Source organism: Phyllobates terribilis, unplaced genomic scaffold (assembly GCF_046119375.1).
Source record: "Phyllobates terribilis strain yellow unplaced genomic scaffold, ASM4611937v1 Scaffold_498__1_contigs__length_1317049, whole genome shotgun sequence".
Classification (NCBI taxonomy): Eukaryota; Metazoa; Chordata; class Amphibia; order Anura; family Dendrobatidae; genus Phyllobates; species Phyllobates terribilis.
The window spans coordinates 1-138679 of NW_027363258.1; the positions used below are offsets into that span (position 1 = coordinate 1).

The 138679-nt window shown below is 44.4% G+C and overlaps 42 non-coding genes and 13 pseudogenes across 42 annotated transcripts; all 55 read left to right on the top strand.

Annotated features, from left to right (window-relative positions):
* Nucleotides 1-788: 788 nt before the first annotated feature.
* Nucleotides 789-979, top strand: LOC141230093 (U2 spliceosomal RNA). The gene has a single exon (XR_012296657.1). It is a non-coding gene; the product is annotated as a U2 spliceosomal RNA (small nuclear RNA).
* Nucleotides 980-2094: 1115 nt separating this feature from the next.
* On the top strand, nt 2095-2285 carry LOC141230104 (U2 spliceosomal RNA). The gene has a single exon (XR_012296668.1). It is a non-coding gene; the product is annotated as a U2 spliceosomal RNA (small nuclear RNA).
* A 1115-nt stretch (nt 2286-3400) lies between these two features.
* On the top strand, nt 3401-3591 carry LOC141230115 (U2 spliceosomal RNA). Its single transcript, XR_012296679.1, has one exon. It is a non-coding gene; the product is annotated as a U2 spliceosomal RNA (small nuclear RNA).
* A 1115-nt stretch (nt 3592-4706) lies between these two features.
* On the top strand, nt 4707-4897 carry LOC141230126 (U2 spliceosomal RNA). The gene has a single exon (XR_012296687.1). It is a non-coding gene; the product is annotated as a U2 spliceosomal RNA (small nuclear RNA).
* A 1115-nt stretch (nt 4898-6012) lies between these two features.
* Nucleotides 6013-6203, top strand: LOC141230080 (U2 spliceosomal RNA). The gene has a single exon (XR_012296646.1). It is a non-coding gene; the product is annotated as a U2 spliceosomal RNA (small nuclear RNA).
* Nucleotides 6204-7318: 1115 nt separating this feature from the next.
* On the top strand, nt 7319-7509 carry LOC141230112 (U2 spliceosomal RNA). Its single transcript, XR_012296676.1, has one exon. It is a non-coding gene; the product is annotated as a U2 spliceosomal RNA (small nuclear RNA).
* Nucleotides 7510-8627: 1118 nt separating this feature from the next.
* On the top strand, nt 8628-8818 carry LOC141230083 (U2 spliceosomal RNA). Its single transcript, XR_012296648.1, has one exon. It is a non-coding gene; the product is annotated as a U2 spliceosomal RNA (small nuclear RNA).
* A 1115-nt stretch (nt 8819-9933) lies between these two features.
* On the top strand, nt 9934-10124 carry LOC141230084 (U2 spliceosomal RNA). The gene has a single exon (XR_012296649.1). It is a non-coding gene; the product is annotated as a U2 spliceosomal RNA (small nuclear RNA).
* A 6106-nt stretch (nt 10125-16230) lies between these two features.
* Nucleotides 16231-16440, top strand: LOC141230127 (U2 spliceosomal RNA; annotated as a pseudogene).
* A 1108-nt stretch (nt 16441-17548) lies between these two features.
* On the top strand, nt 17549-17664 carry LOC141230077 (U2 spliceosomal RNA; annotated as a pseudogene).
* A 524-nt stretch (nt 17665-18188) lies between these two features.
* LOC141230113 (U2 spliceosomal RNA) lies at nt 18189-18371 on the top strand. The gene has a single exon (XR_012296677.1). It is a non-coding gene; the product is annotated as a U2 spliceosomal RNA (small nuclear RNA).
* A 1109-nt stretch (nt 18372-19480) lies between these two features.
* On the top strand, nt 19481-19596 carry LOC141230078 (U2 spliceosomal RNA; annotated as a pseudogene).
* Nucleotides 19597-20120: 524 nt separating this feature from the next.
* Nucleotides 20121-20303, top strand: LOC141230114 (U2 spliceosomal RNA). Its single transcript, XR_012296678.1, has one exon. It is a non-coding gene; the product is annotated as a U2 spliceosomal RNA (small nuclear RNA).
* Nucleotides 20304-24942: 4639 nt separating this feature from the next.
* On the top strand, nt 24943-25129 carry LOC141230120 (U2 spliceosomal RNA). The gene has a single exon (XR_012296684.1). It is a non-coding gene; the product is annotated as a U2 spliceosomal RNA (small nuclear RNA).
* A 1115-nt stretch (nt 25130-26244) lies between these two features.
* LOC141230074 (U2 spliceosomal RNA) lies at nt 26245-26435 on the top strand. Its single transcript, XR_012296645.1, has one exon. It is a non-coding gene; the product is annotated as a U2 spliceosomal RNA (small nuclear RNA).
* A 1115-nt stretch (nt 26436-27550) lies between these two features.
* Nucleotides 27551-27741, top strand: LOC141230085 (U2 spliceosomal RNA). The gene has a single exon (XR_012296650.1). It is a non-coding gene; the product is annotated as a U2 spliceosomal RNA (small nuclear RNA).
* Nucleotides 27742-28856: 1115 nt separating this feature from the next.
* Nucleotides 28857-29047, top strand: LOC141230109 (U2 spliceosomal RNA). Its single transcript, XR_012296673.1, has one exon. It is a non-coding gene; the product is annotated as a U2 spliceosomal RNA (small nuclear RNA).
* Nucleotides 29048-30162: 1115 nt separating this feature from the next.
* On the top strand, nt 30163-30353 carry LOC141230086 (U2 spliceosomal RNA). The gene has a single exon (XR_012296651.1). It is a non-coding gene; the product is annotated as a U2 spliceosomal RNA (small nuclear RNA).
* A 1115-nt stretch (nt 30354-31468) lies between these two features.
* On the top strand, nt 31469-31659 carry LOC141230087 (U2 spliceosomal RNA). The gene has a single exon (XR_012296652.1). It is a non-coding gene; the product is annotated as a U2 spliceosomal RNA (small nuclear RNA).
* Nucleotides 31660-32774: 1115 nt separating this feature from the next.
* LOC141230089 (U2 spliceosomal RNA) lies at nt 32775-32965 on the top strand. The gene has a single exon (XR_012296653.1). It is a non-coding gene; the product is annotated as a U2 spliceosomal RNA (small nuclear RNA).
* A 1115-nt stretch (nt 32966-34080) lies between these two features.
* Nucleotides 34081-34156, top strand: LOC141230129 (U2 spliceosomal RNA; annotated as a pseudogene).
* A 443-nt stretch (nt 34157-34599) lies between these two features.
* On the top strand, nt 34600-34793 carry LOC141230117 (U2 spliceosomal RNA). The gene has a single exon (XR_012296681.1). It is a non-coding gene; the product is annotated as a U2 spliceosomal RNA (small nuclear RNA).
* Nucleotides 34794-35908: 1115 nt separating this feature from the next.
* On the top strand, nt 35909-36099 carry LOC141230090 (U2 spliceosomal RNA). Its single transcript, XR_012296654.1, has one exon. It is a non-coding gene; the product is annotated as a U2 spliceosomal RNA (small nuclear RNA).
* Nucleotides 36100-37211: 1112 nt separating this feature from the next.
* LOC141230130 (U2 spliceosomal RNA) lies at nt 37212-37287 on the top strand (annotated as a pseudogene).
* Nucleotides 37288-37730: 443 nt separating this feature from the next.
* LOC141230118 (U2 spliceosomal RNA) lies at nt 37731-37924 on the top strand. The gene has a single exon (XR_012296682.1). It is a non-coding gene; the product is annotated as a U2 spliceosomal RNA (small nuclear RNA).
* A 1115-nt stretch (nt 37925-39039) lies between these two features.
* Nucleotides 39040-39230, top strand: LOC141230091 (U2 spliceosomal RNA). Its single transcript, XR_012296655.1, has one exon. It is a non-coding gene; the product is annotated as a U2 spliceosomal RNA (small nuclear RNA).
* A 1115-nt stretch (nt 39231-40345) lies between these two features.
* LOC141230092 (U2 spliceosomal RNA) lies at nt 40346-40536 on the top strand. The gene has a single exon (XR_012296656.1). It is a non-coding gene; the product is annotated as a U2 spliceosomal RNA (small nuclear RNA).
* Nucleotides 40537-41651: 1115 nt separating this feature from the next.
* Nucleotides 41652-41842, top strand: LOC141230094 (U2 spliceosomal RNA). Its single transcript, XR_012296658.1, has one exon. It is a non-coding gene; the product is annotated as a U2 spliceosomal RNA (small nuclear RNA).
* A 1111-nt stretch (nt 41843-42953) lies between these two features.
* On the top strand, nt 42954-43029 carry LOC141230131 (U2 spliceosomal RNA; annotated as a pseudogene).
* A 443-nt stretch (nt 43030-43472) lies between these two features.
* LOC141230119 (U2 spliceosomal RNA) lies at nt 43473-43666 on the top strand. Its single transcript, XR_012296683.1, has one exon. It is a non-coding gene; the product is annotated as a U2 spliceosomal RNA (small nuclear RNA).
* A 1115-nt stretch (nt 43667-44781) lies between these two features.
* LOC141230095 (U2 spliceosomal RNA) lies at nt 44782-44972 on the top strand. Its single transcript, XR_012296659.1, has one exon. It is a non-coding gene; the product is annotated as a U2 spliceosomal RNA (small nuclear RNA).
* A 1115-nt stretch (nt 44973-46087) lies between these two features.
* Nucleotides 46088-46278, top strand: LOC141230096 (U2 spliceosomal RNA). Its single transcript, XR_012296660.1, has one exon. It is a non-coding gene; the product is annotated as a U2 spliceosomal RNA (small nuclear RNA).
* Nucleotides 46279-47393: 1115 nt separating this feature from the next.
* On the top strand, nt 47394-47584 carry LOC141230111 (U2 spliceosomal RNA). Its single transcript, XR_012296675.1, has one exon. It is a non-coding gene; the product is annotated as a U2 spliceosomal RNA (small nuclear RNA).
* Nucleotides 47585-48699: 1115 nt separating this feature from the next.
* LOC141230097 (U2 spliceosomal RNA) lies at nt 48700-48890 on the top strand. Its single transcript, XR_012296661.1, has one exon. It is a non-coding gene; the product is annotated as a U2 spliceosomal RNA (small nuclear RNA).
* Nucleotides 48891-50005: 1115 nt separating this feature from the next.
* On the top strand, nt 50006-50196 carry LOC141230098 (U2 spliceosomal RNA). Its single transcript, XR_012296662.1, has one exon. It is a non-coding gene; the product is annotated as a U2 spliceosomal RNA (small nuclear RNA).
* A 1115-nt stretch (nt 50197-51311) lies between these two features.
* Nucleotides 51312-51502, top strand: LOC141230099 (U2 spliceosomal RNA). The gene has a single exon (XR_012296663.1). It is a non-coding gene; the product is annotated as a U2 spliceosomal RNA (small nuclear RNA).
* Nucleotides 51503-52617: 1115 nt separating this feature from the next.
* LOC141230100 (U2 spliceosomal RNA) lies at nt 52618-52808 on the top strand. Its single transcript, XR_012296664.1, has one exon. It is a non-coding gene; the product is annotated as a U2 spliceosomal RNA (small nuclear RNA).
* Nucleotides 52809-53923: 1115 nt separating this feature from the next.
* Nucleotides 53924-54039, top strand: LOC141230079 (U2 spliceosomal RNA; annotated as a pseudogene).
* Nucleotides 54040-54563: 524 nt separating this feature from the next.
* LOC141230116 (U2 spliceosomal RNA) lies at nt 54564-54746 on the top strand. The gene has a single exon (XR_012296680.1). It is a non-coding gene; the product is annotated as a U2 spliceosomal RNA (small nuclear RNA).
* Nucleotides 54747-60849: 6103 nt separating this feature from the next.
* Nucleotides 60850-61036, top strand: LOC141230124 (U2 spliceosomal RNA). Its single transcript, XR_012296686.1, has one exon. It is a non-coding gene; the product is annotated as a U2 spliceosomal RNA (small nuclear RNA).
* A 1115-nt stretch (nt 61037-62151) lies between these two features.
* LOC141230101 (U2 spliceosomal RNA) lies at nt 62152-62342 on the top strand. The gene has a single exon (XR_012296665.1). It is a non-coding gene; the product is annotated as a U2 spliceosomal RNA (small nuclear RNA).
* A 1115-nt stretch (nt 62343-63457) lies between these two features.
* Nucleotides 63458-63648, top strand: LOC141230102 (U2 spliceosomal RNA). Its single transcript, XR_012296666.1, has one exon. It is a non-coding gene; the product is annotated as a U2 spliceosomal RNA (small nuclear RNA).
* A 1115-nt stretch (nt 63649-64763) lies between these two features.
* LOC141230103 (U2 spliceosomal RNA) lies at nt 64764-64954 on the top strand. The gene has a single exon (XR_012296667.1). It is a non-coding gene; the product is annotated as a U2 spliceosomal RNA (small nuclear RNA).
* Nucleotides 64955-66069: 1115 nt separating this feature from the next.
* On the top strand, nt 66070-66260 carry LOC141230105 (U2 spliceosomal RNA). The gene has a single exon (XR_012296669.1). It is a non-coding gene; the product is annotated as a U2 spliceosomal RNA (small nuclear RNA).
* Nucleotides 66261-67375: 1115 nt separating this feature from the next.
* Nucleotides 67376-67566, top strand: LOC141230106 (U2 spliceosomal RNA). The gene has a single exon (XR_012296670.1). It is a non-coding gene; the product is annotated as a U2 spliceosomal RNA (small nuclear RNA).
* Nucleotides 67567-68681: 1115 nt separating this feature from the next.
* Nucleotides 68682-68872, top strand: LOC141230110 (U2 spliceosomal RNA). Its single transcript, XR_012296674.1, has one exon. It is a non-coding gene; the product is annotated as a U2 spliceosomal RNA (small nuclear RNA).
* Nucleotides 68873-69987: 1115 nt separating this feature from the next.
* Nucleotides 69988-70079, top strand: LOC141230082 (U2 spliceosomal RNA; annotated as a pseudogene).
* A 794-nt stretch (nt 70080-70873) lies between these two features.
* LOC141230123 (U2 spliceosomal RNA) lies at nt 70874-71053 on the top strand (annotated as a pseudogene).
* Nucleotides 71054-72168: 1115 nt separating this feature from the next.
* On the top strand, nt 72169-72359 carry LOC141230107 (U2 spliceosomal RNA). The gene has a single exon (XR_012296671.1). It is a non-coding gene; the product is annotated as a U2 spliceosomal RNA (small nuclear RNA).
* A 2600-nt stretch (nt 72360-74959) lies between these two features.
* LOC141230128 (U2 spliceosomal RNA) lies at nt 74960-75161 on the top strand (annotated as a pseudogene).
* A 6801-nt stretch (nt 75162-81962) lies between these two features.
* Nucleotides 81963-82135, top strand: LOC141230121 (U2 spliceosomal RNA; annotated as a pseudogene).
* A 1115-nt stretch (nt 82136-83250) lies between these two features.
* LOC141230108 (U2 spliceosomal RNA) lies at nt 83251-83441 on the top strand. The gene has a single exon (XR_012296672.1). It is a non-coding gene; the product is annotated as a U2 spliceosomal RNA (small nuclear RNA).
* A 1109-nt stretch (nt 83442-84550) lies between these two features.
* Nucleotides 84551-84642, top strand: LOC141230081 (U2 spliceosomal RNA; annotated as a pseudogene).
* Nucleotides 84643-85402: 760 nt separating this feature from the next.
* On the top strand, nt 85403-85621 carry LOC141230125 (U2 spliceosomal RNA; annotated as a pseudogene).
* Nucleotides 85622-86736: 1115 nt separating this feature from the next.
* LOC141230122 (U2 spliceosomal RNA) lies at nt 86737-86928 on the top strand. The gene has a single exon (XR_012296685.1). It is a non-coding gene; the product is annotated as a U2 spliceosomal RNA (small nuclear RNA).
* Nucleotides 86929-138679: the final 51751 nt, after the last annotated feature.

The window sequence follows — 138679 nt, forward strand, 5'->3', positions numbered from 1 at the left end:
GCTCCTCTGAAGTGGGATGTGTGTAGTGCATGCAGTCTATCTGAGCTCAGTTCCACACTCCTTCCTTACCCGGGAGTGGAATATCACACCTCTGGGTTGAGGTGCAATACCCCTGTAGCAGCCGAATCCTCAGGGTGCTACACTACAATGCCTTTTCTGAAACGTTGTCTCCTTCTGCTGGAACACTGACTTCTTTCATTTAATGCCTGCAGACTATAAAAGAGAACCCAACCCAAAAAGTTTGGTTGATTAGTCTGTGGCATTCTGTTAAACTGTTGCTTATGGCGGTCTCTGTGAGCTTCTCAGCGACATTCAGCCAGCCAGGTATCCTGCCTGCAGTAGATGGAATGTGGCAATGGAACGCTGGCTGCGCGTGTCATAATAGGCTCTGAGCCTTTATATACCTGTGCACAGCAGCAGCCACCTTCAGTCTGCTGCTGGACAGCCAGCAGCAGCAGCAGCAGGAGAGGTATGTAATCAGGAGCCCTCCTGCTAAGGGTAGACAGCTGCTCGTTCCACCCCACCCCCCGCCTTAATTGGTTCTCCTCCCTTCCAACGGTGTTGAGGCGGGTGGGAACAGCAGGGGGTGAAGGTGCTGTGTTTAAAGAGGTGGAGTTATGCAGATCTAAAACGCGTGGATTGCAGCAGCAGCAAGCCGAAAAGTGCAGGCATGTAAGGGATCTAGAGGTTGACAACATGTCTTCTTAACGGGAGTCCAGGAGCTCATCTCCACAAATGGACTTTTCAGGATCCTTGGGTGGCTCCGTAGTTTGAAACCAATTCTGGTTATCGCTTCTCGGCCTTTTGGCTAAGATCAAGTGTAGTATCTGTTCTTATCAGTTTAATATCTGATACGTCCCCTATCTGGGGACCATATATTAAATGGATTTTTAGAACAGGGAGATGGAAAAAGAGCTTGCTCTGTCCACTCCACGCATTGACCTGGTATTGCAGTATCTCCAGGACCGGTGCACCCCTTCTTTAATGCAGTTTCTAAAATCAGAAAGAATTGAATTCAATGTTTTTTGTTCATTTTGCTTGTTTGTCGGATTTTGGGATGGACTCTTTGGCTTTGCTTTTCTTCTCCTCATTGGATTTTTCATGTTCAAAGTTGCAGAAGCCAGATTACAAGCTCATTTTGGTTCAACTTCAGCAACTGTGCATTGCATTGCCATGTAATGTGATGCAATGCTATCTTTCTAGCTCTCCCTTTTTACTTCCTTTTGGATAAACAGACATATTAGGCAAGCATTTTGGAGCTTTCACCTAAATAACTACAGGTGGTGAGATAAGCTGCACAATATAATTGACCTTTCAGTATATTGTTGCACACACACCATCTATTTAGCAAATGCCCTTGTTATCAACAGCAGCCTTTTAAACTCACCTAAGCTAACAGGTATGTGCGCTGGTTACTCTGCTGCGCTTAAAATTTCTTTTTTGGTTTGCTACAATGCCTTTTCTGAAACGTTGTCTCCTTCTGCTGGAACACTGACTTCTTTCATTTAATGCCTGCAGACTATAAAAGAGAACCCAACCCAAAAAGTTTGGTTGATTAGTCTGTGGCATTCTGTTAAACTGTTGCTTATGGCGGTCTCTGTGAGCTTCTCAGCGACATTCAGCCAGCCAGGTATCCTGCCTGCAGTAGATGGAATGTGGCAATGGAACGCTGGCTGCGCGTGTCATAATAGGCTCTGAGCCTTTATATACCTGTGCACAGCAGCAGCCACCTTCAGTCTGCTGCTGGACAGCCAGCAGCAGCAGCAGCAGGAGAGGTATGTAATCAGGAGCCCTCCTGCTAAGGGTAGACAGCTGCTCGTTCCACCCCACCCCCCGCCTTAATTGGTTCTCCTCCCTTCCAACGGTGTTGAGGCGGGTGGGAACAGCAGGGGGTGAAGGTGCTGTGTTTAAAGAGGTGGAGTTATGCAGATCTAAAACGCGTGGATTGCAGCAGCAGCAAGCCGAAAAGTGCAGGCATGTAAGGGATCTAGAGGTTGACAACATGTCTTCTTAACGGGAGTCCAGGAGCTCATCTCCACAAATGGACTTTTCAGGATCCTTGGGTGGCTCCGTAGTTTGAAACCAATTCTGGTTATCGCTTCTCGGCCTTTTGGCTAAGATCAAGTGTAGTATCTGTTCTTATCAGTTTAATATCTGATACGTCCCCTATCTGGGGACCATATATTAAATGGATTTTTAGAACAGGGAGATGGAAAAAGAGCTTGCTCTGTCCACTCCACGCATTGACCTGGTATTGCAGTATCTCCAGGACCGGTGCACCCCTTCTTTAATGCAGTTTCTAAAATCAGAAAGAATTGAATTCAATGTTTTTTGTTCATTTTGCTTGTTTGTCGGATTTTGGGATGGACTCTTTGGCTTTGCTTTTCTTCTCCTCATTGGATTTTTCATGTTCAAAGTTGCAGAAGCCAGATTACAAGCTCATTTTGGTTCAACTTCAGCAACTGTGCATTGCATTGCCATGTAATGTGATGCAATGCTATCTTTCTAGCTCTCCCTTTTTACTTCCTTTTGGATAAACAGACATATTAGGCAAGCATTTTGGAGCTTTCACCTAAATAACTACAGGTGGTGAGATAAGCTGCACAATATAATTGACCTTTCAGTATATTGTTGCACACACACCATCTATTTAGCAAATGCCCTTGTTATCAACAGCAGCCTTTTAAACTCACCTGAGCTAACAGGTATGTGCGCTGGTTACTCTGCTGCGCTTAAAATTTCTTTTTTGGTTTGCTACAATGCCTTTTCTGAAACGTTGTCTCCTTCTGCTGGAACACTGACTTCTTTCATTTAATGCCTGCAGACTATAAAAGAGAACCCAACCCAAAAAGTTTGGTTGATTAGTCTGTGGCATTCTGTTAAACTGTTGCTTATGGCGGTCTCTGTGAGCTTCTCAGCGACATTCAGCCAGCCAGGTATCCTGCCTGCAGTAGATGGAATGTGGCAATGGAACGCTGGCTGCGCGTGTCATAATAGGCTCTGAGCCTTTATATACCTGTGCACAGCAGCAGCCACCTTCAGTCTGCTGCTGGACAGCCAGCAGCAGCAGCAGCAGGAGAGGTATGTAATCAGGAGCCCTCCTGCTAAGGGTAGACAGCTGCTCGTTCCACCCCACCCCCCGCCTTAATTGGTTCTCCTCCCTTCCAACGGTGTTGAGGCGGGTGGGAACAGCAGGGGGTGAAGGTGCTGTGTTTAAAGAGGTGGAGTTATGCAGATCTAAAACGCGTGGATTGCAGCAGCAGCAAGCCGAAAAGTGCAGGCATGTAAGGGATCTAGAGGTTGACAACATGTCTTCTTAACGGGAGTCCAGGAGCTCATCTCCACAAATGGACTTTTCAGGATCCTTGGGTGGCTCCGTAGTTTGAAACCAATTCTGGTTATCGCTTCTCGGCCTTTTGGCTAAGATCAAGTGTAGTATCTGTTCTTATCAGTTTAATATCTGATACGTCCCCTATCTGGGGACCATATATTAAATGGATTTTTAGAACAGGGAGATGGAAAAAGAGCTTGCTCTGTCCACTCCACGCATTGACCTGGTATTGCAGTATCTCCAGGACCGGTGCACCCCTTCTTTAATGCAGTTTCTAAAATCAGAAAGAATTGAATTCAATGTTTTTTGTTCATTTTGCTTGTTTGTCGGATTTTGGGATGGACTCTTTGGCTTTGCTTTTCTTCTCCTCATTGGATTTTTCATGTTCAAAGTTGCAGAAGCCAGATTACAAGCTCATTTTGGTTCAACTTCAGCAACTGTGCATTGCATTGCCATGTAATGTGATGCAATGCTATCTTTCTAGCTCTCCCTTTTTACTTCCTTTTGGATAAACAGACATATTAGGCAAGCATTTTGGAGCTTTCACCTAAATAACTACAGGTGGTGAGATAAGCTGCACAATATAATTGACCTTTCAGTATATTGTTGCACACACACCATCTATTTAGCAAATGCCCTTGTTATCAACAGCAGCCTTTTAAACTCACCTGAGCTAACAGGTAAGTGCGCTGGTTACTCTGCTGCGCTTAAAATTTCTTTTTTGGTTTGCTACAATGCCTTTTCTGAAACGTTGTCTCCTTCTGCTGGAACACTGACTTCTTTCATTTAATGCCTGCAGACTATAAAAGAGAACCCAACCCAAAAAGTTTGGTTGATTAGTCTGTGGCATTCTGTTAAACTGTTGCTTATGGCGGTCTCTGTGAGCTTCTCAGCGACATTCAGCCAGCCAGGTATCCTGCCTGCAGTAGATGGAATGTGGCAATGGAACGCTGGCTGCGCGTGTCATAATAGGCTCTGAGCCTTTATATACCTGTGCACAGCAGCAGCCACCTTCAGACTGCTGCTGGACAGCCAGCAGCAGCAGCAGCAGGAGAGGTATGTAATCAGGAGCCCTCCTGCTAAGGGTAGACAGCTGCTCGTTCCACCCCACCCCCCGCCTTAATTGGTTCTCCTCCCTTCCAACGGTGTTGAGGCGGGTGGGAACAGCAGGGGGTGAAGGTGCTGTGTTTAAAGAGGTGGAGTTATGCAGATCTAAAACGCGTGGATTGCAGCAGCAGCAAGCCGAAAAGTGCAGGCATGTAAGGGATCTAGAGGTTGACAACATGTCTTCTTAACGGGAGTCCAGGAGCTCATCTCCACAAATGGACTTTTCAGGATCCTTGGGTGGCTCCGTAGTTTGAAACCAATTCTGGTTATCGCTTCTCGGCCTTTTGGCTAAGATCAAGTGTAGTATCTGTTCTTATCAGTTTAATATCTGATACGTCCCCTATCTGGGGACCATATATTAAATGGATTTTTAGAACAGGGAGATGGAAAAAGAGCTTGCTCTGTCCACTCCACGCATTGACCTGGTATTGCAGTATCTCCAGGACCGGTGCACCCCTTCTTTAATGCAGTTTCTAAAATCAGAAAGAATTGAATTCAATGTTTTTTGTTCATTTTGCTTGTTTGTCGGATTTTGGGATGGACTCTTTGGCTTTGCTTTTCTTCTCCTCATTGGATTTTTCATGTTCAAAGTTGCAGAAGCCAGATTACAAGCTCATTTTGGTTCAACTTCAGCAACTGTGCATTGCATTGCCATGTAATGTGATGCAATGCTATCTTTCTAGCTCTCCCTTTTTACTTCCTTTTGGATAAACAGACATATTAGGCAAGCATTTTGGAGCTTTCACCTAAATAACTACAGGTGGTGAGATAAGCTGCACAATATAATTGACCTTTCAGTATATTGTTGCACACACACCATCTATTTAGCAAATGCCCTTGTTATCAACAGCAGCCTTTTAAACTCACCTGAGCTAACAGGTATGTGCGCTGGTTACTCTGCTGCGCTTAAAATTTCTTTTTTGGTTTGCTACAATGCCTTTTCTGAAACGTTGTCTCCTTCTGCTGGAACACTGACTTCTTTCATTTAATGCCTGCAGACTATAAAAGAGAACCCAACCCAAAAAGTTTGGTTGATTAGTCTGTGGCATTCTGTTAAACTGTTGCTTATGGCGGTCTCTGTGAGCTTCTCAGCGACATTCAGCCAGCCAGGTATCCTGCCTGCAGTAGATGGAATGTGGCAATGGAACGCTGGCTGCGCGTGTCATAATAGGCTCTGAGCCTTTATATACCTGTGCACAGCAGCAGCCACCTTCAGTCTGCTGCTGGACAGCCAGCAGCAGCAGCAGCAGGAGAGGTATGTAATCAGGAGCCCTCCTGCTAAGGGTAGACAGCTGCTCGTTCCACCCCACCCCCCGCCTTAATTGGTTCTCCTCCCTTCCAACGGTGTTGAGGCGGGTGGGAACAGCAGGGGGTGAAGGTGCTGTGTTTAAAGAGGTGGAGTTATGCAGATCTAAAACGCGTAGATTGCAGCAGCAGCAAGCCGAAAAGTGCAGGCATGTAAGGGATCTAGAGGTTGACAACATGTCTTCTTAACGGGAGTCCAGGAGCTCATCTCCACAAATGGACTTTTCAGGATCCTTGGGTGGCTCCGTAGTTTGAAACCAATTCTGGTTATCGCTTCTCGGCCTTTTGGCTAAGATCAAGTGTAGTATCTGTTCTTATCAGTTTAATATCTGATACGTCCCCTATCTGGGGACCATATATTAAATGGATTTTTAGAACAGGGAGATGGAAAAAGAGCTTGCTCTGTCCACTCCACGCATTGACCTGGTATTGCAGTATCTCCAGGACCGGTGCACCCCTTCTTTAATGCAGTTTCTAAAATCAGAAAGAATTGAATTCAATGTTTTTTGTTCATTTTGCTTGTTTGTCGGATTTTGGGATGGACTCTTTGGCTTTGCTTTTCTTCTCCTCATTGGATTTTTCATGTTCAAAGTTGCAGAAGCCAGATTACAAGCTCATTTTGGTTCAACTTCAGCAACTGTGCATTGCATTGCCATGTAATGTGATGCAATGCTATCTTTCTAGCTCTCCCTTTTTACTTCCTTTTGGATAAACAGACATATTAGGCAAGCATTTTGGAGCTTTCACCTAAATAACTACAGGTGGTGAGATAAGCTGCACAATATAATTGACCTTTCAGTATATTGTTGCACACACACCATCTATTTAGCAAATGCCCTTGTTATCAACAGCAGCCTTTTAAACTCACCTGAGCTAACAGGTATGTGCGCTGGTTACTCTGCTGCGCTTAAAATTTCTTTTTTGGTTTGCTACAATGCCTTTTCTGAAACGTTGTCTCCTTCTGCTGGAACACTGACTTCTTTCATTTAATGCCTGCAGACTATAAAAGAGAACCCAACCCAAAAAGTTTGGTTGATTAGTCTGTGGCATTCTGTTAAACTGTTGCTTATGGCGGTCTCTGTGAGCTTCTCAGCGACATTCAGCCAGCCAGGTATCCTGCCTGCAGTAGATGGAATGTGGCAATGGAACGCTGGCTGCGCGTGTCATAATAGGCTCTGAGCCTTTATATACCTGTGCACAGCAGCAGCCACCTTCAGTCTGCTGCTGGACAGCCAGCAGCAGCAGCAGCAGGAGAGGTATGTAATCAGGAGCCCTCCTGCTAAGGGTAGACAGCTGCTCGTTCCACCCCACCCCCCGCCTTAATTGGTTCTCCTCCCTTCCAACGGTGTTGAGGCGGGTGGGAACAGCAGGGGGTGAAGGTGCTGTGTTTAAAGAGGTGGAGTTATGCAGATCTAAAACGCGTGGATTGCAGCAGCAGCAAGCCGAAAAGTGCAGGCATGTAAGGGATCTAGAGGTTGACAACATGTCTTCTTAACGGGAGTCCAGGAGCTCATCTCCACAAATGGACTTTTCAGGATCCTTGGGTGGCTCCGTAGTTTGAAACCAATTCTGGTTATCGCTTCTCGGCCTTTTGGCTAAGATCAAGTGTAGTATCTGTTCTTATCAGTTTAATATCTGATACGTCCCCTATCTGGGGACCATATATTAAATGGATTTTTAGAACAGGGAGATGGAAAAACAGCTTGCTCTGTCCACTCCACGCATTGACCTGGTATTGCAGTATCTCCAGGACCGGTGCACCCCTTCTTTAATGCAGTTTCTAAAATCAGAAAGAATTGAATTCAATGTTTTTTGTTCATTTTGCTTGTTTGTCGGATTTTGGGATGGACTCTTTGGCTTTGCTTTTCTTCTCCTCATTGGATTTTTCATGTTCAAAGTTGCAGAAGCCAGATTACAAGCTCACTTTGGTTGAACTTCAGCAACTGTGCATTGCATTGCCATGTAATGTGATGCAATGCTATCTTTCTAGCTCTCCCTTTTTACTTCCTTTTGGATAAACAGACATATTAGGCAAGCATTTTGGAGCTTTCACCTAAATAACTACAGGTGGTGAGATAAGCTGCACAATATAATTGACCTTTCAGTATATTGTTGCACACACACCATCTATTTAGCAAATGCCCTTGTTATCAACAGCAGCCTTTTAAACTCACCTGAGCTAACAGGTATGTGCGCTGGTTACTCTGCTGCGCTTAAAATTTCTTTTTTGGTTTGCTACAATGCCTTTTCTGAAACGTTGTCTCCTTCTGCTGGAACACTGACTTCTTTCATTTAATGCCTGCAGACTATAAAAGAGAACCCAACCCAAAAAGTTTGGTTGATTAGTCTGTGGCATTCTGTTAAACTGTTGCTTATGGCGGTCTCTGTGAGCTTCTCAGCGACATTCAGCCAGCCAGGTATCCTGCCTGCAGTAGATGGAATGTGGCAATGGAACGCTGGCTGCGCGTGTCATAATAGGCTCTGAGCCTTTATATACCTGTGCACAGCAGCAGCCACCTTCAGTCTGCTGCTGGACAGCCAGCAGCAGCAGCAGCAGCAGGAGAGGTATGTAATCAGGAGCCCTCCTGCTAAGGGTAGACAGCTGCTCGTTCCACCCCACCCCCCGCCTTAATTGGTTCTCCTCCCTTCCAACGGTGTTGAGGCGGGTGGGAACAGCAGGGGGTGAAGGTGCTGTGTTTAAAGAGGTGGAGTTATGCAGATCTAAAACGCGTGGATTGCAGCAGCAGCAAGCCGAAAAGTGCAGGCATGTAAGGGATCTAGAGGTTGACAACATGTCTTCTTAACGGGAGTCCAGGAGCTCATCTCCACAAATGGACTTTTCAGGATCCTTGGGTGGCTCCGTAGTTTGAAACCAATTCTGGTTATCGCTTCTCGGCCTTTTGGCTAAGATCAAGTGTAGTATCTGTTCTTATCAGTTTAATATCTGATACGTCCCCTATCTGGGGACCATATATTAAATGGATTTTTAGAACAGGGAGATGGAAAAAGAGCTTGCTCTGTCCACTCCACGCATTGACCTGGTATTGCAGTATCTCCAGGACCGGTGCACCCCTTCTTTAATGCAGTTTCTAAAATCAGAAAGAATTGAATTCAATGTTTTTTGTTCATTTTGCTTGTTTGTCGGATTTTGGGATGGACTCTTTGGCTTTGCTTTTCTTCTCCTCATTGGATTTTTCATGTTCAAAGTTGCAGAAGCCAGATTACAAGCTCATTTTGGTTCAACTTCAGCAACTGTGCATTGCATTGCCATGTAATGTGATGCAATGCTATCTTTCTAGCTCTCCCTTTTTACTTCCTTTTGGATAAACAGACATATTAGGCAAGCATTTTGGAGCTTTCACCTAAATAACTACAGGTGGTGAGATAAGCTGCACAATATAATTGACCTTTCAGTATATTGTTGCACACACACCATCTATTTAGCAAATGCCCTTGTTATCAACAGCAGCCTTTTAAACTCACCTGAGCTAACAGGTATGTGCGCTGGTTACTCTGCTGCGCTTAAAATTTCTTTTTTGGTTTGCTACAATGCCTTTTCTGAAACGTTGTCTCCTTCTGCTGGAACACTGACTTCTTTCATTTAATGCCTGCAGACTTTTAAAGAGAACCCAACCCAAAAAGTTTGGTTGATTAGTCTGTGGCATTCTGTTAAACTGTTGCTTATGGCGGTCTCTGTGAGCTTCTCAGCGACATTCAGCCAGCCAGGTATCCTGCCTGCAGTAGATGGAATGTGGCAATGGAACGCTGGCTGCGCGTGTCATAATAGGCTCTGAGCCTTTATATACCTGTGCACAGCAGCAGCCACCTTCAGTCTGCTGCTGGATAGCCAGCAGCAGCAGCAGCAGGAGAGGTATGTAATCAGGAGCCCTCCTGCTAAGGGTAGACAGCTGCTCGTTCCACCCCACCCCCCGCCTTAATTGGTTCTCCTCCCTTCCAACGGTGTTGAGGCGGGTGGGAACAGCAGGGGGTGAAGGTGCTGTGTTTAAAGAGGTGGAGTTATGCAGATCTAAAACGCGTGGATTGCAGCAGCAGCAAGCCGAAAAGTGCAGGCATGTAAGGGATCTAGAGGTTGACAACATGTCTTCTTAACGGGAGTCCAGGAGCTCATCTCCACAAATGGACTTTTCAGGATCCTTGGGTGGCTCCGTAGTTTGAAACCAATTCTGGTTATCGCTTCTCGGCCTTTTGGCTAAGATCAAGTGTAGTATCTGTTCTTATCAGTTTAATATCTGATACGTCCCCTATCTGGGGACCATATATTAAATGGATTTTTAGAACAGGGAGATGGAAAAAGAGCTTGCTCTGTCCACTCCACGCATTGACCTGGTATTGCAGTATCTCCAGGACCGGTGCACCCCTTCTTTAATGCAGTTTCTAAAATCAGAAAGAATTGAATTCAATGTTTTTTGTTCATTTTGCTTGTTTGTCGGATTTTGGGACGGACTCTTTGGCTTTGCTTTTCTTCTCCTCATTGGATTTTTCATGTTCAAAGTTGCAGAAGCCAGATTACAAGCTCATTTTGGTTCAACTTCAGCAACTGTGCATTGCATTGCCATGTAATGTGATGCAATGCTATCTTTCTAGCTCTCCCTTTTTACTTCCTTTTGGATAAACAGACATATTAGGCAAGCATTTTGGAGCTTTCACCTAAATAACTACAGGTGGTGAGATAAGCTGCACAATATAATTGACCTTTCAGTATATTGTTGCACACACACCATCTATTTAGCAAATGCCCTTGTTATCAACAGCAGCCTTTTAAACTCACCTGAGCTAACAGGTATGTGCGCTGGTTACTCTGCTGCGCTTAAAATTTCTTTTTTGGTTTGCTACAATGCCTTTTCTGAAACGTTGTCTCCCTCTGCTGGAACACTGACTTCTTTCATTTAATGCCTGCAGACTATAAAAGAGAACCCAACCCAAAAAGTTTGGTTGATTAGTCTGTGGCATTCTGTTAAACTGTTGCTTATGGCGGTCTCTGTGAGCTTCTCAGCGACATTCAGCCAGCCAGGTATCCTGCCTGCAGTAGATGGAATGTGGCAATGGAACGCTGGCTGCGCGTGTCATAATAGGCTCTGAGCCTTTATATACCTGTGCACAGCAGCAGCCACCTTCAGTCTGCTGCTGGACAGCCAGCAGCAGCAGCAGCAGGAGAGGTATGTAATCAGGAGCCCTCCTGCTAAGGGTAGACAGCTGCTCGTTCCACCCCACCCCCCGCCTTAATTGGTTCTCCTCCCTTCCAACGGTGTTGAGGCGGGTGGGAACAGCAGGGGGTGAAGGTGCTGTGTTTAAAGAGGTGGAGTTATGCAGATCTAAAACGCGTGGATTGCAGCAGCAGCAAGCCGAAAAGTGCAGGCATGTAAGGGATCTAGAGGTTGACAACATGTCTTCTTAACGGGAGTCCAGGAGCTCATCTCCACAAATGGACTTTTCAGGATCCTTGGGTGGCTCCGTAGTTTGAAACCAATTCTGGTTATCGCTTCTCGGCCTTTTGGCTCAGACCTAGTGTTTGGACAAGAGGTTCCTTGTGTACTAGCCCTCGGCCTTCCAGCATCGCCACTTCGGTGGCTTAAGCTGGATGCTGCTATAGGGGGAGAGTGAGGAGGAAACGAGAAGGCGATTCCTGAAGCGACCATGGGTGTCAAGCTTCGCTTTGCTGGGACCGGGGATCCCCGGGTCAAGAATGCTTTCCGTATCGAGGTCTCTGAGGAGAAGAAGGACCATTTCTCGTTGTCATACCTGGTCAACGCCATTTTCTATGAAATCCTGAAGATCCAGAAGTCGGAGATCATCTGTTTGCAGGAGTTCAGAAGGGAGCATAGGTACGTCTTGGTGCTTTCTTCTATGGCGGCTTGCCAAAACCTTTTCAAAACTCTTCAAGTCCTTTCAGAGCACCCTCAGCTGGATGGACTTATCTTCACTGTACTCTACTCTAAGGGGGATATCCCGGTGGTAGTATTCATGCACAACCCCTTTATCTCCCGGGATGATATCACTGCATTCCTGAGAAGACACTGCATTTTTGTGCAATTCTCCCATAAAATCTTAAATGGAGAAGGGCTGTGGACTGGGAAGTATAAATACTTTGTGAGGTTTGGGATAGACCCTCATGGTCCTGGAGGTATTCACTATCCTCCCCTGAACTTTACAATTGGAAGAGACTCTGGATATCTGTTTTTTCCCGAGGCGCCATTGTTCTGCAGGAGATGCAACATGTTCGGGCATATCCAGGATTTCTGCAAACAATTGCCAAACTGTAGAAAGTGCAACAAGTACGGTCATCTGGCGAAGGATTGTTCCAACCCGGTGGTATGTGATGCCTGCGGGGAGGAAGGACATGTGATTCGGGATTGTAAGGCTAAAGTCAAGCCTAGGTCCTTCTCCGAAGTGACCAAAGGTAAGCCTACTGTCCCTGCTGTTACCCCACAGGTGACTACTGCAGAGATCAATGAGGAGACGGAGCCCCCTGAGGTTGAAGATCTGGTGGGTGAGGCCCAGACCCTGTTGGACCCTCCAGCCCCTGCTGGGCCAAGTATGGAGATCTCCGAGTTGGATGTGGACCTCCCTCATCAGTCCGAAATATGTGGTGAGGGTGACATGGATGTGTCTCTTGCTCGAACCCCTGCATTGTCCTGGGGTGCTACAGACGAAGAGGTGGCCAGGGATGGTGGCCAAGGAGACTTTACTTCTGGGAGGTCTTTTGATGATGATGATACTCCTGAACTGGCCAATAAAAAACCCAGACGAGAGTACTCACCTGCCAGCGGAGGGTGCGACAGTCCTGCAAGTGACCGCATTTACCCGCAGGATGTCTTCTCCCCTGATGCTCCTTACCTTGGCATCCCTGAGAGCATCAACACCTTTGGGGTGCTTTCCCAGTCTGATGATAATGGATGAGTATGGTGTGATCAACATTGAGTCATGTATTTCTTTTCATTAATTAATGTCTTGCCAATCTGGTTGGGATGTAGTGTCCCTAAATGTAAGGCAGATCAGATCTAAAATCAGAAGAACAACTGTTCTGGACTACCTGAAACATTTAGGTGCTGATGTTTTTTGCCTTCAGGAGTGTGGGATTCAGGATGCTCCTTGTGACAAAGACTGGCCTTACGGACAGCATATCTGGTCAGGGTCTAATCATAATAAAAATGATGGGGTGGGGATATTAGTTGGGAATAAAGAAATCTCTATTGATAGTTATATTGTGGTGGAGGTGGGCCGATGTTTAATTGCATTTTTGAGTTATAGAGGGTGGCGGGTCAGAATTATTAATTTATATTGCCCTACAGGGAAGGAAGAGCGGCTTGCTCTTCTTGAAAAATTAAGTTTTTTTCTTCCAGGGAAATCTCCCACTATTTTTGTTGGGGACGTTAATTGTGTCACAGAAGGAAAGTGTGACATAACAGGAAAGAAATTGTCCCATTTAATTTGTGATTTTTCCTTTTTAGATGCAGCAGTTGTTGTTCTTGGCATGCCACCACCGCCGACATACCATGCTGACCGTGGTGAGATTCATTCCAGAATTGATTTAATGTTATTTTCTAAAAATATGGTATGTTTGGATTTTTCTCAACAAAAGGTACCTTTTTCGGACCATGAATGTTTGAGAGGCGTGTTTTGTGCGAATGGTGACCAAGTGTATGGCGGTGGGGTATGGAAGTTGAATGCAAGGCTGTTAGAGGATGATGAGGTGATGAATGAGTTTAATGTAAAGTATGAAAGATGGAGAATGCGTAAGAAGGATTTTGTCTGTGTTCTTGACTGGTGGGACTGGGTGAAAGTGCAATTTAAAACTTTCTTCAAAAAGTGGGGCTATAGAAAAGCTGCCAGATATAGGAATAGGTTTAATGACCTTAATAGACGGATTGACTGGTTGAGAAAGTGTGTTGCAAGTGGTTTGGAGATGTCTGATCAATTTACTGAGGCTAAGAATGAATTGAAGCGTGTGTTGGATGAGAAAGGAAAGGAAATTATATATCGTACTAAAATTGAGCACCTGGAGAAAAATGAGAAGTGTACGAGGTTCTTTTTTAAAAAAATGAATGGTAGGAAGACTGATATGAATGAAGTTGTGAATGAAAGTGGAACCAACTGTATGGGTGAGGATGTGCTGAAAGAAGTGAATAGGTTTTATAGCAAGTTGTATGATGAGAAATGGATTGACTCTGGGCTTGTGTCATATGTTCTGAATGGTGTGGAGAAAAAACTTGATTCTGAGGAGCGTGATCTGTTGTGTGAGGATGTAGTTCTGGATGAAGTGAAGAATGTGGTGTGGAGTGCTAAAAAGAGTAAGACTCCTGGGAAAGATGGTATACCTGTAGAGTTGTATGTGAAAGCATGGGAAGTTTTGGGAACAGATTTGACTGAGGTATGTAAGTATATGTGGGTGAATGGTAGGTTGTGTGAATCAATGAAAGAAGGAGTGGTTGTGCTTGTGTATAAAAAGGGTGAGAGGAAACGTTTGGAAAACTGGAGACCAATAACACTGCTGAATTCGGATTATAAGGTCTACAGTAAGTTACTGGCAAATCGTATGCGTGAAGTGATTGGTAGTGTTGTGGAGGAGGACCAAGTATGTGCAGTGCCTGGAAGAAGTATGAGTGATAACTTGTTATTGTTGAGAGATATGATTGGGGATTGCAAGGATAGAAAGCAGAAATGTATGACTTTAGCTATTGATTTTGAGAAGGCGTTTGACAGGGTTTCGCATGTGTTTTTGTTTAAAGTACTGGAAAGAATGGGGTTTCCTAGAGAATTTGTGAATTGTGTAAAATCATTGTATGATTGTGTGTCAAGTGAATTCTTGGTTAATGGGTGGCTGTGTGACAAAGTGAAGATTAGGTCAGGAGTAAGGCAGGGGTGTCCTATGTCCCCCGTCTTATTTGTATGTGTAATAGAACCATTGTTATGTTTGATTAGACGGGATAAAATGATGAGAGGTTTGTTGGTGCCTGGTAGTGGTGGTAAGCATGTGAAAGTGTTAGGTTATATGGATGATGTTGTGGTTGTGAGTGAAAGTTTGGCTTCTTTGAGTAGAATTAAATTGCTTTTGGATTTTTTTGTTGGTGCGTCTGGTTTTAGGGTAAATTGGAATAAATGTAGTTTTAAATGTTTTGGAGATAGTAGTATTCGTATGGATGGTGTAAAGTGTGAAGAGGGTGCAATCAAGATTTTGGGCGTATTATTTAATGATGACTTAAAAGGGAATGAAAGTTGGGAAGAGTGTGGTATGCGGGTTGAACGTAAATTGAATTTCTGGCGAATGAGAGAATTGACTCTGCGTGGTAAGGTGTTAATTATCAAAGCAGTGATTCTCCCTATCCTGCTTTATGTGTCGACTGTTTTTCCTTCTCCTTACAGGAAAATTAAGAGAATAGAGAAGTTGGTATTCACATTCCTGTGGTGTAGTAAGATGGAGAAGTTGAAGCGGGAGAGCCTTTTTAAGGCTTGTCAGCATGGTGGGCTGGCCTTTCCCAATATTGAAGTTTTTTTAGGCCTTAATTATATTAAGACTGTGGTTATTTTGCTGGGTAAAGGCAATAAAGGTGCTTTTATGGCTAATTATTCTGCTGGATGGATGTTGTATGGGTTATGCTGGAGGAAGAGAGATGCGAGTGTGCCTGTGGCCTTTAAGTGTCCTGTTTGGTATGAGGTGATTGAGAAATTTGTGAGAAAGCATGATTTGTTGAGTGTGGGAATGAATGATTTTAGAATGACCAAGAATGTGGTGAAAAGAATGAGTGCAAATGAGGTAGAGTGTAATATTGTTGGGCTGAGAGGGAATGAGGTTTCAGATGCATGGAAGAAGTTAGATACGTATGGGATGTCAAACAAACAGAAGGATGTGGTGTGGATGACTTTACATAATATTTTACCTGTGAGAGAAGTGCAGAAGAAAAGAGAGTTGATAAGAACAGATGTGTGTCCGAGAGTGGGATGTGGTGGTTGTGAGACTGTCAGGCATGTTATGTGGGATTGTGAGTACGCGTACAGTGTGTGGAAGTGTGTAGGTGGATTGTGTAAGGGTTTAGCAGGCGTGAATTTTGTGGATTGGCGTGTGGCGATGTTTGGAATTGGTGCGTGTAGTCGGTCTAAAGATAGAATTTTATGGTTGATAATGGCTTGTGTGATGGAGAGTTTGTGGGATGCAAGGAACCTTGGACTTTTCAAAAGGAAATCTTTATCAGTGAATGAATGTGTTAGACTTATTCTTTCAAGACTATACCTGATATATAAGTTGGACAGCAGAGGCGGTGGTGGCACAGATGCCGAAGGGATTTGGAAATTTAAAAAGTGGCATTACCTTATCAAATACCAGTGATTTTTTTCTTTGTGATTCCTTGAAGTTTCTGCATTTGTGTTATGTAAAGGATGTTCCCTTGTGATTATATCTCGTCTTATACTACTGCTAAATAAATAGAACCATGATGATGAGAAGTTTTAAGTAGCAAATTTTGGAGAAATTCATACTGTTTGCTGAAAAACTAAACTGAATGGTTTAAAAAAAAAAAAAAAAAAAAAAATCTGTTCTTATCAGTTTAATATCTGATACGTCCCCTATCTGGGGACCATATATTAAATGGATTTTTAGAACAGGGAGATGGAAAAAGAGCTTGCTCTGTCCACTCCACGCATTGACATGGTATTGCAGTATCTCCAGGACCGGTGCACCCCTTCTTTAATGCAGTTTCTAAAATCAGAAAGAATTGAATTCAATGTTTTTTGTCATTTTGCTTGTTTGTCGGATTTTGGGATGGACTCTTTGGCTTTGCTTTTCTTCTCCTCATTGGATTTTTCATGTTCAAAGTTGCAGAAGCCAGATTACAAGCTCATTTTGGTTCAACTTCAGCAACTGTGCATTGCATTGCCATGTAATGTGATGCAATGCTATCTTTCTAGCTCTCCCTTTTTACTTCCTTTTGGATAAACAGACATATTAGGCAAGCATTTTGGAGCTTTCACCTAAATAACTACAGGTGGTGAGATAAGCTGCACAATATAATTGACCTTTCAGTATATTGTTGCACACACACCATCTATTTAGCAAATGCCCTTGTTATCAACAGCAGCCTTTTAAACTCACCTGAGCTAACAGGTATGTGCGCTGGTTACTCTGCTGCGCTTAAAATTTCTTTTTTGGTTTGCTACAATGCCTTTTCTGAAACGTTGTCTCCCTCTGCTGGAACACTGACTTCTTTCATTTAATGCCTGCAGACTATAAAAGAGAACCCAACCCAAAAAGTTTGGTTGATTAGTCTGTGGCATTCTGTTAAACTGTTGCTTATGGCGGTCTCTGTGAGCTTCTCAGCGACATTCAGCCAGCCAGGTATCCTGCCTGCAGTAGATGGAATGTGGCAATGGAACGCTGGCTGCGCGTGTCATAATAGGCTCTGAGCCTTTATATACCTGTGCACAGCAGCAGCCACCTTCAGTCTGCTGCTGGACAGCCAGCAGCAGCAGGAGAGGTATGTAATCAGGAGCCCTCCTGCTAAGGGTAGACAGCTGCTCGTTCCACCCCACCCCCCGCCTTAATTGGTTCTCCTCCCTTCCAACGGTGTTGAGGAGGGTGGGAACAGCAGGGGGTGAAGGTGCTGTGTTTAAAGAGGTGGAGTTATGCAGATCTAAAACGCGTGGATTGCAGCAGCAGCAAGCCGAAAAGTGCAGGCATGTAAGGGATCTAGAGGTTGACAACATGTCTTCTTAACGGGAGTCCAGGAGCTCATCTCCACAAATGGACTTTTCAGGATCCTTGGGTGGCTCCGTAGTTTGAAACCAATTCTGGTTATCGCTTCTCGGCCTTTTGGCTAAGATCAAGTGTAGTATCTTTTGAAAAGGCAGTTTTGTCCTTGGGCTGCCCTAGTAAATTGATGCATATTACACACTGGTTTGGTGCACTTGTTAGTACGCCAGGTGGCTCATAGAGTTATCTGATGGAAAACATGGCCCTCCAGGATCGAAGTCACTAGGCTGGGTAAGTGTGAGGGCTTTGGAGCAATGTGCCCCAGGAGTAGGCGCCCTGGTGGGAGTCCAAGCTTACTGGGACTGGGAACCCCAGAAAGACTTGGCTTCGTAGCACGCCGCACCTTTGCCAATCATACTTTCTGAGCAACCCCCCCTATTCCTGGCCTACGGGCTAGGAAGGGGAATTTTTATAAACCCGGTCGGAGGTCCGGTCAGCTTTGGGCTGAGAAACCAACACAGGCTCCAGCTCCACTAGGGTGGCAGCCTAGATGGAAGCTGGGAGCACGAAAACGGCTCTTCTCCGGCTTCGGCTAGGGAGAGCATCGGAGATCCCTGACCCTCGCTGTGGCCTTCTGGCTCGGAGGGATGGGGATGGTTTATTGGGGACCCTCTCCTCCGGGAAGGGTCCACATGAATCCTCGCCTCGTGCGCTGTTTTGGTGTGACTTCGGTCACATTTTTCAGTGCCTTGGATGCAGCTTCAATCAAAAAAATCTGTTCTTATCAGTTTAATATCTGATACGTCCCCTATCTGGGGACCATATATTAAATGGATTTTTAGAACAGGGAGATGGAAAAAGAGCTTGCTCTGTCCACTCCACGCATTGACCTGGTATTGCAGTATCTCCAGGACCGGTGCACCCCTTCTTTAATGCAGTTTCTAAAATCAGAAAGAATTGAATTCAATGTTTTTTGTTCATTTTGCTTGTTTGTCGGATTTTGGGATGGACTCTTTGGCTTTGCTTTTCTTCTCCTCATTGGATTTTTCATGTTCAAAGTTGCAGAAGCCAGATTACAAGCTCATTTTGGTTCAACTTCAGCAACTGTGCATTGCATTGCCATGTAATGTGATGCAATGCTATCTTTCTAGCTCTCCCTTTTTACTTCCTTTTGGATAAACAGACATATTAGGCAAGCATTTTGGAGCTTTCACCTAAATAACTACAGGTGGTGAGATAAGCTGCACAATATAATTGACCTTTCAGTATATTGTTGCACACACACCATCTATTTAGCAAATGCCCTTGTTATCAACAGCAGCCTTTTAAACTCACCTGAGCTAACAGGTATGTGCGCTGGTTACTCTGCTGCGCTTAAAATTTCTTTTTTGGTTTGCTACAATGCCTTTTCTGAAACGTTGTCTCCCTCTGCTGGAACACTGACTTCTTTCATTTAATGCCTGCAGACTATAAAAGAGAACCCAACCCAAAAAGTTTGGTTGATTAGTCTGTGGCATTCTGTTAAACTGTTGCTTATGGCGGTCTCTGTGAGCTTCTCAGCGACATTCAGCCAGCCAGGTATCCTGCCTGCAGTAGATGGAATGTGGCAATGGAACGCTGGCTGCGCGTGTCATAATAGGCTCTGAGCCTTTATATACCTGTGCACAGCAGCAGCCACCTTCAGTCTGCTGCTGGACAGCCAGCAGCAGCAGGAGAGGTATGTAATCAGGAGCCCTCCTGCTAAGGGTAGACAGCTGCTCGTTCCACCCCACCCCCCGCCTTAATTGGTTCTCCTCCCTTCCAACGGTGTTGAGGAGGGTGGGAACAGCAGGGGGTGAAGGTGCTGTGTTTAAAGAGGTGGAGTTATGCAGATCTAAAACGCGTGGATTGCAGCAGCAGCAAGCCGAAAAGTGCAGGCATGTAAGGGATCTAGAGGTTGACAACATGTCTTCTTAACGGGAGTCCAGGAGCTCATCTCCACAAATGGACTTTTCAGGATCCTTGGGTGGCTCCGTAGTTTGAAACCAATTCTGGTTATCGCTTCTCGGCCTTTTGGCTAAGATCAAGTGTAGTATCTTTTGAAAAGGCAGTTTTGTCCTTGGGCTGCCCTAGTAAATTGATGCATATTACACACTGGTTTGGTGCACTTGTTAGTACGCCAGGTGGCTCATAGAGTTATCTGATGGAAAACATGGCCCTCCAGGATCGAAGTCACTAGGCTGGGTAAGTGTGAGGGCTTTGGAGCAATGTGCCCCAGGAGTAGGCGCCCTGGTGGGAGTCCAAGCTTACTGGGACTGGGAACCCCAGAAAGACTTGGCTTCGTAGCACGCCGCACCTTTGCCAATCATACTTTCTGAGCAACCCCCCCTATTCCTGGCCTACGGGCTAGGAAGGGGAATTTTTATAAACCCGGTCGGAGGTCCGGTCAGCTTTGGGCTGAGAAACCAACACAGGCTCCAGCTCCACTAGGGTGGCAGCCTAGATGGAAGCTGGGAGCACGAAAACGGCTCTTCTCCGGCTTCGGCTAGGGAGAGCATCGGAGATCCCTGACCCTCGCTGTGGCCTTCTGGCTCGGAGGGATGGGGATGGTTTATTGGGGACCCTCTCCTCCGGGAAGGGTCCACATGAATCCTCGCCTCGTGCGCTGTTTTGGTGTGACTTCGGTCACATTTTTCAGTGCCTTGGATGCAGCTTCAATCAAAAAAATCTGTTCTTATCAGTTTAATATCTGATACGTCCCCTATCTGGGGACCATATATTAAATGGATTTTTAGAACAGGGAGATGGAAAAAGAGCTTGCTCTGTCCACTCCACGCATTGACCTGGTATTGCAGTATCTCCAGGACCGGTGCACCCCTTCTTTAATGCAGTTTCTAAAATCAGAAAGAATTGAATTCAATGTTTTTTGTTCATTTTGCTTGTTTGTCGGATTTTGGGATGGACTCTTTGGCTTTGCTTTTCTTCTCCTCATTGGATTTTTCATGTTCAAAGTTGCAGAAGCCAGATTACAAGCTCATTTTGGTTCAACTTCAGCAACTGTGCATTGCATTGCCATGTAATGTGATGCAATGCTATCTTTCTAGCTCTCCCTTTTTACTTCCTTTTGGATAAACAGACATATTAGGCAAGCATTTTGGAGCTTTCACCTAAATAACTACAGGTGGTGAGATAAGCTGCACAATATAATTGACCTTTCAGTATATTGTTGCACACACACCATCTATTTAGCAAATGCCCTTGTTATCAACAGCAGCCTTTTAAACTCACCTGAGCTAACAGGTATGTGCGCTGGTTACTCTGCTGCGCTTAAAATTTCTTTTTTGGTTTGCTACAATGCCTTTTCTGAAACGTTGTCTCCCTCTGCTGGAACACTGACTTCTTTCATTTAATGCCTGCAGACTATAAAAGAGAACCCAACCCAAAAAGTTTGGTTGATTAGTCTGTGGCATTCTGTTAAACTGTTGCTTATGGCGGTCTCTGTGAGCTTCTCAGCGACATTCAGCCAGCCAGGTATCCTGCCTGCAGTAGATGGAATGTGGCAATGGAACGCTGGCTGCGCGTGTCATAATAGGCTCTGAGCCTTTATATACCTGTGCACAGCAGCAGCCACCTTCAGTCTGCTGCTGGACAGCCAGCAGCAGCAGCAGCAGGAGAGGTATGTAATCAGGAGCCCTCCTGCTAAGGGTAGACAGCTGCTCGTTCCACCCCACCCCCCGCCTTAATTGGTTCTCCTCCCTTCCAACGGTGTTGAGGCGGGTGGGAACAGCAGGGGGTGAAGGTGCTGTGTTTAAAGAGGTGGAGTTATGCAGATCTAAAACGCGTGGATTGCAGCAGCAGCAAGCCGAAAAGTGCAGGCATGTAAGGGATCTAGAGGTTGACAACATGTCTTCTTAACGGGAGTCCAGGAGCTCATCTCCACAAATGGACTTTTCAGGATCCTTGGGTGGCTCCGTAGTTTGAAACCAATTCTGGTTATCGCTTCTCGGCCTTTTGGCTACGATCAAGTGCTTTATTGCAGGAGATTGTGGTTGAAGGGCACTCGGGTACCCCTCTCCTTGGCCTGGCAGGATCGTCCACTTTGGTGGACTTAACCTGCTTGCTGCTATTAGGGAGAGGGCTTAGTCCCAGGGTAACGAGTTGCGATCCCCCAGCTTCCAGGTGTTTTTCGCTGCAAGAACACTGGGAGCGCAGATTGCAAGCGGCTGCAATTTGCAACCTTGTTGCGTTTTTCCATGGAGGTTGATTCTAACCTCGTGCCTCTTTATGCGAGGCTAAAAAACTCTATCCGAGTTCACTTCACGGCGGGTGGCTCGGATATGAGAAAATTAGGGTATGTAGTCCAGGACGTGCTCAGGAACCTTCTTGGCGTACAAAGGAATGTAATTCTCTCCATCCAGGATTATCCCAGAAGAGGTGACTATGACATCACATTCACCGGAGAAGGTATTTTTAGAGATGTACTAGAAAAGTTAAAAAAAGTTGTAAGCAGGAACTACGATAAAACCTCAGGTATGCTACATGATATAGTCAAAGATGCTAAATTGATAGACATATATAAAGAGTGTCATAGTGACAGCCCAGAGGACGCCGGTTTCACTTGGAGCAATGCTAATTGTAGCTCTAGGATTGATTTTATTTTTGGTTCAGATAAAACAATACCTGCCAAATGTGAAGTTTTAACTAATATATTTTCAGACCATAAACTTTTATCCTTTACCATAAAAGTAAATGACAACAAAAAATGTGGTAAGAAAAGCTGGAAAATGAATGTATCCCTTTTAACCGACCCGCAGATTTTATCAGATTTTATTGAGTTTTATAGGAAATGTAGAAAAGGGAAAAAAACAAATGAGACTATGAGTGTATGGTGGGATAGAATGAAAGTAAAAATAAAAGACTTTTTTATTAAAAAGAGTATATGTAGAGCCAAAGAAAAATATGAAGAATATAGAATTTTAAATACCCGCCTACAAACATTATTTAAGCTCAGAGACAATGGGATAGATGTACAAGTTGATATTTCAAACTTAAAAGAAGAGATTTCAAAATGGCTAGAACAAAAAGGAAAAGAGATAATTTTTCGTTCTAGAGTACAACATATAGAAGAAAATGAAAAGTGTTCCAGATATTTTTTTAGGAAAAATAAAAAAGAAAAAGTGATAATTGACCATATAGATGGTGAGAATAATATAAAAAATATGCTGGGTAAAGTTGAGGTTTTTTTTTCTAATCTTTTTAATGGAAAAAATATAGATAATAAATTAATGGATGATTCGCTGCAAGGACTAACAGCTGTTTTAGATCCCGCATCCCAAGAGTTTTTATCCCAAGTTTTAACGGAACAAGAAGTGTTAAAAACTATTAAAAGTTTTAAAACTGGAAAGGTCCCTGGTCCTGATGGCATCCCAATAGAATTTTATGTATGTTTTTATGATATTTTAAAAGATGATTTGTTTTATTTGTTTACTGAGGTTTTTAATAATAAGGTTTTATTAAATTCCTGGAAGAAAGGTGAAGTCTCCCTCCTATATAAAAAAGGTGATAAATCAAAATTAGAAAACTGGAGACCAATAACACTTTTAAATTGTGACTATAAAATAATGGCTAAAATTTGTGCAAATCGTCTAAAAGAAGTCATCAGCAAAGTTATTCATTCTAATCAAGTGTGTGGGGTGCCGGGGCGCAGTATATGGGACAATCTGAATTTAGTGAAAGACTGTATTGAGGATGTGAAAGACAGAAAGGGGAAAATGGCGATTTTATCTATTGATTTTGAAAAAGCATTTGACCGTGTCTCACACTTTTATCTTTTTAAAGTTTTAGAGAAAATGGGCATACCAGAAGGGTTTTTACTATCGCTTAAAGCATTTTACAAGGATTGTACAAGTAAGATTTTAGTGAATGGTTTTAAGACACAAGAGGTATTTTTACGGTCAGGGGTGAAACAGGGATGCCCTCTGTCCCCCCTACTGTTTATCTGTGCACTGGAACCAATGTTATGTGCAATACGCCAAAATAAACAGATATGCGGTGTCCCTCTGCCTGGAAGCGGTGGTTTGGAGGCCAAGGTTGTAGGCTACATGGATGACGTGGCGGTCTTGTGTACAGATGCACCATCACTTACGGCCACTCTCCATCAAGTGCAATCCTTTTGTCTAGCTTCTGGTTTTAAAATCAATTTTAATAAGTGTAACATTTTAAGTGTTGGGGGGATGATTTTACGTGATGTACCAATTAATGTCTCCGAATCCATTTCCATTTTAGGTATATCATTCACTGAAAATAATGATGGTTATAATAGTTGGGAAACAGTTACACAGAAAGTAAATACGAAAATATGTATGTGGAACATGAGGAGACTTACAATGGAGGGTAAAGTATTGGTTTTAAAGATGGTGATTTTACCTCTTTTATTGTATCTTAGCATGGTTTTCCCCCCGCCTGTTAATGTTTTAAAAAAGATAACCAAAACCTGTTTTACCTTCTTTTGGAACTCAAAGATGGAAAAGCTGAAAAGAGAAATCGTGATGAAATCAAAAGTAAAAGGTGGTAAAGATTTTCCAGATTTTAATAGGTTTCTTTTAATCCATCTGTTCGTTTACTGTTTTAATGCCCTTTTTAAGAATCACTATTGGTCCTTTTTTATGCGTTTTAATACAGGATTTTTTATGAGAAAGTTTGGATGGTATGAAGTTAATATATCTGTGCCCCATGCTTTTAATTTGTCGACGCATTATGAGATTTTAAGGAAAATAGTGTCCGATTTTAATTTAGGGACTAAGAAAATAGAGGAATTAAGAAATAGTAAGAAACTAATTAAAGAAATACGTAAAAGTGAGGAAATATGTAATGTTGACAGATATGATGATGACAAATCTATGTCTATCTGGAAAATGATTAACGTTTTTTATCTTTTTAATGAACAGAGAGATCTGGCTTGGAGTTGCATGCACCGCTGTCTTCCTTGCCGGGCATTCCAATACAGAAGAGGATTTGTGAGGTCTGCCATCTGCCAAAGAACCGGATGCCAAGACGAGGAAACGGTGGAACATCTATTATGGACATGTAATTTTGCAAAGGATTTCTGGAGAAGACTGCTCCCCCTACTGGAAAGGGTGGCAGACCTCAAGGACTTTACATATAAAACTGTGCTATACGGACTTATGGAATGCCCCACAATGGACCAGTACACAATGGCTTGGAAGACAGTGAACTGCGCCAAGTCATCTCTCTGGAAAGCGCGCAACATTGCTATTTTTAAACAAGATGTTTTATCAGTGAATGATGTTTTAAGTTTATGTTTATGTGAAATGTATACTTATTATTTAATTGACAAAAAGAAGAATGTACATATTTCCAAAAAATGGCTTGTTGACCAATGGAACCTAATTATTTAAAATCTTTGTATTTTTTTGTTTTGTAAATTTCATTTGTCTTTTAACGTTTGGTATTTGTTTAATTATGCTTGTAATTTGTTAAAGTTTTAATAAACGGTTTTATCCCTCTGCAGGGGATAGCCAAATTAAAAAAAATCTGTTCTTATCAGTTTAATATCTGATACGTCCCCTATCTGGGGACCATATATTAAATGGATTTTTAGAACAGGGAGATGGAAAAAGAGCTTGCTCTGTCCACTCCACGCATTGACCTGGTATTGCAGTATCTCCAGGACCGGTGCACCCCTTCTTTAATGCAGTTTCTAAAATCAGAAAGAATTGAATTCAATGTTTTTTGTTCATTTTGCTTGTTTGTCGGATTTTGGGATGGACTCTTTGGCTTTGCTTTTCTTCTCCTCATTGGATTTTTCATGTTCAAAGTTGCAGAAGCCAGATTACAAGCTCATTTTGGTTCAACTTCAGCAACTGTGCATTGCATTGCCATGTAATGTGATGCAATGCTATCTTTCTAGCTCTCCCTTTTTACTTCCTTTTGGATAAACAGACATATTAGGCAAGCATTTTGGAGCTTTCACCTAAATAACTACAGGTGGTGAGATAAGCTGCACAATATAATTGACCTTTCAGTATATTGTTGCACACACACCATCTATTTAGCAAATGCCCTTGTTATCAACAGCAGCCTTTTAAATTCACCTGAGCTAACAGGTATGTGCGCTGGTTACTCTGCTGCGCTTAAAATTTCTTTTTTGGTTTGCTACAATGCCTTTTCTGAAACGTTGTCTCCCTCTGCTGGAACACTGACTTCTTTCATTTAATGCCTGCAGACTATAAAAGAGAACCCAACCCAAAAAGTTTGGTTGATTAGTCTGTGGCATTCTGTTAAACTGTTGCTTATGGCGGTCTCTGTGAGCTTCTCAGCGACATTCAGCCAGCCAGGTATCCTGCCTGCAGTAGATGGAATGTGGCAATGGAACGCTGGCTGCGCGTGTCATAATAGGCTCTGAGCCTTTATATACCTGTGCACAGCAGCAGCCACCTTCAGTCTGCTGCTGGACAGCCAGCAGCAGCAGCAGCAGGAGAGGTATGTAATCAGGAGCCCTCCTGCTAAGGGTAGACAGCTGCTCGTTCCATCCCACCCCCCGCCTTAATTGGTTCTCCTCCCTTCCAACGGTGTTGAGGCGGGTGGGAACAGCATGGGGTGAAGGTGCTGTGTTTAAAGAGGTGGAGTTATGCAGATCTAAAACGCGTGGATTGCAGCAGCAGCAAGCCGAAAAGTGCAGGCATGTAAGGGATCTAGAGGTTGACAACATGTCTTCTTAACGGGAGTCCAGGAGCTCATCTCCACAAATGGACTTTTCAGGATCCTTGGGTGGCTCCGTAGTTTGAAACCAATTCTGGTTATCGCTTCTCGGCCTTTTGGCTAAGATCAAGTGTAGTATCTGTTCTTATCAGTTTAATATCTGATACGTCCCCTATCTGGGGACCATATATTAAATGAATTTTTAGAACAGGGAGATGGAAAAAGAGCTTGCTCTGTCCACTCCACGCATTGACCTGGTATTGCAGTATCTCCAGGACCGGTGCACCCCTTCTTTAATGCAGTTTCTAAAATCAGAAAGAATTGAATTCAATGTTTTTTGTTCATTTTGCTTGTTTGTCGGATTTTGGGATGGACTCTTTGGCTTTGCTTTTCTTCTCCTCATTGGATTTTTCATGTTCAAAGTTGCAGAAGCCAGATTACAAGCTCATTTTGGTTCAACTTCAGCAACTGTGCATTGCATTGCCATGTAATGTGATGCAATGCTATCTTTCTAGCTCTCCCTTTTTACTTCCTTTTGGATAAACAGACATATTAGGCAAGCATTTTGGAGCTTTCACCTAAATAACTACAGGTGGTGAGATAAGCTGCACAATATAATTGACCTTTCAGTATATTGTTGCACACACACCATCTATTTAGCAAATGCCCTTGTTATCAACAGCAGCCTTTTAAACTCACCTGAGCTAACAGGTATGTGCGCTGGTTACTCTGCTGCGCTTAAAATTTCTTTTTTGGTTTGCTACAATGCCTTTTCTGAAACGTTGTCTCCTTCTGCTGGAACACTGACTTCTTTCATTTAATGCCTGCAGACTATAAAAGAGAACCCAACCCAAAAAGTTTGGTTGATTAGTCTGTGGCATTCTGTTAAACTGTTGCTTATGGCGGTCTCTGTGAGCTTCTCAGCGACATTCAGCCAGCCAGGTATCCTGCCTGCAGTAGATGGAATGTGGCAATGGAACGCTGGCTGCGCGTGTCATAATAGGCTCTGAGCCTTTATATACCTGTGCACAGCAGCAGCCACCTTCAGTCTGCTGCTGGACAGCCAGCAGCAGCAGCAGCAGGAGAGGTATGTAATCAGGAGCCCTCCTGCTAAGGGTAGACAGCTGCTCGTTCCACCCCACCCCCCGCCTTAATTGGTTCTCCTCCCTTCCAACGGTGTTGAGGCGGGTGGGAACAGCAGGGGGTGAAGGTGCTGTGTTTAAAGAGGTGGAGTTATGCAGATCTAAAACGCGTGGATTGCAGCAGCAGCAAGCCGAAAAGTGCAGGCATGTAAGGGATCTAGAGGTTGACAACATGTCTTCTTAACGGGAGTCCAGGAGCTCATCTCCACAAATGGACTTTTCAGGATCCTTGGGTGGCTCCGTAGTTTGAAACCAATTCTGGTTATCGCTTCTCGGCCTTTTGGCTAAGATCAAGTGTAGTATCTGTTCTTATCAGTTTAATATCTGATACGTCCCCTATCTGGGGACCATATATTAAATGGATTTTTAGAACAGGGAGATGGAAAAAGAGCTTGCTCTGTCCACTCCACGCATTGACCTGGTATTGCAGTATCTCCAGGACCGGTGCACCCCTTCTTTAATGCAGTTTCTAAAATCAGAAAGAATTGAATTCAATGTTTTTTGTTCATTTTGCTTGTTTGTCGGATTTTGGGATGGACTCTTTGGCTTTGCTTTTCTTCTCCTCATTGGATTTTTCATGTTCAAAGTTGCAGAAGCCAGATTACAAGCTCATTTTGGTTCAACTTCAGCAACTGTGCATTGCATTGCCATGTAATGTGATGCAATGCTATCCTTCTAGCTCTCCCTTTTTACTTCCTTTTGGATAAACAGACATATTAGGCAAGCATTTTGGAGCTTTCACCTAAATAACTACAGGTGGTGAGATAAGCTGCACAATATAATTGACCTTTCAGTATATTGTTGCACACACACCATCTATTTAGCAAATGCCCTTGTTATCAACAGCAGCCTTTTAAACTCACCTGAGCTAACAGGTATGTGCGCTGGTTACTCTGCTGCGCTTAAAATTTCTTTTTTGGTTTGCTACAATGCCTTTTCTGAAACGTTGTCTCCTTCTGCTGGAACACTGACTTCTTTCATTTAATGCCTGCAGACTATAAAAGAGAACCCAACCCAAAAAGTTTGGTTGATTAGTCTGTGGCATTCTGTTAAACTGTTGCTTATGGCGGTCTCTGTGAGCTTCTCAGCGACATTCAGCCAGCCAGGTATCCTGCCTGCAGTAGATGGAATGTGGCAATGGAACGCTGGCTGCGCGTGTCATAATAGGCTCTGAGCCTTTATATACCTGTGCACAGCAGCAGCCACCTTCAGTCTGCTGCTGGACAGCCAGCAGCAGCAGCAGCAGGAGAGGTATGTAATCAGGAGCCCTCCTGCTAAGGGTAGACAGCTGCTCGTTCCACCCCACCCCCCGCCTTAATTGGTTCTCCTCCCTTCCAACGGTGTTGAGGCGGGTGGGAACAGCAGGGGGTGAAGGTGCTGTGTTTAAAGAGGTGGAGTTATGCAGATCTAAAACGCGTGGATTGCAGCAGCAGCAAGCCGAAAAGTGCAGGCATGTAAGGGATCTAGAGGTTGACAACATGTCTTCTTAACGGGAGTCCAGGAGCTCATCTCCACAAATGGACTTTTCAGGATCCTTGGGTGGCTCCGTAGTTTGAAACCAATTCTGGTTATCGCTTCTCGGCCTTTTGGCTAAGATCAAGTGTAGTATCTGTTCTTATCAGTTTAATATCTGATACGTCCCCTATCTGGGGACCATATATTAAATGGATTTTTAGAACAGGGAGATGGAAAAAGAGCTTGCTCTGTCCACTCCACGCATTGACCTGGTATTGCAGTATCTCCAGGACCGATGCACCCCTTCTTTAATGCAGTTTCTAAAATCAGAAAGAATTGAATTCAATGTTTTTTGTTCATTTTGCTTGTTTGTCGGATTTTGGGATGGACTCTTTGGCTTTGCTTTTCTTCTCCTCATTGGATTTTTCATGTTCAAAGTTGCAGAAGCCAGATTACAAGCTCATTTTGGTTCAACTTCAGCAACTGTGCATTGCATTGCCATGTAATGTGATGCAATGCTATCTTTCTAGCTCTCCCTTTTTACTTCCTTTTGGATAAACAGACATATTAGGCAAGCATTTTGGAGCTTTCACCTAAATAACTACAGGTGGTGAGATAAGCTGCACAATATAATTGACCTTTCAGTATATTGTTGCACACACACCATCTATTTAGCAAATGCCCTTGTTATCAACAGCAGCCTTTTAAACTCACCTGAGCTAACAGGTATGTGTGCTGGTTACTCTGCTGCGCTTAAAATTTCTTTTTTGGTTTGCTACAATGCCTTTTCTGAAACGTTGTCTCCTTCTGCTGGAACACTGACTTCTTTCATTTAATGCCTGCAGACTATAAAAGAGAACCCAACCCAAAAAGTTTGGTTGATTAGTCTGTGGCATTCTGTTAAACTGTTGCTTATGGCGGTCTCTGTGAGCTTCTCAGCGACATTCAGCCAGCCAGGTATCCTGCCTGCAGTAGATGGAATGTGGCAATGGAACGCTGGCTGCGCGTGTCATAATAGGCTCTGAGCCTTTATATACCTGTGCACAGCAGCAGCCACCTTCAGTCTGCTGCTGGACAGCCAGCAGCAGCAGCAGCAGGAGAGGTATGTAATCAGGAGCCCTCCTGCTAAGGGTAGACAGCTGCTCGTTCCACCCCACCCCCCGCCTTAATTGGTTCTCCTCCCTTCCAACGGTGTTGAGGCGGGTGGGAACAGCAGGGTGTGAAGGTGCTGTGTTTAAAGAGGTGGAGTTATGCAGATCTAAAACGCGTGGATTGCAGCAGCAGCAAGCCGAAAAGTGCAGGCATGTAAGGGATCTAGAGGTTGACAACATGTCTTCTTAACGGGAGTCCAGGAGCTCATCTCCACAAATGGACTTTTCAGGATCCTTGGGTGGCTCCGTAGTTTGAAACCAATTCTGGTTATCGCTTCTCGGCCTTTTGGCTAAGATCAAGTGTAGTATCTGTTCTTATCAGTTTAATATCTGATACGTCCCCTATCTGGGGACCATATATTAAATGGATTTTTAGAACAGGGAGATGGAAAAAGAGCTTGCTCTGTCCACTCCACGCATTGACCTGGTATTGCAGTATCTCCAGGACCGGTGCACCCCTTCTTTAATGCAGTTTCTAAAATCAGAAAGAATTGAATTCAATGTTTTTTGTTCATTTTGCTTGTTTGTCGGATTTTGGGATGGACTCTTTGGCTTTGCTTTTCTTCTCCTCATTGGATTTTTCATGTTCAAAGTTGCAGAAGCCAGATTACAAGCTCATTTTGGTTCAACTTCAGCAACTGTGCATTGCATTGCCATGTAATGTGATGCAATGCTATCTTTCTAGCTCTCCCTTTTTACTTCCTTTTGGATAAACAGACATATTAGGCAAGCATTTTGGAGCTTTCACCTAAATAACTACAGGTGGTGAGATAAGCTGCACAATATAATTGACCTTTCAGTATATTGTTGCACACACACCATCTATTTAGCAAATGCCCTTGTTATCAACAGCAGCCTTTTAAACTCACCTGAGCTAACAGGTATGTGCGCTGGTTACTCTGCTGCGCTTAAAATTTCTTTTTTGGTTTGCTACAATGCCTTTTCTGAAACGTTGTCTCCTTCTGCTGGAACACTGACTTCTTTCATTTAATGCCTGCAGACTATAAAAGAGAACCCAACCCAAAAAGTTTGGTTGATTAGTCTGTGGCATTCTGTTAAACTGTTGCTTATGGCGGTCTCTGTGAGCTTCTCAGCGACATTCAGCCAGCCAGGTATCCTGCCTGCAGTAGATGGAATGTGGCAATGGAACGCTGGCTGCGTGTGTCATAATAGGCTCTGAGCCTTTATATACCTGTGCACAGCAGCAGCCACCTTCAGTCTGCTGCTGGACAGCCAGCAGCAGCAGCAGCAGGAGAGGTATGTAATCAGGAGCCCTCCTGCTAAGAGTAGACAGCTGCTCGTTCCACCCCACCCCCCGCCTTAATTGGTTCTCCTCCCTTCCAACGGTGTTGAGGCGGGTGGGAACAGCAGGGGGTGAAGGTGCTGTGTTTAAAGAGGTGGAGTTATGCAGATCTAAAACGCGTGGATTGCAGCAGCAGCAAGCCGAAAAGTGCAGGCATGTAAGGGATCTAGAGGTTGACAACATGTCTTCTTAACGGGAGTCCAGGAGCTCATCTCCACAAATGGACTTTTCAGGATCCTTGGGTGGCTCCGTAGTTTGAAACCAATTCTGGTTATCGCTTCTCGGCCTTTTGGCTAAGATCAAGTGTAGTATCTGTTCTTATCAGTTTAATATCTGATACGTCCCCTATCTGGGGACCATATATTAAATGGATTTTTAGAACAGGGAGATGGAAAAAGAGCTTGCTCTGTCCACTCCACGCATTGACCTGGTATTGCAGTATCTCCAGGACCGGTGCACCCCTTCTTTAATGCAGTTTCTAAAATCAGAAAGAATTGAATTCAATGTTTTTTGTTCATTTTGCTTGTTTGTCGGATTTTGGGATGGACTCTTTGGCTTTGCTTTTCTTCTCCTCATTGGATTTTTCATGTTCAAAGTTGCAGAAGCCAGATTACAAGCTCATTTTGGTTCAACTTCAGCAACTGTGCATTGCATTGCCATGTAATGTGATGCAATGCTATCTTTCTAGCTCTCCCTTTTTACTTCCTTTTGGATAAACAGACATATTAGGCAAGCATTTTGGAGCTTTCACCTAAATAACTACAGGTGGTGAGATAAGCTGCACAATATAATTGACCTTTCAGTATATTGTTGCACACACACCATCTATTTAGCAAATGCCCTTGTTATCAACAGCAGCCTTTTAAACTCACCTGAGCTAACAGGTATGTGCGCTGGTTACTCTGCTGCGCTTAAAATTTCTTTTTTGGTTTGCTACAATGCCTTTTCTGAAACGTTGTCTCCTTCTGCTGGAACACTGACTTCTTTCATTTAATGCCTGCAGACTATAAAAGAGAACCCAACCCAAAAAGTTTGGTTGATTAGTCTGTGGCATTCTGTTAAACTGTTGCTTATGGCGGTCTCTGTGAGCTTCTCAGCGACATTCAGCCAGCCAGGTATCCTGCCTGCAGTAGATGGAATGTGGCAATGGAACGCTGGCTGCGTGTGTCATAATAGGCTCTGAGCCTTTATATACCTGTGCACAGCAGCAGCCACCTTCAGTCTGCTGCTGGACAGCCAGCAGCAGCAGCAGCAGGAGAGGTATGTAATCAGGAGCCCTCCTGCTAAGAGTAGACAGCTGCTCGTTCCACCCCACCCCCCGCCTTAATTGGTTCTCCTCCCTTCCAACGGTGTTGAGGCGGGTGGGAACAGCAGGGGGTGAAGGTGCTGTGTTTAAAGAGGTGGAGTTATGCAGATCTAAAACGCGTGGATTGCAGCAGCAGCAAGCCGAAAAGTGCAGGCATGTAAGGGATCTAGAGGTTGACAACATGTCTTCTTAACGGGAGTCCAGGAGCTCATCTCCACAAATGGACTTTTCAGGATCCTTGGGTGGCTCCGTAGTTTGAAACCAATTCTGGTTATCGCTTCTCGGCCTTTTGGCTAAGATCAAGTGTAGTATCTGTTCTTATCAGTTTAATATCTGATACGTCCCCTATCTGGGGACCATATATTAAATGGATTTTTAGAACAGGGAGATGGAAAAAGAGCTTGCTCTGTCCACTCCACGCATTGACCTGGTATTGCAGTATCTCCAGGACCGGTGCACCCCTTCTTTAATGCAGTTTCTAAAATCAGAAAGAATTGAATTCAATGTTTTTTGTTCATTTTGCTTGTTTGTCGGATTTTGGGATGGACTCTTTGGCTTTGCTTTTCTTCTCCTCATTGGATTTTTCATGTTCAAAGTTGCAGAAGCCAGATTACAAGCTCATTTTGGTTCAACTTCAGCAACTGTGCATTGCATTGCCATGTAATGTGAAGCAATGCTATCTTTCTAGCTCTCCCTTTTTACTTCCTTTTGGATAAACAGACATATTAGGCAAGCATTTTGGAGCTTTCACCTAAATAACTACAGGTGGTGAGATAAGCTGCACAATATAATTGACCTTTCAGTATATTGTTGCACACACACCATCTATTTAGCAAATGCCCTTGTTATCAACAGCAGCCTTTTAAACTCACCTGAGCTAACAGGTATGTGCGCTGGTTACTCTGCTGCGCTTAAAATTTCTTTTTTGGTTTGCTACAATGCCTTTTCTGAAACGTTGTCTCCTTCTGCTGGAACACTGACTTCTTTCATTTAATGCCTGCAGACTATAAAAGAGAACCCAACCCAAAAAGTTTGGTTGATTAGTCTGTGGCATTCTGTTAAACTGTTGCTTATGGCGGTCTCTGTGAGCTTCTCAGCGACATTCAGCCAGCCAGGTATCCTGCCTGCAGTAGATGGAATGTGGCAATGGAACGCTGGCTGCGCGTGTCATAATAGGCTCTGAGCCTTTATATACCTGTGCACAGCAGCAGCCACCTTCAGTCTGCTGCTGGACAGCCAGCAGCAGCAGCAGCAGGAGAGGTATGTAATCAGGAGCCCTCCTGCTAAGGGTAGACAGCTGCTCGTTCCACCCCACCCCCCGCCTTAATTGGTTCTCCTCCCTTCCAACGGTGTTGAGGCGGGTGGGAACAGCAGGGGGTGAAGGTGCTGTGTTTAAAGAGGTGGAGTTATGCAGATCTAAAACGCGTGGATTGCAGCAGCAGCAAGCCGAAAAGTGCAGGCATGTAAGGGATCTAGAGGTTGACAACATGTCTTCTTAACGGGAGTCCAGGAGCTCATCTCCACAAATGGACTTTTCAGGATCCTTGGGTGGCTCCGTAGTTTGAAACCAATTCTGGTTATCGCTTCTCGGCCTTTTGGCTAAGATCAAGTGTAGTATCTGTTCTAACCCTGGGGTTCATACCGTCGGAGCCATCCAGGAGGCTTGGCGCCTTATGAACTGCTTCAAGGATGCCGTTTGGGTCGCCAGGAACCGGCTCATCTTGAGGAGGGAGAGGATGTCCATCCAGGACTGCCGCAGGCTGATCCACAGCCTGCTCAGAGACTATTCCATCATGGACGGTCCGGAGGACGAGGACGAGGACTAAACCCCTCCTCCCCCTCTCCCCTTATGTGTCTTGTCTTTCAATAAAGCTTCGGGCCTGTGATTTTCCCCTCCCCATCCCCTTTTTCCCAATCCCCATCCCTTATCACGGTTCGTCGTACTGTATTGATTGACATGCTTTTTCTTTCAGATTAAGTGTTTTGTGTAGCATAGGGGTGTGATGTGTCTAGTTAGTGCGTCGTATCCTCATGCTATGTAAATATGATGTAGAATTCTGTGTGTACTGGGCTGCGGCACTGTACACTGTCTGTTAACTTATTTTTTGTGCTAATAAAAGATATATTCAATCAAAAAAATCTGTTCTTATCAGTTTAATATCTGATACGTCCCCTATCTGGGGACCATATATTAAATGGATTTTTAGAACAGGGAGATGGAAAAAGAGCTTGCTCTGTCCACTCCACGCATTGACCTGGTATTGCAGTATCTCCAGGACCGGTGCACCCCTTCTTTAATGCAGTTTCTAAAATCAGAAAGAATTGAATTCAATGTTTTTTGTTCATTTTGCTTGTTTGTCGGATTTTGGGATGGACTCTTTGGCTTTGCTTTTCTTCTCCTCATTGGATTTTTCATGTTCAAAGTTGCAGAAGCCAGATTACAAGCTCATTTTGGTTCAACTTCAGCAACTGTGCATTGCATTGCCATGTAATGTGATGCAATGCTATCTTTCTAGCTCTCCCTTTTTACTTCCTTTTGGATAAACAGACATATTAGGCAAGCATTTTGGAGCTTTCACCTAAATAACTACAGGTGGTGAGATAAGCTGCACAATATAATTGACCTTTCAGTATATTGTTGCACACACACCATCTATTTAGCAAATGCCCTTGTTATCAACAGCAGCCTTTTAAACTCACCTGAGCTAACAGGTATGTGCGCTGGTTACTCTGCTGCGCTTAAAATTTCTTTTTTGGTTTGCTACAATGCCTTTTCTGAAACGTTGTCTCCTTCTGCTGGAACACTGACTTCTTTCATTTAATGCCTGCAGACTATAAAAGAGAACCCAACCCAAAAAGTTTGGTTGATTAGTCTGTGGCATTCTGTTAAACTGTTGCTTATGGCGGTCTCTGTGAGCTTCTCAGCGACATTCAGCCAGCCAGGTATCCTGCCTGCAGTAGATGGAATGTGGCAATGGAACGCTGGCTGCGCGTGTCATAATAGGCTCTGAGCCTTTATATACCTGTGCACAGCAGCAGCCACCTTCTGTCTGCTGCTGGACAGCCAGCAGCAGCAGCAGCAGGAGAGGTATGTAATCAGGAGCCCTCCTGCTAAGGTTAGACAGCTGCTCGTTCCACCCCACCCCCCGCCTTAATTGGTTCTCCTCCCTTCCAACGGTGTTGAGGCGGGTGGGAACAGCAGGGGGTGAAGGTGCTGTGTTTAAAGAGGTGGAGTTATGCAGATCTAAAACGCGTGGATTGCAGCAGCAGCAAGCCGAAAAGTGCAGGCATGTAAGGGATCTAGAGGTTGACAACATGTCTTCTTAACGGGAGTCCAGGAGCTCATCTCCACAAATGGACTTTTCAGGATCCTTGGGTGGCTCCGTAGTTTGAAACCAATTCTGGTTATCGCTTCTCGGCCTTTTGGCTAAGATCAAGTGTAGTATCTGTTCTTATCAGTTTAATATCTGATACGTCCCCTATCTGGGGACCATATATTAAATGGATTTTTAGAACAGGGAGATGGAAAAAGAGCTTGCTCTGTCCACTCCACGCATTGACCTGGTATTGCAGTATCTCCAGGACCGGTGCACCCCTTCTTTAATGCAGTTTCTAAAATCAGAAAGAATTGAATTCAATGTTTTTTGTTCATTTTGCTTGTTTGTCGGATTTTGGGATGGACTCTTTGGCTTTGCTTTTCTTCTCCTCATTGGATTTTTCATGTTCAAAGTTGCAGAAGCCAGATTACAAGCTCATTTTGGTTCAACTTCAGCAACTGTGCATTGCATTGCCATGTAATGTGAAGCAATGCTATCTTTCTAGCTCTCCCTTTTTACTTCCTTTTGGATAAACAGACATATTAGGCAAGCATTTTGGAGCTTTCACCTAAATAACTACAGGTGGTGAGATAAGCTGCACAATATAATTGACCTTTCAGTATATTGTTGCACACACACCATCTATTTAGCAAATGCCCTTGTTATCAACAGCAGCCTTTTAAACTCACCTGAGCTAACAGGTATGTGCGCTGGTTACTCTGCTGCGCTTAAAATTTCTTTTTTGGTTTGCTACAATGCCTTTTCTGAAACGTTGTCTCCTTCTGCTGGAACACTGACTTCTTTCATTTAATGCCTGCAGACTATAAAAGAGAACCCAACCCAAAAAGTTTGGTTGATTAGTCTGTGGCATTCTGTTAAACTGTTGCTTATGGCGGTCTCTGTGAGCTTCTCAGCGACATTCAGCCAGCCAGGTATCCTGCCTGCAGTAGATGGAATGTGGCAATGGAACGCTGGCTGCGCGTGTCATAATAGGCTCTGAGCCTTTATATACCTGTGCACAGCAGCAGCCACCTTCAGTCTGCTGCTGGACAGCCAGCAGCAGCAGCAGGAGAGGTATGTAATCAGGAGCCCTCCTGCTAAGGGTAGACAGCTGCTCGTTCCACCCCACCCCCCGCCTTAATTGGTTCTCCTCCCTTCCAACGGTGTTGAGGCGGGTGGGAACAGCAGGGGGTGAAGGTGCTGTGTTTAAAGAGGTGGAGTTATGCAGATCTAAAACGCGTGGATTGCAGCAGCAGCAAGCCGAAAAGTGCAGGCATGTAAGGGATCTAGAGGTTGACAACATGTCTTCTTAACGGGAGTCCAGGAGCTCATCTCCACAAATGGACTTTTCAGGATCCTTGGGTGGCTCCGTAGTTTGAAACCAATTCTGGTTATCGCTTCTCGGCCTTTTGGCTAAGATCAAGTGTAGTATCTGTTCTAACCCTGGGGTTCATACCGTCGGAGCCATCCAGGAGGCTTGGCGCCTTATGAACTGCTTCAAGGATGCCGTTTGGGTCGCCAGGAACCGGCTCATCTTGAGGAGGGAGAGGATGTCCATCCAGGACTGCCGCAGGCTGATCCACAGCCTGCTCAGAGACTATTCCATCATGGACGGTCCGGAGGACGAGGACGAGGACTAAACCCCTCCTCCCCCTCTCCCCTTATGTGTCTTGTCTTTCAATAAAGCTTCGGGCCTGTGATTTTCCCCTCCCCATCCCCTTTTTCCCAATCCCCATCCCTTATCACGGTTCGTCGTACTGTATTGATTGACATGCTTTTTCTTTCAGATTAAGTGTTTTGTGTAGCATAGGGGTGTGATGTGTCTAGTTAGTGCGTCGTATCCTCATGCTATGTAAATATGATGTAGAATTCTGTGTGTACTGGGCTGCGGCACTGTACACTGTCTGTTAACTTATTTTTTGTGCTAATAAAAGATATATTCAATCAAAAAAATCTGTTCTTATCAGTTTAATATCTGATACGTCCCCTATCTGGGGACCATATATTAAATGGATTTTTAGAACAGGGAGATGGAAAAAGAGCTTGCTCTGTCCACTCCACGCATTGACCTGGTATTGCAGTATCTCCAGGACCGGTGCACCCCTTCTTTAATGCAGTTTCTAAAATCAGAAAGAATTGAATTCAATGTTTTTTGTTCATTTTGCTTGTTTGTCGGATTTTGGGATGGACTCTTTGGCTTTGCTTTTCTTCTCCTCATTGGATTTTTCATGTTCAAAGTTGCAGAAGCCAGATTACAAGCTCATTTTGGTTCAACTTCAGCAACTGTGCATTGCATTGCCATGTAATGTGATGCAATGCTATCTTTCTAGCTCTCCCTTTTTACTTCCTTTTGGATAAACAGACATATTAGGCAAGCATTTTGGAGCTTTCACCTAAATAACTACAGGTGGTGAGATAAGCTGCACAATATAATTGACCTTTCAGTATATTGTTGCACACACACCATCTATTTAGCAAATGCCCTTGTTATCAACAGCAGCCTTTTAAACTCACCTGAGCTAACAGGTATGTGCGCTGGTTACTCTGCTGCGCTTAAAATTTCTTTTTTGGTTTGCTACAATGCCTTTTCTGAAACGTTGTCTCCTTCTGCTGGAACACTGACTTCTTTCATTTAATGCCTGCAGACTATAAAAGAGAACCCAACCCAAAAAGTTTGGTTGATTAGTCTGTGGCATTCTGTTAAACTGTTGCTTATGGCGGTCTCTGTGAGCTTCTCAGCGACATTCAGCCAGCCAGGTATCCTGCCTGCAGTAGATGGAATGTGGCAATGGAACGCTGGCTGCGCGTGTCATAATAGGCTCTGAGCCTTTATATACCTGTGCACAGCAGCAGCCACCTTCAGTCTGCTGCTGGACAGCCAGCAGCAGCAGCAGCAGGAGAGGTATGTAATCAGGAGCCCTCCTGCTAAGGGTAGACAGCTGCTCGTTCCACCCCACCCCCCGCCTTAATTGGTTCTCCTCCCTTCCAACGGTGTTGAGGCGGGTGGGAACAGCAGGGGGTGAAGGTGCTGTGTTTAAAGAGGTGGAGTTATGCAGATCTAAAACGCGTGGATTGCAGCAGCAGCAAGCCGAAAAGTGCAGGCATGTAAGGGATCTAGAGGTTGACAACATGTCTTCTTAACGGGAGTCCAGGAGCTCATCTCCACAAATGGACTTTTCAGGATCCTTGGGTGGCTCTGTAGTTTGAAACCAATTCTGGTTATCGCTTCTCGGCCTTTTGGCTAAGATCAAGTGTAGTATCTGTTCTTATCAGTTTAATATCTGATACGTCCCCTATCTGGGGACCATATATTAAATGGATTTTTAGAACAGGGAGATGGAAAAAGAGCTTGCTCTGTCCACTCCACGCATTGACCTGGTATTGCAGTATCTCCAGGACCGGTGCACCCCTTCTTTAATGCAGTTTCTAAAATCAGAAAGAATTGAATTCAATGTTTTTTGTTCATTTTGCTTGTTTGTCGGATTTTGGGATGGACTCTTTGGCTTTGCTTTTCTTCTCCTCATTGGATTTTTAATGTTCAAAGTTGCAGAAGCCAGATTACAAGCTCATTTTGGTTCAACTTCAGCAACTGTGCATTGCATTGCCATGTAATGTGATGCAATGCTATCTTTCTAGCTCTCCCTTTTTACTTCCTTTTGGATAAACAGACATATTAGGCAAGCATTTTGGAGCTTTCACCTAAATAACTACAGGTGGTGAGATAAGCTGCACAATATAATTGACCTTTCAGTATATTGTTGCACACACACCATCTATTTAGCAAATGCCCTTGTTATCAACAGCAGCCTTTTAAACTCACCTGAGCTAACAGGTATGTGCGCTGGTTACTCTGCTGCGCTTAAAATTTCTTTTTTGGTTTGCTACAATGCCTTTTCTGAAACGTTGTCTCCTTCTGCTGGAACACTGACTTCTTTCATTTAATGCCTGCAGACTATAAAAGAGAACCCAACCCAAAAAGTTTGGTTGATTAGTCTGTGGCATTCTGTTAAACTGTTGCTTATGGCGGTCTCTGTGAGCTTCTCAGCGACATTCAGCCAGCCAGGTATCCTGCCTGCAGTAGATGGAATGTGGCAATGGAACGCTGGCTGCGCGTGTCATAATAGGCTCTGAGCCTTTATATACCTGTGCACAGCAGCAGCCACCTTCAGTCTGCTGCTGGACAGCCAGCAGCAGCAGCAGCAGGAGAGGTATGTAATCAGGAGCCCTCCTGCTAAGGGTAGACAGCTGCTCGTTCCACCCCACTCCCCGCCTTAATTGGTTCTCCTCCCTTCCAACGGTGTTGAGGCGGGTGGGAACAGCAGGGGGTGAAGGTGCTGTGTTTAAAGAGGTGGAGTTATGCAGATCTAAAACGCGTGGATTGCAGCAGCAGCAAGCCGAAAAGTGCAGGCATGTAAGGGATCTAGAGGTTGACAACATGTCTTCTTAACGGGAGTCCAGGAGCTCATCTCCACAAATGGACTTTTCAGGATCCTTGGGTGGCTCCGTAGTTTGAAACCAATTCTGGTTATCGCTTCTCGGCCTTTTGGCTAAGATCAAGTGTAGTATCTGTTCTTATCAGTTTAATATCTGATACGTCCCCTATCTGGGGACCATATATTAAATGGATTTTTAGAACAGGGAGATGGAAAAAGAGCTTGCTCTGTCCACTCCACGCATTGACCTGGTATTGCAGTATCTCCAGGACCGGTGCACCCCTTCTTTAATGCAGTTTCTAAAATCAGAAAGAATTGAATTCAATGTTTTTTGTTCATTTTGCTTGTTTGTCGGATTTTGGGATGGACTCTTTGGCTTTGCTTTTCTTCTCCTCATTGGATTTTTCATGTTCAAAGTTGCAGAAGCCAGATTACAAGCTCATTTTGGTTCAACTTCAGCAACTGTGCATTGCATTGCCATGTAATGTGATGCAATGCTATCTTTCTAGCTCTCCCTTTTTACTTCCTTTTGGATAAACAGACATATTAGGCAAGCATTTTGGAGCTTTCACCTAAATAACTACAGGTGGTGAGATAAGCTGCACAATATAATTGACCTTTCAGTATATTGTTGCGCACACACCATCTATTTAGCAAATGCCCTTGTTATCAACAGCAGCCTTTTAAACTCACCTGAGCTAACAGGTATGTGCGCTGGTTACTCTGCTGCGCTTAAAATTTCTTTTTTGGTTTGCTACAATGCCTTTTCTGAAACGTTGTCTCCTTCTGCTGGAACACTGACTTCTTTCATTTAATGCCTGCAGACTATAAAAGAGAACCCAACCCAAAAAGTTTGGTTGATTAGTCTGTGGCATTCTGTTAAACTGTTGCTTATGGCGGTCTCTGTGAGCTTCTCAGCGACATTCAGCCAGCCAGGTATCCTGCCTGCAGTAGATGGAATGTGGCAATGGAACGCTGGCTGCGCGTGTCATAATAGGCTCTGAGCCTTTATATACCTGTGCACAGCAGCAGTCACCTTCAGTCTGCTGCTGGACAGCCAGCAGCAGCAGCAGCAGGAGAGGTATGTAATCAGGAGCCCTCCTGCTAAGGGTAGACAGCTGCTCGTTCCACCCCACCCCCCGCCTTAATTGGTTCTCCTCCCTTCCAACGGTGTTGAGGCGGGTGGGAACAGCAGGGGGTGAAGGTGCTGTGTTTAAAGAGGTGGAGTTATGCAGATCTAAAACGCGTGGATTGCAGCAGCAGCAAGCCGAAAAGTGCAGGCATGTAAGGGATCTAGAGGTTGACAACATGTCTTCTTAACGGGAGTCCAGGAGCTCATCTCCACAAATGGACTTTTCAGGATCCTTGGGTGGCTCTGTAGTTTGAAACCAATTCTGGTTATCGCTTCTCGGCCTTTTGGCTAAGATCAAGTGTAGTATCTGTTCTTATCAGTTTAATATCTGATACGTCCCCTATCTGGGGACCATATATTAAATGGATTTTTAGAACAGGGAGATGGAAAAAGAGCTTGCTCTGTCCACTCCACGCATTGACCTGGTATTGCAGTATCTCCAGGACCGGTGCACCCCTTCTTTAATGCAGTTTCTAAAATCAGAAAGAATTGAATTCAATGTTTTTTGTTCATTTTGCTTGTTTGTCGGATTTTTGATGGACTCTTTGGCTTTGCTTTTCTTCTCCTCATTGGATTTTTCATGTTCAAAGTTGCAGAAGCCAGATTACAAGCTCATTTTGGTTCAACTTCAGCAACTGTGCATTGCATTGCCATGTAATGTGAAGCAATGCTATCTTTCTAGCTCTCCCTTTTTACTTCCTTTTGGATAAACAGACATATTAGGCAAGCATTTTGGAGCTTTCACCTAAATAACTACAGGTGGTGAGATAAGCTGCACAATATAATTGACCTTTCAGTATATTGTTGCACACACACCATCTATTTAGCAAATGCCCTTGTTATCAACAGCAGCCTTTTAAACTCACCTGAGCTAACAGGTATGTGCGCTGGTTACTCTGCTGCGCTTAAAATTTCTTTTTTGGTTTGCTACAATGCCTTTTCTGAAACGTTGTCTCCTTCTGCTGGAACACTGACTTCTTTCATTTAATGCCTGCAGACTATAAAAGAGAACCCAACCCAAAAAGTTTGGTTGATTAGTCTGTGGCATTCTGTTAAACTGTTGCTTATGGCGGTCTCTGTGAGCTTCTCAGCGACATTCAGCCAGCCAGGTATCCTGCCTGCAGTAGATGGAATGTGGCAATGGAACGCTGGCTGCGCGTGTCATAATAGGCTCTGAGCCTTTATATACCTGTGCACAGCAGCAGCCACCTTCAGTCTGCTGCTGGACAGCCAGCAGCAGCAGCAGGAGAGGTATGTAATCAGGAGCCCTCCTGCTAAGGGTAGACAGCTGCTCGTTCCACCCCACCCCCCGCCTTAATTGGTTCTCCTCCCTTCCAACGGTGTTGAGGCGGGTGGGAACAGCAGGGGGTGAAGGTGCTGTGTTTAAAGAGGTGGAGTTATGCAGATCTAAAACGCGTGGATTGCAGCAGCAGCAAGCCGAAAAGTGCAGGCATGTAAGGGATCTAGAGGTTGACAACATGTCTTCTTAACGGGAGTCCAGGAGCTCATCTCCACAAATGGACTTTTCAGGATCCTTGGGTGGCTCCGTAGTTTGAAACCAATTCTGGTTATCGCTTCTCGGCCTTTTGGCTAAGATCAAGTGTAGTATCTGTTCTAACCCTGGGGTTCATACCGTCGGAGCCATCCAGGAGGCTTGGCGCCTTATGAACTGCTTCAAGGATGCCGTTTGGGTCGCCAGGAACCGGCTCATCTTGAGGAGGGAGAGGATGTCCATCCAGGACTGCCGCAGGCTGATCCACAGCCTGCTCAGAGACTATTCCATCATGGACGGTCCGGAGGACGAGGACGAGGACTAAACCCCTCCTCCCCCTCTCCCCTTATGTGTCTTGTCTTTCAATAAAGCTTCGGGCCTGTGATTTTCCCCTCCCCATCCCCTTTTTCCCAATCCCCATCCCTTATCACGGTTCGTCGTACTGTATTGATTGACATGCTTTTTCTTTCAGATTAAGTGTTTTGTGTAGCATAGGGGTGTGATGTGTCTAGTTAGTGCGTCGTATCCTCATGCTATGTAAATATGATGTAGAATTCTGTGTGTACTGGGCTGCGGCACTGTACACTGTCTGTTAACTTATTTTTTGTGCTAATAAAAGATATATTCAATCAAAAAAATCTGTTCTTATCAGTTTAATATCTGATACGTCCCCTATCTGGGGACCATATATTAAATGGATTTTTAGAACAGGGAGATGGAAAAAGAGCTTGCTCTGTCCACTCCACGCATTGACCTGGTATTGCAGTATCTCCAGGACCGGTGCACCCCTTCTTTAATGCAGTTTCTAAAATCAGAAAGAATTGAATTCAATGTTTTTTGTTCATTTTGCTTGTTTGTCGGATTTTGGGATGGACTCTTTGGCTTTGCTTTTCTTCTCCTCATTGGATTTTTCATGTTCAAAGTTGCAGAAGCCAGATTACAAGCTCATTTTGGTTCAACTTCAGCAACTGTGCATTGCATTGCCATGTAATGTGATGCAATGCTATCTTTCTAGCTCTCCCTTTTTACTTCCTTTTGGATAAACAGACATATTAGGCAAGCATTTTGGAGCTTTCACCTAAATAACTACAGGTGGTGAGATAAGCTGCACAATATAATTGACCTTTCAGTATATTGTTGCACACACACCATCTATTTAGCAAATGCCCTTGTTATCAACAGCAGCCTTTTAAACTCACCTGAGCTAACAGGTATGTGCGCTGGTTACTCTGCTGCGCTTAAAATTTCTTTTTTGGTTTGCTACAATGCCTTTTCTGAAACGTTGTCTCCTTCTGCTGGAACACTGACTTCTTTCATTTAATGCCTGCAGACTATAAAAGAGAACCCAACCCAAAAAGTTTGGTTGATTAGTCTGTGGCATTCTGTTAAACTGTTGCTTATGGCGGTCTCTGTGAGCTTCTCAGCGACATTCAGCCAGCCAGGTATCCTGCCTGCAGTAGATGGAATGTGGCAATGGAACGCTGGCTGCGCGTGTCATAATAGGCTCTGAGCCTTTATATACCTGTGCACAGCAGCAGCCACCTTCAGTCTGCTGCTGGACAGCCAGCAGCAGCAGCAGCAGGAGAGGTATGTAATCAGGAGCCCTCCTGCTAAGGGTAGACAGCTGCTCGTTCCACCCCACCCCCCGCCTTAATTGGTTCTCCTCCCTTCCAACGGTGTTGAGGCGGGTGGGAACAGCAGGGGGTGAAGGTGCTGTGTTTAAAGAGGTGGAGTTATGCAGATCTAAAACGCGTGGATTGCAGCAGCAGCAAGCCGAAAAGTGCAGGCATGTAAGGGATCTAGAGGTTGACAACATGTCTTCTTAACGGGAGTCCAGGAGCTCATCTCCACAAATGGACTTTTCAGGATCCTTGGGTGGCTCTGTAGTTTGAAACCAATTCTGGTTATCGCTTCTCGGCCTTTTGGCTAAGATCAAGTGTAGTATCTGTTCTTATCAGTTTAATATCTGATACGTCCCCTATCTGGGGACCATATATTAAATGGATTTTTAGAACAGGGAGATGGAAAAAGAGCTTGCTCTGTCCACTCCACGCATTGACCTGGTATTGCAGTATCTCCAGGACCGGTGCACCCCTTCTTTAATGCAGTTTCTAAAATCAGAAAGAATTGAATTCAATGTTTTTTGTTCATTTTGCTTGTTTGTCGGATTTTGGGATGGACTCTTTGGCTTTGCTTTTCTTCTCCTCATTGGATTTTTCATGTTCAAAGTTGCAGAAGCCAGATTACAAGCTCATTTTGGTTCAACTTCAGCAACTGTGCATTGCATTGCCATGTAATGTGATGCAATGCTATCTTTCTAGCTCTCCCTTTTTACTTCCTTTTGGATAAACAGACATATTAGGCAAGCATTTTGGAGCTTTCACCTAAATAACTACAGGTGGTGAGATAAGCTGCACAATATAATTGACCTTTCAGTATATTGTTGCACACACACCATCTATTTAGCAAATGCCCTTGTTATCAACAGCAGCCTTTTAAACTCACCTGAGCTAACAGGTATGTGCGCTGGTTACTCTGCTGCGCTTAAAATTTCTTTTTTGGTTTGCTACAATGCCTTTTCTGAAACGTTGTCTCCTTCTGCTGGAACACTGACTTCTTTCATTTAATGCCTGCAGACTATAAAAGAGAACCCAACCCAAAAAGTTTGGTTGATTAGTCTGTGGCATTCTGTTAAACTGTTGCTTATGGCGGTCTCTGTGAGCTTCTCAGCGACATTCAGCCAGCCAGGTATCCTGCCTGCAGTAGATGGAATGTGGCAATGGAACGCTGGCTGCGCGTGTCATAATAGGCTCTGAGCCTTTATATACCTGTGCACAGCAGCAGCCACCTTCAGTCTGCTGCTGGACAGCCAGCAGCAGCAGCAGCAGGAGAGGTATGTAATCAGGAGCCCTCCTGCTAAGGGTAGACAGCTGCTCGTTCCACCCCACTCCCCGCCTTAATTGGTTCTCCTCCCTTCCAACGGTGTTGAGGCGGGTGGGAACAGCAGGGGGTGAAGGTGCTGTGTTTAAAGAGGTGGAGTTATGCAGATCTAAAACGCGTGGATTGCAGCAGCAGCAAGCCGAAAAGTGCAGGCATGTAAGGGATCTAGAGGTTGACAACATGTCTTCTTAACGGGAGTCCAGGAGCTCATCTCCACAAATGGACTTTTCAGGATCCTTGGGTGGCTCCGTAGTTTGAAACCAATTCTGGTTATCGCTTCTCGGCCTTTTGGCTAAGATCAAGTGTAGTATCTGTTCTTATCAGTTTAATATCTGATACGTCCCCTATCTGGGGACCATATATTAAATGGATTTTTAGAACAGGGAGATGGAAAAAGAGCTTGCTCTGTCCACTCCACGCATTGACCTGGTATTGCAGTATCTCCAGGACCGGTGCACCCCTTCTTTAATGCAGTTTCTAAAATCAGAAAGAATTGAATTCAATGTTTTTTGTTCATTTTGCTTGTTTGTCGGATTTTGGGATGGACTCTTTGGCTTTGCTTTTCTTCTCCTCATTGGATTTTTCATGTTCAAAGTTGCAGAAGCCAGATTACAAGCTCATTTTGGTTCAACTTCAGCAACTGTGCATTGCATTGCCATGTAATGTGAAGCAATGCTATCTTTCTAGCTCTCCCTTTTTACTTCCTTTTGGATAAACAGACATATTAGGCAAGCATTTTGGAGCTTTCACCTAAATAACTACAGGTGGTGAGATAAGCTGCACAATATAATTGACCTTTCAGTATATTGTTGCACACACACCATCTATTTAGCAAATGCCCTTGTTATCAACAGCAGCCTTTTAAACTCACCTGAGCTAACAGGTATGTGCGCTGGTTACTCTGCTGCGCTTAAAATTTCTTTTTTGGTTTGCTACAATGCCTTTTCTGAAACGTTGTCTCCTTCTGCTGGAACACTGACTTCTTTCATTTAATGCCTGCAGACTATAAAAGAGAACCCAACCCAAAAAGTTTGGTTGATTAGTCTGTGGCATTCTGTTAAACTGTTGCTTATGGCGGTCTCTGTGAGCTTCTCAGCGACATTCAGCCAGCCAGGTATCCTGCCTGCAGTAGATGGAATGTGGCAATGGAACGCTGGCTGCGCGTGTCATAATAGGCTCTGAGCCTTTATATACCTGTGCACAGCAGCAGCCACCTTCAGTCTGCTGCTGGACAGCCAGCAGCAGCAGCAGCAGGAGAGGTATGTAATCAGGAGCCCTCCTGCTAAGGTTAGACAGCTGCTCGTTCCACCCCACCCCCCGCCTTAATTGGTTCTCCTCCCTTCCAACGGTGTTGAGGCGGGTGGGAACAGCAGGGGGTGAAGGTGCTGTGTTTAAAGAGGTGGAGTTATGCAGATCTAAAACGCGTGGATTGCAGCAGCAGCAAGCCGAAAAGTGCAGGCATGTAAGGGATCTAGAGGTTGACAACATGTCTTCTTAATGGGAGTCCAGGAGCTCATCTCCACAAATGGACTTTTCAGGATCCTTGGGTGGCTCCGTAGTTTGAAACCAATTCTGGTTATCGCTTCTCGGCCTTTTGGCTAAGATCAAGTGTAGTATCTGTTCTTATCAGTTTAATATCTGATACGTCCCCTATCTGGGGACCATATATTAAATGGATTTTTAGAACAGGGAGATGGAAAAAGAGCTTGCTCTGTCCACTCCACGCATTTACCTGGTATTGCAGTATCTCCAGGACCGGTGCACCCCTTCTTTAATGCAGTTTCTAAAATCAGAAAGAATTGAATTCAATGTTTTTTGTTCATTTTGCTTGTTTGTCGGATTTTGGGATGGACTCTTTGGCTTTGCTTTTCTTCTCCTCATTGGATTTTTCATGTTCAAAGTTGCAGAAGCCAGATTACAAGCTCATTTTGGTTCAACTTCAGCAACTGTGCATTGCATTGCCATGTAATGTGATGCAATGCTATCTTTCTAGCTCTCCCTTTTTACTTCCTTTTGGATAAACAGACATATTAGGCGAGCATTTTGGAGCTTTCACCTAAATAACTACAGGTGGTGAGATAAGCTGCACAATATAATTGACCTTTCAGTATATTGTTGCACACACACCATCTATTTAGCAAATGCCCTTGTTATCAACAGCAGCCTTTTAAACTCACCTGAGCTAACAGGTATGTGCGCTGGTTACTCTGCTGCGCTTAAAATTTCTTTTTTGGTTTGCTACAATGCCTTTTCTGAAACGTTGTCTCCTTCTGCTGGAACACTGACTTCTTTCATTTAATGCCTGCAGACTATAAAAGAGAACCCAACCCAAAAAGTTTGGTTGATTAGTCTGTGGCATTCTGTTAAACTGTTGCTTATGGCGGTCTCTGTGAGCTTCTCAGCGACATTCAGCCAGCCAGGTATCCTGCCTGCAGTAGATGGAATGTGGCAATGGAACGCTGGCTGCGCGTGTCATAATAGGCTCTGAGCCTTTATATACCTGTGCACAGCAGCAGCCACCTTCAGTCTGCTGCTGGACAGCCAGCAGCAGCAGCAGCAGGAGAGGTATGTAATCAGGAGCCCTCCTGCTAAGGGTAGACAGCTGCTCGTTCCACCCCACCCCCCGCCTTAATTGGTTCTCCTCCCTTCCAACGGTGTTGAGGCGGGTGGGAACAGCAGGGGGTGAAGGTGCTGTGTTTAAAGAGGTGGAGTTATGCAGATCTAAAACGCGTGGATTGCAGCAGCAGCAAGCCGAAAAGTGCAGGCATGTAAGGGATCTAGAGGTTGACAACATGTCTTCTTAACGGGAGTCCAGGAGCTCATCTCCACAAATGGACTTTTCAGGATCCTTGGGTGGCTCTGTAGTTTGAAACCAATTCTGGTTATCGCTTCTCGGCCTTTTGGCTAAGATCAAGTGTAGTATCTGTTCTTATCAGTTTAATATCTGATACGTCCCCTATCTGGGGACCATATATTAAATGGATTTTTAGAACAGGGAGATGGAAAAAGAGCTTGCTCTGTCCACTCCACGCATTGACCTGGTATTGCAGTATCTCCAGGACCGGTGCACCCCTTCTTTAATGCAGTTTCTAAAATCAGAAAGAATTGAATTCAATGTTTTTTGTTCATTTTGCTTGTTTGTCGGATTTTGGGATGGACTCTTTGGCTTTGCTTTTCTTCTCCTCATTGGATTTTTCATGTTCAAAGTTGCAGAAGCCAGATTACAAGCTCATTTTGGTTCAACTTCAGCAACTGTGCATTGCATTGCCATGTAATGTGATGCAATGCTATCTTTCTAGCTCTCCCTTTTTACTTCCTTTTGGATAAACAGACATATTAGGCGAGCATTTTGGAGCTTTCACCTAAATAACTACAGGTGGTGAGATAAGCTGCACAATATAATTGACCTTTCAGTATATTGTTGCACACACACCATCTATTTAGCAAATGCCCTTGTTATCAACAGCAGCCTTTTAAACTCACCTGAGCTAACAGGTATGTGCGCTGGTTACTCTGCTGCGCTTAAAATTTCTTTTTTGGTTTGCTACAATGCCTTTTCTGAAACGTTGTCTCCTTCTGCTGGAACACTGACTTCTTTCATTTAATGCCTGCAGACTATAAAAGAGAACCCAACCCAAAAAGTTTGGTTGATTAGTCTGTGGCATTCTGTTAAACTGTTGCTTATGGCGGTCTCTGTGAGCTTCTCAGCGACATTCAGCCAGCCAGGTATCCTGCCTGCAGTAGATGGAATGTGGCAATGGAACGCTGGCTGCGCGTGTCATAATAGGCTCTGAGCCTTTATATACCTGTGCACAGCAGCAGTCACCTTCAGTCTGCTGCTGGACAGCCAGCAGCAGCAGCAGCAGGAGAGGTATGTAATCAGGAGCCCTCCTGCTAAGGGTAGACAGCTGCTCGTTCCACCCCACCCCCCGCCTTAATTGGTTCTCCTCCCTTCCAACGGTGTTGAGGCGGGTGGGAACAGCAGGGGGTGAAGGTGCTGTGTTTAAAGAGGTGGAGTTATGCAGATCTAAAACGCGTGGATTGCAGCAGCAGCAAGCCGAAAAGTGCAGGCATGTAAGGGATCTAGAGGTTGACAACATGTCTTCTTAACGGGAGTCCAGGAGCTCATCTCCACAAATGGACTTTTCAGGATCCTTGGGTGGCTCTGTAGTTTGAAACCAATTCTGGTTATCGCTTCTCGGCCTTTTGGCTAAGATCAAGTGTAGTATCTGTTCTTATCAGTTTAATATCTGATACGTCCCCTATCTGGGGACCATATATTAAATGGATTTTTAGAACAGGGAGATGGAAAAAGAGCTTGCTCTGTCCACTCCACGCATTGACCTGGTATTGCAGTATCTCCAGGACCGGTGCACCCCTTCTTTAATGCAGTTTCTAAAATCAGAAAGAATTGAATTCAATGTTTTTTGTTCATTTTGCTTGTTTGTCGGATTTTGGGATGGACTCTTTGGCTTTGCTTTTCTTCTCCTCATTGGATTTTTCATGTTCAAAGTTGCAGAAGCCAGATTACAAGCTCATTTTGGTTCAACTTCAGCAACTGTGCATTGCATTGCCATGTAATGTGATGCAATGCTATCTTTCTAGCTCTCCCTTTTTACTTCCTTTTGGATAAACAGACATATTAGGCGAGCATTTTGGAGCTTTCACCTAAATAACTACAGGTGGTGAGATAAGCTGCACAATATAATTGACCTTTCAGTATATTGTTGCACACACACCATCTATTTAGCAAATGCCCTTGTTATCAACAGCAGCCTTTTAAACTCACCTGAGCTAACAGGTATGTGCGCTGGTTACTCTGCTGCGCTTAAAATTTCTTTTTTGGTTTGCTACAATGCCTTTTCTGAAACGTTGTCTCCTTCTGCTGGAACACTGACTTCTTTCATTTAATGCCTGCAGACTATAAAAGAGAACCCAACCCAAAAAGTTTGGTTGATTAGTCTGTGGCATTCTGTTAAACTGTTGCTTATGGCGGTCTCTGTGAGCTTCTCAGCGACATTCAGCCAGCCAGGTATCCTGCCTGCAGTAGATGGAATGTGGCAATGGAACGCTGGCTGCGCGTGTCATAATAGGCTCTGAGCCTTTATATACCTGTGCACAGCAGCAGCCACCTTCAGTCTGCTGCTGGACAGCCAGCAGCAGCAGCAGCAGGAGAGGTATGTAATCAGGAGCCCTCCTGCTAAGGGTAGACAGCTGCTCGTTCCACCCCACCCCCCGCCTTAATTGGTTCTCCTCCCTTCCAACGGTGTTGAGGCGGGTGGGAACAGCAGGGGGTGAAGGTGCTGTGTTTAAAGAGGTGGAGTTATGCAGATCTAAAACGCGTGGATTGCAGCAGCAGCAAGCCGAAAAGTGCAGGCATGTAAGGGATCTAGAGGTTGACAACATGTCTTCTTAACGGGAGTCCAGGAGCTCATCTCCACAAATGGACTTTTCAGGATCCTTGGGTGGCTCCGTAGTTTGAAACCAATTCTGGTTATCGCTTCTCGGCCTTTTGGCTAAGATCAAGTGTAGTATCTGTTCTTATCAGTTTAATATCTGATACGTCCCCTATCTGGGGACCATATATTAAATGGATTTTTAGAACAGGGAGATGGAAAAAGAGCTTGCTCTGTCCACTCCACGCATTGACCTGGTATTGCAGTATCTCCAGGACCGGTGCACCCCTTCTTTAATGCAGTTTCTAAAATCAGAAAGAATTGAATTCAATGTTTTTTGTTCATTTTGCTTGTTTGTCGGATTTTGGGATGGACTCTTTGGCTTTGCTTTTCTTCTCCTCATTGGATTTTTCATGTTCAAAGTTGCAGAAGCCAGATTACAAGCTCATTTTGGTTCAACTTCAGCAACTGTGCATTGCATTGCCATGTAATGTGATGCAATGCTATCTTTCTAGCTCTCCCTTTTTACTTCCTTTTGGATAAACAGACATATTAGGCAAGCATTTTGGAGCTTTCACCTAAATAACTACAGGTGGTGAGATAAGCTGCACAATATAATTGACCTTTCAGTATATTGTTGCACACACACCATCTATTTAGCAAATGCCCTTGTTATCAACAGCAGCCTTTTAAACTCACCTGAGCTAACAGGTATGTGCGCTGGTTACTCTGCTGCGCTTAAAATTTCTTTTTTGGTTTGCTACAATGCCTTTTCTGAAACGTTGTCTCCTTCTGCTGGAACACTGACTTCTTTCATTTAATGCCTGCAGACTATAAAAGAGAACCCAACCCAAAAAGTTTGGTTGATTAGTCTGTGGCATTCTGTTAAACTGTTGCTTATGGCGGTCTCTGTGAGCTTCTCAGCGACATTCAGCCAGCCAGGTATCCTGCCTGCAGTAGATGGAATGTGGCAATGGAACGCTGGCTGCGCGTGTCATAATAGGCTCTGAGCCTTTATATACCTGTGCACAGCAGCAGCCACCTTCAGTCTGCTGCTGGAAAGCCAGCAGCAGCAGCAGCAGGAGAGGTATGTAATCAGGAGCCCTCCTGCTAAGGGTAGACAGCTGCTCGTTCCACCCCACCCCCCGCCTTAATTGGTTCTCCTCCCTTCCAACGGTGTTGAGGCGGGTGGGAACAGCAGGGGGTGAAGGTGCTGTGTTTAAAGAGGTGGAGTTATGCAGATCTAAAACGCGTGGATTGCAGCAGCAGCAAGCCGAAAAGTGCAGGCATGTAAGGGATCTAGAGGTTGACAACATGTCTTCTTAACGGGAGTCCAGGAGCTCATCTCCACAAATGGACTTTTCAGGATCCTTGGGTGGCTCCGTAGTTTGAAACCAATTCTGGTTATCGCTTCTCGGCCTTTTGGCTAAGATCAAGTGTAGTATCTGTTCTTATCAGTTTAATATCTGATACGTCCCCTATCTGGGGACCATATATTAAATGGATTTTTAGAACAGGGAGATGGAAAAAGAGCTTGCTCTGTCCACTCCACGCATTGACCTGGTATTGCAGTATCTCCAGGACCGGTGCACCCCTTCTTTAATGCAGTTTCTAAAATCAGAAAGAATTGAATTCAATGTTTTTTGTTCATTTTGCTTGTTTGTCGGATTTTGGGATGGACTCTTTGGCTTTGCTTTTCTTCTCCTCATTGGATTTTTCATGTTCAAAGTTGCAGAAGCCAGATTACAAGCTCATTTTGGTTCAACTTCAGCAACTGTGCATTGCATTGCCATGTAATGTGATGCAATGCTATCTTTCTAGCTCTCCCTTTTTACTTCCTTTTGGATAAACAGACATATTAGGCAAGCATTTTGGAGCTTTCACCTAAATAACTACAGGTGGTGAGATAAGCTGCACAATATAATTGACCTTTCAGTATATTGTTGCACACACACCATCTATTTAGCAAATGCCCTTGTTATCAACAGCAGCCTTTTAAACTCACCTGAGCTAACAGGTATGTGCGCTGGTTACTCTGCTGCGCTTAAAATTTCTTTTTTGGTTTGCTACAATGCCTTTTCTGAAACGTTGTCTCCTTCTGCTGGAACACTGCCTTCTTTCATTTAATGCCTGCAGACTATAAAAGAGAACCCAACCCAAAAAGTTTGGTTGATTAGTCTGTGGCATTCTGTTAAACTGTTGCTTATGGCGGTCTCTGTGAGCTTCTCAGCGACATTCAGCCAGCCAGGTATCCTGCCTGCAGTAGATGGAATGTGGCATTGGAACGCTGGCTGCGCGTGTCATAATAGGCTCTGAGCCTTTATATACCTGTGCACAGCAGCAGCCACCTTCAGTCTGCTGCTGGACAGCCAGCAGCAGCAGCAGCAGGAGAGGTATGTAATCAGGAGCCCTCCTGCTAAGGGTAGACAGCTGCTCGTTCCACCCCACCCCCCGCCTTAATTGGTTCTCCTCCCTTCCAACGGTGTTGAGGCGGGTGGGAACAGCAGGGGGTGAAGGTGCTGTGTTTAAAGAGGTGGAGTTATGCAGATCTAAAACGCGTGGATTGCAGCAGCAGCAAGCCGAAAAGTGCAGGCATGTAAGGGATCTAGAGGTTGACAACATGTCTTCTTAACGGGAGTCCAGGAGCTCATCTCCACAAATGGACTTTTCAGGATCCTTGGGTGGCTCCGTAGTTTGAAACCAATTCTGGTTATCGCTTCTCGGCCTTTTGGCTAAGATCAAGTGTAGTATCTTTTGAAAAGGCAGTTTTGTCCTTGGGCTGCCCTAGTAAATTGATGCATATTACACACTGGTTTGGTGCACTTGTTAGTACGCCAGGTGGCTCATAGAGTTATCTGATGGAAAACATGGCCCTCCAGGATCGAAGTCACTAGGCTGGGTAAGTGTGAGGGCTTTGGAGCAATGTGCCCCAGGAGTAGGCGCCCTGGTGGGAGTCCAAGCTTACTGTGACTGGGAACCCCAGAAAGACTTGGCTTCGTAGCACGCCGCACCTTTGCCAATCATACTTTCTGAGCAACCCCCCCTATTCCTGGCCTCCGGGCTAGGAAGGGGTATTTTTATAAACCCGGTCGGAGGTCCGGTCAGCTTTGGGCTGAGAAACCAACACAGGCTCCAGCTCCACTAGGGTGGCAGCCTAGATGGAAGCTGGGAGCACGAAAACGGCTCTTCTCCGGCTTCGGCTAGGGAGAGCATCGGAGATCCCTGACCCTCGCTGTGGCCTTCTGGCTCGGAGGGATGGGGATGGTTTATTGGGGACCCTCTCCTCCGGGAAGGGTCCACATGAATCCTCGCCTCGTACGCTGTTTTGGTGTGACTTCGGTCACATTTTTCAGTGCCTTGGATGCAGCTTCAATCAAAAAAATCTGTTCTTATCAGTTTAATATCTGATACGTCCCCTATCTGGGGACCATATATTAAATGGATTTTTAGAACAGGGAGATGGAAAAAGAGCTTGCTCTGTCCACTCCACGCATTGACCTGGTATTGCAGTATCTCCAGGACCGGTGCACCCCTTCTTTAATGCAGTTTCTAAAATCAGAAAGAATTGAATTCAATGTTTTTTGTTCATTTTGCTTGTTTGTCGGATTTTGGGATGGACTCTTTGGCTTTGCTTTTCTTCTCCTCATTGGATTTTTCATGTTCAAAGTTGCAGAAGCCAGATTACAAGCTCATTTTGGTTCAACTTCAGCAACTGTGCATTGCATTGCCATGTAATGTGATGCAATGCTATCTTTCTAGCTCTCCCTTTTTACTTCCTTTTGGATAAACAGACATATTAGGCAAGCATTTTGGAGCTTTCACCTAAATAACTACAGGTGGTGAGATAAGCTGCACAATATAATTGACCTTTCAGTATATTGTTGCACACACACCATCTATTTAGCAAATGCCCTTGTTATCAACAGCAGCCTTTTAAACTCACCTGAGCTAACAGGTATGTGCGCTGGTTACTCTGCTGCGCTTAAAATTTCTTTTTTGGTTTGCTACAATGCCTTTTCTGAAACGTTGTCTCCTTCTGCTGGAACACTGACTTCTTTCATTTAATGCCTGCAGACTATAAAAGAGAACCCAACCCAAAAAGTTTGGTTGATTAGTCTGTGGCATTCTGTTAAACTGTTGCTTATGGCGGTCTCTGTGAGCTTCTCAGCGACATTCAGCCAGCCAGGTATCCTGCCTGCAGTAGATGGAATGTGGCAATGGAACGCTGGCTGCGCGTGTCATAATAGGCTCTGAGCCTTTATATACCTGTGCACAGCAGCAGCCACCTTCAGTCTGCTGCTGGACAGCCAGCAGCAGCAGGAGAGGTATGTAATCAGGAGCCCTCCTGCTAAGGGTAGACAGCTGCTCGTTCCACCCCACCCCCCGCCTTAATTGGTTCTCCTCCCTTCCAACGGTGTTGAGGCGGGTGGGAACAGCAGGGGGTGAAGGTGCTGTGTTTAAAGAGGTGGAGTTATGCAGATCTAAAACGCGTGGATTGCAGCAGCAGCAAGCCGAAAAGTGCAGGCATGTAAGGGATCTAGAGGTTGACAACATGTCTTCTTAACGGGAGTCCAGGAGCTCATCTCCACAAATGGACTTTTCAGGATCCTTGGGTGGCTCCGTAGTTTGAAACCAATTCTGGTTATCGCTTCTCGGCCTTTTGGCTCAGATCAAGTGTCTGGACATCAGGTTCCTTGAGTGCTAGCCCTCGGCCTTCCAGCATCGCCACTCCGGTGGCTTAAGCTGGATGCTGCTATAGGGGGAGAGTGAGGAGGAAACGGGAAGGCGATTTCCGTGGCTGACTATGGGAGTCAAGCTGAAATTTGCTGGGACCGGGGACCCCCGGGTCAAGAATGGATTTCGCATTGAGATTTCCGAGGAGAAGAAGGGACATTTTTCCATGTCCTACCTGGTGAATGCCATCTTCTATGAAGCATTGAAGATTAAGAAGTCGGACATTCTTTGCCTGCAGGAATTTAGAAGTCATGGAAGGTATGTGCTGGTTCTTTCTACTATGGCTGCTTGCCAAAATCTTTATAGAACCTTGAAAGGCCATACTGAGAACTCCCTCCTAGATGGACTCACTTTTACTGTCCTCTATTCAAAGGGGGATGTTCCTGTTGTTGTGTTTATGCACAATCCCTTTATCCCCCAGGAGGACATTACTGTATTCTTGAGGAGGCATTGTACTTATGTGCATTTTTCCCACAAGATCTCGAATGAAGAAGGCTTGTGGACTGGCAAATACAAGTACTTTGTTCGTTTTGCTACAGACCCCGAGGGGCCAGGGGGCATACATTATCCTCCTATGAGTTTCTCTATTGGGAGAGACACTGGTTTCTTGTACTTTCCTGATGCTCCTTTTTTCTGCAGAAGATGTAACAAGTATGGTCATGTCCAGGAGTCCTGCAGGTATCCGCCAACCTGCAGGAGGTGTAACACGTCTGGTCATATGGCGAAAGACTGCAAGAACCAGGTAAAGTGTGATGCTTGTGGTGAGGAGGGGCATGTTCTTAGGCAGTGTCAAGCTGGAACCACTCCTAAGTCTTTTGCTCAAGTGGTCGCGGAGGGGCCTGCTGTTCCTTCGACTTCTACTAGGGTTCCACAAGGTCCCCTTCCGGATGTCGGGGAGGCAACTGCTCCCCAAGAGGAAGAGGATGGCACTCAGATGGACGACATATTTGAAGATGCCCAGCTTCAGCCTCCTGCGTCAGGAGGCTTTGACATGGTGATTCCAGAGGTGATGTCACCTTTCCCTCCCCAGTTTGGTGTCCGTGGTGAGGGGGAAATGGACTTGTCCAATTCTCCTGTCATATCTTGGTGCAATACTGCTTCAGAGGAGATCGGGGGCGGTGGCCAAGGGGACTTGTCTGCTGTCCGTTTCTCTGATGAGGAGGATCCTGATGTGGTCAAGAAGAAGCCAAGGACTGAGTGTTCATCCATTGCTGCCGTGTGTGATAGCCCGGTGGACTCTCGTGCTTACCCGTCAGATGTATTTTCTCCTGACATTGTTACATTTGGCATTCAGCCAGATGGTAATAGCTTTGCTTTGCTTGATGAAGGTTGAGTTGATGTTTTCTTTCTTTTTTTTTCAGGTTATGTGTGATCCCCTTTAGTTATGCCGCATCATTCTGGATGGGACATTGTGTCCCTTAATGTTAGGCAAATTAGATCTGTTACCCGAAGAACAACAGTTCTGGATTATCTAAAGGGTTTGAGTGCAGATGTCTATTGTCTACAAGAGTGTGGGATTACTGAATCTCCAGGAGATAAGGACTGGCCTTATGGCCAGTATGTTTGGTCGGGGTCCAGCTTTAACAAAAATGATGGTGTGGGGATTTTAGTTGGTAATAAGAATATTACTATTGATAGTTACACGGTTGTGGAGGTGGGTCGCTGCATTATTGTTTTTTTGAGTTATAGGGGGTGGAAGGTTAGAATGATTAATTTATATTGTCCTACTAAAAAAGAGGAGTGGCTTGCTCTTCTTGAGAAATTGAGTTTTTTTCTTCCTGGAAAAATTCCTACAGTTTTTGTTGGTGACTGTAATTGTGTCACAGAAGGTAATGTGGACATTACGGGAAAAAAGTTATCTCAACTTATTTCTGATTTTTCTTTCTTAGACGCTGCAATACTTGAGTATGGCATTCCACCACCGCCTACATATTATGCTGACCGTGGTAATATTTCATCGAGGATAGATAGGATGTTATTTTCCAAAAATATGGTTTGTTCAAGTTATGTTCAACATAAGGTACCTTTTTCTGATCATGAGTGTTTGCGTGGAGTTTTTAGTGCGAATGGGGACATGGTGTTTGGGGGTGGGGTTTGGAAATTGAATACGAGGTTGTTGGAGGATGAGGAGGTGATGAGTGAGTTGGAGAAAAGGTATGCAAGTTGGAGGTGGCGTAAGCGTGATTTTGGTAGTGTGCTTGAATGGTGGGATTGGGTGAAATTACAGTTAAAAACTTTCTTTAAAAAATGGGGCTACAAAAAAGCTGCCAGATATCGTAATAGATTTAATGACTTAAGTAGACGGATTGATTGGTTGCGTGGGTGTGTTAGGAAAGGAATGGATATGTCTGATCAGCTTGAGGTTGCTAAGAATGAGTTAAAATGTCTTCTGGATGAAAAAGGTAAAGAGATTATTTACCGTACCAAGTTAGAGCATTTGGAAAAGAATGAAAAGTGCACCAGGTACTTTTTTAAAAAAATGAATGGAAGGAAGTTGGATTTGAGTGAAGTGGTAGGTGAAGATGGATCTAGTGTGGTTGGGAAGAATGTGTTGAATGAGGTGAATGGCTTCTATAGTAAGTTGTACGATGAGAAATGGATTGATCCTGGACTTGTGTCGCATGTATTGAGTGGTATGGAGAAGAGACTTGGTTCGGATGAATGTGATGCTTTGTGTGAGGATGTTATTTTGGATGAGGTGAGGAATGTTGTTATGAGTGCTAAAAAGAATAAGACGCCTGGGAAGGATGGGTTGCCTGTGGAGCTGTATGTGAAAGCTTGGGAGTTTTTGGGTAAGGACTTGACTGAGGTTTGTAGGTATATGTGGATGAATGGTGTTTTGTGTGACAGTATGAAAGAGGGTATAGTGGTTCTTGTGTTTAAGAAGGGTGAGAAAAAGCGTTTGGAGAACTGGAGACCCATATCATTGCTTAACGCTGATTATAAGGTCTACAGTAAATTGTTAGCAAATCGTATGCGTGAGGTGATTGGTAGGGTTGTGGAGGATGACCAAGTGTGTGCCGTGCCTGGTCGGAGTATAAGTGATAATTTGTTATTGTTAAGGGATATGCTTGGGGATTGTAAGACTAGAAAGCAGAAGTGTATGGTGTTAGCAATTGATTTCGAAAAGGCTTTTGATAGAGTTTCGCATGTGTTTCTGTTTAAAGTATTGGAGAGGATGGGTTTCCCTAGGGTTTTTCTGAATGGAGTTAAGTCTTTATATGATTATGTGTCAAGTGAGTTTTTAGTGAATGGATGGTTGTCTGACAAAGTGATGATTAGGTCTGGCGTAAGACAGGGGTGCCCTATGTCCCCTGTCTTGTTTGTATGTGTGATTGAGCCTTTGCTGTGTTTAGTGAGACGTGAGAAAATGATGAGAGGATTGTTAGTGCCTGGGAGTGGTGGTAAGCATGTGAAGGTGTTAGGTTACATGGATGATGTTGTGATGGTGAGTGAAAGTATGGCTTCAATGAGTAGGGTGAGGTTGCTTTTGGATTTTTTCTGTGGTGCATCAGGTTTTAGAGTTAACTGGACTAAGTGTAGTTTCAAATGCTTTGGAGATGACAGTATTCGTATGGAAGGTGTTAAGTATGAGGAGAGTGCAATTAAGGTTTTAGGGGTATTTTTCAATGATGATCTGAAAGGAAATGAGAGTTGGGACGAGTGTGGTATGCGTGTTGAGCGAAAATTGAATTTTTGGAGAATGAGAGATCTTTCTTTGCGGGGCAAAGTTCTAGTTATCAAAGCAGTGATCTTACCCATTCTGCTTTTTGTGGCCATAATTTTTCCATCCCCTTTTAGGAAAGTGAAGAGAGTTGAGAAAATGATTTTTTCCTTTTTCTGGTGCAGCAAGATGGAGAAGCTGAAGAGGGAAAGCCTTTATAAGGCCTGCCAGCATGGTGGTTTGGGATTTCCTAATGTTGAGGTTTTTTTAGGGCTCCATTATATTAAGACGATTGTGGTATTGTTGGGTAAAGGTAATAAGGGTGCATGTATGGCAAGTTATTCTGCAGGATGGATGTTGTATGGGTTAGGTTGGAGAAAGAGGGATGCGAGAGTGCCTGTGTCTTTTAAGTGTCCGGTGTGGTATGAGGTGATTGAGAAGTTTGTCAAGAAGTATGATTTGCTGAGTGTGCCGGTGGATGAGTTTAGAATGACTAAGAGGGTGTATAGGAAATTGTGTGCAAATGAGGTCGAGTCTAATATTGTTGGTTTGAGAGGGAATGAGGTTGCGGATGCTTGGAGAAAGTTGGGTATGTATGGGATGTCCAACAAACAGAAGGATGTAGTGTGGATGGCGTTTCACAATATTCTTCCAGTGAGAGACGTTCAAAAGAAGAGAGGTTTGATTAGGTCGGATGTTTGTCCAAGAGATGGATGTAATGGTTGTGAGACGGTTATGCATCTGATGTGGAATTGTGATTTTGCGCAAGACGTGTGGAAATGTGTAGGGGGGTTGTGTAGGAGTTTGGCAGGAGTGACTTTTGTGGATTGGCGTGTGGTTATGTTTGGTATTGGTGCAAGTGGACGTGTAAAGGAGAGAGTTTTGTGGTTAATTATGGCTTGTGTGTTAGAAAGTTTGTGGGATGTGAGGAATCTTTGTGTATTTAAAAGGAAATCAATTACAGTAAATGAATGTATTAGGATTATTCTTTCTAGGCTATTTTTGATTTACAAGATGGATAGTAGTAGCGGTGGTGGAACAGATGCCGAGGGAATATGGAAATTTAAAAAGTGGAGGCATATTGTAAAATTTCAGTGATCTTTTGGTTTATATTAATAAGATGTTCTTCTTTCTGTAATATTAGGTTACTTTATGCTTAATAAATATGGCCATGATGATGAGAAGTTTTTTTTGCAACAGTTTTGGTATATCCTACTGATTTGCTATAAAACTAACCTGAATGGTTTAAAAAAAAAAAAAAAAAAAAAAAAAAATCTGTTCTTATCAGTTTAATATCTGATACGTCCCCTATCTGGGGACCATATATTAAATGGATTTTTAGAACAGGGAGATGGAAAAAGAGCTTGCTCTGTCCACTCCACGCATTGACCTGGTATTGCAGTATCTCCAGGACCGGTGCACCCCTTCTTTAATGCAGTTTCTAAAATCAGAAAGAATTGAATTCAATGTTTTTTGTTCATTTTGCTTGTTTGTCGGATTTTGGGATGGACTCTTTGGCTTTGCTTTTCTTCTCCTCATTGGATTTTTCATGTTCAAAGTTGCAGAAGCCAGATTACAAGCTCATTTTGGTTCAACTTCAGCAACTGTGCATTGCATTGCCATGTAATGTGATGCAATGCTATCTTTCTAGCTCTCCCTTTTTACTTCCTTTTGGATAAACAGACATATTAGGCAAGCATTTTGGAGCTTTCACCTAAATAACTACAGGTGGTGAGATAAGCTGCACAATATAATTGACCTTTCAGTATATTGTTGCACACACACCATCTATTTAGCAAATGCCCTTGTTATCAACAGCAGCCTTTTAAACTCACCTGAGCTAACAGGTATGTGCGCTGGTTACTCTGCTGCGCTTAAAATTTCTTTTTTGGTTTGCTACAATGCCTTTTCTGAAACGTTGTCTCCTTCTGCTGGAACACTGACTTCTTTCATTTAATGCCTGCAGACTATAAAAGAGAACCCAACCCAAAAAGTTTGGTTGATTAGTCTGTGGCATTCTGTTAAACTGTTGCTTATGGCGGTCTCTGTGAGCTTCTCAGCGACATTCAGCCAGCCAGGTATCCTGCCTGCAGTAGATGGAATGTGGCAATGGAACGCTGGCTGCGCGTGTCATAATAGGCTCTGAGCCTTTATATACCTGTGCACAGCAGCAGCCACCTTCAATCTGCTGCTGGACAGCCAGCAGCAGCAGCAGCAGGAGAGGTATGTAATCAGGAGCCCTCCTGCTAAGGGTAGACAGCTGCTCGTTCCACCCCACCCCCCGCCTTAATTGGTTCTCCTCCCTTCCAACGGTGTTGAGGCGGGTGGGAACAGCAGGGGGTGAAGGTGCTGTGTTTAAAGAGGTAGAGTTATGCAGATCTAAAACGCGTGGATTGCAGCAGCAGCAAGCCGAAAAGTGCAGGCATGTAAGGAATCTAGAGGTTGACAACATGTCTTCTTAACGGGAGTCCAGGAGCTCATCTCCACAAATGGACTTTTCAGGATCCTTGGGTGGCTCCGTAGTTTGAAACCAATTCTGGTTATCGCTTCTCGGCCTTTTGGCTAAGATCAAGTGTAGTATCTGTTCTTATCAGTTTAATATCTGATACGTCCCCTATCTGGGGACCATATATTAAATGGATTTTTAGAACAGGGAGATGGAAAAAGAGCTTGCTCTGTCCACTCCACGCATTGACCTGGTATTGCAGTATCTCCAGGACCGGTGCACCCCTTCTTTAATGCAGTTTCTAAAATCAGAAAGAATTGAATTCAATGTTTTTTGTTCATTTTGCTTGTTTGTCGGATTTTGGGATGGACTCTTTGGCTTTGCTTTTCTTCTCCTCATTGGATTTTTCATGTTCAAAGTTGCAGAAGCCAGATTACAAGCTCATTTTGGTTCAACTTCAGCAACTGTGCATTGCATTGCCATGTAATGTGATGCAATGCTATCTTTCTAGCTCTCCCTTTTTACTTCCTTTTGGATAAACAGACATATTAGGCAAGCATTTTGGAGCTTTCACCTAAATAACTACAGGTGGTGAGATAAGCTGCACAATATAATTGACCTTTCAGTATATTGTTGCACACACACCATCTATTTAGCAAATGCCCTTGTTATCAACAGCAGCCTTTTAAACTCACCTGAGCTAACAGGTATGTGCGCTGGTTACTCTGCTGCGCTTAAAATTTCTTTTTTGGTTTGCTACAATGCCTTTTCTGAAACGTTGTCTCCTTCTGCTGGAACACTGACTTCTTTCATTTAATGCCTGCAGACTATAAAAGAGAACCCAACCCAAAAAGTTTGGCTGATTAGTCTGTGGCATTCTGTTAAACTGTTGCTTATGGCGGTCTCTGTGAGCTTCTCAGCGACATTCAGCCAGCCAGGTATCCTGCCTGCAGTAGATGGAATGTGGCAATGGAACGCTGGCTGCGCGTGTCATAATAGGCTCTGAGCCTTTATATACCTGTGCACAGCAGCAGCCACCTTCAGTCTGCTGCTGGACAGTCAGCAGCAGCAGCAGCAGGAGAGGTATGTAATCAGGAGCCCTCCTGCTAAGGGTAGACAGCTGCTCGTTCCACCCCACCCCCCGCCTTAATTGGTTCTCCTCCCTTCCAACGGTGTTGAGGCGGGTGGGAACAGCAGGGGGTGAAGGTGCTGTGTTTAAAGAGGTAGAGTTATGCAGATCTAAAACGCGTGGATTGCAGCAGCAGCAAGCCGAAAAGTGCAGGCATGTAAGGAATCTAGAGGTTGACAACATGTCTTCTTAACGGGAGTCCAGGAGCTCATCTCCACAAATGGACTTTTCAGGATCCTTGGGTGGCTCCGTAGTTTGAAACCAATTCTGGTTATCGCTTCTCGGCCTTTTGGCTAAGATCAAGTGTAGTATCTGTTCTTATCAGTTTAATATCTGATACGTCCCCTATCTGGGGACCATATATTAAATGGATTTTTAGAACAGGGAGATGGAAAAAGAGCTTGCTCTGTCCACTCCACGCATTGACCTGGTATTGCAGTATCTCCAGGACCGGTGCACCCCTTCTTTAATGCAGTTTCTAAAATCAGAAAGAATTGAATTCAATGTTTTTTGTTCATTTTGCTTGTTTGTCGGATTTTGGGATGGACTCTTTGGCTTTGCTTTTCTTCTCCTCATTGGATTTTTCATGTTCAAAGTTGCAGAAGCCAGATTACAAGCTCATTTTGGTTCAACTTCAGCAACTGTGCATTGCATTGCCATGTAATGTGATGCAATGCTATCTTTCTAGCTCTCCCTTTTTACTTCCTTTTGGATAAACAGACATATTAGGCAAGCATTTTGGAGCTTTCACCTAAATAACTACAGGTGGTGAGATAAGCTGCACAATATAATTGACCTTTCAGTATATTGTTGCACACACACCATCTATTTAGCAAATGCCCTTGTTATCAACAGCAGCCTTTTAAACTCACCTGAGCTAACAGGTATGTGCGCTGGTTACTCTGCTGCGCTTAAAATTTCTTTTTTGGTTTGCTACAATGCCTTTTCTGAAACGTTGTCTCCTTCTGCTGGAACACTGACTTCTTTCATTTAATGCCTGCAGACTATAAAAGAGAACCCAACCCAAAAAGTTTGGTTGATTAGTCTGTGGCATTCTGTTAAACTGTTGCTTATGGCGGTCTCTGTGAGCTTCTCAGCGACATTCAGCCAGCCAGGTATCCTGCCTGCAGTAGATGGAATGTGGCAATGGAACGCTGGCTGCGCGTGTCATAATAGGCTCTGAGCCTTTATATACCTGTGCACAGCAGCAGCCACCTTCAGTCTGCTGCTGGACAGACAGCAGCAGCAGCAGCAGGAGAGGTATGTAATCAGGAGCCCTCCTGCTAAGGGTAGACAGCTGCTCGTTCCACCCCACCCCCCGCCTTAATTGGTTCTCCTCCCTTCCAACGGTGTTGAGGCGGGTGGGAACAGCAGGGGGTGAAGGTGCTGTGTTTAAAGAGGTGGAGTTATGCAGATCTAAAACGCGTGGATTGCAGCAGCAGCAAGCCGAAAAGTGCAGGCATGTAAGGGATCTAGAGGTTGACAACATGTCTTCTTAACGGGAGTCCAGGAGCTCATCTCCACAAATGGACTTTTCAGGATCCTTGGGTGGCTCCGTAGTTTGAAACCAATTCTGGTTATCGCTTCTCGGCCTTTTGGCTAAGATCAAGTGTAGTATCTGTTCTTATCAGTTTAATATCTGATACGTCCCCTATCTGGGGACCATATATTAAATGGATTTTTAGAACAGGGAGATGGAAAAAGAGCTTGCTCTGTCCACTCCACGCATTGACCTGGTATTGCAGTATCTCCAGGACCGGTGCACCCCTTCTTTAATGCAGTTTCTAAAATCAGAAAGAATTGAATTCAATGTTTTTTGTTCATTTTGCTTGTTTGTCGGATTTTGGGATGGACTTTTTGGCTTTGCTTTTCTTCTCCTCATTGGATTTTTCATGTTCAAAGTTGCAGAAGCCAGATTACAAGCTCATTTTGGTTCAACTTCAGCAACTGTGCATTGCATTGCCATGTAATGTGATGCAATGCTATCTTTCTAGCTCTCCCTTTTTACTTCCTTTTGGATAAACAGACATATTAGGCAAGCATTTTGGAGCTTTCACCTAAATAACTACAGGTGGTGAGATAAGCTGCACAATATAATTGACCTTTCAGTATATTGTTGCACACACACCATCTATTTAGCAAATGCCCTTGTTATCAACAGCAGCCTTTTAAACTCACCTGAGCTAACAGGTATGTGCGCTGGTTACTCTGCTGCGCTTAAAATTTCTTTTTTGGTTTGCTACAATGCCTTTTCTGAAACGTTGTCTCCTTCTGCTGGAACACTGACTTCTTTCATTTAATGCCTGCAGACTATAAAAGAGAACCCAACCCAAAAAGTTTGGTTGATTAGTCTGTGGCATTCTGTTAAACTGTTGCTTATGGCGGTCTCTGTGAGCTTCTCAGCGACATTCAGCCAGCCAGGTATCCTGCCTGCAGTAGATGGAATGTGGCAATGGAACGCTGGCTGCGCGTGTCATAATAGGCTCTGAGCCTTTATATACCTGTGCACAGCAGCAGCCACCTTCAGTCTGCTGCTGGACAGCCAGCAGCAGCAGCAGCAGGAGAGGTATGTAATCAGGAACCCTCCTGCTAAGGGTAGACAGCTGCTCGTTCCACCCCACCCCCCGCCTTAATTGGTTCTCCTCCCTTCCAACGGTGTTGAGGCGGGTGGGAACAGCAGGGGGTGAAGGTGCTGTGTTTAAAGAGGTGGAGTTATGCAGATCTAAAACGCGTGGATTGCAGCAGCAGCAAGCCGAAAAGTGCAGGCATGTAAGGGATCTAGAGGTTGACAACATGTCTTCTTAACGGGAGTCCAGGAGCTCATCTCCACAAATGGACTTTTCAGGATCCTTGGGTGGCTCCGTAGTTTGAAACCAATTCTGGTTATCGCTTCTCGGCCTTTTGGCTAAGATCAAGTGTAGTATCTGTTCTTATCAGTTTAATATCTGATACGTCCCCTATCTGGGGACCATATATTAAATGGATTTTTAGAACAGGGAGATGGAAAAAGAGCTTGCTCTGTCCACTCCACGCATTGACCTGGTATTGCAGTATCTCCAGGACCGGTGCACCCCTTCTTTAATGCAGTTTCTAAAATCAGAAAGAATTGAATTCAATGTTTTTTGTTCATTTTGCTTGTTTGTCGGATTTTGGGATGGACTCTTTGGCTTTGCTTTTCTTCTCCTCATTGGATTTTTCATGTTCAAAGTTGCAGAAGCCAGATTACAAGCTCATTTTGGTTCAACTTCAGCAACTGTGCATTGCATTGCCATGTAATGTGATGCAATGCTATCTTTCTAGCTCTCCCTTTTTACTTCCTTTTGGATAAACAGACATATTAGGCAAGCATTTTGGAGCTTTCACCTAAATAACTACAGGTGGTGAGATAAGCTGCACAATATAATTGACCTTTCAGTATATTGTTGCACACACACCATCTATTTAGCAAATGCCCTTGTTATCAACAGCAGCCTTTTAAACTCACCTGAGCTAACAGGTATGTGCGCTGGTTACTCTGCTGCGCTTAAAATTTCTTTTTTGGTTTGCTACAATGCCTTTTCTGAAACGTTGTCTCCTTCTGCTGGAACACTGACTTCTTTCATTTAATGCCTGCAGACTATAAAAGAGAACCCAACCCAAAAAGTTTGGTTGATTAGTCTGTGGCATTCTGTTAAACTGTTGCTTATGGCGGTCTCTGTGAGCTTCTCAGCGACATTCAGCCAGCCAGGTATCCTGCCTGCAGTAGATGGAATGTGGCAATGGAACGCTGGCTGCGCGTGTCATAATAGGCTCTGAGCCTTTATATACCTGTGCACAGCAGCAGCCACCTTCAGTCTGCTGCTGGACAGCCAGCAGCAGCAGCAGCAGGAGAGGTATGTAATCAGGAGCCCTCCTGCTAAGGGTAGACAGCTGCTCGTTCCACCCCACCCCCCGCCTTAATTGGTTCTCCTCCCTTCCAACGGTGTTGAGGCGGGTGGGAACAGCAGGGGGTGAAGGTGCTGTGTTTAAAGAGGTGGAGTTATGCAGATCTAAAACGCGTGGATTGCAGCAGCAGCAAGCCGAAAAGTGCAGGCATGTAAGGGATCTAGAGGTTGACAACATGTCTTCTTAACGGGAGTCCAGGAGCTCATCTCCACAAATGGACTTTTCAGGATCCTTGGGTGGCTCCGTAGTTTGAAACCAATTCTGGTTATCGCTTCTCGGCCTTTTGGCTAAGATCAAGTGTAGTATCTGTTCTTATCAGTTTAATATCTGATACGTCCCCTATCTGGGGACCATATATTAAATGGATTTTTAGAACAGGGAGATGGAAAAAGAGCTTGCTCTGTCCACTCCACGCATTGACCTGGTATTGCAGTATCTCCAGGACCGGTGCACCCCTTCTTTAATGCAGTTTCTAAAATCAGAAAGAATTGAATTCAATGTTTTTTGTTCATTTTGCTTGTTTGTCGGATTTTGGGATGGACTCTTTGGCTTTGCTTTTCTTCTCCTCATTGGATTTTTCATGTTCAAAGTTGCAGAAGCCAGATTACAAGCTCATTTTGGTTCAACTTCAGCAACTGTGCATTGCATTGCCATGTAATGTGATGCAATGCTATCTTTCTAGCTCTCCCTTTTTACTTCCTTTTGGATAAACAGACATATTAGGCAAGCATTTTGGAGCTTTCACCTAAATAACTACAGGTGGTGAGATAAGCTGCACAATATAATTGACCTTTCAGTATATTGTTGCACACACACCATCTATTTAGCAAATGCCCTTGTTATCAACAGCAGCCTTTTAAACTCACCTGAGCTAACAGGTATGTGCGCTGGTTACTCTGCTGCGCTTAAAATTTCTTTTTTGGTTTGCTACAATGCCTTTTCTGAAACGTTGTCTCCTTCTGCTGGAACACTGACTTCTTTCATTTAATGCCTGCAGACTATAAAAGAGAACCCAACCCAAAAAGTTTGGTTGATTAGTCTGTGGCATTCTGTTAAACTGTTGCTTATGGCGGTCTCTGTGAGCTTCTCAGCGACATTCAGCCAGCCAGGTATCCTGCCTGCAGTAGATGGAATGTGGCAATGGAACGCTGGCTGCGCGTGTCATAATAGGCTCTGAGCCTTTATATACCTGTGCACAGCAGCAGCCACCTTCAGTCTGCTGCTGGACAGCCAGCAGCAGCAGCAGCAGGAGAGGTATGTAATCAGGAGCCCTCCTGCTAAGGGTAGACAGCTGCTCGTTCCACCCCACCCCCCGCCTTAATTGGTTCTCCTCCCTTCCAACGGTGTTGAGGCGGGTGGGAACAGCAGGGGGTGAAGGTGCTGTGTTTAAAGAGGTGGAGTTATGCAGATCTAAAACGCGTGGATTGCAGCAGCAGCAAGCCGAAAAGTGCAGGCATGTAAGGGATCTAGAGGTTGACAACATGTCTTCTTAACGGGAGTCCAGGAGCTCATCTCCACAAATGGACTTTTCAGGATCCTTGGGTGGCTCCGTAGTTTGAAACCAATTCTGGTTATCGCTTCTCGGCCTTTTGGCTAAGATCAAGTATAGTATCTGTTCTTATCAGTTTAATATCTGATACGTCCCCTATCTGGGGACCATATATTAAATGGATTTTTAGAACAGGGAGATGGAAAAAGAGCTTGCTCTGTCCACTCCACGCATTGACCTGGTATTGCAGTATCTCCAGGACCGGTGCACCCCTTCTTTAATGCAGTTTCTAAAATCAGAAAGAATTGAATTCAATGTTTTTTGTTCATTTTGCTTGTTTGTCGGATTTTGGGATGGACTCTTTGGCTTTGCTTTTCTTCTCCTCATTGGATTTTTCATGTTCAAAGTTGCAGAAGCCAGATTACAAGCTCATTTTGGTTCAACTTCAGCAACTGTGCATTGCATTGCCATGTAATGTGATGCAATGCTATCTTTCTAGCTCTCCCTTTTTACTTCCTTTTGGATAAACAGACATATTAGGCAAGCATTTTGGAGCTTTCACCTAAATAACTACAGGTGGTGAGATAAGCTGCACAATATAATTGACCTTTCAGTATATTGTTGCACACACACCATCTATTTAGCAAATGCCCTTGTTATCAACAGCAGCCTTTTAAACTCACCTGAGCTAACAGGTATGTGCGCTGGTTACTCTGCTGCGCTTAAAATTTCTTTTTTGGTTTGCTACAATGCCTTTTCTGAAACGTTGTCTCCTTCTGCTGGAACACTGACTTCTTTCATTTAATGCCTGCAGACTATAAAAGAGAACCCAACCCAAAAAGTTTGGTTGATTAGTCTGTGGCATTCTGTTAAACTGTTGCTTATGGCGGTCTCTGTGAGCTTCTCAGCGACATTCAGCCAGCCAGGTATCCTGCCTGCAGTAGATGGAATGTGGCAATGGAACGCTGGCTGCGCGTGTCATAATAGGCTCTGAGCCTTTATATACCTGTGCACAGCAGCAGCCACCTTCAGTCTGCTGCTGGACAGCCAGCAGCAGCAGCAGCAGGAGAGGTATGTAATCAGGAGCCCTCCTGCTAAGGGTAGACAGCTGCTCGTTCCACCCCACCCCCCGCCTTAATTGGTTCTCCTCCCTTCCAACGGTGTTGAGGCGGGTGGGAACAGCAGGGGGTGAAGGTGCTGTGTTTAAAGAGGTGGAGTTATGCAGATCTAAAACGCGTGGATTGCAGCAGCAGCAAGCCGAAAAGTGCAGGCATGTAAGGGATCTAGAGGTTGACAACATGTCTTCTTAACGGGAGTCCAGGAGCTCATCTCCACAAATGGACTTTTCAGGATCCTTGGGTGGCTCCGTAGTTTGAAACCAATTCTGGTTATCGCTTCTCGGCCTTTTGGCTAAGATCAAGTGTAGTATCTTTCGAAAAGGCGGTTTTGGATGTTGGCCGCCCTAGTAGATTGATACATTATGCACACTGGGGTTTAGGCGCTTGTTAGTACGCCAGGTGGCTAATATAGTCATCTGGTGGAAAGCATGGCCCCCCAGGATCGACGCCATTGGGCCGGGGAAGATCGAAAGCCCGAAGTGTGAAGTGCCCCAGGAGTGGTGACCCTGGGGTGCCTTAACTCACTGGGATTGGGAACCCCACTTGAGTTTATGGCACATTTGCACAAGCACTTCAAATTTTCTTTCTTCGCACACACCCTTATTCCTGGCCTTCTGGCCTTAGGATGGGGAATTTTTCAATTCCCGGTCGAAGGTCCGGGCAGTATTATACTGTGAAACCTTCACTATTTATTTAATTTCTTTGTCACTGTGTGTCCACTTATTCACGTGTGTCACGTCCTACTAGGATTTTGTCGGGATGCGGTTCCCTTACGGGTTCCTCTCTTGGCAGGTCTAGGGGGGGAGTGTGTGGCCATCAGGTTCCGCTCCCCCCTGAACCCCCCTGGCTCTCCTCTTTCGGGAGGAGAGCGTTGTTGGCTCCCCTCTTCCGGGAGGGGAGCACAGTCTTTGGCTCCCAGTGCCTTGCTCGGGTGAGAACTCGGGCAGGTGCTGGGGGTAAGATTGGGTCGCCTCTGGCTTCGGCTGGAGGTGGCTTTTTGTCCCTGTTCCTCGCTGTGGCCTTTTGGCTCGGAGGGACGGGGAATGGTTTGGGGGACCCTTCTCCTTTTGGAGAGGGTTTCAAGAAGACCAGCATCCTAGTGCACTTTTTTTGTGGCACTTGTCACTTTTTTAAGCGCACTCGGGTTTTGTACACGAATTCGGGCTTTCAAAAAAAAAAAAAAAATCTGTTCTTATCAGTTTAATATCTGATACGTCCCCTATCTGGGGACCATATATTAAATGGATTTTTAGAACAGGGAGATGGAAAAAGAGCTTGCTCTGTCCACTCCACGCATTGACCTGGTATTGCATTATCTCCAGGACCGGTGCACCCCTTCTTTAATGCAGTTTCTAAAATCAGAAAGAATTGAATTCAATGTTTTTTGTTCATTTTGCTTGTTTGTCGGATTTTGGGATGGACTCTTTGGCTTTGCTTTTCTTCTCCTCATTGGATTTTTCATGTTCAAAGTTGCAGAAGCCAGATTACAAGCTCATTTTGGTTCAACTTCAGCAACTGTGCATTGCATTGCCATGTAATGTGATGCAATGCTATCTTTCTAGCTCTCCCTTTTTACTTCCTTTTGGATAAACAGACATATTAGGCAAGCATTTTGGAGCTTTCACCTAAATAACTACAGGTGGTGAGATAAGCTGCACAATATAATTGACCTTTCAGTATATTGTTGCACACACACCATCTATTTAGCAAATGCCCTTGTTATCAACAGCAGCCTTTTAAACTCACCTGAGCTAACAGGTATGTGCGCTGGTTACTCTGCTGCGCTTAAAATTTCTTTTTTGGTTTGCTACAATGCCTTTTCTGAAACGTTGTCTCCTTCTGCTGGAACACTGACTTCTTTCATTTAATGCCTGCAGACTATAAAAGAGAACCCAACCCAAAAAGTTTGGTTGATTAGTCTGTGGCATTCTGTTAAACTGTTGCTTATGGCGGTCTCTGTGAGCTTCTCAGCGACATTCAGCCAGCCAGGTATCCTGCCTGCAGTAGATGGAATGTGGCAATGGAACGCTGGCTGCGCGTGTCATAATAGGCTCTGAGCCTTTATATACCTGTGCACAGCAGCAGCCACCTTCAGTCTGCTGCTGGACAGCCAGCAGCAGCAGCAGCAGGAGAGGTATGTAATCAGGAGCCCTCCTGCTAAGGGTAGACAGCTGCTCGTTCCACCCCACCCCCCGCCTTAATTGGTTCTCCTCCCTTCCAACGGTGTTGAGGCGGGTAGGAACAGCAGGGGGTGAAGGTGCTGTGTTTAAAGAGGTGGAGTTATGCAGATCTAAAACGCGTGGATTGCAGCAGCAGCAAGCCGAAAAGTGCAGGCATGTAAGGGATCTAGAGGTTGACAACATGTCTTCTTAACGGGAGTCCAGGAGCTCATCTCCACAAATGGACTTTTCAGGATCCTTGGGTGGCTCCGTAGTTTGAAACCAATTCTGTTTATCGCTTCTCGGCCTTTTGGCTAAGATCAAGTGTAGTATCTGTTCTTATCAGTTTAATATCTGATACGTCCCCTATCTGGGGACCATATATTAAATGGATTTTTAGAACAGGGAGATGGAAAAAGAGCTTGCTCTGTCCACTCCACGCATTGACCTGGTATTGCAGTATCTCCAGGACCGGTGCACCCCTTCTTTAATGCAGTTTCTAAAATCAGAAAGAATTGAATTCAATGTTTTTTGTTCATTTTGCTTGTTTGTCGGATTTTGGGATGGACTCTTTGGCTTTGCTTTTCTTCTCCTCATTGGATTTTTCATGTTCAAAGTTGCAGAAGCCAGATTACAAGCTCATTTTGGTTCAACTTCAGCAACTGTGCATTGCATTGCCATGTAATGTGATGCAATGCTATCTTTCTAGCTCTCCCTTTTTACTTCCTTTTGGATAAACAGACATATTAGGCAAGCATTTTGGAGCTTTCACCTAAATAACTACAGGTGGTGAGATAAGCTGCACAATATAATTGACCTTTCAGTATATTGTTGCACACACACCATCTATTTAGCAAATGCCCTTGTTATCAACAGCAGCCTTTTAAACTCACCTGAGCTAACAGGTATGTGCGCTGGTTACTCTGCTGCGCTTAAAATTTCTTTTTTGGTTTGCTACAATGCCTTTTCTGAAACGTTGTCTCCTTCTGCTGGAACACTGACTTCTTTCATTTAATGCCTGCAGACTATAAAAGAGAACCCAACCCAAAAAGTTTGGTTGATTAGTCTGTGGCATTCTGTTAAACTGTTGCTTATGGCGGTCTCTGTGAGCTTCTCAGCGACATTCAGCCAGCCAGGTATCCTGCCTGCAGTAGATGGAATGTGGCAATGGAACGCTGGCTGCGCGTGTCATAATAGGCTCTGAGCCTTTATATACCTGTGCACAGCAGCAGCCACCTTCAGTCTGCTGCTGGACAGCCAGCAGCAGCAGCAGCAGGAGAGGTATGTAATCAGGAGCCCTCCTGCTAAGGGTAGACAGCTGCTCGTTCCACCCCACCCCCCGCCTTAATTGGTTCTCCTCCCTTCCAACGGTGTTGAGGCGGGTGGGAACAGCAGGGGGTGAAGGTGCTGTGTTTAAAGAGGTGGAGTTATGCAGATCTAAAACGCGTGGATTGCAGCAGCAGCAAGCCGAAAAGTGCAGGCATGTAAGGGATCTAGAGGTTGACAACATGTCTTCTTAACGGGAGTCCAGGAGCTCATCTCCACAAATGGACTTTTCAGGATCCTTGGGTGGCTCCGTAGTTTGAAACCAATTCTGGTTATCGCTTCTCGGCCTTTTGGCTAAGATCAAGTGCAGTGATTTAGCGATTGCTGCCTTGGTTTTGGTTGGAGGTGTCTGGGGTACCTGGCTCGTCGGCCTTGGGGGATCGTCCTTACTTAATTGTGGGGACTTCACCCCCTTGCTGCTATAGGCGTGTCGGCTTAGTCCCCAGACAACGGGAAGTGATCATACTCGCTCCTTCTGTGTGTTGGAGTGGAGATTACGCTCATTCTGTTGGAGAATCATGGCAACAGAGGCGGAGTTGTGGCCGAAGTTGGAGGTTCCAGAACATGCACGTGTGGAGACCGCTTTCCGGATTTTTGTCCGGAGAGACTGTCAGAAGGTTAAGGACTTTCGGTTTATTATGAAGGAGATCATCTTGGGTGTCGCAAAGGTGAAAAAAGGAGACATCGTGGCAGTTATGGATTATCCCCAAAAGGGTGTCTATGACGTGTTTTTTGAGTCTAGGAAGATTTTGGAGAACTATATGGATTCTTTTGATGAATTGAGACATGAGAAGTTTGTTGGAATTCGGTTTCAACGTCACGTATTGAGTAGTGAAAAGATGGTGACAGTGAAGATGTTTTCACCACTGGTTCCAGAAGAGGACATTGTCACGTTTTTGAGTGGTTTTGCCAAGTCTGTAGTATCAAAAGGTAAAGTAATGAATGAATTCGGAGTATGGACGGGAAAGTGGAAATTTTTTGTGGAATTTAACATGAACAAGGATAGGAGTTTTTCCTACCCGCCTCAAAGGTTTAAGCTTGGTAAAGTAAGTGGGAATTTATTCTTTAATGGGATGGATTCCTTTTGTTCAATTTGTGAGGTGTATGGTCATAAACGTGAAGACTGTACTGCAGAAAAGTGTTGGAAGTGTAAAGCGGAAGGACATGTTTCTAAATCATGTCCAGTAGAAAGGAATAAGTGTAACCTGTGTATGGAAATTGGGCATAGGTTTAAGGAATGCCCAAAGAGAAAGAGTAATAAGGAGAAGATGGAAAGTGCAAAGGTGGAAAAGAAAGAAAAAAAGAAGACGGTAGAGGTTCAGAGGCAAACAGAAGAGGAGGAAGCGGATAAAGAAATGGACAAAGTTAAAAAAGGAATTGCGGAAATGAAGGGAAGTGGTGTGTGTTTTGAAGCTTTTTTTCCAAAGGTAATCGCAAGTGTGAAGGCAAATAAAGAGAGGTTTTTTGAAACCTATAAGGTGGGAAGGACATGGATAGATTATGTGAATACAAACTTTGAATCTTTCTCGCAAGAGAAAGGACTGTTGGAGTATCTAACATATTATGCGTTGAAGGGAGGAATGCAGTAATGTGTTTTGTTTCCTTCCTCTATATATTATGTGTCTGAGAGGGAATACTGGTTGTTGTTTTGTTTTTTTTTGTATATGCATTAAATAATGTTTTTTTGTTTTAAAATGACACGATGATGGATTTGGTCCATCACCGTTTTCAGAAGTATGGAATCGAGATGGTACTTGTAATCTGAGTGTTAAAAAAAAAAAAAAAAAAAAAAAAAAAAAAAAAAAAAATCTGTTCTTATCAGTTTAATATCTGATACGTCCCCTATCTGGGGACCATATATTAAATGGATTTTTAGAACAGGGAGATGGAAAAAGAGCTTGCTCTGTCCACTCCACGCATTGACCTGGTATTGCAGTATCTCCAGGACCGGTGCACCCCTTCTTTAATGCAGTTTCTAAAATCAGAAAGAATTGAATTCAATGTTTTTTGTTCATTTTGCTTGTTTGTCGGATTTTGGGATGGACTCTTTGGCTTTGCTTTTCTTCTCCTCATTGGATTTTTCATGTTCAAAGTTGCAGAAGCCAGATTACAAGCTCATTTTGGTTCAACTTCAGCAACTGTGCATTGCATTGCCATGTAATGTGATGCAATGCTATCTTTCTAGCTCTCCCTTTTTACTTCCTTTTGGATAAACAGACATATTAGGCAAGCATTTTGGAGCTTTCACCTAAATAACTACAGGTGGTGAGATAAGCTGCACAATATAATTGACCTTTCAGTATATTGTTGCACACACACCATCTATTTAGCAAATGCCCTTGTTATCAACAGCAGCCTTTTAAACTCACCTGAGCTAACAGGTATGTGCGCTGGTTACTCTGCTGCGCTTAAAATTTCTTTTTTGGTTTGCTACAATGCCTTTTCTGAAACGTTGTCTCCTTCTGCTGGAACACTGACTTCTTTCATTTAATGCCTGCAGACTATAAAAGAGACCCCAACCCAAAAAGTTTGGTTGATTAGTCTGTGGCATTCTGTTAAACTGTTGCTTATGGCGGTCTCTGTGAGCTTCTCAGCGACATTCAGCCTGCCAGGTATCCTGCCTGCAGTAGATGGAATGTGGCAATGGAACGCTGGCTGCGCGTGTCATAATAGGCTCTGAGCCTTTATATACCTGTGCACAGCAGCAGCCACCTTCAGTCTGCTGCTGGACAGCCAGCAGCAGCAGCAGCAGGAGAGGTATGTAATCAGGAGCCCTCCTGCTAAGGGTAGACAGCTGCTCGTTCCACCCCACCCCCCGCCTTAATTGGTTCTCCTCCCTTCCAACGGTGTTGAGGCGGGTGGGAACAGCAGGGGGTGAAGGTGCTGTGTTTAAAGAGGTGGAGTTATGCAGATCTAAAACGCGTGGATTGCAGCAGCAGCAAGCCGAAAAGTGCAGGCATGTAAGGGATCTAGAGGTTGACAACATGTCTTCTTAACGGGAGTCCAGGAGCTCATCTCCACAAATGGACTTTTCAGGATCCTTGGGTGGCTCCGTAGTTTGAAACCAATTCTGGTTATCGCTTCTCGGCCTTTTGGCTGAGATCAGGTGCAGTGATCTAACGGTTGCTGCCTTGGTCTTGGCTGAGAGGTGCCCGGGGTACCCGGCTCCTTGGCCTGGGGGGATCGTCTCACCTTTTGGTGGGACTTCACCCCCCTGCTGCTATTAGGGAGCTGGCTTAGTCCCCGGGCAACAAGTTGCGATCCCCAGGCGAAAGGCCGAGCCCGTGGTGACGGTAAGCCTTTGCCACTTTGGTGAGATGCCTTGTTCATTTCAATTTTCCACTGGCTCCGGCCAGATCAGGAACTCGGTGCGTATCGAGGTTCCAGCAAACCACGTCGGATATGACAACCCCCGTGAGTTCTATGTACAGATTTTGAGAGATCTGTTGAACGTGAAAGATCATGATGTTTACTGCCTGCAGGAGAAGGGGCAGAGTACATATATTCTCACGTTCTCGACCAAGGTTGCCTGCCAGCACTTTTACGAATGCGTTAAGGGCCACCGTAACAGCAAGCTGTTGGACGGAGTGATTTTTACGGGTCTCTATGGCGAAGTTGACGTTCCCCTTGTGGTATACATGTTTAACCCCCATGTGTCCACAGATGATATTGAGCTTTTTCTGAGCAGATATTGTACATCTGTCAGATTTACGGGGAACGTCAAAGGTCGGAGTGGTTTCTGGAATGGGAAACGACGCTTTATGGTACGCTTCAGACTTGACCATGGGGGTGTAGAAGGCCTTATGCACCCCCCCTCCACAGTGGTGCTGGGAAGAGACCATGGCTACCTCTTCTATGATGGACAACCATTCAGGTGTCGTAGGTGTGGTGACCTTGGTCACATACAGAGCGATTGTAAGAACGAGCGGATGAGTCAGTGCCACAACTGTGGACAATGGGGTCATGCCTCAAAGGACTGTAAGAACAGTAAGACCTGCAGTGGGTGCGGAATGTCTACTCACCTGTTCAGTAATTGTCCGATGCGGACAAGGTCTCGTGGTGGCTCTCGGGCGCCTGCGGCTAGTTCCGCAGGAGTTCCTGCTGATGCCAGCAGGGTCAGCCCGGGTGACCCCAGAAAAAGCTTTGTGGACATTACTAAAGGTCAAAAACAGTCTGACTCAGTCGATGCTCTGTCGGTACCTTTGCGGAAAAACCCGGCCTCTGTAGCCAAGGTCACGCCTTTGCCTACTCCTGCAGGGGTCCAGGTTTCACCTGGTGGGGAGATGGCACCTTCTCAGAGCGGAAATGAGAGGGAACCAAAAAAGAGGCGAAAATCTGGAGCTGTTGGTACGAATCCAGATGTCCATCCAGATACCCCTGCTGATGCCAGCACAGATGTTGGACCAGATGTCTGCCCTGATGCCAGTCCAGACGGATGCCCTGATGCCAATCCAGACGGATGCCCTGATGCCAATCCAGATGGATGTCCTGATGCCAACCCAGATGGATGCCCTGATGCCAGTCCAGATGGATGTCCTGATGCCAGTCCAGATGGATGTCCTGGAACCATTCCTGATGGATGTCCTGTTGCCTGCCTGGATGATAGAGGTCGTGCAGTGGTTGGTGAACCTGTTGCTGGTCCTGATGGTCATCCTGCTCCGGAGATGATGTCCCTTGGTGCTCCTGGAGGGTCTGCGGGTATTCCACCTGCTGCAGTGCCTGGTGAGGATCGGGTGGATTCGGAGGATCGGATGGATCTCAGCGCCAGTGGTAAGAGAAGTCGTGAAGAGGCGCAGGAGGAGCATAACCTGCCTCAGATGTCCCGTAAAGTCTTTCTATCTAGTGCTGCAAAAATTCTCAGCCCAGAGGGGACTAACTTAATTGAGGATTTCACGGACTCAGATGAAACGGACAGTTTACGAACTGTGTCATCCCTTCCTTCACCTTCTCTGTCACAAATTATTGATTCAGATTCAGAGTATAATGAATCAATAAAAAACACCTAACATGGCAGAAATCCGTGTTGCCTCACTAAATGTGAGAAGCCTAAAGAGCCCTGTTAGACGGGCTGCTTTGTTTGCTTGGTTAATGACTCTGAACTTTGACATTTTTTTCCTGCAAGAATGCGGTATTGATCACGATTTGTCATACCCCAACTTAAAAATGGACTGGTCAGCAGGACCCTCTATTTGGTCAGGGTCCAATGAAAATAAAGCTGCCGGGGTTGGGATTTTATTCAAATGTCAAAATGTTAATGTTTTATCCATCACTGAAATAGTTCCAGGTCGTGCCTTATCAACTCATGTTATTTTAAATGGTTTTACCTGTCGTCTTATTAATGTTTATGCATCCCCAGAGAAAAATGAGCGTGCTTCCCTTTTTAATGTCATCCCTTTGTTTTTATCAGGTCCGTCCCCTGTGATAGTGGGAGGGGATTTTAACTGTGTCATGTTGGGGGAGGGGAGGAGTGGAGGTGATACTAATGGAAGAACAGACAAAACATCCAGTCTGTTAAAACATTTGACAACGGACCTCAAATTATTAGATGCTTGGAGAAAGTCCTACCCTACTGACCCTGGGCATACATGGAGGGGTAGAGGGATGTCATCTCGTATTGATTTTATTTTTTCCTCTTCTGATGTTTTTAAACCTAAGAATGCTGGTCTAATAGAAAATATTTTTTCTGATCATGTATTACTATACAATGTATTGCAAACTCCACAGGAAGCAAAAGTTGGAAAAGGTATGTGGAAATTGAATGTGCTCTTATTAGAAGACGAACTGGTAAGGGCGGAGTTTTATGCAAAGTATGAGAGTTGGAGAAGACGGAAACACCCAAATCAGAGTATGTTGGGGTGGTGGGAGTGTGTTAAAACCCGTATTAAAGAATTTTTTATTAAAATTGGTAAAAGGAAGGCACGTGAAAAAAGGAAATGTTTTAAAGATTTTAATGTCAGGATGCAAACTCTCCTTAAGCTTAAGGGGTGGGGAGTACCTGGTGTGGATGATGAGATTGCCAAGATCCAGACAGAAATCCAAAAATTCCTGGAACAAAAGGGTAAAGAAATTATATTTAATGCCCGTGTGAAATATTTGGAAGAGGGTGAGACCTGCTCAAGGTTCTTCTTTAAAAAAATGAGTGACAAAAAACAAGTGATTACTGAGCTAGAAGGACAATCTTCCACTGAGGGCATTTTAGAGCATACTGCTAATTTTTATAGAGATCTTTTTAGTATTAAAAATGTTGATGAACCTGCTTTTACAGAGAATCTTAATGTTTTATCCCAGTTTTTAAATAAAGATGACCAGATTTTTTTAGCTAAAGAACTTTTACCCAGTGAAATTGAAGAGACCCTTAAGAGTTTTAATAAAGGTAAGGCTCCTGGATCAGATGGCCTTCCTATTGAATTTTATCTTTGCTTTTGGGATCTAATTAAGGAGAATTTTATACAAGTAGTTTGTGAAGCCTCTAAGGCTGATTTATTACCATATTCATGGCGTAAAAGTATGATTACATTAATTTTTAAGAAAGGTGATAAATCAAAGTTGGAGAATTGGAGGCCTATTTCACTATTAAATACAGACTACAAGATTTTAGCTAAAGTTGTTGCTGGTCGTCTTAAAGCAGTTATTAAAAATGTAATTCATCCAGATCAGGTGTGTGGTGTCCCCGGGAGATCAATCTGGGAGCATCTAAACCTAATTCGTGATCTTATCTGGTTTCAAAAAGATAGAAAACAGCCACTAGCTATTTTATCTTTGGATTTTATGAAAGCGTTTGATAGGGTCTCCCACTTTTATCTTTTTAAAGTTATGGGAAAGATGGGGTTCCCTGATTCTTTTATTCAGAAAATTGCGCTTTTATACAAACAGTCATCTGCCCGGATTTTAGTCAATGGTTTTTTAACTAGAGAGGTGGAGCTTCTTTCCGGTGTTAAACAAGGTTGCCCCATGTCCCCACTTTTATTTGTCTGCTCCATTGAGCCACTGTTGTGCCTGCTGCGTCGGGACAAGGTGGTTAGGGGCATTTTTATTCCGGGTGGGGGTGGACAACAAGTTAAAGCCATTGGATATATGGATGACATATCTGTATATGGCACTAGCTCAGCATCTATTAACAGAGCAATTCTAATTACTGAAATTTTTAGTGCTGGGTCTGGGTTTAAGTTGAATATAAATAAATGTGACTGTATGATTATGGGTCAATGGGAGTCAGATCCGCCTAGGGTTCCCACACAAACAGTAGGAATCAAGATCCTGGGTGTCTTGTTTAATCCTGCTAATGATGGTATTGAAAACTGGGATTTGGTTTTGAATAAATTAAATCAGAAGATCTCTTTATGGCAAACTCGAAAACTAACAATGGAGGGCAAGATTCTTGTAATTAAAATGGTTTTGCTTCCTATCATTTTGTATGCCGCTATGGTTTTTCCCCCTAATTCTCTGTATCTTAAAAGACTTATGAAGCCCATGTTTTATTTTCTGTGGGGATCCAAAATGGAGAAATTGAGGAGGGAGGTGGTATGTAAAAGCAAGAAAAATGGGGGTAAAGGGTTCCCTGATTTAAAATTGTTTTTATTTATCAAGTTTTTTGTATTTTGTTGCAAAAGCTTGAATAATGTTGGGGCTTTCTCTTGTTTTCTTAGATATACAACTGGGTTTCTTTTCCGAAAGTTGAACTTCAGTATGACTGTTAATTGTCCTTTTCTCTTATCTCCCCCTAAGCATTACAAGATCTTGGAGAAGGTCATTTCAGAATATGATCTGACCCAAGTTGATCGTCAGCTTTTATTTGATCAACGTAAGTTAACAGTTATTTGTAAGGGACATGAGGAGATGGAGGATGTGTCTAATTTTTCCATCTCCAGGTGCCGCCTGGTGTGGAACAACGTGGCCTGTCCTGCACTTAGCAACTCACAAAAGGATTTAGCTTGGCAGGTTGTTCACCAATGTCTCCCTACGAGAGCTTTTCAGCATCATAGGGGGCTGGTGGCTAGTGCTAGATGTCCCAGAGAAAGATGCGCCCCAAACGAGTCAGTGTTTCATTTACTGTGGGATTGCCCCTACGCACAAGAGCTATGGCAGACGGTGGGCACCCTCCTAAAATGGATATGTGGTATACAAACCCTTAATTGTGACATTATAATATATGGGATAATTAAATGCCCAACCATGAAACAAGCACGAGTCGCATGGCTTATAATAAACTGTTTAAAAGAAGCTTTATGGAAAGTGCGCAATATATTATTGTTTAAACGTGAATTTATTCCTGTCAAAGATTGTATTGGGCTTGCTCTTTGTGAAATGTTTACATACTGCCTGAGAGATTGTAAAAAGATGGGAATCAATGAAGCAAAAAAGCTATGGTGTTTGCAAATTTGGAATATGTATTTATTTATGTAAATTATATGCAAAACTGTGTTTTATGCTTTTTATGCTTTTAAGTGCATTTTAATTCTGACTCTGTATTAGTTTTATGTCATATTTTATTCCAGTATTTGTGATTTGTTTCAAATATTGTATCGGATATGTTCTTTGTGAAAAGTTTTCATACTACCTGATTGTAAAAAGAAAAAGTTAAAAAGCTATGGTGTTTGCATTTGACATATGTATTTATTTATGCAAATTATATGCAAAACTGTGTTTTATGCTTTTTATGCTTTTATGCGCTTTTTAAATCTGACCTTGTATTTGTTTTATGTCATATTTTATTCAAGTCTTTGTGATTTGTTTGTAATTTATGATGTATGTCTGATTTAAATAAAGCTTGTTTGAAAACGGATCTGTTCTTATCAGTTTAATATCTGATACGTCCCCTATCTGGGGACCATATATTAAATGGATTTTTAGAACAGGGAGATGGAAAAAGAGCTTGCTCTGTCCACTCCACGCATTGACCTGGTATTGCAGTATCTCCAGGACCGGTGCACCCCTTCTTTAATGCAGTTTCTAAAATCAGAAAGAATTGAATTCAATGTTTTTTGTTCATTTTGCTTGTTTGTCGGATTTTGGGATGGACTCTTTGGCTTTGCTTTTCTTCTCCTCATTGGATTTTTCATGTTCAAAGTTGCAGAAGCCAGATTACAAGCTCATTTTGGTTCAACTTCAGCAACTGTGCATTGCATTGCCATGTAATGTGATGCAATGCTATCTTTCTAGCTCTCCCTTTTTACTTCCTTTTGGATAAACAGACATATTAGGCAAGCATTTTGGAGCTTTCACCTAAATAACTACAGGTGGTGAGATAAGCTGCACAATATAATTGACCTTTCAGTATATTGTTGCACACACACCATCTATTTAGCAAATGCCCTTGTTATCAACAGCAGCCTTTTAAACTCACCTGAGCTAACAGGTATGTGCGCTGGTTACTCTGCTGCGCTTAAAATTTCTTTTTTGGTTTGCTACAATGCCTTTTCTGAAACGTTGTCTCCTTCTGCTGGAACACTGACTTCTTTCATTTAATGCCTGCAGACTATAAAAGAGAACCCAACCCAAAAAGTTTGGTTGATTAGTCTGTGGCATTCTGTTAAACTGTTGCTTATGGCGGTCTCTGTGAGCTTCTCAGCGACATTCAGCCAGCCAGGTATCCTGCCTGCAGTAGATGGAATGTGGCAATGGAACGCTGGCTGCGCGTGTCATAATAGGCTCTGAGCCTTTATATACCTGTGCACAGCAGCAGCCACCTTCAGTCTGCTGCTGGACAGCCAGCAGCAGCAGCAGCAGGAGAGGTATGTAATCAGGAGCCCTCCTGCTAAGGGTAGACAGCTGCTCGTTCCACCCCACCCCCCGCCTTAATTGGTTCTCCTCCCTTCCAACGGTGTTGAGGCGGGTGGGAACAGCAGGGGGTGAAGGTGCTGTGTTTAAAGAGGTGGAGTTATGCAGATCTAAAACGCGTGGATTGCAGCAGCAGCAAGCCGAAAAGTGCAGGCATGTAAGGGATCTAGAGGTTGACAACATGTCTTCTTAACGGGAGTCCAGGAGCTCATCTCCACAAATGGACTTTTCAGGATCCTTGGGTGGCTCCGTAGTTTGAAACCAATTCTGGTTATCGCTTCTCGGCCTTTTGGCTAAGATCAAGTGTAGTATCTGTTCTTATCAGTTTAATATCTGATACGTCCCCTATCTGGGGACCATATATTAAATGGATTTTTAGAACAGGGAGATGGAAAAAGAGCTTGCTCTGTCCACTCCACGCATTGACCTGGTATTGCAGTATCTCCAGGACCGGTGCACCCCTTCTTTAATGCAGTTTCTAAAATCAGAAAGAATTGAATTCAATGTTTTTTGTTCATTTTGCTTGTTTGTCGGATTTTGGGATGGACTCTTTGGCTTTGCTTTTCTTCTCCTCATTGGATTTTTCATGTTCAAAGTTGCAGAAGCCAGATTACAAGGTCATTTTGGTTCAACTTCAGCAACTGTGCATTGCATTGCCATGTAATGTGATGCAATGCTATCTTTCTAGCTCTCCCTTTTTACTTCCTTTTGGATAAACAGACATATTAGGCAAGCATTTTGGAGCTTTCACCTAAATAACTACAGGTGGTGAGATAAGCTGCACAATATAATTGACCTTTCAGTATATTGTTGCACACACACCATCTATTTAGCAAATGCCCTTGTTATCAACAGCAGCCTTTTAAACTCACCTGAGCTAACAGGTATGTGCGCTGGTTACTCTGCTGCGCTTAAAATTTCTTTTTTGGTTTGCTACAATGCCTTTTCTGAAACGTTGTCTCCTTCTGCTGGAACACTGACTTCTTTCATTTAATGCCTGCAGACTATAAAAGAGAACCCAACCCAAAAAGTTTGGTTGATTAGTCTGTGGCATTCTGTTAAACTGTTGCTTATGGCGGTCTCTGTGAGCTTCTCAGCGACATTCAGCCAGCCAGGTATCCTGCCTGCAGTAGATGGAATGTGGCAATGGAACGCTGGCTGCGCGTGTCATAATAGGCTCTGAGCCTTTATATACCTGTGCACAGCAGCAGCCACCTTCAGTCTGCTGCTGGACAGCCAGCAGCAGCAGGAGAGGTATGTAATCAGGAGCCCTCCTGCTAAGGGCAGACAGCTGCTCGTTCCACCCCACCCCCCGCCTTAATTGGTTCTCCTCCCTTCCAACGGTGTTGAGGCGGGTGGGAACAGCAGGGGGTGAAGGTGCTGTGTTTAAAGAGGTGGAGTTATGCAGATCTAAAATGCGTGGATTGCAGCAGCAGCAAGCCGAAAAGTGCAGGCATGTAAGGGATCTAGAGGTTGACAACATGTCTTCTTAACGGGAGTCCAGGAGCTCATCTCCACAAATGGACTTTTCAGGATCCTTGGGTGGCTCCGTAGTTTGAAACCAATTCTGGTTATCGCTTCTCGGCCTTTTGGCTAAGATCAAGTGTAGTATCTTTTGAAAAGGCGGTTTTGGATGTTGGCCGCCCTAGTAGATTGATACATTATGCACACTGGGGTTTAGGCGTTTGTTAGTACGCCAGGTGGCTAATATAGTCATCTGGTGGAAAGCATGGCCCCCCAGGATCGACGCCATTGGGCCGGGGAAGATCGAAAGCCCGAAGTGTGAAGTGCCCCAGGAGTGGTGACCCTGGGGTGCCTTAACTCACTGGGATTGGGAACCCCACTTGAGTTTATGGCACATTTGCACAAGCACTTCAAATTTTCTTTCTTCGCACACACCCTTATTCCGGGCCTTCTGGCCTTAGGATGGGGAATTTTTCAATTCCCGGTCGAAGGTCCGGGCAGTATTATACTGTGATACCTTCACTATTTATTTAATTTCTTTGTCACTGTGTGTCCACTTATTCACGTGTGTCACGTCCTACTAGGATTTTGTCGGGATGCGGTTCCCTTACGGGTTCCTCTCTTGGCAGGTCTAGGGGGGGAGTGTGTGGCCATCAGGTTCCGCTCCCCCCTGAACCCCCTTGGCTCTCCTCTTTCGGGAGGAGAGCGTTGTTGGCTCCCCTCTTCCGGGAGGGGAGCACAGTCTTTGGCTCCCAGTGCCTTGCTCGGGTGAGAACTCGGGCAGGTGCTGGGGGTAAGATTGGGTCGCCTCTGGCTTCGGCTGGAGGTGGCTTTTTGTCCCTGTTCCTCGCTGTGGCCTTTTGGCTCGGAGGGACGGGGAATGGTTTGGGAGACCCTTCTCCTTTTGGAGAGGGTTTCAAGAAGACCAGCATCCTAGTGCACTTTTTTTGTGGCACTTGTCACTTTTTTAAGCGCACTCGGGTTTTGTACACGAATTCGGGCTAAAAAAAAAAAAAATGAAAAAAAATCTGTTCTTATCAGTTTAATATCTGATACGTCCCCTATCTGGGGACCATATATTAAATGGATTTTTAGAACAGGGAGATGGAAAAAGAGCTTGCTCTGTCCACTCCACGCATTGACCTGGTATTGCAGTATCTCCAGGACCGGTGCACCCCTTCTTTAATGCAGTTTCTAAAATCAGAAAGAATTGAATTCAATGTTTTTTGTTCATTTTGCTTGTTTGTCGGATTTTGGGATGGACTCTTTGGCTTTGCTTTTCTTCTCCTCATTGGATTTTTCATGTTCAAAGTTGCAGAAGCCAGATTACAAGCTCATTTTGGTTCAACTTCAGCAACTGTGCATTGCATTGCCATGTAATGTGATGCAATGCTATCTTTCTAGCTCTCCCTTTTTACTTCCTTTTGGATAAACAGACATATTAGGCAAGCATTTTGGAGCTTTCACCTAAATAACTACAGGTGGTGAGATAAGCTGCACAATATAATTGACCTTTCAGTATATTGTTGCACACACACCATCTATTTAGCAAATGCCCTTGTTATCAACAGCAGCCTTTTAAACTCACCTGAGCTAACAGGTATGTGCGCTGGTTACTCTGCTGCGCTTAAAATTTCTTTTTTGGTTTGCTACAATGCCTTTTCTGAAACGTTGTCTCCTTCTGCTGGAACACTGACTTCTTTCATTTAATGCCTGCAGACTATAAAAGAGAACCCAACCCAAAAAGTTTGGTTGATTAGTCTGTGGCATTCTGTTAAACTGTTGCTTATGGCGGTCTCTGTGAGCTTCTCAGCGACATTCAGCCAGCCAGGTATCCTGCCTGCAGTAGATGGAATGTGGCAATGGAACGCTGGCTGCGCGTGTCATAATAGGCTCTGAGCCTTTATATACCTGTGCACAGCAGCAGCCACCTTCAGTCTGCTGCTGGACAGCCAGCAGCAGCAGCAGCAGGAGAGGTATGTAATCAGGAGCCCTCCTGCTAAGGGTAGACAGCTGCTCGTTCCACCCCACCCCCCGCCTTAATTGGTTCTCCTCCCTTCCAACGGTGTTGAGGCGGGTGGGAACAGCAGGGGGTGAAGGTGCTGTGTTTAAAGAGGTGGAGTTATGCAGATCTAAAACGCGTGGATTGCAGCAGCAGCAAGCCGAAAAGTGCAGGCATGTAAGGGATCTAGAGGTTGACAACATGTCTTCTTAACGGGAGTCCAGGAGCTCATCTCCACAAATGGACTTTTCAGGATCCTTGGGTGGCTCCGTAGTTTGAAACCAATTCTGGTTATCGCTTCTCGGCCTTTTGGCTAAGATCAAGTGTAGTATCTGTTCTTATCAGTTTAATATCTGATACGTCCCCTATCTGGGGACCATATATTAAATGATTGATGTATGATTGTTCAGAGCAAATTCGGCAAGTGGCAGAAACTCAGACCACCCCTCTTGATTGTCTGCCACAAAACAACGCAAGAACTGCTCAACATCCTGGTTTTTCCTTTCTGTCTGGCCATTAGATTCAGGATGATATCCGGACGAAAACGACAAATGAATTCCCAACCTGTCACAAAAGGCACGCCAAAAACGAGCCACGAACTGAGGACCCTTATCAGAAACAATGTCAGTAGGAACGCCATGAAGTCTGACAATTTCCTTGACAAAGGCCTTAGCGAGAGTTTTAGCGCAGGGCAGTTTGACGAAGGGAACCAAGTGACACATCTTGCTAAAACGGTCCACGACCACCCAGATGACAGTAAAACCCTCAGAGGGGGGAAGGTCAGTTATAAAGTCCATAGCCAAATGTGTCCAAGGAGCACTGGGGACCTCCAAAGGACAAAGTAACCCCGCAGCAGGAGTATGTGAGGACTTAGATCTAGCACATATAGTACATTGGCGCACCCACTTAATGACTTCCTTCTGCCATCCAGGCCACCAAAAACTGCGACCCACCAGTCTCTTGGTCTCAGAGATTCCGGGATGACCTGCCAACCGAGATTCGTGACACTCAACAAACAAATCTCTCCTAAAGGTCCCAGGCACAAACAACCTCCCATGAGGAGTGTTAGATGGGGCATTCTCCTGAGCTTTAAGAATCTCATCTTCCAAAACGGAGTCTAAAGCAGCTATCACAACACCTTCTTGTAAAATGTTTTCCTCTTTCTCAGCACCGACTATGGGAGAAAAACTGCGAGACAAGGCATCCGCCTTAACATTCTTAGTACCAGGGATGTAAGTAACGGAGAAATTAAACCGCGAGAAAAACAGTGCCCACCTAGCCTGACGGGCATTCAGGCGCTTGGCAGCATCAAGATATATCAGATTTTTATGATCCGTAAGAACCTGAACGGGAAATTCCGCACCTTCCAAGAAGTGGCGCCAGTGTTCAAATGCGAGTTTAATAGCCAATAATTCCCGATTACCAATATCGTAATTCAATTCAGTCTCCGAAAATTTTTTTTGAAAAAAAGGCACAGGGATGTAATCCATCCCCGTTATCCTGAGACAATACTGCGCCAACCCCCACAGAGGAAGCATCAACCTCAACCAAAAACGGCCTAGTAACATCAGGCTGCATAAGGATGGGAGCAGAGGTGAACCTCTCCTTGAGATACACAAAAGCTTCAATGGCCTCAGAAGACCACTGAACCGCATCAGCACCTTTCCTGGTGAGATCAGTCAGAGGTTTGACAATACTAGAAAAATTTTTTATGAATTTTCTATAGTAATTGGCGAAACCCAAAAACCTCTGTATCGATTTCAAACCAATAGGCCTAGGCCATTCCTGCACAGCCTGAACCTTAACCGGATCCATCTCAAAACCTTTGCTGGAGATAATGTAGCCCAAAAAACTAATTCTCTGTACAGCGAACTCACATTTCTCCAGCTTAGCAAAAAGCGAATTGTCCATTAATAACTGTAATACCTCACGCACGCTCCGCCAATGAGACTCCAGATCTGGCGAATAAATCAAAATGTCATCCAAATACACAACCACATTTTTACCGATCAAAGGTCTAAGGATGTCATTAATCAGATTCTGAAAAAATGCAGGAGCATTAGTAAGACCAAAAGGCATAACCAGATTCTCAAAATGACCCACAGGAGTGTTAAAAGCAGTCTTCCATTCATCACCCTCCTTCATGCGCAACAGATTGTATGCCCCCTTAAGGTCAATTTTAGAGAACCACTTGGCCCCCAATAACTGGTTAAACAGATCAGGAATCAATGGCAGTGGGTAAGGATTGCGTACCGTAATTTTGTTAATCTCACGAAAATCCAGACAAGGACGTAAACCGCCGTCCTTTTTTTTTACAAAAAAAAATCCAACCGCCACAGGAGACTTAGAGGGCCTAATGTGACCGGCGGCCAAACTTGTCTGTATGTATTCCTCCAAAGCCTTCCTCTCAGGAATAGTAAGGTTAAATAAACGACTTTTAGGAAGAATTTCTCCAGGGACAAATTCAATAGAACAATCATAGTCTCTATGGGGAGGCAAAACCTGCGATTCTTTCTCAGAAAAAACTCTCCAAAAATCCTGAATAGGAACAGGCAATTCTCCCCTATCCAAAGCTGCAATACGCCCGTTACAACACTTGTCATAACATTTATGGCTCCAGGATTTAATTTCACTGGTAGACCAATCCAGTACAGGATTGTGAAATTTTAACCAGGGCAAACCCAATATTACTGGAGAAGGCAAGTTATTCAACACTACCAAATCCAATTTCTCATGGTGAACACCATTAATAGTGAGAGGAAATTCACAGACCTTGAGAGTAATATTCTTCAAAGGGGAGCCATCCACAGAAACCACAGCAATGGGGGATGATAAAGGTTCAGGTTTTAAATTGAGTTTTTCCACGAATCCCCCATCAATTACATTCAGTGTAGACCCGCAATCAACAAACACCCGAAATTCTATTAATTTTTCCTGAGCAATCGTGGAAGCAGCTAAAAATATACCCTTGGAATTTAAACAGGCAATACGGGCGTGACTGACCATTTTTTTTTCTTTCTTCATACGAAGCTCACAGCCTTTAATCAAATGACCAGATTTTCCGCAATAGAAACACAAGCCTTCCGAAAAACGACGGTCTTTTTCTTGAGAGCGAGGTGCCACCGATCCAATCTCCATCGGTTCACCACTGTTAGTACACACATTATCATAACCAGAAACTGACATAGCAGAGGATTTGCTCTCATTAACCCTAGCACGCAGTCTTCTATCCACCCGTATAGCTAATTGCATAGCCTGTTGCAAATCCTCAGGTGTAGGATAAGCAATTAGCAGGTCTTTAACCCTTTCACTGAGCCCAGCAAGAAATAGACTTTTCAGAGCAGAATCGTTCCACCCTGTTTGAGTGGACCAACGACGAAAATGAGTACAATATTTTTCCACATTACCTGATCCTTGTTTTAAACGTCTCAACTCAGTCTCAGCTGATGCCACACGGTCAGGATCATCATATAATAATCCTAAAGCAGAAAAAAAACTATCCACTGATCTGAAGCATGTATCACTAGGTTGCAAAGAAAAGGCCCACTCCTGAGGCTCTTTGCGCAAAAGTGACATTATGAACCCTACGCGCTGGGATTCATCCCCAGAGGACTTGGGTCTCAAACGAAAATACAATAAGCAAGCATTTTTAAATGAAAAAAATTCTCGATGTTCACCAAAAAATAAATCCGGCAAACATACCTTAGGCTCCAAGAAATATGCTCCAGGACAGTTACTCACGTGCTGACGGAGTTCGGCCACTTCCAGAGAGAGTCCCTGCAGGTGTTTAGCCAAATCCTGAACCGACACCATGATGGAACAAAAAAAAAAAATCTTTCCTTAGAGAATTTGCAGGCTGGACTTACTGTTATGTTCTGCTACCAAAGCTAAGGAAAGAGAGGAGATCTGTCCCTACTATAGGACTCAGCTGAATCCCTACGATGTAACAGGGAACCTGATCCTGCGATCAGACCTGCTAAAGTCCTAATCTAGTCTGTACGGAGACCTATAGATGTGGGGAGGGAATCCCTACAAGTACTAAGGACTGGGAGGAATATGGGACACCTCCTAACAGAAATAGTAGCAGACAGACGAACAAACAAAATAGATAGAACATAGAGGTCCGTAGACCAAGCAAACTAACAGAGCTAGATACAGAGCACAGGCTAGCTAGAAAGTAGATATACAATGAAGTCCAGCAAAGCCAGAAGGGCGGAGCAGGATTAAATAGGCCAACAAGGTCATGTGACCAGCAAAGGAAAAAAAACCTAACAGCAAGGTTCTAACACTATCACCAGGTCAGCAGGTGCAAAGAGAGACAGTAACCAAGCTAGGCCTAGCTTCAGGCAGGTCAGAAGCTTAGAGAATAAAGCAACGGATCAGGAGGCCCTATACTCGCTCACTGGGGAGAGTCCAAAAGTGTGCCCTTCACCTGGAGTACCCTGGACCGTGCCTGCAACATCACCAGTAAAGGTACTGAAGCTTACCCCCTTGTGAGTGTCCGTCTTTCCTCCGAGACTGTCCTGCCGTCTCTCCCCTGCACCACCATCCATTACACCCCACGCTGCCCTGGAGCAAGCTCTACCTGTGGAGAGCCACACCATCCCTGCTGCCGTAACACCAGCTCCAGAGGACTGCTCCGCAGCGGCGGCTCCCTCTAGCCGCAATCCACAGGTGGCGTCACGAACACTTTCACAAATCCCCTATATCTCCCCCTTTGACTGACCGCCCTGGGTCACGGACCGGGCCAGCTACCATGATATACCCCAGCAACCAGAGGCCCGGCTGCCGAGTACCCCACGGCCCTGGGGGCGTGTCAGAACAAAGGGTAGTTATTAATGGAACACACTTAGACTGGGTCTCAGTTAACAGTGGGGTACCACAGGAGTAAGTATTGGGCCAGCTTCTTTTTAACATATTTATTAATGACCTTGTAGGGGGCATACAGAGTAGTATTTCAATATTTGCAGATGACACTAAACTCTGCAGGGTAATCAATACAGAGGAGGACAATTTTATATTACAGGAGGATCTATGTAAATTAGAAGCTTGGGCTGATAAATGGCAATTGAGCTTCAATGGGGATAAATGTAAGGTAATGCACTTGGGCAGAGGAAATAAAATGTATAATCATATGCTTAATTGTAAAACACTGGGCAAAACTGTAACTGAAAAAGAACTGGGTGTATTGGTGGACGACAAGCTCACGTTTGGTGGCCAGTGTCAGGCATCTGCTGCAAAGGCAAATAAAATAATGGGATGTATTAAAAGAGGCCTAGATGCTCATGAGGAGAACATAATTTTACCTCTATACAAGTCATTAGTGCGACCACACTTAGAATACTATGTACAGTTCTGGTCTCTGGTGAATAAGAAAGACATAGAGCGGGTGTAGAGAAGAGCGACCAAGGTTATTAGAGGACTGGGGGGTCTGCAATACCAAGACAGGTTATTACACTCGGGGTTATTTACTTTGGAAAAACAAAGGCTTAGGGGTGATCTTATTACTATGTACAAGCATATGAGGGGACAGTACAAAGACCTGTCTACTGATCCTTTTACTCTGAGGCCTGAGACAAGGGGACAAGGGGGCATCTTCTACGTCTGGAGGAAAGAAGGTTTAATCATAATCACAGACAGGGATTTTTTACTGTAAGAGCAGTGAGACTATGGAACTCTCTGCCGCATGATATTGTAATGAGTGATTCACTACTAAAATTTAAGAAGGGCATGGACGTCTTTCTTGAAAAATATAGTATTACAGGTTATATATACTAGATTCCTTGATAGGGCGTTGATCCAGGGAACTAGTCTGATTGTCATATGGAGTCAGGAAGGAATTTTTTTCCCCAATGTGGAGCTTAGTGTTTGCCACATGTGTTTTTTTGCCTTCCTCTGGATCAACATGTTAGGTTATGGGTTGAACTAGATGGACTTAGTCTTCCTTCAACCTTAAAAACTATGTTACTATGTACAGTACAGACAAAAAGTTAAAAAGATTTTTCTGTATGTTCATGACTATGAAAATTGTACATTCACACTGATGGCATCAAAACTATGAATTAACACATGTGGAATTATATACTTAACAAAAAAGTGTGAAACAACTGAAAATATGTCTTATATTCTAGGTTCTTCAAAGTAGCCACCTTTTGCTTTGATGACTGCTTTGCACACTCTTGGCATTCTCTTGATGAGCTTCAAGAGGTAGTCACCGGAAATGGTTTTCACTTCACAGGTGTGCCCTGTCAGGTTTAATAAGTGGGATTTCTTGCCTTATAAATGGGGTTGGGACCATCAGTTGTGTTGTGCAGAAGTCAGGTGGATACACAGCTGATAGTCCTACTGAATAAACTGTTAAAATTTGTATTATGGCAAGAAAAAAGCAGCTAAGTAAAGAAAAACGAGTGGCCATCATTACTTTAAGAAATGAAGGTCAGTCAGTCCGAAAAATTGGGCAAACTTTGAAAGTGTCCCCAAGTGCAGTTGCAAAAACCATCAAGCGCAACAAAGAAACTGGCTCACATGAGGACCGCCCCAGGAAAGGAAGACCAAGAGTCACCTCTGCTTCTGAGAATAACTTTATCCGAGTCACCAGCCTCAGAAATCGCAGGTTAACAGCAGCTCAGATTAGAGACCAGGTCAATGCCACACAGAGTTCTAGCAGCAGACACATCTCTACAACAACTGTTAAAAGGAGACTTTGTGCAGTAGGACTTCATGGTAAAATAGCTGCTAGGAAACCACTGCTAAGGACAGGCAACAAGCAGAAGAGACTTGTTTGGGCTAAAGAATGCAAGGAATGGACATTCGACCAGTGGAATCTGTGCTTTGGTCTGATGAATCCAAATTTGAGATCTTTGGTTCCAACCATCGTGTCTTTGTGCGACGCAGAAAAGGTGAACGGATGGACTCTACATGCCTGGTTCCCACCATGAAGCATGGAGGAGGAGGTGTGATGGTGTGGGGGTGCTTTGCTGGTGACACTGTTGGGGATTTATTCAAAATTGAAGGCATACTGAACCAGCATGGCAACCACCACATCTTGCAGCGGCATCCTATTCCATCCGGTTTGCGTTTATTTGGACCATCATTTATTTTTCAACAGGACAATGACCCCAAACACACCTCCAGGCTCTGTAAGGGCTATTTGACCAAGAAGGAGAGTGATGGGGTGCTACGCCAGATGACCTGGCCTCCACAGTCACCAGACCTGAACCCAATCGAGATGGTTTGGGGTGAGCTGGACCGCAGAGTGAAGGCAAAAGGGCCAACAAGTGCTAAGCATCTCTGGGAAGTCCTTCAAGATTGTTGGAAGACCATTTCCGGTGACTACCTCTTGAAGCTCATCAAGAGAATGCCAAGAGTGTGCAAAGCAGTCATCAAAGCAAAAGGTGGCTACTTTGAAGAACCTAGAATATAAGACATATTTTCAGTTGTTTCACGCTTTTTTGCTAAGTATATAATTCCACATGTGTTAATTCATAGTTTTGATGCCTTCAGTGTGAATGTACAATTTTCATAGTCATGAAAATACAGAAAAATCTTGAAATGAGAAGGTGTGTCCAAACTTTTGGTCTGTACTGTAACTATGTATGGAATAATGGAGGACTCACTACTAGATATTGTGGTGTCTCTGCACAAACCACTTAGTGTAACTCCAGTCAAAGTACCTGTATCCCTGGCCTTACTAATGACTCGCTGTCAGGGTATGTGCACATGGCGTCTTTTAGACCTCAGTATATCTGCATTTTTCTTGTAGGAAAACGTTTGAATAAAGCTCTGATGGTGTTTTACCTGAAGTGTCTTTTGCGATGTCTTTGTGTTAGTTTTTTTGCAGCGGCTTCACTGCGAAATCAGTCTATATATAAAATAGTAGCAGCTTCCAAGCGGAAGCTTCTAGAAGAAAAGACCAATCACTTCTTTTAGCCACTTCATAACTTTTGAAGCCAAAAGCAGTTAAAAGAAGTGACAACAGACGGATCATATGCACAGCAAGTCCTTTTGACTTTTCAGTACATATGTTCATTCTTTTTGACGTTTGTACAACTTTTATTTTAGAATAGACATTTATCATCAATCCACCTGCTCTGTGCACAATGTTATGGAGTTCCCAGTATGCATACCATGCAAATAAGGTGAAAGCCACAGAATCAATATAATTGGTATAACATTCTTTAATGTGTATACATATATATATATATATATATATATATATATATATTATGAACAAGGTCATGTGACCTAAACGTTGGCCCATTGCACACAGACGTTTGCTGATGATTGTTGTAATAAACTTCTAACTTTCGGCTTATATTGGAGAGCCTGGTTTCCTCTCTATCTCTACTTTCCAGAGCATCTTCAAAATCCCCTCACAGAAAAGAGAGAAGGGGGTTCATCCGAAAATCGTCATGTGCAGGAGCAGGTTTCTTCTTCAGAGTCTCAATAATATCACAGAAAGAAGACCGCTATTTCATTGATCCTCATCTGAGAACTCAGTACTGGTACGATGTTTCCCAAAGCTGATGGTAAACTAAAGAAAAGACAGAACAGAAGTAAAGGTGAATTATTTTTTTTAGCATTTGAAATGAATGCAGATGTAATCTATATGTTCTCTCTTACCTGGGCTGACGTACAAGATGGACTCTTCTAGTGTCACTGCCAAACTCTTAACTTCTTCCATGAAGATTTAAGATGTTCCACTGAATTTTAGAAGGAAGCAGTGTTTGCGACACAGGGGGCAGCGAAGGTTGGAGTTGAGCCAGGTAGAGATGCAACCCTGATGGAAACAATGATTGCATGGTAGCACTGTGACTTCCTCTCCGGTCTCATAATCCGTCATGCAGATGACACACGACTCCTCCTGAGATGTTACAGTTCTTGTTGGGAGGTTCCTAATTTGCTGAGCTCGCCAAGTCTGCTGCCTTTCCTGCAGATTATATTGTGCAGGTGGTGATGGTGGCCGCATCTGTGGCGGAGGCGTCATCACTCCCATTCCCTGCTGCTGAAAGATGATGTTGAACAGACGGTTTGCCTGCAGTAATTGTACAGGAGATCCACTTGCAGCTGGAGACTCCCTGAGTCTGCGGCTGGGCAGAACGGGAAATGGCCGTCTGAATTCAAACTCAGTGACGGTGTCTGAGGATCCACTGTCATCCCTTCTGCTCTCTGATGTTTCTCTGGAGGGCTCTGCAGGGACTGGTCTAAGCGGAGAGCGGCTTCTTTCCCTGCTCTCTTGTCCTCTTTGCCGGAGAGGAGTTCTGGCTTCTCTGCCTCTCGCAGTGACAGCAGTGGCGTCTGTTCTGTGTCCACCAGTAGTAATTGGTCTTCTCTGATCCCTTTGAGAAGATCTCAATTGATGGACAATCATAGCCTGACCTATAAAGAAATAAAATGTACTATAAATATGCAAAAGTTTATAAAAAACACTTTTGAACCAAAGAGAAATAACCTGCTGTTGCTTTGGGGTTTAGGGAGAGGAGCAAAAATTGATTAATGTTTGGGCTAAATAAACCTGCTCAGTGGATCCCCTCTCTACAGACATCACAGAGCAGGGGTGGAACCAGATTGCGACTAACTCATCCCCCAAGGACTATGAATGGGAAGGTGGAGGATGCACTGAGTGTACTGAAACCGCTTACCCCAGGGAAATCTCCTCCCAGAAAAGATCCTATAAGGTGGGAAAATTCTCTCACTTACCCTGATTTTCTGGTCGGCTCATCCAAGTCTCGTTGTCAGCAATAAGCTGATGCAGCTCCCTGGAAGTCATGGTTCAGTTTCCCGGGGCTGAGATGGTAGAGTGATAGAAAATGAGAACTAAGTTCTCTGCTGGCACGGATGTTATGGTGCCAAAATATCAATAAGAAGCTGTAGAAGTAAAGCACTAGATGTATGAAACAAACTAGCTCGCACTTCCAAAACCAAGGTAGAGTCTCAGCGAAAACTTCAACTCTGAAAATGGCGCTGATGTCACCGAGTGCATAGATTGTATAACCTCACAGCATTCTATGTCACTGTGACATCACATGTGAGACCAACAACGCGCTGTCATGACGGCCGACTGTCCAATCTGTTATATACATATTATAAAATGTTATATTATTATATATTATAATACACATTGTTAAAAAATATATATTATTACTAACCATCTAACACTCTTAAGGTGTGTATATGTGTCTAAAGCATAGGATATATATATATACATCTTATGAATATCAGATGCCTTGGAATAATAATCCTATACTCACCTTTCAGACCCCCAGTACTGCTGCTGTCAGTGCCCCCGCCGACCTCCGGGCTTCTCTTTCCCGCAGGGGCCATTGTGTGACCACTGAAGCTAATCAGTTAATACATATTTCCCATTCATATGTTTCATGTTGATGTAAATTAAACACTTTTAGAAAAGAAAACAGATAAATAAGATTTTCAGAATATGGCATGTACTAAGGTGGATACTCATGGTATGATATGCAGAGAGAGGAATACTGGGAGGGCACAGAACATGTTAGTCCACCTGCTTAACCCTCAGGATAATTCTTATCAGGTCATATAGGGGTGTACATAGAAATCCACAGACCCCATAGCAAAGATCTGAAATGGGACCTCTTATTGGCCCCTGGCTGCCATTAAGCAACCCAGTGATGGTCACAGAGACCCCCTGTCTAGCTGCTTAGATACCATAGTTGCTGGTCACTATGGAAGCTAAGGGGTTAAACTGATGTAATCAGAGCTAGCTTGAATTGCAGCAATTACGATTGGCTGTCTGCTGTGTAAAACAGCCGGCACCCACTGGGTATGGAGTGGGCTGAGCATGTGAGTTTGCCCCTTATAAACCATCATAACTTATGCTGTATATATACGATATATGCAGGGGATGGGGCTATTCGGCACTAGGCTCCTCCTGTTCATGGGCTCCATAGCGGTCATGTGGCCTGCCAAAATTGGGTGTATGCTACTGAGGTCATACATATAATATGGAAAAAAATATCATACAAGGTAAATAATTGAAATTCATATCAGAAATAGTCCAGTTCTTTAGTGCCCATTCACATTAAAGGAAAATCATCTGAATTGACTGAATTTTGTGGGACAGGCCCATTATCCTCCCATGGAAAGCACATGCATGCTCGGCTGAATCAGGCATACATGAGTATAGGAGCAGAGAGGGAGAGAAGAGAGGAAGGGAGAAGACGGTGATTGGTGAGTATCTTAATCTGCCTCCATCACATAGATATTTAGGATGGATTAGGGAAACGTTAGCTTGGAGCGCTTCTTTCTCCAATAAGTTTTATTGATTTTTATAAACAAAGAAAAATATACAAACAATGAACAGAGAACGCAAAAGCGTAGGCAAATTATAGATGAAAGTTACCATAACATTGAGTGATGAAAATATCCAGCATGTGAAAAAGTGGAAATAATAGGAGGGGTATAGATGCGGAGAAGGTTGGGACTGCTTGCCTCCCATGTAGACAGATTTTGATAAGGCATATGGGGCTCTATTACCCTAATCGAGATCTCAAGTAGGGGAATGACACCTTTGCTCTCACCCAGGTTCACCTGTCATGGCAGGTGTTGGTGTAACACAGAGGGAAAAGGGAAAGGGAGCCCAGACACTAGGGAAAGGGGGAAGTGGAGACCTCATAGTCTGGTCTAGCGTCACCCTGTCTCAACTACCGTCCCTATAATGCCTCTTCAGCAATCGCCGCACGCGTGCCTTGCCCTACTTTCCCTGGCGTATGGCTATGGCTAGGGATGGAAGGAGATGAGCATTAGTGAACCTCCAGTAAACACTATAGACAACAAGGGAAGACAAAACAGGGGGAAATTGCTTAGCTTTAGATGACTCCAAATATGCCCACGGCCTCAAACTCCAGAGAGGACAAAGAACTGCTCCTGCTAAGCCTCACAAGTAGAAATGAATATAGCCAGCGACTCCCTCTCAGACACACCAGGTATATATACACCCAGGCCAGAGAGATAATTAGCAAGAGAGAGGTAGCCGCTCAGTTGTAAAGACAGCCTCTTATTTAAGAAGCTGTCTGCAATGCCAAACGTAGAGATCTCCTGCAACCCACTGCAGGGCGACAGTCTGTCACCTCTGACACACTCGTGACATCACCAGAGGGAAACAGTTGATAACATAATTGGGAGAATAGGGGAACAGGAGGTAGGATTGATGTACTCAGACTGAAGAGTCCACCTGGCGAAACCAAATTTAGCAAAAACATTTTCAAACTGCATCCATCTGTGAGATTAATTTGATAAGTATTGGATTACTGCTATGCAAGAGCTAGGTGTGAGAACCTGTCTAGTTCAGATTTATGCAAAAAAACACTGCACAGCTGTTTAAAGTGGTGCACAGATTTATGTGAATGATAAAAATGGTAGAAATGTTTCTTAAAGGGAACTGTCACCCCCTGCGAGATTTCAGACCTCTAATATGGGCATACAATCTATTCATACCTGTATGGCCCATAGTAGAGTTCTGAATGCAGAGAAATGTAGTATTATAAAATCTGTTTTCACATGCTTGGCGTCCCCCGGAAGGGAAGAAATCCCTGCCTATATCTTTAGTTAGCCCAGAAATCCCCGCCTATCTGCTTATTTAGCATGTTCCCCCATCCCCTGCGCGTCACAGGGCCCTGTGACGTGCACTGGTGTAACTCATTTCCCGCGCATGCGCAATGCGACGCTCACATCAGGAGCATTTTGTTTCTCCCGGCCCCGTTTGTCTCTGCACTATTCCATAGTGTTCTAAATATGGACACACAGACCAAATACTGATGTCACACTGATCCAAAATGCTGATGACACTGGAACTATTATTGTCCACTTAAACGTTTAAACATGGACTTGTGAATGAAAAATATCAGATAATATAGCTGAGAGTTTCTCATTAATCATATACCAAGAGATCTGTCCTTTTCACTTCCTAGAAATCAGGTACTGGTTTTCTCCAGGCTAAGGCATCTGTGTTGGTTAGTGATGAGCGAGCATACTCGCAAGTACTCGGTACTCGCCTGAGCATCTCAGTACTCGAGATGCTCGAAGCTCGCCGAGTACTTCCGGGATGCTCGGGCGGATGCTGGGGTCTCCTCCCTGCATGTTTGGCGCTCTTTAGAGTGCCATTCAACATGCAGGAATTGTCTGTCACACACTGTAATGCTGCAGCCATGTTAGTTGTGGCATTACATTGATTGGCTGGCCGCACAGCATCATCAGGTCTATACCAGACCTAGCGCCGCCGTGCTCATCAGTCTACTCTGCAATCAGATAGTGTAGGGAGAGGTGCTGCTGAGCTAGGGAGAGATTTGGCTGTTTATTAGTTAGTGTAGGTATTCCACAAGATTCTCTACACATATTCATCTGAACTAACAGTCCTTCTGAGGACTAATCCAGCTGCAGAGATACCAGTGCTAGGCAGGCAGGCAGGGTATATAGCAGACTGCAGTCCATATAGCAAGAGGATCCATTTCAGTTCTGTCTGCTGGTGCTTTTACAGATATTATATTTGTAGAAATAGCCCCACGTATCAGGGGCCAGGAATATTTTCTTTTTATCTTTATCTGATTGTTTGCTTAAGGCTGTGTGCCCACGATGCGTTTATTAAGTGTTTCCGCAGGGCAAAAATGCTGCAGAAATGCTTAAAAAACGCATGGTAGAAGGCCTGCCATGTTGCCTAATGATAATTTGCATGTGCTTTGCACATGCTGCGGAAATTTCAGCTGCGGATTATCATTGCGGAAAAAAACGCAGCACTACCAATTATTTTGCGGAAGCTCTGCATTTTCGCTGCCATTGACTTGCATTGGAATACTTGGATTCCGCATCACTGGATCTGTACATGCGGAATCCAAGCGTTTCAATGTGCGGATGGTACCCGGGTCTGGATGAGAGGAGACTCTCCTCCGGACCCGGGTACCATACAAACTGTAAAAAAAAAGAATAAAATAAAAAATAAATATGATGCTTACCTTCTGATGGCCCCCGGTGTGCTTGTCTTCGCTTGCCGGCAGATAGCGGTGGACGGAAGGACCTGCGCTGACGTCATTTAGTCATGTGACGGCAGGTCCTTCAGTGTACCGCGAGCTGCCGACAAGCCAGGACGGAGCGAATAAAGACTGCGCGGGCCATCAGAAGGTAAGCATATATTTATTTTTTAATTTTTTACCATTCTTTAAGGTCACACTATATAAATCCATGACGTTTGCCTGGATTTATATAGTGTGACCAAGTTGTCAAGCACTTTCCAAGTGATGCTAAAATCGCTTGGAAAGCGCTTGTCTACCCGCATGCGGAAATGCATGTGAAGAACGCTTCACATCCGGTTGTCCCTGGCAGGAAAAACGCATGCACAATCCGCATGCTTTTTTTCTGCCAGGGAGATGCAGAAATGCTCAGGAAAAAATCCAGAGCATTTCTGTATCATGGGCACATAGCCTAAAAACCATGCCAGAGAACACAGTTTTTCTTCGCCATTTGCTTGTTGGAACTGCATAATACAGCCAGGTCCTTTCCATATTACAGCGCTAAAAATCCATCTATTGAAAACTGTGGTTTGCCCGTCACACGGATCACATATAATTGCCCTCAACAAAGCAGTTACTGGGAAAGTCCACCTAACCACGGACACGTGGACAAGTGCTTGTGGGCAGGGACGATACATCTCTCTGACGGCACACTGGGTTAACATAGTGGAAGTCGGGACCCAGTCGGACCTTGGGACGGAACACATCCTGCCGATTCTGAGGATTGCGGGCCCTAGGTCAATCGGGGTTGCCCCCACAGTCTACAGCTCCTGCACCTCATCTTCCTCAGCCTCCTCCTCCTCTTCAGCCTCCATCTCCGAAATGACCACATCAGTCACAAGCTGGAAGCACTGCAGCACTGCCTCAGCCAAGCGGCAACAGGCTGTGCTGAAGCTAATATGCTTAGGTGACAAACCGCACAATGCTGAAGAGTTGTGGACAGCTCTGAAAGAACAGGCAGATCTGTGGCTGACACCGCTGAACCTACAGCCAGGCATGGTCGTGTGTAACAATGGCAGGAACCTGGTGGCGGCTCTGAGGCGAGGCGAGCTCACACATATACCATGCCTCGCCCATGTGCTTAACCTCGTGGTTCAGCGGTTTCTCAAAACCTACCCGGAGTTGCCTCATCTGCTTGTCAAAGTACCCCGCCTGTGTGCCCATTTTAGAAAGTGAGCTACAGCTTCCGCCGCCCTAGCCGTGCTTCAGCATCATTTGCTGGTGTGTGATGTCCCCACGCATTGGAATTTTACACTGCAGATGTTGGGAAGGATTTGTGAGCAGAAGGGGGCAGTTGTTGACTACCACCATCAACAAGGCCATCGGTATTCAGTTCAGACTCCACACATAAGAAATCAGGAGTGGACATGGATGTCAGACATATGTACCATCCTCCAAAACTTTGAGGACACCTCCAAGATGGTGAGTGGTGATGATGCCATAATAAGCGTCACAATTCCGCTTCTCTGTCTTCTGAAACGCTCACTGCTAACAATCAAAGAGGATGCATTGCAGGAGGAGCTCGATGAGATGGAGCAAGAAACCATACAGAGTGATTCCTCACAGCCCAGCCTCATTTCATCCCAACGTGGATTGGGTGACAATGAGGAAGAGGAGGAGGAGGAGGAAGAACAGGAGCTAGTTTCATGCACTATAGACGGTACTACCTGCACAAATTTCATACCGTATGTTCATCATGGATGGCCTGAGAACAGGGAGGAGGAGGAGGAGAGAATGGTCAGTTGTCCTCTTGGTGAGGACACGGAAGTCTTGCCTGTTAGCAGCCTGGCACGCATGGCTGAGTTTATGTTACGCTGCCTTTCCCGTGACCCTTGCGTTCTCAAAATTTTGGGAGACAGTCATTACTGGTTGATGACACTTCTAGACCCACGCTACAAGGAGATCTTTCTATCTCTTATTCCTGAGGCGGACAGGTCTACAAAGATGGGGCAGTACCAAAAAGCCCTTGTTACGGAACTATTAAAAAAATTCCCATCTGAAAACGCTGGTGGCAGAGGTCACAGTTCGTTGGACAACCAAGGAGTACAGGAAAGAGGGACACAAATCCAATCCAGCAGAGGCAGGGGAACACTGTCAAACTTCTGGGAGAGTTTTCTCAGCCCCTCCCATCGCACAGGCCCTGAGGCACGGGGTACTCTCACAAGGAGTGCAAAGTTTGGGAAGATGCTGAGGGAGTACCTTTCCGACCATACCAACATCCTCCGTGATTCCTCTGTGCCTTATAATTATTGGGTATCCAAGCTGGAGACGTGGAATGAACTGTCTCTCTACACCTTGGAGGTCCTGGCCTGCCCTGCCGCTAGCGTTTTGTCAGGGCTGGATTGGGCCAGACTTCTCAATACCACTGAATGATAGCAGTGTAACATAAACTCAAATCCAGTTTCTTTTTTGTGAAGTGTATTCCCATGCACCTTTTGACACCCAGACATGGGTATATGCTTCCTGATTTTGGCTATTTGCTCTTGTCCTCCTCCTTCTCCTCATCCTCATCCTCCACCACCATATCACCAGGGTGACATGGTCTGTGATGCAACACCCACATATTTTTTTTAAAGGGTGTTTATGATGCTAGTAAAAAAAATGTTTTATACAGTATGTTCATGTATACCCCCAGGGGTAAATGTTTGTCAGCCCATACACTTAGTGCATGGGCGTTACAAGTATAGGAGACCCGCTCCTTTCTAATGGTAAACATTTTTTTATGAGGTCCTCCTCCACGTCTTTTCCAAGGTGCATTGGAATGCCTCCCAATTTTTGGCAACACTATGGGAGACCCACTTCCCAATAATGGGAACATTTTTTCATGAGGTCCTCTACGTCTCTTCCAAGGGGCTTTGGAGTGCCTCCCAAATTTTGGCAGGCCTTGCATTCACTACATAGGCCAACTCTATGGGAGACCCACTTCCCAATAATGGGAACATTTTTTCATGAGGCCCTCTACGTCTTTTCCAAGGGGCATTGGAGTGCCTCCAAATTTTTGGCAGCCCTTGCATTCACTACATAGGCCAACACTATGGGAGTCCCACTTACTAATAATGGGAACATTGTTTTCAGTAAGCCCTCTGACCTCCACGTCTCTTCCAAGGGGCATTGGAGTGCCTCCAGATTTTTGGCATCCCTTGCATTCACTTCATAGGCAAACACAATGGGAGACCCACTTCCTAATAATGGGACCATTTTTTTTACGGAGGCCCTCCTCTACGTCTCTTCCAAGGGGCATTGGAGTAGGTCCAAATTTTTGGTAGCCCTTGCATTTACTGCATATGCAACAACAGTATAGGAGACCCACTCTTTAGTAATGGAAACAACAAAGCATAGCCAGCCGCTGGCTCTTTAAGAATAGTAAAGGCCGCCTGATGGCCCTATAAAAATAGGCTTTGAGACTTTCAGAGTCCCTCCTTCATAAATGAAACATGATGTGTCTGATCATGTCTCACACACCACATGGCCAGATAAGGTTGTAAAATGTTAAAATGACATTTCCTGGTGAATGCATTTGTCACGGTTGAAAGCAATGCAAAAGTGCAAAAATGCATCAAAAACGCTACGTGTGAACATAGCCCAAGCTGTGGAGGAGTATTTTTGTTTTTGGTTATGTATTTTGCCTTATATACAAGTCATTACCCTGGAAAGGATGTTCCTTTACATATTTCTCAGGAAAATCCATTTTGGTTTCATTTTTGTATGTTTTATTGTGAGTCCGTAAAAGTGGCGTAATACCTCTGACAACATTGTTCACAGCAGTGACCTGGGAGTCAGAAATGCTTCCAGGGGTCTTCCCCATGCTGTTCCCATGTCATTTGAGCACTGTTCCCATTGATTTGGGCAATTTTTAAGCCCTGTGCAGACTGCCGGGGGGAGCCACCTGAATAATGATCGAGTTTCCCATAGACTTACATTGGGCTCGTTGCTCGGGTCGAGCACCTGAGTATTCCACTGTGCTCGACCCGAGCAACGAGCACCCGAGCATTTTAGTGCTTGCCCATCACTAGTGTTGATGTGTTGATGGACATGGGGGACATGGGAGACATAACTGGACTACTATCTAAGGTGTATAGGCACAAGGCAGTTTAGGAGTTAAGGTTAAAGATGTTACAAGATATTACATGAAATGTTACATTTTTTGCTGATCACTAATGGTTCACATAAACCTAAAATCTTCAGTCTTAACTTTTTCTTAAGACATTATTGTAAAGTCTATGAGAAGATATGATGGGTTCAAAGAACTTCTGGAATTTTAACAAATGCAGAAGACAATTTTTGAGATGGGGATGGATAAATAAATAACATATCACCAATTATAAGAAGAGATCCTACTTTTTGGGGGTCGTGTTTTACTATAATCAATTGTCTATTCCATCTGGAATGGAAGTTGTTCCTTGATTTTGTCAGAGATAATCTGGGGAGGCAAAACCATGGGGGGTCACACAAACCTCCACTTTTGGTACCCTGACTGCTGTTAGGTGCTGTGATGAAATCCTTGGAGCCATTGTCAGACAATACACCGGTGCAGTTGTCCTGGGTTTCTCCTGGTACAAGACAATATCCATCCTCATGTGATCAGACTGTGGAGACAGTTTCTGGATGAGGAAGACATTTATGCCTTTGACTGGCCCTCATGTTTCCCAGAGCTGAATCCTTTTGAGATCCGGTGGTTTGTTCTGTATCAGGCATCCAACAAAGTCAAGTAACATTACAAACTATGCAGGAGCTCACCAATGCCCTGATAACCCAGTATACCGCCCATTGTCTCATCAGGAGCATGCCCAGACATTGTCAGGAGTGCTACAGACACGTGGGGTCATACTTTTATTTTTCACGTCACTGTAAATACTTCTATACCATCCTTTGTTATTATTCTGTACGTCAAAAGATATCATAAGCAGAGAATGGGAAGATAAACAGCAAAACAAATAATTATTAAAACAAATCCAATGGAAATATTTATTTTTTATTTATTTAATTTTTAGTTCTTCAAACTCGAATTGTCTTCTTTCTTTTCTCACTTTATGCAGAGAAGTTTTGCTACAAGAAGCAGACGTTCCACGGGTAAGTCCTTACTGATACAACGCTGTTACAATGCCTTATACCAATGTTCCCAGCCGGCAGCTCTCTGCTGGCGTCAGAACTGCAACTCCTAGAATGGCATAAATAGCCATAGATTGGGCAAAACTGGCCGACACATCCACTGGTAAAGCTCCAGAATAGTAATTTACAGGACTGACCGGAATGAAACAAGGATACTGATAGATGATGATGAATGGGTGAAGCTGCAGAAGAGACGATGTAGGACGGGGCGTTGCTTTGCCCGCTGTCAAGTTCTTCAAAAGTTGAACCATTTCGTCTCCAGATATGTTACTCCAGTTCCTGTAGTCCTTGACTGGGGTAACACTTCTGAAGGGGCACACGTAGACGCACACCACTCATCAGATATGCCAAGTTCATTAAGTGTTGTGCGCCTCTTAATGAAAAGCATTCATGAATAAGATTTCCCGATTTCTTTAAGACTGGGGCCTGAAAAAGCACTCACAAAATGATTAAAATCATTTTCCTAGTCATTTCTATGGATAGAATATTTATGCGCCTAAAGTGGCATAATTCTTGATGAATTTGCCCGTCAGGCTTCCACAAGCACAGTAGTGCCTTAGTTTTGCAACTTTTGGTGGATCCAGCCAGGAGTGGAGTAAAAATGCTAAAATTCGCAACATTTTTGTGCTACTTTGAATTGCGACCAAAATTTTGCAACGTTTCAAAGTGTTGAACACTAGAAAACTGTTGAAAACAACTTGATGAGTCGGGCCCTATATCTCCAGCAGTGGCAGTAAATAAATGGAGCAATGAATGGAGTAATGAAGCTTGTGCAAAACTATATCCCTCCATTCAAATGGAACAGAAAAAAACACAGAGGCGCTCTATGTGTGAACCAGCTTGGAGGTCCAGAAATCCAGCGTTCTGGAATTGCTCACCTGGGATACTTGTGCTAACCATGTGTGAAGCCCAGCTGTGCTTGGTATCACAAATCCTAGAAGGGTGTATTGATGGATTCCTCCTCAAGAGGCCCCCATAACCATTCACACATCTCCACCTTCCACCTCAGACCACGAGAGGGAGCCCGTTAGCGATATAAAAGGGAAGGTGGAGCTAGGCAGCAGTTAGTTGGAGTCAGAGTCTAGTTCAGTCTGGTTTAGCCGTGAGTCCAGTACAGCCTGAGAGGAGTTACCTCAGAGGACAAAAGCCTGTTCCAGCTCCTGCAATTGCTAGCCTGCAGTGGAGCTTATCCAGATCAAGACTCCATGTAGCTCAGAGAGGTGAGCTTCAGGTGTGCCAGCGCCATAAGATCGGTGAAGCGCAGCAAGCTGCCATTAGTGTGAGTAGCCTAGAGAGGGCCCGAGTAGGCCGAAAGAGAGTAGAGAGTTAGTTCATAGGGGGCAGAGGAGCTTAACTAGCTCACCCCGAAGAAGCAGTTACCGGACACCGGGTCCGAAGCTTACCGGGATCTCCATGACCCAGTAAGATAAACCGGAATCCCTGGAGAACTACAAGTCCCATGCTGATTCGTACCAGAGCCAGGAGACCCATAGGCCCCGTAGGTCGGGAGCGTGCACTCCAAGAGAAGGCCCTACCACAAGGACAGCCAGCGCAGGACAGAGACAAAGTTAGGCCTTGCTCCAGGCAGGTCAGAAACTTACTACGCAGAGTCAAGAAGCAGGAGGCCCAAAACCCGCTCATTGGGGAGGATCCGGACATACACCCTTCACCCTACAGTGCTCCGGGGAGTGCCTGAATTTCCATCAGTAAAAGGTACTGAAGTGACTATTGTGTCTGTCCCTGTTCTTGCTCCGACTCGGCTGAGTCTCCTTGTCCTGCATATCCCGTCCGTACCCTGCCCTGAGGCCTAGCTCCACCTGTGGGGAGCCATACCATCCAGCTGCCTTATCACTGGCCTCAGTGGACTGCGCAGCGCTGGTGAATATCATCAGAAACCATAGGTGGCGTCACGAACTTTTATAAACTTGATATCTATCAACGCCTTTTTAAAGAGAGACCCCAGAATACGGGCCCGGAAGCCGACCACCGCGACCTCCTTAAGGCTAAAGGCCCGGGTAACCGAGTCTTCCCCCATCCCCTGGGCTAGTCACATGCACAACACTGCATGAAATGTGAACTGAAAACACTCAAAGCTGCGGCACCGACCTCCTGTCCCAATTGCCAGAGAAGGAAGCAAAGGATAATCCAGGAAGGAGGAAGAAATGCAGTTTCTCCAGGCGCTGCCACACAGGATGACGAGACAGATGGTAAGTAAGATTTTTCTATTGTTTTGTAATGGTAACAAGACTACACATTTCTGGGATGATTCAATTCAAATGGGACACTCTAGAGCCCCATGTTTTAAACTGTGGAGGTCCCAGTGTGGGATACCCAGTGGTCAGCAAGTATTTACTTTTTCGGTCGAAAGGTGATAACTTGCAGCCTTTGTAGCATATCTTTAAATGATTATTCTCATTTCTTCTTCAGAAGCGCGCTGCTCCCCTGTCTTCCTACTTTCTGCTCGGCAGGGCAAAGTGCGCTCCGGACTGACTGACATTTTGGAGAAGCATCATAGATGCGCAATTGGCCCAAACTTAGTTCCCATGCCGCTATATGAAGCATCGGAGGATCACAGAAGTACTCAAGCTGGTTGGATTCACTCATCTGGCCAACTTCAGAGCAGCACTTGTAAGCTCTACAGCAAAGAGCTTGTAACTGTTGCGCTTCTCGCCTTGGAGAATGACCACCGAAATGAAATGGAAAAGACAGAAAATCATCTTTCCAGGTAATGCACTAATGTATGTTTTTCTTTATATTAAGCCATGTTTCCACATATTCAATATAATAAAATCTCATTCTCCCTCTATGAATGTTCATGTGCAGGAAAAAAACTGAGTAAAACTCTCTTCTTTATTAATTCCGGCATCTTTTTGACTTGCTACATATGAAAATAGTAGAAGATAAATATATAAGACTAATGCAGAAGACGACAGTCCAATGGGAACAGATATTGTGCCTTTATAGAAACAAATGTGGGGCCTTTGCAGTTGTCACCAAATTGATGCAATGTATCCTTATTAATAAAACAAAGATGTCTCTGCCGGGTTCTCAAAATACTATTTATTGATTTATATAGCTCTGTTTCTAACAATCCAAGCAATACAATAACTGCAAATATACAGCGAGTATAATAAGTATTGAACGTTTCACCAATGTTCTACATAAATATGTTTTGAATGGTGCTATTGACATGAAATTCTCACCAGATTTCAGTAAAAACCCATCCAATCCACACAGGCAAAGAAATGAAACCATAAATGTCCATAAATGAAATCATGTGTAATAATGAAGATGACACAGGGAAAAAGTATTGAACAAGCTTCCTGAAATGTATTTAATACTTCATACAAAAGCCTTTGGTGGTGATGACAGCTTTAAGACGCCTCCCGTATGGAGAAACTAGTCGCATGCATTGCTCAGGAGTGATTTTGGCCAATTCTTCTACACAAGCACTCTTCAAATCCTGAAGGTTCGGTGGGCTCCTTCTATGAATTTTGAACTTTAGTTCCTTCTATAAATTATGCAATTTTTACCAAATGTGGCAATACACCATATGTGGTTGTACTCTAGAGTTTGAGCACACGGCAGGGATCGGATGAGTAGAAGCGCCACTTGGGTTTTAGAATGCAGATTCTGTTTGAATAGATTGAGGGTGCCATTAGCCGAGCCCCTGAGGTGTAAGATCAGCAGAAACCCCCACAAGTGACCCCATATTGGAAACTTTACTGCTTAAGGAATTCATCAAGGGGTGTAGTGAGTATTTTGAACCTACAGATGCCTCACAGAATATTATAACATTGGAATGTGGAAATTTCACATTTTAGTTGTTAAAATGTAATTTTTTTTTATTAGCTACAAATGTGTCAGTTACATGAGGGTTAGTAGGTGAAACTGGACCCCAAAATTTATTCTGCAATTTCTCCCGAATATGGTGATGCTCTATATGTTGTCAGAAACTACTGTTTAGCCTCACGTCATGGCTGAGAAGGAAGGAGCGCTATTTGGATTTGAACCACAGATTTTGCTAGAACAATTTTCGGGAAACATTTGCAGAGCTGTTAAGGTGCCAGAACAGCAGAAAACCTCCAAAAGAGACCCCATTGCAGAATTTGGACCTCTCAATGAATTCATCTACGGCTCAAGTGACTATTTTGTAACATCCACGCCATAGTTTTTTGGGGGGAGAATTGCAACTATGCCAGCTCAGTGCCCACACATTGTGCCCAGTTGGTGTTTCTGGGGAAAACCCGTAAAATGTTAAGTGCGCTCTTCCAGCTACAATAATGCCAAAAATGTAGCCTCTTACTGTAGTTTAGGCACAGTGGGGCTCAGAAGGAGGCGGTATTTGGGAGCGTATATTTCACTGTATTTTATTTGAGGGGTGGGAGCCATGTTGCTTTTCCAGAGTCTTTCTTCTACCAGTAACATGGGAACCCTCTACATTTCCAGTGACAGATGGCAGATCTGAGTGGGGGCTGGTTTTGTGCAGGAAAAGTTAGGGTTTTTTTGGTAACATTTTGGAGTACAAAATATTTTTTGATCACTTTCAGTATGGTGGGATCACATTCTTGTGTTCTACGCTGAGCATTTATAACAGGGTTTCTGAGTAAATCTCACAAAAATGCGATTCAAACGAAATCCCCAGAGGAACCATCCATCATAATGAGGCAGATGGAGACACTTTGGACTCTGTTTGCCGTCTATTCCGGTGGTATCCATCTTTTTTGGCGTGCACAAAACTGTGGTCGCCCACACTTGTGCGCTAAAAAGATGCATAAAATAATGTGACACCACTGTAACAGACACCAGAGTCCAAAGTGCCTCCATCTGCCTCTTTATAGTGAGTGGTTCCATTGGGAGTTTTGTCTGAATCGTGTTTTGTCTGAATCGCGTTTTCTCTGATTTACATAGAAACTCCAATGTAAGCGCTCAACAGAGAGCGCAGGATAAATGTGAATCGAGCCATATTCCAATTTTTGGGATGTAGAATGAACAAATAGACAGTAGTACAAGAACAGTTTTTATTTTTATTTTTGCGCTGCTCATTGTGCGGTATAAATTAATCTACGGGTCAGTGCAATTACAGCGATACCAGATTTATATAGTTTTTTATGTTTTGCTGCTGTCATGCAGTAAAAATGATTGTTTATAAAAAAAATTTTTTTTTTTGTCGCCATATTGTGAGAGCTATAAATTCTTTATCTTTTGACGAACAGAGCTGTATGAGGGCTTATTTTTCACAACGAGTTGAAGATTTTTTTGGTACCATTTTGGTTTACATAACAATTTTTGATTGCTTTTTACTAAGATTTTTCAGACACAGAATGAATAAAAAACAGCAATTCAGCTATTGTTTTTATACTGGACATTCTTTTGCACCGTTCACCATGCGGTAAAAGTGATAAGACTGATTTATTCTTCTGGCCTGTATGACTGTATGATTACAGTGATATCAGATTCATATGACCCCCTGATTCATTTGCTGTTTTGGGGTAACTTTGTTTCTCCTATTATCCTTTGTCCATCTCTTCTTAAGGGTATTATATAGACCTGTTTACCTATCAAAATATATTTGTTTAATTCACCTTATGGACATCTATGGCATACAGTATATGTTCCATATGCATTTCATGTCCCTTTTGATCAGGGATATTCACTGAGTATACATATTTTTGTACGGTTTGTACCTTTCTCTACGTGACCCCAGGTGTTCATGTCACTTATATTGATTGTCTATCATTATTGCTGGGGGATATTTTTAGCACACTTTTTATTGCTATATTTTTTAATAATTTGTGGAATATTTATTATCCCCCATACATTTTTGGTACACCACTGCACTTATTTTGCACGTATTCTTTGTTAGTGCTTATGGCATTTATGTTCAATATTATTGCTATTATTATTGTAACAGGTTAACCCTTTTTATTATTCACTTTTTTATGTATGTCTTAGTACACTAGTGCACTTGCTCCGCACTTATTCACCCACAGTGCTTATGGTATTATGTCTAACATCATTGCTGTCATTAGTAATAGGTTATTTCATCCATCCTCTCTCTTGTAGCTTCTAATTCCATCTGACTTATATACCAGGTTCAAGCGTTTATTAGGATTACTATGTATTATGTATTACCTTTTCCACCTCCTTTACCCACGATGTGATATGAGTCCTGTCCAATAGCGATCCGGGCTCCCCCATCTTTTGTACACCTAGCGGTATTTGCTAGCCGCACACTTTACTTACTTCCTTTCCTTGGGCTTGTGCGCATGCGCATTCATGGCACTCAGTGTCTTCCGGCCTTGCGCACTCGGAACAGTGTGCGTGCCACGTATGCATTCCAAGCGCACAATCCTGAAGTCACCTTTTACATCTATGAGTTACTGAGGAACGCTTCATGTGCCGCCTTCCACCCATGGCAACAATTGGATATAAGGCTAAAAACTTTGATTAATGTCTGTATATATAAGGAACACTGTCCCCTCCCTAGTTAACGCCCCTTGGAAGAAGCACTGGCGAAACGGCATTGTCGGGGGTCCATCCACATGTAGATCTGCCTACTAACAGTAAGTTCTAAGTGACAACTCCTTTCAAATCAGTACTACCGGGATTCAAAGCCTCCAAGCATTGCACTGTGCACTTTACGACGGGCTAGTCCCTATAATCTGTGTTTTATTTGATTCATGTTTACTGTTTTATGCCAATAGACTTCTCCATGGAAAACCTTGATTTATTAGGTTTCTTTTCTCCAGCACAATGCACCTTAGACGTGGGGTTATATATCTGCGTGGTTTAATTAGTGATCACCTGGAGTCATAGCTTATTTTCAAATAGCATTAGGCTCATCTATATGTGGATTGGTTAACGGTTTCCCTTCCCTGCTATGTTTATATGTTGTTTTATTGATTTTAGCATTATCAAATTAATAGAATAGAGTGTGTTCTTAAACCACTGGTAAAGATTACACCCAGCTACATTCAGGACACAACAGACCTACTGAATAAACTAGCAGCAATAGGTCCTCTACCAGAAGGATCCATCCTGGCCACCATGGATGAGGAATCTTTGTATTCTAACATCCCACATCAGGCCTGCAAAATCTTCATAGAAAATACAGGAATTGTTGCTGATTCTGTGGTCAAACTTACAGAATTCATCCTCACCCACAATTACATTGAATTTGATAACAACATATATCTACAGGAAACTGGTACAGCGATGGGACGTAAAATGGATCCACAGTACGCAAATCTTTTCATGGCCAAGCTTGAAAGTGACTTTTTGTCCTCATGCCCCATCAGGCCTCTGGCCTACTATCGTTTCATTGACGATATTTTAATCATCTGGACGGGGTCTGAGCAACAGCTGAAGACGTTCCATGAACACTTTAATCGATTTCATCCCACCATCAACCTAACACTCAACTACTCCTGTACTGAAATTAACTTTTTGGACACCATCATCAAGCTACAGAACAATGAAATAGAGACATCCTTGTACAGGAAACCAATCGACCGTCCTACATACCTTAAATTGTTTACAGACAAGCCGTCAGATACAATCGGATATGTTCCAACCCTATGGATAGAGACAAACACCTTCTTGGTCTCAGACCTTTTTGAATCAGGGCTACCATCCAAGAACAATTGAGAACCAGATTACAAGAGCCACCAGAATACCAAGGAATCACCTCCTACATTACAAAACCAAACAAGAAAGCAACCGGGTGCCTCTAGTAGTCATCAACAATTCAAATCTGGAGGCGCTAAGTAGAGCTAAACGGAAACTACAACCCTTACTACAAAAAGATGCCCGATTACAATCCATATTTCCAGACCCCCCACTTCTGTGATTCAGGCAGCCCCCAAATCTAAGAAGCATCATCGTCAGAAGCTTTCTGTCATCTCCTCCAGCTACAGGTACCTTTCCTTGCAACCAGAAAAAATGTAAAACCTGTCCGTTTATAATGACCACAGACAAGATGATGATACCCAACTCACATCAGGACTATAAGATCCCAGGTACGTTCAGCTGTATCACATCTAACGTAGTGTACTTAATTATATGTACCAAATGTCCAGCTGGGGGTCTTTATGTAGGGGAAACAGGGCAAAAACTTAGGACAAGAATGAATCATCATCGCCACACAATAAAAGAAAAAAGAATAGATCTACCTGTAGCCAAGCATTTTTGTTCCCCTTATCATAGCATAAAAGACATGAAATTACTGGTATTAAAAGGTCATTTCAAATCTCAAAGAGAAAGAAGAATCTCAGAATATAAACTAATGGTGACCTTTAACACTTTCAGAGCAGGAATGAATGTGTCGCATGGATTTATGTCATTTTACATCAACTAAGGATTGTGACCCTCAGACTTGTGAGGCCATCATAACACTAGACCTAGTCACAGGACAATAAAACCTTCACACTCCTTATCTATTAACTGCTAAAATATTTATAGCCAGAACTGTTTATCTCTCCCATAATAACTATGCTTTCCGTCACCTGTCGCATCTATTGCATTATTTCTGTGTCTTATTGTGAATAAATATGTGACTCTTCAGATTTTGTGGTATACTAGCCTGATGAAGAGACCTGAGTAGTCTCAAAAGCTTGCAATTTGTTACTATCTTTTCAGTTAGCCATTAAAAGGAATCAACCACTGAAGACTCTCAAATCAAAGCATTATCAAATAAATTTCTGATGTTTTATTTCTGCGCATATTTCTATTCTGTGTCTATAATTTGATTTTAATATTGCAGCTGTGGGATTATATTTATTGTTGAAGTGGTATACAGTGACTTACCTGGGACACTTGTGTTAATTGCTATATTCTAACTGAGACAAAACCGTGTATGAATAAAGGATATTTATTACACACAAGTCTACAGTTCATATACTACTAATCACCACACTAACACAGTGCACACTAATAACAATAGCAGACAGTACTAATATACGATTAATTCCCAATTACCTAATTATACTTCCCACCCACTTGAGCTAAAAACATACATACATTAATACTAATATCCCACCCGTCTATCACTACACTATCCCTATGGAGAAAAAGGGGTTACAAGCAGTGATCAGTAGACACTCAGCCAGATATCATCATCATGGTGTCCATCGAGTTTTACCTGAAGTGTCTTTTGTAGAGATGAGCGTTGTTTTACTCGAACTGTTCGCCAATCTCAAATTCGAGCTGTTTTGGGCGGTGTTCGAGCCGTTCGGCGAACACGAACGATTTGAGAAAAATTCGGCTGTTCGAGGTTATGTTCGATAACTGTTCGTGCACCAAAATCATAACTGGATTTTTTCTCAGTAATGATGAAAATTAATGTTAATACGCAGTTTGAGTGTACAGCGGGGTGCGGGGAGGGGCAGGGGATGGATCTCTTCAGGAATAATGAAGATCTCCATCTTTTTTTCTCTTTCCCGCATTTACAGTGGGGAGGTGCAATCTGTCAGCCTATCAGCAGCGCACACACGGAGCGAAGTGCTTTTTTCACACAAGCAAGGGCATGTGTCATTGGCAGTGTATGTCACATGTCCTTGCCCTATAAGACCAAGCCATTTTCCCCGTCGCCACCATTTTCTCACTGCTGCAGCTGCGTGTTAGACGGCACCGCTGTTGCTGTGTGCGCTATACCTTGTTAATTTCAAGCCAATTTTCGCACAAATCTACAGATAGCTTGGGAGTAGGGAATAGTTGTGATTGCAGTCCTTTTAAGGACTAGGTTACAGCATTTCCTACGACTTTTATCAGGCTGGTCTGTGCTCTTAAATAGATAGATTGTGGGAGTAAAGACTAATTGTAATTGCAGTCCTTTTCAGGACTAGGTTACATCAGTTCCTATCAGTTTTTGCCAGGCAGGTCTGTGCCAGTGCTGTGCAAGTTTTTTTCACAGCATTTGGCTGAATCTAGCAAAGCTAATCCTTTTTGGCCTATTGCAGAGTGTGTTAGTCAGTGGAGTAGCCTATCTGTGTTGCAAGATATACCACCTGTGTATAGAATACCAATTTTTTTACTGCACCTAGTGAAGTAAAATCTTTTGGGCATAGCATCATTCTATTAGTCCATCTATACTGACCTCCATCAGGTTGCAAATTGAATATAATTTTTTTCTGCATCTACCTCTGAAAAAATATTTGGGCTTCTAGCAGTGTGTGGGACTTGTTCTATTAGTCCATCTATACTGACCTCCATCAGGTTGCAAACTGAATATAATTTTTTTCTGCATCTAGCTCTGAAAAAATATTTGGCCTTCTAGCAGTGTGTGGGAATTTCTCTATTAGTCCATCTATACTGACCTCCATCAGGTTGCAAACTGAATATATTTTTTTTCTGCATCTACCTCTGAAAAAATATTGGGCTTCTAGCTGTGTGTGGGACTTGTTCTATTAATCCATCTATACAGACCTCCATCAGGTTGCAAACTGAATATAATTTTTTTCTGCATCTACCTCTGAAAAAATATTTGGGCTTCTAGCAGTGTGTGGGACTTGTTCTATTAGTCCATCTATACTGACCTCCATCAGGTTGCAAACTGAATATATTTTTTTTCTGCATCTACCTCTGAAAAAATATTGGGCTTCTAGCTGTGTGTGGGACTTGTTCTATTAATCCATCTATACAGACCTCCATCAGGTTGCAAACTGAATATAATTTTTTTCTGCATCTACCTCTGAAAAAATATTTGGGCTTCTAGCTGTGTGTGGGACTTGTTCTATTAGTCCATCTATACTGACCTCCATCAGGCTGCAAACTGAAAATAATTTTTTGTCTGCATCTAGCTCTGAAAAAATATTTGGCCTTCTAGCAGTGTGTGGGACTTTCTCTATTAGTCCATCTATACTGACCTCCATCAGGTTGCAAATTAAAAATAATTTTTATCTACATCTACCTCTGAAAAAATATTTGGGCTTCTAGCTGTGTGTGGGACTTGTTCTATTAGTCCATCTATACTGACCTCCATCAGGTTGCAAATTAAAAATAATTTTTATCTGCATCCAGCTCTGAAAAAATATTTGGCCTTCTAGCAGTGTGTGGGACTTTCTCTATTAGTCCATCTATACTGACCTCCATCAGGTTGCAAATTAAAAATAATTTTTATCTGCATCCAGCTCTGAAAAAATGTTTGGCCTTCTAGCAGTGTGTGGGACTTGGTCTATTAGTCCATCTATACTGACCTCCATCAGGTTGCAAATTAAAAATAATTTTTTGTCTGCATCTAGCTCTGAAAAAATATTTGGCCTTTTAGCAGTGTGTGGGACTTTCTCTATTAGTCCATCTATACTGACCTCCATCAGGTTGCAAACTGAATATATATTTTTTCTGCATCTACCTCTGAAAAAATATTGGGCTTCTAGCTGTGTGTGGGACTTGTTCTATTAATCCATCTATACAGACCTCCATCAGGTTGCAAACTGAATATAATTTTTTTCTGCATCTACATCTGAAAAAATATTTGGGCTTCTAGCTGTGTGTGGGACTTGTTCTATTAGTACATCTATACTGACCTCCATCAGGTTGCAAACTGAAAATAATTTTTTGTCTGCATCTAGCTCTGAAAAAATATTTGGCCTTCTAGCAGTGTGTGGGACTTTCTCTATTAGTCCATCTATACTTACCTCCATCAGGTTGCAACTTAAAAATAATTTTTATCTGCATCCAGCTCTAAAAAATATTTGGCCTTCTAGCAGTGTGTGGGACTTTCTCTATTAGTCCATCTATACTGACCTCCATCAGGTTGCAAATTAAAAATAATTTTTTGTCTGCATCTAGCTCTGAAAAAATATTTTGCCTTCTAGCAGTGTGTGGGACTTTCTCTATTAGTCCATCTATACTGACCTTCATCAGGTTGCAAACTGAATATATTTTTTTTCTGCATCTACCTGTGAAAAAATATTGGGCTTCTAGCTGTGTGTGGGACTTGGTCTATTAATCCATCTATACAGACCTCCATCAGGTTGCAAACTGAATATAATTTTTTTCTGCATCTACCTCTGAAAAAATATTTGGGCTTCTAGCTGTGTGTGGGACTTGTTCTATTAGTACATCTATACTGACCTCCATCAGGTTGCAAACTGAAAATAATTTTTTGTCTGCATCTAGCTCTGAAAAAATATTTGGCCTTCTAGCAGTGTGTGGGACTTTCTCTATTAGTCCATCTATACTTACCTCCATCAGGTTGCAACTTAAAAATAATTTTTATCTGCATCCAGCTCTAAAAAATATTTGGCCTTCTAGCAGTGTGTGGGACTTTCTCTATTAGTCCATCTATACTGACCTCCATCAGGTTGCAAATTAAAAATAATTTTTTGTCTGCATCTAGCTCTGAAAAAATATTTGGCCTTCTAGCAGTGTGTGGGACTTTCTCTATTAGTCCATCTATACTGACCTTCATCAGGTTGCAAACTGAATATATTTTTTTTCTGCATCTACCTGTGAAAAAATATTGGGCTTCTAGCTGTGTGTGGGACTTGGTCTATTAATCCATCTATACAGACCTCCATCAGGTTGCAAACTGAATATAATTTTTTTCTGCATCTACCTCTGAAAAAATATTTGGGCTTCTAGCTGTGTGTGGGACTTGTTCTATTAGTCCATCTATACTGACCTCCATCAGGTTGCAAATTAAAATGAATTTTTATCTGCATCCAGCTCTGAAAAAAATATTTGGCCTTCTAGCAGTGTGTGGGACTTTCTCTATTAGTCCATCTATACTGACCTCCATCAGGTTGCAAATTAAAAATAATTTTTATCTGCATCTACCTCTGAAAAAATATTTGGGCTTCTAGCTGTGTGTGGGACTTGTTCTATTAGTCCATCTATACTGACCTCCATCAGGTTGCAAACTGAATATAATTTTTTTCTGCATCTAGCTCTGAAAAAATATTTGGCCTTCTAGCAGTGTGTGGGACTTTCTCTATTAGTCCATCTATACTGACCTCCATCAGGATGCAAATTAAAAATAATTTTTATCTGCATCCAGCTCTGAAAAAATATTTGGCCTTCTAGCAGTGTGTGGGAATTTCTCTATTAGTCCATCTATACTGACCTCCATCAGGTTTCAAATTAAAAATAATTTTTTGTCTTCATCTAGCTCTGAAAAAATATTTGGCCTTCTAGCAGTGTGTGGGACTTTCTCTATTAGTCCATCTATACTGACCTCCATCAGGTTGCAAACTGAATATATTTTTTTTCTGCATCTACCTGTGAAAAAATATTTGGGCTTCTAGCTGTGTGTGGGACTTTCTCTATTAGTCCATCTATACTGACCTCCATCAGGTTGCAAATTGAATATTATTTTTTCTGCATGTAACCCAGCCAATAGTTTTGGCCTAATACCAAAGTTTGGCCACTCAGCTCTGCTCGGTTCCCATCCATTGTTTTTTTGTGCAAACAACTCCAGAGTTGTGAATTAGTTAACCACCAAAATGAGTGGAAAAAGGCCTGCTGCTGGTGGAAAGGGGAATAGGCGTGTTGGGAAGGGGAAAAAAGGTTGTGTCCGTGGGGTAGGTGTTAAAGCAACAGTAACATCTGCAGAAGAAAGACCATCTTCCAGCCAAACTAAAATGTCTACTTCTTTTAGCGGACAATGTGATAAGATCCCTTTCTTACGGCCACGCCAATCGCTACAAATTCCAGATGAGGCACAAAAACAGCAGGTGCTTCAACGGATATCAAGTGCTCCTTTAAGTGGGCTCTCCTCCACATCAACTTCAACATCACAAATACTCCAGTCCTCAAAGGTGTCACCCCAATCGCACTTGCTTCCTCACAGCTCCCAAATCTCCAGCTGCCCGTCTGAGTATGAGGTAGAACAGATGGTTGAGTCTGCAGAGCTGTTTACTCATACTATAGCCTGGGAATCAGAGGTCGACTCCAGCGCTTCTGTGAATCCAGACGAGGAAATGATCTGCACTGATGCCCAGAATCTTTATGAATCGGATCCAGGACCAGACGCAGAAGGTTCTGACCATAATGTAGACCCTCATTCCCAAACTGTAACTCCTGTTGGTGGAGACAATGAGGAAGACGATGATGAGACTCAAATACCTGATTGGAGCGACAACTTTAGTTTTTTGTCAGGGCAGGAACAGGTTGGCTCTGAGGACGACGGGTGTGATAACGCACAGGGTGATGATGATGAGGTTGGAGATCCCACTTACTGTCAACCCACAGTCAGCCAAGAGATGAGGTCAGCAGAGGAGGTGGAGGAAGATGCTAGTGATGACGAGGTCAGGTTGCGCCTTCCTGGACAGAGACGTAGTACTGGAAGCACGCCAACAACTGCATCCTCAAACACAACTCTGCCTCTCACCACAAGTCGTGGTGGCTCTTCAGGTCGCATGGGTGCTAAGCCTTGCATAGCCTGGGCATTTTTTCAGATCGATAAAGATGACCCAACTCGTGTTATCTGTAACATTTGTCAGCAAAAGCTAAGTAGAGGCCAAAATATACATAGTTTGAGTACTTCATGCATGAACCGGCACATGGACATGAAGCATAAGTTGCAGTGGGAAGCTCAGTGTGCTACAATGCGGCCTAGCCGGCCGGGCCAACCACCGTCTGCCATATCTTGTGCATCCGCGGCCTCTTCATCCTCTGTGACATGGGGGATAGCAGTCACACCTGTTTTGGGGCGCAGACCTGCCACCTCTTTACCCGCAACAGCCAGCGTGATTGGCAGGTCATCATTTTCTTTGGAGGTGGTAACACCAGCTGGTGTTGAGCGCTGTCCGACATCGATAGCACCACCTTTGGATCAAGGTAACCTAACATGTCCGCCTGCATCTTCCTCACAGACCGGCAGTTTGCCGGGGACACCCTTATCAACCCCGTCTAAGCACAATAGCCAGCCCTCGGTCCCTCAGATGTGGACAAGTAAAAGACCATTTCCTCCTAGCCATGAGAAAGCTAAGAGGTTGAATTTCACCATCTGCAAGCTCTTGGCTACAGAAATGCTGCCTTTCCGCCTGGTGGACACAGAGGATTTTCGAGACCTTATGTCCGTCGCAGTTCCCCAGTACCAGATGCCCAGTCGGCACTACTTCTCAAAGAAAGGTGTGCCTGCGCTCCACCAGCATGTCGCACACAACATCACCGCTTCTTTGAGAAACTCTGTGTGTGACAGGGTGCATTTCACCACAGACACTTGGACGAGTAGGCATGGACAGGGGTGTTACATGTCGCTGACTGGGCACTGGGTAACTATGGTGACAGCAGGACAAGGGGCTGCTCTCCAAGTCTTGCCGTCCCCACGAGTTGTGCGTCAATCCTCTTTATGTCAAAGTTCCTCCACTGCTTCTGCCTCCTCAACCTCCTCTCGGTCTTCCACCTGCACCCAAAGCCTGTCTGGTCATGCCACAAGCTTTCTAACTGCGCAGAAGGGATCCTGCACACCTCCTTACTATGCTGGCAGTAGGGCTCAACGTCATCAGGTGGTTTTTACTTTGAAATGTCTGGGAAATGTGAGTCACACAGCTGAGGAGTTGTGGTCAGCTCTGGAGAACCAATTTCATGAATGGTTGTCTCCACTGGACCTGAAACCAGGGAAGGCCGTGTGCGACAATGCTGCAAACCTGGGTGCGGCCCTTCGCCGGGGCAATGTCACACACGTGCCTTGTATGGCTCACGTGTTGAACCTGGTTGTCCAGCAATTTTTAGCCCACTATCCCAGACTAGATGGCCTTCTGCAGAGGGCACGGTCGCTGTGTGCTCACTTCCGCCGTTCGCATCCCGCAGCTCAGCGACTTACATCTCTACAGAAGTCGTTGGGCCTACCACTTCACCGGCTAAAATGCGATGTGCCTACCCGGTGGAATTCAACTCTGCACATGTTGCAGCGACTGTGGCAGCACTGACAAGCCCTGGTGCAATACGTTCTGACGTATAGCCTGGGCCAACGAGATTCAGAGGTGGGGCAAATCACGCTGGAGGAGTGGTCTCAGATCAGGGACCTATGCACCCTTCTGCACAGTTTTGAAATGGCGACGAAGATGTTTAGTGCTGACGATGCCATTATCAGCATGACTATTCCGGTGATTTACATGCTGGAGCACATGTTAAACAGAATTCGGAGTCAGGTGGTGGCACAAGAGGAGGTGGAGGAAGTAGAGGAGGAGGAGTTGTATGCGGAAGGGCTAACATCTGCAAGGTCCAGACGGTCGGCAGCACCAAGGCGGCAGCCATGTGAGGGTGGGGGAGATGGTTTTACCAGGGCGCATGGTAGCAGCCAAACTAGTGAGGAAGGTGCAGGAGCCCAGGAAGAAGTGGAGGACGAACTGATGGAAGACTCATCAGATGAGGGAGACCTTGATCACATTTCTGTTGTGCGAGGTTGGGGGGAGAGGACAGAGGAAGGAAGCATGATTGTTACTTCGCCACCAACACAACAGGGACTTGGTGCTCCTGGATGCGCAACACACATGAGTGCCTTCTTGCTGCACTACCTGCAACATGACCCTCGAATTGTGAGAATTAGAAATAATCCTGACTACTGGGTTGCCACACTGTTAGATCCCCGGTACAAAAGTAAATTTGCAGAAATTATTCCTGCCATAGAAAGGGATGCACGCATGCAGGAGTATCAGCAGAGACTGTTGCAGAATCTTACATGTGCTTTTCCACAAAATACCAGTGGTGCACGTAGTGAATCTCACAGTTCCAACTTGCCAACCGTGGGACTGTCAAGTTTTCAGCACTCAAACCGTAACAGAACCACAGTATCTGCTGGTAACATCAATTTTGCGGAATCATTTCACCACTTTTTTAGCCCATCCTTTGCAAGGCCACCGGAGACAAGAAGTCTGACACATAGTCAACGCCTAGAGACAATGGTACAGGAGTATCTCCAAGTAAACATTGAAGCCATGACTGTGTCACTGGACCCTTGCTCTTTTTGGGCTTCCAATCTGGATAAATGGCCGGAGCTAGCCACTTACGCCTTTGAGATCTTGTCATGCCCCGCAGCCAGCGTTCTGTCTGAACGTGTGTTCAGCGCTGCTGGTGGTGTGCTGACAGATAAGCGCACGCGGCTCTCCACTGATAATGTAGACAGACTCACGTTCATAAAGATGAACAAATCATGGATCCGAAACGACTTTTCTACCCCTGTGTCATCCTGGGGAGAGTAAAAGCTTGATGATTGGTTAAAATCACCCTACCAACCGTTTTAAGCTTTCAAATTACTAATCATGTTTATCTGTATCTTGACTGGAAAATAATTTGGGCTTTGTAGCAGTGTGCAGCACTGATCCTATTAGCCCATCTATACTAAAGCTTCACCAGATTTAAAATTAATAATCATGTTTATCTGTATCTTGACTGGAAAATAATTTGGGCTTTGTAGCAGTGTGCAGCACTGATCCTATTAGGCCATCTATACTAAGCTCCACCAGATTTAAAATTAATAATAATTTTTAGCTGCATCTAGCCCGGAAAATAATTTTGGGGCTCCGAGATGCGCAAGACACATAAGTGCCTTCTTGCTGCACTACCTGCAACATGACCCTCATATTGTCAGAATTCGAAGTAATCATGACTACTGGGTTGCCACACTCTTAGATCCCCCAAACTTTTCGATCAACCTTTTCATTTTAATAAAGACCAAAAAAATGGTCATTTTTGAAATTATAAGCATTAGCAGGTTATTAGAAACTGAAATCAAACAGTTTTCAACTCAAAACTTTATTCTAGGTGATGTTACATTTTCACATAGGACTAGAGATGAGCGTTGTTCTACTCGAACTGTTCGCCAATCTCAAATTCGAGCTGTTTTGGGCGGTGTTCGAGCCGTTCGGCGAACACGAATAATTTGAGAAAAATTCGGCTGTTCGAGGTTATGTTCGATAACTGTTCGTGCACCAAAATCATAACTGGATTTTTTCTCAGTAATGATGAAAATTAATGTTAATACGCAGTTTGAGTGTACAGCGGGGTGGGGGGAGGGGCAGGGGATAGATCTCTGCAGGAACAATGAAGATCTCCATTTTTTTTTCTCTTTCCCGCATTTACAGTGGGGAGGTGCAATCTGTCAGCCTATCAGCAGCGCACACACGGAGCGAAGTGCTTTTTTTCACACAAGCAAGGGCATGTGTCATTGGCAGTGTATGTCACATGTCCTTGCCCTATAAGACCAAGCCATTTTCCCCGTCGCCACCATTTTCTCACTGCTGCAGCTGCGTGTTAGACGGCACCGCTGTTGCTGTGTGCGCTATACCTTGTTAATTTCAAGCCAATTTTCGCACAAATCTACAGATAGCTTGGGAGTAGGGAATAGTTGTGATTGCAGTCCTTTTAAGGACTAGGTTACAGCATTTCCTATGACTTTTATCAGGCAGGTCTGTGCTCTTAAATAGATAGGTTGTGGGAGTAAAGACTAATTGTAATTGGAGTCCTTTTCAGGACTAGGTTACATCAGTTCCTATCAGTTTTTGCCAGGCAGGTCTGTGCCAGTGCTGTGCAAGTTTTTTTCACAGCATTTGGCTGAATCTAGCAAAGCTAATCCTTTTTGGCCTATTGCAGAGTGTGTTAGTCAGTGGAGTAGCCTATCTGTGTTGCAAGATATACCACCTGTGTATAGAATACCAATTTTTTTACTGCACCTAGTGAAGTAAAATCTTTTGGGCATAGCATCATTCTATTAGTCCATCTATACTGACCTCCATCAGGTTGCAAATTGAATATAATTTTTTTCTGCATCTAGCTCTGAAAAAATATTGGGCTTCTAGCTGTGTGTGGGACTTGTTCTATTAGTCCATCTATACTGACCTCCATCAGGTTGCAAACTGAATATATTTTTTTCTGCATCTACCTCTGAAAAAATATTGGGCTTCTAGCTGTGTGTGGGACTTGTTCTATTAATCCATCTATACAGACCTCCATCAGGTTGCAAACTGAATATATTTTTTTCTGCATCTACCTCTGAAAAAATATTGGGCTTCTAGCTGTGTGTGGGACTTGTTGTATTAGTCCATCTATACTGACCTCCATCAGGTTGCAAATTAAAAATAATTTTTATCTGCATCTACAGTACCTCTGAAAAAATATTTGGGCTTCTAGCTGTGTGTGGGACTTGTTCTATTAGTCCATCTATACTGACCTCCATCAGGTTGCAAATTGAATATAATTTTTATCTGCATCTAGCTCTGAAAAAATATTTGGCCTTCTAGCAGTGTGTGGAACTTTCTCTATTAGTCCATCTATACTGACCTCCATCAGGTTGCAAATTAAAAATAATTTTTATCTGCATATACCTCTGAAAAAATATTGGGCTTCTAGCTGTGTGTGGGACTTGTTCTATTAATCCATCTATACAGACCTCCATCAGGTTGCAAACTGAATATATTTTTTTCTGCATCTACCTCTGAAAAAATATGTGGCCTTCTAGCAGTGTGTGGGACTTTCTCTATTAGTCCATCTATACTGACCTCCATCAGGTTGCAAATTCAAAATAATTTTTTGTCTGCATCTAGCTCTGAAAAAATATTGGGCTTCTAGCTGTGTGTGGGACTTGTTGTATTAGTCCATCTATACTGACCTCCATCAGGTTGCAAACTGAATATATTTTTTTCTGCATCTACCTCTGAAAAAATATTGGGCTTCTAGCTGTGTGTGGGACTTGTTCTATTAATCTATCTATACTGACCTCCATCAGGTTGCAAACTGAATATATTTTTTTCTGCATCTACCTCTGAAAAAATATTGGGCTTCTAGCAGTGTGTGGGACTTTCTCTATTAGTCCATCTATACTGACCTCCATCAGGTTGCAAATTCAAAATAATTTTTTGTCTGCATCTAGCTCTGAAAAAATATTGGGCTTCTAGCTGTGTGTGGGACTTGTATTAGTCCATCTATACTGACCTCCATCAGGTTGCGAATTAAAAATAATTTTTATCTGCATCTACAGTACCTCTGAAAAAATATTTGGGCTTCTAGCTGTGTGTGGGACTTGTTCTATTAGTCCATCTATACTGACCTCCATCAGGTTGCAAATTGAATATAATTTTTATCTGCATCTAGCTCTGAAAAAATATTTGGCCTTCTAGCAGTGTGTGGGACTTTCTCTATTAGTCCATCTATACTGACCTCCATCAGGTTGCAAATTGAATATAATTTTTATCTGCATCTAGCTCTGAAAAAATATTTGGCCTTCGAGCAGTGTGTGGGACTTTCTCTATTAGTCCATCTATAGTGACCTCCATCAGGTTGCAAATTAAAAATAATTTTTATCTGCATCTACCTCTGAAAAAATATTTGGGCTTCTAGCAGTGTGTGGGACTCATTGTATTAGGCCATCTATACCAAGCTCCACCAGCTTTGAAATTAATAATAATTTTTAGCTGCATCTAGCCCTGAAAATAATTTTTCCCAATAGTGGTAGCAATAGAAATATGGGGCGCGCGCCTGGCTAACAAAAATATACGCTTCATAACACAAAACACCAGCCTAGCGCACTGCATTAATAAGATGGCATCATCGTCTCTCCCAGTGCTAGGCCTACTACGCAGGCTAGTATTCCTGTGCCTAAAACACAATGTATGGGTCCGCGCTAGCCACTATGCTGAGGGGTATAAAGCTGCTGCTAACGCTTTATAACAATTCAATTGGCAGATTCTCACAGAGCTCTTCCACAACGCCCACCCATCGGGCAACAGTTGCCCACCCTCCCTATGGGATCTAGTGGCGAATAGTTGATGCCATTAATCAGAGCGTCAGTTGCCCCGTCAACGTGGCAAGCATACGGTAAGGCATGGGAAGAGTGGACACGAGTAGTAGCAGGCAGACGGGTTGACCAATGTGAACAAGCCAGATCACAAGTCACCATAGAATTTCTCCACCAGCTAATGATGAGGGGCATATCAGGGGCGTCAGCGCAGCGGTGTCTGACCGGAGTAGCATTTCACTTCCAACTACTGAATTGGGGAGATGTGACAAAGATTCATCATCAGACAACCCATAAAAGGGTGGAAAAGGGGTCAGCCAAGTCAGGAATGTAGACGTCCCGTCCCGTGTCACTAAAACTGATTTCTCACATCTTATCCCTAACACCATTAACATGACACTCACAATTTGAAGCAACACTAATGTCTACTGCATTTGTGATCGCCTTCTTCGGGGCGCTATGTATAAGCGAATGAGTCCCTCAATCCAAAATTACCACCAGTGGACGCTTATTACACCAGGAAGTAGTCATAGCCAATAATGCAATACGTGTACGCATACACCAATCGAAAACGGTTCCAGCGGGCAGGGGTACTTGGGTACTTCTACAACCCACAAACGGTACACTGAGTCGGGTAACAATAGTAAAAACATATCTAACCATCAGATTACAAAGTAATTTCTTCGTATCACACATTGATGGAACGCCATTATCAAGATACCTGTTCCAAGCTATATTTAATAAATGCATAACATCGGCAGGGAACCACCCCAAAGATTACGGGACACACTCATTCCGCATAGGTGCGGCCACGGAAGCAGCAAGAGCAGGACTGTCAGAAACGGAAGTTCAGAGGATAGGGAGATGGCGATCCACGTGTTTGGCGAGATACATAAGACCGGACTTGTTATCCTAACGTGGTTTGTTTCTTTTACAGGTGACGCTAAGCCAACAGTGTGAGTGATAGGCCACTCGTATATATATTGGGCACAAAAAAGGGCGAAAGTCCACCCAGGCGGGAGGAAATTAGAGTTTCATAACACATATTTCAACTGGAGAGGTATTAGAGGCCTGCTATGGCCACAGGTACTAATGGAGGTAATCAAGGTAGGGAGAGAGGCAAGAGGTCCGGTCATCTTAGTTATACAGGCCGGGGGAAACAACCTAGGTCATCACAAGAGCGCATAACTAATGGCAATAATGAAACTAGACACTGAGCGCTTCAGAGAATTTTTCACAAAATTAGCTATAGTATGGTCAGAGATTGTGCCGATAGCGGTATGGCAAGGTGCACGAGACATCACGGCCATCGAATGGACAAGGCGGGTAATAAATATTCGGATGGCAAAATTTAGAAGAGACAGAGGTGTTGTAGTGATACGACACCGACAACTGGAAGGAGATAAAGCAGGCCTCATACGGCCCGACGGTGTTCACTTAATAGATATTGGACTGGACATATTCCTGTCAGGACTCCAGGACGGAGTGGAACAAGCGTTAAGAGTGATGGGTGGGGGTCAGAGTCCTGCATACGAGTACGCTGGATCCTCCGTGGCCTGGAAATAGAAAGGACATGTTGGAGAGTTACACTTGTTGGCCAACTTGCCGGAGTGGGGACCCAGGGCATGCTGCAACAAGCTGAATTATTTTAGAAATAAAATGCCTTTCTAATGGAATGAGTATAAAGAGTTAATAAAGCTGTGACCGATCCTCACCCATCCAGTTGTAAGAGTTACATTATTGGGTTGTCCATGAAAGGGGGGCGGTAGGGGGGCTGAGCATCTGGGTTTGGTTGGGGGTCCCCACAGTCTGCCTAGGCTAGATTAATTTAAAAATTCTTATTAGATACACAGGCGGTGCAGCTTGCTTCGCAGCTGGGCTACTACGCCCAAAGTATTGCCTAGGCTAGATGCAGTTAAAAATTCTACGCTGACTAGCAGACACTGAAGATTTGGAGCAGACCTCTGAGTAAACAGCTCTTCAGACTCAACCATCTGTGTTACCCCAAGCCATAGTGTATGTAGTTTCTTACAGTTAAAAGGGGGGGGGTGCGACCCAACCCACCTGGAATTGACGATGCCAACGTCACGTAAGACACAGCAAGGGGACTCCCAAAATTGTGGCACAGACACCACTTAACCCTAGAACGCATACCTGTGGCCTTGCAGGCCCGCCCAGTTAATTGTTTTCTATTTTCTGCAAGATTGCTTTAGTTAGAATTTTGAAACTCTAGGTATTCTTCATGTATATAGTTGTTTGTCATTTGAGTTTGAGTTATTCCATGTTATTTGCACACGGGCCTAAAGGGCCCCAGGTATGTGAAAGTGTAGATTTTTATGGTCATGCGTTCTAGGGTTAAGTGGCATCAATTGCCCCACTGTTGCTTAAAACGGTTGGTGAGGTGATTTTACCAAATCCCCAAGCTTTTAGTCTCCCAAGGATGACACAGGGGTAGAAATGTCCTTGCGAATCCATGATTTGATCATCTTTATGAACGTGAGTCTGTCTACATTCTCAGTGGACAGCCGCGTGCGCTTATCTGTCAGCACACCACCAGCAGCGCTGAACACACGTTCAGAGAGAACGCTGGCTGCATGGCATGACAAGATCTCCAAGGCGTGAGTGGCGAGCTCCGGCGATTTTTCAAGACTGGAATACCAAAATGAGCAAGGGTCCAGTGACACAGTCATGGCTTCGATGTTCACTTGGAGATTCTCCTGTACCATCCTCTCTAGGCATTGACTATGTGTCAGACTTCTTGTCTCCTGTGGCCTTGCAAAGGATGGTCTAAAAAAGTGGTGAAACGATTCCACAAAATTGCTGTTACCAGCAGATACTGTGTTACTGTTACTGTTTGAGTGATGAAGACTCGACAGTCCCACCGTTGGCAAGTTAGAACTGTGAGATTCACTACGTGCACCACTGGTGTTTTGTGGAAAAGCACATGTAAGATTCTGCAACAGATACTCCTGCATTCGTCAATACCTTTTTATGGCAGGAATTATTTTGGCAAATATACTTTTGTACCGGGGATCTAAGAGTGTGGCAACCCAGTAGTCGGGATTACTTCGAATTCTGACAATCCGGGGGTCATGTTGCAGGTAGTGCAGCAAGAAGGCACTCATGTGTCTTGCGCATCCAGAAGGACCAAGTCCTTGTTGTGTTGGTAGCGAGGTAAGAATCATGCTTCCTTCCTCTGCCCTCTCCCTCCAACCTCGCACAACAGAAATGTGATCAAGGTCTCCCTCATCTGATGAGTCTTCCATGCCCATTGCCAGTTCGTCCTCCACTTCTTCCTCGGCTCCTGCACCTTCCTCAACAGTTTGGCTGCTACCATGCGCCCTGGTTAATCCCTCTCCCCCACACTCCCATGCCTGCCGCCTTGGTGCTGCCAACCGTCTGGACCTTGGAGATGTTATCCCTTCCGCATACGACTCCTCCTCTACTTCCTCCACCTCCTCTTGTCCCACCACCTGACTCCGAATTCTGTTTAACATGTGCTCCAGCATATAAATCACCGTAATAGTCATGCTGATAATGGCATCGTCAGCACTAAACATCTTCGTCGCCATTTCAAGACTGTGCAGAAGGGTGCATAGGTCCCTGATCTGAGACCACTCCTCCAGCGTGATTTGCCCCACCTCTGGATCTCGTTGGCCCAGGCTATACGTCAGAACGTATTGCACCAGGGCTTGTCAGTGCTGCCACAGTCGCTGCAACATGTGCAGAGTTGAATTCCACCGTGTCGGCACATCACATTTAAGCCGGTGAACTGGCAGGCCCAACGACTTCTGTAGAGATGTAAGTCGTTGAACTGCGGGATGCGAACGGCGGAAGTGAGCACACAGCGACCGTGCACTCTGCAGAAGGCCATCTAGTCCAGGATAGTGGGCTAAAAATTGCTGGACAACCAGGTTCAACACGTGAGCCATACAAGGCACGTGTGTGACATTGCCCCGGCGAAGTGCCACACCCAGGTTTGCAGCATTGTCGCACATGGCCTTCCCTGGTTGCAGGTCCAGTGGAGACAACCTTTCATGAAACTGGGTCTCCAGAGCTGACCAAAACTCCTCAGCTGTGTGACTCACATTTCCCAGACATTTCAAAGTAAACACTGATGCGTTGAGCCCTGCTGCCAGCATAGTAAGGAGGTGTGCAGGATTCCTTCTGCGCAGTTAGAAAGCAGGTGGCATTACCAGACAGGCTTTGGGTGCAGGTGGAGGACCGAGAGGAGGTTGAGGAGGCAGAAGCAGTGGAGGAAGTTCGAGATAAAGAGGATTAACACACAACTCGTGGGGACGGTAAGACTTGGACAGCAGCCCCTTGTCCTGCTGTCACCATAGTTACCCAGTGCCCAGTCAGCGACATGTAACGCCCCTGTCCATGCCTTCTCGTCCAAGTGTCTGTGGTGAAGTGCACCCTGTCACACACAGAGTTTCTCAAAGAAGCGGTGATGTTGTGTGCGACATGCTAGTGGAGCGCAGGCACACCTTTCTTTGAGAAGTAGTGCCGACTGGGCATCTGGTACTGGGGCACTGTGACGGACATAAGGTCTTGAAAATCCTCTGTGTCCTCCAGGTGGAAAGGCAGCATTTCTGTAGCCAAGAGCTTGCAGATGGTGAAATTCAACCTCTTAGCTTTCTCATGGCTAGGAGGAAATGGTCTTTTACTTTTCCACATCTGAGGGACCGAGGGCTGGCTGTTGTGCTTAGACGGTGTTGAGTAGGGTGTCCCCGGCAACTGCCGGTCTGTGAGGAAGATGCAGGCGGACATGTTAGGTTGCCTTGATCCAAAGGTGGTGCTCTCGATGTCGGAGAGCGCTCATCACTAGCAGGTGTTTCCACTTCCCAATGAACTGACGACCTGCCAATCACACTGGCTGTTGCGGGTAAAGAGGTGGCAGGTCTGCGTCCAAAAACATGTGTGACTGCTGTCCCCCCAGTCACAGAGGATGAAGAGGCTGCGGATGCACAAGATGGGGCAGACGGTGGTTGGCCCAGCCGGCTAGGCCGCATTGTAGCACAGTGAGCTTCCCACTGCAACTTATGCTTCATATTCATGTGACGGTACATGCATGAAGTACTCAAACTATGTATTTTTTGGCCTCTACTTAGCTTTTGCTGACAAATATTACAGATAACACGAGTTGGGTCATCCTTATCGATCTGAATAAATGCCCAGGCTATGCAAGGCTTAGAGCCCATGTGACCTGAAGAGCCACTACGACTTGTGGTCAGAGGCAGAGTTGTGGTTGAGGATGCAGTTGTTGACGTGCTTCCAGTACTCCGTCTCTGTTCAGGAAGGCGCAACCTAACCTCGTCGTCAATAGCATCTGTGATGCCCCGCTGCGCTTGGTATCACAGATCCTACAAGAGTGCATTGATGGAATCCTCCACAAGAGGCCCCCATAAACATTCACACATCTCCACCTTCCACCTCAGACCAGCAGAGGGAGCCCGTTAGGGATATAAATAGGGAAGGTGGAGCTAGGCAGTTCAGTTCCTCTGAAGAGTTCCTGCAGTAGAGAAGCCTAAGAGAGGTCAGTCTGCAGTGGAGTTCAGTCTAGTCTAGAGAACGCAGTTAATAGTTCAGCAGTGGAGCACGAGGCTCCTGCTTGCTAGATTCAGGGAGCCCAGATAGAGCTTAAGGTGTGCCGCTGCCGTAAGATCAGTGCAGCGCGGCAAGCTGCCGTTAGTGTGTATAGCCTAGTGAGGGCCCGAGTAGGCCGAAGGCGAGTGGCGAGTTAGTACATAAGGGGCAGAGGAGCTTAACCAGCTCACCCCGAAGCATTTACCGGACACAGGATCCGAGCTTACCGGTACCTCTATGACCCAGTAAGGCATAACCGGAATCCCTGGAGAACTACAAGTCCCAGGATCGCTAAGGTGCTGATATGTAACAGAGCCAGGAGACGCTTAGGCCCCGCATACTGGGAGCGTGAACTCCAAGAGAAGGCCCTACCACAAGGTCAGCCAGCGCAGGACAGAGACAAAGTTAGGCCTAGCTCCAGGCAGGTCAGAAACTTACTACGCAGAGGCAAGAAACAGGAGGCCCTACACCCGCTCATTGGGGAGGATCCTGATATGCACCCTTCACCCTACAGTGCTCCGGGATGTGCCTGAATTTCCACCAGTAAAAGGTACTGAAGTGACTACCGTGTCCGTTCCCGTTCTTGCTCTGACCCAGCTGGGTCTTGCCTGTCCTGCATTCCCCTTGCATACGCTGCCCTGAGACCTAGCTCCACCTGTGGGGAGCTATACCATCGAGCTGCCTTATCACCGGCCTCAGTGGACTGCTGCAGCGCTGGTGCTTGTCACCAGATACCACAGGTGGCGTCATGAACTCTTATAAAATTAACAATTATCCACCCTTTTAAAGAGAGACCCCAGGGTACGGGCCAGGGAGCCGACCACCGCGACATCCCCAAGGCCAGGCAAATGCCCGGGTACCGAGTCATCCCCATCCCCAGGGCTAGTCACATCCTCCTCCACCTCCTCTGCTGACCTTATCGACTGTCTGACTGTGGGTTGACAGTAAGTGGGATCTCCAACCTCGTCATCATCACCCTGTGTGTTATCACACCCGTCGCCCTCAGAGCCAACCTCTTCCTGCCCTGACCGAAAAGTCAAGTTGTCGCTCCAATCAGGTATTTGAGTCTCATCATCGTCTTCATCATTGTCTCCACCAACAGGAGTTACAGTTTGGGAACAAGGGTCTACATTATGCTCAGAACCTTCTTCATCTGGTCCTGGATCCAACTTATAAAGATTCTGGGCATCGGATCAGATCATTTCCTCATCTGGATTAACAGAAGCTCTGGAGCAGACCTCCGTTTCCCAGGCTATAGTATGAGTAAACAGCTGGGCAGACTCAGCCATCTGTGTTACCCCATACTCAGACTGGCAGCTGGAGACTTGGGAGCTGTGAGGAAGCAAGTGCGATTGGGGTGACACCTCTGAGGACTGGAGTATTTGTGATGTTGAAATTGAGGTGATGGAGAGCCCACTTGAAGGAGCACTTGATATCCGTTGAAGCACCTGCTGTTTTTGTGCCTCATCTAGAATTTGTAGCGATGGGCGTGTCCGTAAGAATGGGATCTTATCACATTGTCCACGAAAAGAAGTCGACATCTTAGTTTGGCTGGAAGATGGTCTTTCTTCTGCAGATGTTACTCCCCCCCCCACCGTGGGGGGCCTCGACCCACCGGCGGACAGGCACCAGTATTGGGATAGGGGGGCTGGCCGTCAGGGTCCACCGCGGCTCTGGCACAAACCCGGCGACACAGAGGTGGCACAGGCAGGAACGGACTGGCCGTGTCGGCTTCTCACTTTTTGGATTTTAGAAGGGCATGACATGCCTATATCTGTGTCTCCCCCTCCTTTTACTCCTCCACCTCTTTTCTTTTCGCATGACTATATGTACTTGTCACTTTTCCATGTGTTAGTTGTGTCTTCTGAGCAGTTTGTCAGCTTTTAGACACCTTTGAAGGTGTTTTCTATGTGTTTCTATGTGTTTTTGTTTGCCTGCCATTGGTTTTAACGGTGTTCGAAGGTGTTCGACGAACAGTTCGACGAACAGTTCGGCGAACACACGGGTGTTCGACGAACCGAACCGAACTCGAACACTACGGGGGTGGCTCAACACTACATAGGACCCCTTGTTCGAAAGGAGCTTCTGAACTCTCTTGTCCATTGAATTTGTCAGGTTTTGGATGGTTTCTGCTTCAATTGTTTTGCATGAGGACAGAATACCCTCCCAGAGCTGTTGCTTAGATGTGAACTGCCTCCCGCCATCATAGACACTCCTTTTGATGATGCTCCAGAGGTTCTGAATGGGGTAGAGGTCAGGGGAGCATGGGGATCACACCATAAGTTTGTCCCCTTTTATGCCCATATCAGCCAGAGATGCAGATGTTTTATGTGCAGCATGAGATGGTGCATTATCATGCAAAAAAATGATCTTGCTGTGAAATACATGGTTCTTCTTCTTGAACCATGGCAGGAAGTGCTGTTTGAGAAAATCCACATACATTATGGAGTTCATCTTTAGCGCCTTCAGGGATCCTAAAGGGGCCGACAATCTCTCTCCCCATGATTCCAGCCCAAAACATTACTCCACCTCCTCCTTGTTGGCGCTGTAGCCGTGTTTGCGTGGGGTGTCCATCAACCAGCCATCCTCCACTCCATCCATCTGGACCATCGAGTGCTGCACGGCACTCATCCGTGAACAAAACAGTTTTGAAATCAGTCTTCATGTAATGTTTGGCCCACTGGAGCCGTTTCTGCTTGTGTGAAGTGGATAGAGGAGGTCGACAGGATGGCATATGCACAGCTGCAAACCTCTGAAGGACCCTGCATCTTGTTGTTCGGGGGACGTTGGAGGCACCAGCAGCTTCTAAAACTTGTCTGCTGCTATGACAAGGCTTTTTTGCCGCTGCTCTTTTAACCTGACGTAATTGCCTGTAGGAAAGAGTCCTCAATTTGCCCTTATCAGCACGCACGCGTGTGTACTGTAAATCAGCTACATACTTCTTGATTGCCAAGACACTTCATCCTGATCATCGCACAATGTTGATTGTAGTCATGCCTTGACCTAAACACTCCACAATTTGTTGCTTCTCAGCAGCCGACACATCCTTTTTCTTTCCCATTTTGGCAGAAAATGTAGGCTGCTTAATAATGTGAGACAGCCTTCTTAAGTAGTCTTGCCTTTCATTGGACACACCTGCCAAACTAATTAGCACAGGTGTCTGCAATTGCTTACAGTGATATAAAGAGCCCTGACACACATCACCATCAATGAGTTTAACTGACAAACAAACAAATTCTTCCCTTATCACTCCTAAACACTTTTTGCATAATAATTTGGAACACAGTGTACATGTGCTTTTCCACAAAACACCAGTGGTTCACGTAGTGAATCTTACAGTTCTAACTTGCCAACCGTGGTCTGTATGGAGTTGTTCAATAAAGGGCCCAAAATTAAGATAACATAGATGGGAGAGGTCTCTATGAATAGGAATTCCTAAGTATTTGATACCCTGTGAGGGCCAGGCAAAGGGAAAGTTGGACTGGATGGAATCCTATATGGATTTGGGGAGGGAGACATCGAGGGCCTCAGACTTCGCTGCATTGATTTTAAACTTTGACCATGTAACAAAGTGATCTATTTCAGCCATAACAGCATGGATGGATATATGTGATTGAGTGATATATACTAGTACATCATCAGCAAATAGAGGGCACTTGTACTCGGTGCCTCCCACCTCAATCCACCTAATATTGGGGTTATAGCGAATTGATGAGAGCAGGTGCTCCGTCACTAGGATGTGTAAGAGAGGGGACAGAGGACATCCCTGCCTTGTCCCATTGGTGACTGTGAAAGGTGATGAAAATGTTCTGATGCACCCCCTGGGCCTTGGGACACCCGGAGCCGGACCCTTTTTGGTGGATGCTGGTGGTTGTAGTCTTCGTGGCGGCGACCCGGTTCCGTGGCTCAGGGTGGTCAAACCAGTGGCGGAACTATTTATGTGGTTTTGATGTTTAAATGTCTGACTACGCCACCCGTGGATTGCGGTCAGAGTGAACCGCCGCTGCAGGGCAGACCGCTGAGGCTGGTGTTGTGGGTGCAGCAGAGCGTAGCATAACTCCCCACGGGAGGAGTATAGCCTCAGGGCAGTGTATGCGGAGGATGGGGGTGATGGTGCAGGGCAGCAGCAGTAATGACACGGAGTCAGTGATGCAGTCCAGGGCCTTTACTCACAGTTCTTATTATCCAGACCACGTCTGCAGGTAACGGCTGCCCACGTCGTACTGTGCTCACCAGATGAGGGTTCAGACAACTCCCAGATAACTTTGGAGCGCTTCACAGGACCCCCTTTGTGTGTCCTTTGTCTGGCCTTTCTTACCAACCCTTCTGTCCGGCTGCCTCGGGCCTCCTCTTGGTAAACTTGGCGCCAGTTTCCCTGACCCTATGTGCTGCCCTCCTAGCGGGTGTAGCGAGGGGCTGCGCCACATAAAATGTCACAGCCTCCGGAGTCTAGCTGAGGGTCGTTTCCTGCCTCCACTAGTTTCGGGGACCGGTCTCCCCCTTTGGCCTGACCCCTCCATGCAGGTGGATTCGGGTGTGCGGTGGCGACTCGCCCGTCCGCACCCCTGGGATCCCTTCGTTCCTCGTTCCTGGAGCCTTCTCCGCTCCTCTTCCTTCTTTCTCCCTCTTCCAGGCCTGGGCCTCTGTTACTAGGCCCGCCTCCGGAGCAGAGCTCATGCAGAGCCCCTGCTCCCTGCCACTTCTGCTCAGACTTCTCTGCACTGAACTAAGATGGTGCCCACCTTTTATACTCCCTTCTCAATGCACCCAGGAACTGCTTCCTCCCTGCTCCTGCACTACAGGGTTCCCCTTCCTCAGTGTTCCCTCCCCCCACTCCAGCCAGGGACAGGGACTGTCGTGCCCATCTCAGGGGCATATTGGTCGCCCTGCCCCACGGCAATGTGGTGTAATGCATGCAGGTGTCGGGTCCTGATCCACACTCCATCCTTACCTGAGAGTGAGATATCACACATCTGGGTGAGGTGTAATACCTCTGTAGCAACCGAGCCCTCAGGGTGCTACAGTTCCTTTTATCTTCAGCCTAGGTGACGTATTGCGATACAGGGCCGTGATTTTGGCTATAAAGGGTCCCCTAGACCCCTACCCCAAGCTTTTTAAGAGAATCATATATGGCGTGCCAGGAGACTCTATGGAATGCTTTCTCAGCATCCAACGAGAGTATCTAATTACAAATTTTTAACTGCATCTAGCCCAGGAAATACTTTGTGCCTAGTAGCAGTGTCTGCTAGTCAGCGGATTATCCCGGCTGTTAAGCAAGCTACACCACCTGTAGTTTGGACACTTAATTTTTTCAAAGGAAATGCTTCGGGACCACGGGATACTCAGTGAAGAGCATCAGGAGGCACCCCAAGGCATAGGGGCTGGGACTGGCAGTAGGATGCCTTGCGGTGGACAGCCGAGCTCGATCTTATAAAAGCTTTTTAACTGCAGCAGCTTTAGTGGACGCTACTGGAGCTGGAATTACGCGGCTGCTGGCATGAGACTTGCCCTCCAATAGATCCTTGTAAATGGATTTAAAGTGTATTCATTCAAATTAGAGAGACAATTTAAATTAAAAAGCTTAAAGCTGCCTTCACCACAGGGGGGCTCGCTCGACCCACCAGCGGACAGGCACCAGTATTGGGAGAGGGGGGCTGGCCGTCAGGGTTCACCGCGGCTCTGGCACAAACCCGGCGACACGGAGGTGGCACGGGCAGGAGCGGACTGAACGTGTCGGCTTCTCACTTTTCGGATTTTAGAAGGGCATGACATGCCTATATCTGTGTCTCCCCCTCCTTTTACTCCTCCACCTCTTTTCTTTTCTCATGACTATATGTACTTGTCACTTTTCCATGTGTTAGTTGTGTCTTCTGAGCAGTTTGTCAGCTTTTGGACACCTTTGAAGGTGTTTTCTATGTGTTTCTATGTGTTTTTGTTTGCCTGCCATTGGTTTTAACGGTGTTCGAAGGTGTTCGACGAACAGTTCGACGAACAGTTCGGCGAACACACGGGTGTTCGACGAACCGAACCGAACTCGAACACTACGGGGGTGGCTCAACACTAGTCTTTTGCGATGTCTTTGTGTTCGTTTTTTTGCGGCGGTTTCACTGCGAAATCAGTTTATATATAAAATAGTAGCGGCTTCCAAGCAGAAGCTTCTAGAAGAAAAGACCAATCGCTTCTTTTAGCCGCTTCAAAGCTTTTGAAACCTGAAGAAGTTAAAAGAAGTGACAACAGACGGATCATATGCACAGCAAGTCCTTTTGACTTTTCAGTACATATGTTCATTCTTTTTGACGTTTGTACAGCTTTTTTTTTTTAGAATAGACATTTATCATCAATCCACCTGCTCTGAGCACAATGTTATGGAGTTCCCAGTATGCATACCATGCAAATAAGGTGAAAGACACAGAATCAATATAATTGGTATAACATTTTTTAATGTAATTATATATATATATATATATATATATATATATATATATATATATATATATATATATATATATATATAAATAAGGTCATGTGACCTAAACGTTGGCCCATTGCACACAGACGTTTGCTGATGATTGTTGTAATAAACTTCTAACTTTCGGCTTATATTGGAGAGCCTGGTTTCCTCTCTATCTCTACTTTCCAGAGCGTCCTCAAAATCTCCTCACAGAAAAGAGAGAAGGGGGTTCATCCGAAAATCGTCATGTGCAGGAGCAGTTTCTTCTTCAGAGTCTCAATAATATCACAGAAAGAAGACCGCTATTTCATTGATCATCATCTGAGAACTCAGTACTGGTACGATGTTTCCCAAAGCTGATGGTAAACTAAAGAAAA